Genomic DNA, 110,078 nt, shown 5'->3' with positions numbered 1-110,078 from the left:
GTCCCTTGGGATGATCTCACTTAGATTTGTTAAAAAAGAGGAAATATGCAAATTTGTATTATTAAGGCAATTTTTGTCATTTTTGGTCAAAATTTTTTTTCACAAAAACCACTTGTCTTATAGCTTTGATATTTGGTATACAGCTTCATAGGGATTATCAAAATGTGATGTATTCAAATTATGACGAAATCTTCAATTTTGTATTTTTTGGGGCAATTGTTGCCATTTTTGGTTAAAAAATTTGTTCATCGAAAACTACTTGTCTGATAGCTTTGATATTTGGTATTCAGGTTCCTGGGGATTATCGTAGTGTGATATATTGAATCTGTGATCATAAAGTCAGGAAATACCAGAGGGGAAGAAATCAGTTCCCTTAGGTGGGGAGGGAGGGTTTTTTGTGCAACGGTTTACCTTATTTGATTTTATTAATTTTGACTGTGATATTTCAAATAAAAAGTTCAACTCCAAACCGTGAAATCCTTATTGTCTGTGAAGTTGCACAAAAAATCCTCCCTCCCCACTCCAGGGGACTGATTTCTTCCCCCTGTGGAAATACTTGAATTTTGTATCCATGTCTATAGTAGCTTTAGGGACATTGGCCCTATTTTTTTTCAAAGCTATATCTAAGATGACAAGGAAACCCCCTATACTGTATATTTTCAAAAAGCAGAGACTCTAAAGTTTAGTATGGTAGCGAAAATTTACTTGAAGGATGAAGGGGGTGTGTGTATTTGGGGTAAAAACCTCAATTTTAGTTTTAATGATATAAATTAAGTCAAAAACTTAATAACTATTTTCTGAAATGTAATCATCCTCATTCCAAAATGGCATGGGTTGAAAGACTGACACTCAAAAAGTGATTAAAAGCATGATTAGCGAAATTAAAATGCCTCTATTTCAAAATGTAAGGACTTTATTGTCAAACAAAATATACAATTTGTTATATAGTATTTAAAGAACACAAAGTGAAATTTTCAGAAAATGTGACCCAGCCAGAGTGGAGTTACATTCTTCTGAATCTTGAAATTGAGAAAAAAGAGAAGCCAGGAAATTTGTTGATTTGCAACATTTGCATAAATTAACATTTCTTTATCACGTAACTTACGACAGCTTGACAAGCTAAAAGGTGAACCCAACCAATATTTTAATCTTGGGTTACCAAATTAATTAAAATTGAATATTTTGCAAAAAAACGATTTTGAGCAAAATACGCTGTGTTGGATGCAGCACCCCTTTAATTATGTACCTTATGTCTTGTAAGAGGTATTCATGTTTGTCCTCATATTTGTGCACTGTACATTGGCTAGCCGTAGCTTAATCCTTGGTTCCATGGTGTCACTTGATTCAGGATATTTTAAATAAATATATATAATATCAGTTTATTGACCAAAACTATGAATTAAATCCATCTAAATCTAAAATGAGTTAAACTTTTTTTAATAAAAAGTATTTTTTGTCCAACTTTCAGGCAATGAAGTCGTGAGATTTCGTTACATTGTCGTGTCTGGGGTCGCTTTACCATTTCACGTATGAAGTCGGAGGACTGAAACTTCTCCCATTTGCAAATACGCATGGAACTCACAAAGTAAGATAATTTCTGAACTTAATTATTCTAACTGAAAAAATGTCCATGACATTTTTCTCAAATCAAGCAGAAGTATCAAAATGACATTTATTTCCTTAGAACGACTTTACTATGTGCATTCAGACATGAAATCCCGATTGGTGACCACTCGCCGTCTCTTTGCTCTCCACCTATTGACGCATTCGAGATCTAAAAACAGGAGACGGGTTACTTTCAACAACAGTACTGAATAATCTAATTAAAATCAGATGTACAGGTGTCAACGTTCCCACCTTTGTGCTGACAGACGATTATCAGCCAACGAGAACAGCAAACAACACTCTTTCTCCGGTATTTCGATATTTCCCTTCGAATTTATGTAATTGGTTAGACCATCCACGGAAAGTAGAACAAATTCTTCTAAATGCATCCTTTACTAGGCTGCGTGGTTCATTCTTTAAGTTTTTTAAATACCTTAACTCATGGTTATAGTTCGTTAGATTGATTTGCTGGATGAAATAATTCAAACATTTTCCTTCCGTGTATCTATAAAGTATACATTTTTACATATACTGAAGTACTTTTACTATCGACAGCTGTTGATAAAGTTAGAATTTATCGATCATAGCAGGTCCTCGTAAGTCTATACGGAGCTGCATAAACAAAGTGAAAATTCATGAGTAAAACCAAAAGCACGTCACGTATTATTTCTTTCATCATTATAACAAATATGCGATTTCTTCGCGTTAATCACTGAAGTTACCGACTTCACTGAAATTAGCGTCTTTCCCGAGATTACTGGAATTAACGTTTTTCCCGAGATCACTGAAATTAGCGTCTTTCCCGAGATTACTGGAATTAACGTTTTTCCCGAGATCACTGAAATTAACATCTTTCCCGAAATTACTGGAATTAACGTTTTTTTCCGAGATCACTGAAATTGACATATTTCACGAGATCACTGAAATTAACATCTTTCACGAGATCACTGGAATTGGCGTTTTTCCGAGATTACCGACTAAGCGTCTTTCCCGAAGTCACTAAAATTAGCGTCTTTCCGAAATCACTGGAATTAGCGTCTTTCCCGAGATCGTTGTAAACTTCCTTGGTGTCACTACCGCGTTCGTTCTAAAAATTAGCGTAAACGTTTCGAACAATAAGCTTATAAACTAATTTCAAATCGTTGCATCACGGTTCTTCCACAAAGGTAGAGGGACCGTGGTTAAATGTTCAATTGTAGTTTACAGGCATAGTATAAATCGAAAATTTCTGGACAGTCTTTCCGTTAAAGAGATCTGAAAACCGATCGATAGTCACAAACGCAATGCAATGCACATTGATATTACGCCCATAGCAGACGTAAACCATTGAGGTAGGAGCTTCTATCTCAATGGTGCAAAGATCTTCACATTAAATTTGTGCTAGAAATGGTCGGGTCAGCCCTTTTTGTCTGACATATTTTTTCAGTTAGTCAGTGACCTTAATTTAGTTTCGACCATGTTTGCCGATCAGAATTGTAAACAACTGCTTTCTACGGACAAATCCTCCATTTGGCAATCATCTGTATGGTTGTCGACCTTTATAATTCCAGCTTCAACCGATAATCGAAAGTTCAATCTCAAACTATCTGGGTGAATTCTGCCATGTTAAAACAAGTTAATACGGCGATGAAATTTAAAACGCTGGAAGTATTCATGGAGAACAGACTACTCCCCCACATGTCAGTCTGATGGTTCACCTGTCCATCACTGTTTCTATCATAGATAGCTTTAAAGCCCGGGGCGAAATGGACCGGGATCCGGATTAATGCCAAGTTTGGGTGGGCGTTTTGGGGCATGGCTCTGCATAATGAGTCTGTTGGTAACGGTTGCTATCGTTCGCATTATCTGGGTAATGTGTTTGCTCTCAAATCACGCTCTGACTATAAGCTTATGTACAGCTTTCGCAGCGGACACTTTACACTTTATATGCCGGATAGATGTACAAATGCACGGGCATTGAGTGGCTCTTGACCTGCAGGTGTGCAGTCCACGCTAAGGTCAGTGACTGCATATTGGCAATACCTTGAGCAAACATTTTCCAGTTTGTTTGACGTCGCAATATGTTAGAATTTCAGTTGACTATATTAAGGAGAGTATGAGTTGTAATTTTCCCAAGGACCTGACTCCATATTAACTTCCTTGTCCCTTGTGTTGCAGAAAGTCGAATACTGCTTGAAATCCCTACCACTTGGCAGGTATCTCAAGCAGTACCAGGACACCCCCCCCCCCCCCCCCTGCAGACTGGCAGGCAGGAATATCTCACCAATTTGGCAAGAATCTGGCACAGCTTTAAACCCAATTTGGCGAGATCTGGCATTGCTTGAAGTCCCTGCAAATTGGCAGGGATTTCAAGCAGTGCCATAATCTCGCCAAAGTGGCGAGATTCTAGCGCAGTGCTAGAACTCGCCATTTTGGCGAGATATTTCGTACAGCTCAAACTTTACAGACTGGCAAATGTCATTCGCATTATCCTGATATAAATAAATGTGTCGAAAATCAATATTTTGAATAGCGATATTGACAAATCCATAATGTTCTGATTAAAAAGCCAAACCAAAATGACCATCACTAAAAATAAGATTTTTTCATGAAAATAATTGGAACTCAATTCATGGTTTCCGTTTTTTTCTCATTAATTTCTTGATTTTTGTTTTCCCATTTTTTAGTTTGGAATATTTCCAAGGAAAAACCTGATTTTCTCTTGGTTTTCGTAAAAAGGGGAACTCTTTTTCGTTGTGTTAGATTCCTCACAGTCTCTTGTAACGTTGTAGGTATATCGCTTCTACCTCCATGACCAAGTGCGCTGCAAAGATTAAGTTCAAATCAGTTATTATTTGAGAAGATGATAAATAACTTTACTAGTAATTCTGATATAGACGTATACATCGCCACCTCGAAATTATACTCAGAAATACACCTGCGGTGACTCTCGTAGACTCTTGATTATTATCAAGTTCAACTCAAGGTAGATTTTTGCTTACCTTGATAGAACTGTATCTTGAATCTTCATCCCATTACAGGCAATGCAAACGGCGTTCGAGATCAACAAGATGTAATATGTAAATTGTTGAGTAACAGGTGAAGTACACCTGGCCCAAAGAACCAATCGTGTCGTGGAAGGGGGTGGACTATTTTATATTCTCTTGATTTAGGGGACGCAATGAGAGTCCCAATTCGAGTGAACTACTGAAAAAGGTTTCCTTTGAGTTTATGTAAAGATCCCGAAATTGACAAACTTAGCGTCAAACTACTCAATCCCACACTGTGTTCAAAGCAGAAAAATGAGCGCAAACTGAACGTCGAATTGAGCGCGATGCGCCTCCAACGATAGTCAACGTTGTTCAGTCCCAGTAGGCCTATTATATAATCAGGGGTAAATTTATTTGCTAATAATGACTCTACGCTGTTGTAAAAGAACAATTCTTGTAAAAATGGAGACGTAAATTTAGCGAAAATATTATGGTCTAAAAAATTCAGGTAATAAACTTAGCAAACTATGTATAACATCGATTGAACACTCTCAGGTCGTATCGCACCAGCTTTCAGATCACGTCGCCCAAGGCTTATAGTCGCCATGGAACCATGGAACCAGAGAGCTCGCAGACTTCCGTACTTTCACGTACGGGATGCATATTCTTTGCCTCTGCCCTTGAATGATTAGCAAAATCGAATATTTTGTATCTTTGTTGCTGTTACAGTACTTGAGTTGCAGTTTTGTCAACAACGTTGTTTAGTCTCAGTAGGCATATTAGTATTATCAGGGGTAAATTTATTTGCTAATGATGACTCTACGCTGTTGTAAAAGAACAATTCCTGTAAAAACGGAGATCTAAATTTAAAGAAAATGTCATGGTTCTAAAAAATACATGGCACTTTCGACCACTCGATGAAATCGGTCATTATATAAACTCTGTAAACTACGCATAACATCGATTGATCATTTCTAAGGTAGTACGCCCTATCGCATCAAGTTTGCATCAATTTTAATTATTCGGGCACATTTTACCGGTTCAGAAGATGAAGTTCAGTTCTTATTACACAAGAATTCTGCCGAATAAAGTATCACATAAGTCATGACAGTTAGTATTACTTTTTAACATTATGTTTTAGCTCCCCTTTTATGTAAATGTCTAATGTATGTACTGATCGTATGTCGTCTCACTACTGATTTAAAAACCCGACGTTACACGTCTACATTTGTGTTCGATGTCAGGACAAATTTGCCGATAATCGCGTAATTGCCATTTCGTAAAGAAGCTATATATTCGTACTAGGTAGATGATCAGTGTAAATTAGCCATCATTTTCACGTTGATGTCTGTAAAAATAAACCTACATCTCTCTTTTGAGCTGTGGTTGGAGGACGATATCATCCGTAACTTCATGAACTTTCCCTCCAATGTTCGATGTCGAAACATTACAACACAGTCCCTCTATCCACAGAGGGACTGTGATTACAACTTGAAGTTCATGGTTTCATACTGTTACAGTTTGTACTTCACACATTTTGATAAATGCCATGACTTTATTTCCCAGGCTTTTTTCTCCTCGTAGACGTACGGAGTTTTGAGGTTCTGGCCTACTTTATGAACAAGACCAGACCAGGGAAGAACGCTTGCAAACTGCGTCATGCGAAAAAGTTATGTCCCCTCTCGCTAAATCGAAAGGTCAATTTCGGGTCATGGCTGGACATTTCTTGGAATTATCAATCTGTAGCATGGTAAAGGTGAGTTCTTGGAAAATCCACACTCAACCATACCGTTGAAAGCTTGTTTGGTGGAGGTGGTAATACATTTAGCATGATGGAGTCATCCTCTATTTTATAGGCCCATATCGTGTATGTTGAAATATTATTCTAGAAGAACGTTTCAGAACCCTACAAACTGTAATAAATTATAAATTCTCGATAGGATTCGAACCTCAAATGTACTGTATATAAATGAGATATAAATCAAATACTACTGCTATCTCAAACAAACAAACAAATGAAACAAATTAAAAACCTGGTTGAGGAGTTACATTTTCGGCGAATAACATTTAAGGGCTGTTGCTCTCATTTTATTGACTCATTACGAATCCGTGACATTATTCGGCCAACCATTTCTTCACCCTTAAATCAGAGAATGAAAGTCAAATATGGGCGAATTTCATGGTTTCATCGGTTCACTTGACCATTTACATTAAAATTGGACCAGATTTCGATTTTGAATTTGCTCTAAGCATTCTATTTCTGAATAATTAAGAATGACAGATTCAAGGCGGTATCTTTGGCGGCCAACCGTATTTGTATAATTGAATGCACTTCCACTCGTCGCACCCTAAGTACGGGAAAGTTGTCGCCCCTTTTTAGCACACCTGTCGTCCAATCGCCGACATCCGACATTCCAATACCCGTACTTGTGGTACCGAAGATTATCAATTTTTTACCGCGGACACTTCTGTTACCCTGCTCCCGCCATCTGGCATCCTTATTCACGCTTTTATGTCCGGAAAATTGACAGCTCTTATCGGAGATACCTGTCACCCATTCCCGCCGCCCGACTTTCTAGTCCTCGGCAATTTTAGAGGTCGCTATTGCCAAACCTTTACCGAGCACATTTGTCGCCTAATTTCCGATACTCGACAACATACATCCGTATACTGTCAAGACTTGGTTTGACCACTCAGGAGCAGTACGATACTTTCTTACACTTCTATCAGCACGGCCGTCAACTGCCGCAGGGACGATATTAAAATCCACGTAGAACAGTGCCACTCAGACACATTGATAGGCATTTCCGCCAATTACTGACTCATTGAAAGGTAAATTTCGTTTAAAAAAGAAAATTAATTTAAATTGATGTTTGGCAGGTATAGATATTATTATCCGCGGTAAATGTAGATGCGTAATAAAATTTGTACATTTTTGTCTTTATTTACTTTTCTAACGGGAGGTTTGTAGTACTGCACCGGCACACCTGTTGGTTTCTTCTTGTATATGACCGTTGAAATTCCCGCACTTTAGGTACGGACGATAGTCAGCTGTTTATCGGGCACTTATTGCAAGCTGCCCGCTAAGTAGTCCAGTCAATCTACGAGATTTTGGCACCTAACCCACCACAAATTGCAACAGAATTTTTTTCTTCAGAATGCATTTCAGAGAGGTACCCAAAACAACATATTAAAAGTTTACTCGAATCCACCTGGGGAAATATGTCTAATTTGCATAAATCAAATATGGCTGCCAGCCATCCAACAAAATAGCATAATTGGCCATATATCACATGTTAAACAAGCTTTTTTCAGTGATTTCAAAGTCTGAGACTACTTATTTGGCCCAGGGAATCATTTTGGAGGTATAATGTTTCATATAGGCACTTCATTAATTTGCATAATTTCAATATGGCGGCCAACATTCTTACAAAAGACATTTTCGGTCATATACCACATATTAAACAAACTCTTTCAGTAATTTTAAAGTTAAAAGTATATTTCTTAGGCATGGACAAACGTTTTTCGAGATGCAATGATTTGCATAGGTAATTTGTTAATTTGCATAAATCCAATATGGTGGCCAACATACATACAAAAGACATTTTCTGTCATATACCACGTATTAACCCTTTGGGCGCCAAAGTCTATTATTGTCAACTATATAAAATGTATCACAGTCAATTTTTCTGCTTTTTGCCAAAATTTTGATAACAAAATGTAGCTGCTGGAAAATGATATCCATTCGGTCAAAAATTATGAAAAAACGTACAGAAAAGTTCACAGAAATTGGTAAAATATTGCATTAAATTTTTTTGTGTAAATAATTACAGCAGTCCAAGGGTTAAACAAGCTATTTCTGTGATTTCAAAGTTAAAAGTATATTTCTTTGGCATGGACAAATGATTTTTGAGGTGCAATGATTTGCCTTGGCACTTCGTTAATTTGCATAAATCCAATAGGGCGGCCAATATACCTACAAAAGACATTTTCTGTCATATATCATGTATTGAACAATCTATTTCAGCCATCTTGAAATTTAAATATATTTCTTGAGCATGAATAAACACCTTTTGCGGTTCAATGTTTGTAAAAGACACTTTGATAAGTTTCAGAAATTAAATATGGCTGCCAAATTAATGACCAAATAGTTTCTTATATAAATAAGGTTCTGTAGAGATTTTAGCAACCGGAATATCAAAAAAAAATGTTAAGAGGGCACTGCACCAAATGCAGCGTATTTTGCTCAAAATAATTTTTTGCAAATATTCATCCAATTTGATTAATTTGTTAACCCAAGATTGAAAATTGGTTAGGCTCACCTTTAGCTTGGCAAGCAGTCGTAAGTTGCATAATATAGAAGGGGTAATTTATGCAAATTTATGCAAATCGACCGATTTTCTGCTTCTCTTCTATCTGAATTCGAGATTTGCAAAGAATATAACTCTAGTCTGGCTGGGTCAAATTTTCTGAAATTTTCACATTGTTTTTTAAACGCTATATAACAGAACAACTATTTTGTTTTGCAATAAAATTCTGATGCAAAAAATGTCAGACTCTTAAAAACTTGATCAACACATAAACTCACAAAAAATTGAAAATTGCATGCTTAGGAAAGGCTTAAAATTAATTCAACAACTCATCAGCCCAACAGAATCCAACTGTTACACGATACAAGCATGTACATCTGGAAAAATGACACTTGGAAAAATGACTCAAGATGTACTTGTTTGTATTGTGTAATAGTTGGATTCTGTATTGGATTAATTATAAGCCTTTGCTAAAGCATGCAGTTTTCAGATTTTTTTGAGTCTATGTGTCCATAAAGTTTTTATGAATCTGACATTGTTTGCAATAGTGCTAAGTTTCAATTTGTGTGTATTATGGCATTTTTTATTTTTGTCAAATCATTTTTTCTCTTTTTTAGCTTTGTTGTGTTTATTGTATTTTTGCTGTTATGTGTGATGACTTCTTGCCTGTCATCTAGGGGATCTTATAAAGATGCACCCATCCATAAGAAGGGGGTTCAGTCTCAATAAAAACTAAAGATTTTGAACACGTCTTTTTTTAACACTAAACATTACAGACTACATGTTTTGACACTGTACAGTGTTAAACACCCATACAAATTACGAAAATGCCGTACACAGATGAATCCAATGTTATTAATGTTATCCAATTATACGGTGTCGCTCAAATTTGATCAGAATTTGTACATACCAAAGAACAACAATAAGTGTTGTTTCTATCTGTTCAGTGCAGGAAAATTCTACCTTGATGTTATGACAACGATTTCTGCACAAGCAGAAAAACAACTACAAGAAATATTTAAACCAAAAAAACAAGAATGACAAAAGTAATTAACGCCTGAAACTTTAGGTACTGGAGGTCAACTTTAGCAACATGCATAGCAGAGAATGTTTCAACCATGGATGTACAAAAATAGACATCCATGGTTTGAGCAGGTCTGTTAATATGTCACAGTTCATAAACAATCACAGGAAATGAATAATAAGCTGTTTCAGTTACTGCCACCACTCCCACACATAATAGGTACCCTGCATACAAATAGGTTAAAGGTCAAAAACCTCTTACTCAGATGTGTGCGCTGTTTCAGTTATTGCCACCACTCCTGCACATTTGCAGGATTTCCCCTTTTCTGACCTCATTTGCATATTTTTGACACTGAAACAACGTCACATCTCAACCCCTGCATCTACCTGTACACCAAATACTGAGATATGGTAGCTTTGTTGGTATGAGAGCCTTTGCGTGTGACGGACATACATCCGCACATACATACCTACATACAGGCATACAGACATACAGACGCCATAGACTCACCATATAAGCTCTTTTGGTATTTATATCAATACCAAATTTGAGCTAAAAATGAATATCGAAGGACTTAACAGTTTCTTCTTTATAGTTTCCTAGTGCTAAACACTATACCGAACCCTTATTTATATTAGAAGCTATTAAGCCATGGGGCATTAATATGGCAGCCATATTTAATTTATGCAAATTATCAAAGGTTCTTTGTAAACATTGAACCACTTAAAGTGTTTCTTCATACCCAAGAAAAATATTAAAAGTTTAAAATCACTGAAATAGCTTGTTTAATGCGTGGTATATGACCGACAATGTCCTTTGTAGGAATGTTGGCCACCATATTGGATTTATGCAAATTAACAAATTACCTATTCAAATAATTGCATCTCGAAAATCATTTGTCCATGCCAAAGAAATATACTTTTAACTTTAAAATCACTGAAATAGCTTGTTTGATACGTGGTATATGACCGAAAATGTCTTTTGTAGGAATGTTGGCCGCCATATTGGAATTATGCAAATTAATGAAGTGCCTTTATGAAACATTATACCTCCAAAATGATTCCCTGAGCCTAATAACTAGTGTCAGACTTTGAAATCACTGAAATAGCTTGTTTAACATGTGATATATGGCCAATTATGTTATTTTGTCGGATGGTTGGCTGCCATATTTGATTTATGCAAATTAGTCATATTTCCCCAAGGTGGATTCAAGTAAACTTTTAATATGTTGTTCTGGGTACCTCACTTAAATGCATTCTGAAGAAAAAAATTCTGTTGCAATTTGTGGTGGGTCTTACCCTATTTTGACTGGACTAAAGAGTGATTCAATTTCATGGACCTTAGGTACGGTAGATTGTCAATCCTTTTCGGGTAAAACTTTCCCTAACTGCCCGCTAAAGGCCATTCCCATCCATACTTTTTGGTACGGAAAATATTTACCCTTTTCCCGGCACACCCGTGGTCTGCTGCCTGTTGACAGCAATTCCAATCTACGCGCTTTTTGTATTTAATAGCCAATTGAAGAAAAAATTAGTTTACGGGCATTTTAGTTATTAGCTCACGTGTTTACACACATGGGCTAATGTGACAGCGATGTCTGTCTCTCTGTCTTTCTGTCAGTCTGTCTGTGGGCATGATATCTCAAAAACTGCTGTTCAGATCAGAGTCAAATCTGGTACATAGATTTAATTTCTAAATGGCAAGAACTGATTAAATTTGGTGGGTGTGGCTTGCTTACTTTTTGCTCATTTGCATAATTAATGATTTTAGAAAAAAACGGATATACATTGAGAACGACTGCACACAATTTGATGAGATTTGCTACAAACATTGATCACACCAAGATATATAAGCCATGAAAGGAGTCAAGGGGTGACATGAAAAACAATTGCTAATTTGCATATTTAATGAACTTTCCTAATTAGGGATATATATCTGAATGGACTCTATTAAAATTGACGAACTTGGAATGTATATTGAAGACACTATGACTTAACATTATTGAAAGTCATTAAGCATATTTACTACAGCCAATGCCTAATTTGCATATTTAGTGAACTTTCCTAATTTGGTATATATATCTGAATTGACTGGACCAAAGTTGATGAAATTTGCTGCGTACATTGAAGATGCTATGATATAACAGTATTAAAGTCATTAAGCATTTTCACTTTAGCCAATTCCTAATTTGCATATATATTTTGATTGTCTCCACCTAAGTTGATGGAACTTGCTATGTATAGTAAAGATACTATAATACAACATTGTTGAAAGTCATTAAACACTTTTTTCTTCAGCAAATTCCTTATTTGTATATATAATGAATTGATTGACTTGACAAAAGTTGACAAAACTTGCTATATACATTGAAGATACTTCAATACAACATTATTCAAAGTCATCAAGCATTTTTATTTCAGCCAATTCCTAATTTGCATATTTAATGAACTTTCTTATATTAGAGATATATACCGGGATTAACATGATCAAAGTTCGCAAAACATGCTATGTACATTGATGATAGCAGGTTAAAACAATATTGAAATTCATTTCGCATTTTCATGTCAGCTAATTTATAATTTGCAGATCTAATGAGCCTTCACAGTTTGGCATATACAGCTTGAAGGTCTTGACCAAAGGCAATTACACTTGCTATATAAAGTGGTGATACAATGACAGCAGTCAAAGAAATTAAGTATTTTCGTTTCAGCTAATTACATATTTGTATAATTGGTGACCTTTATTATTAATCTGTGGTGAATATTGTTCATGATGTTGATCATACACTTTCAATGAAGTTGCAAATATGCGGTAAAAGTTTAAATTTACGCACAACTGCAATATATAATGAAACATGTGAGCATTTTCAGTTCATAACTGGTTTTTGATATTGCTGACTGTTTTACTAAATAATGTTTTTAACAGGTATCAGTGCGCCATTAGCCACAATGTTACAGCATTATCTTCTAATTTGTCACCGGCGCTCATGCACTTCTCCAAAGGACACTTGTTTATATGCACTGAAAGTTATAACTCAAGAGCAAACAGTGATATTTGCAGAGCAATCGCCGAAGGACAGTCAGGTCGCAGTTCATGTAAGGTATCTTTTCACATGGAAATGATTTCGAACCTGCAGCATTTGTGCCGGGGAAACTTGGCATGTCAAATGAGGCCTCTTCCACTACAATTGATTGCACTACAGACTGTCTGATTGCGCTGACTTTTGATTACTCTGGTGAAAACATAATCGAATTTTTTCTTGCACTTAAGTTAGTTACAGATAGTGAAATGCCTTCCACTGTGAGCGGTGATTACAACATCTGGAATTATCCTGGATCCAAAACGGTCCCTCCACAAAAGGACCGTGATCCAAATTTCTCATCAGTTCTTGTATGTCTTACATAGAAAAGTTGCAAAAATTGGTCCGCAATGAAAAATTCACCTCACTTTGTTTTCTGGATCAAATTTTTCTACAAATTGATACCAAATATGACAAAATTATGTTCACAGCCTTTGAAACTGTCTCACAACATATCCTGGGTTGGTGTAGGTCATTTAAGGTCACAAACTGAGAAAATTACCTAAAATATACGAATTTGGGGGTTCCCCAACACTTTGAGCAGAAAATTTACCTAATAACATCCCTCGGGCTTTATACCAAATTACAAAGCTATCAAACAAGTAATTTTGAGAACAAGTTTTCTTGACCAAAAATGACAATATTGTCTTAAAAATACAAATTTGTATATTTCAGGACAATTTCCACATATCTAACTATTGTCATCTCTGTACGTCTGTGTACCAAATGTAAAAGCTGTCTGTCCAGGGGTTTTAAAAAGAAAATACTGTTTTAGATTTTTTGACCAAAAATGACAAAATTGCTCCAAAATAGTAATTTTCCCAATTTTGTCATAATTTCAACAAATTAGAAGAGTAACACCCTCGCAAAGATCCAACTCAAATTTGAGAGCCATTGGGCTGGCGGTTACAGAGAAAAACTTTTACTGACCAGATATGAACTGTAAATGCTCACGTGTTTCATTATATAATGCAGGTATGTGTAAATTTGAACCTTTGCCACATGTTTGCAACTTCATTGAAAGTATTATGATCAACATAATGAACATAATTCACCACAGATTAACTCTATCGGTCATTAAGTATTGAAATATGTAATTAGCTGAAAAAAATATTAATTTCTTTGACTGCTGTCATTGTATCACCACTTTATATAGCAAGTGTAATTGCCTTTGGTCAAGTCCTTCAAACTATATATTCCAAACTTTGAAAGCTCATTAGATATGCAAACTATAAATTAGCTGACATGAAAACTTAAATGCGAAATGACTTCCAATATTGATATAACCTGGTATAATCATCAATGTACATAGCATGTTATGCCAATTTTGATCAAATAAATCCAAGTATATATCCCTAATTAGGAAAGTTCATTAAATACACAAATTAGGAATTGGCTGAAGCAAAAACGCTTAATGCCTTTCAATAAAGTTAGCCTACATAATAGTATCTCTAATGTACATAGCAAGTTTCATCAATTTTGGTCATGTAAATTCAAATATATATCCCTAATTTCAAAAATTCATTAAATATGCAAATTAGGAGCTGGATGAAGTAAAAATGCTTAATGACTTTCAATAATGTCGTATCATAGTATCTTTAATGTACATAGCAAGTTTCGTCAACTTTGATCTTGTCAATACAGATAAATATCCCTGATTATGAAAGTTCATTAAATATGCAAATAAGGAATTGGCTTAACTTCAAAAGCTTAATGACTTTCAACAATGTTCTATTATAGTATCTTTAATGTACATAGCCAGTTTCATCAACTTTGGACTAGTCAATTTAGATAAATACCCCTAATTAGGAAAGTTCATAAAATATGCAAATTAGGAATTGGCTGATGTAAAATGCTTAATGACATTTAATAATATTCTATCATAGTATCTTTAATGTACAAAACAAGTTTCATCAATTTTGTCATGTAACTTCAAATATATAGCCCTAATTTCAAAAGGTCATTAAATATGCAAATTAGGATTTGGATGAAGTGACTTAATGACTTTCAATAACGTTAAATCATAGTATCTTCAATATGCATACCAAGTTTTGTCAATTTTGATCAAGTAAATCCAGATATATACTCCTAATTAGGAAATTTCATTAAACATGCAAATTAGTAATTATCTTTCAGGTCATCCCTTAATATCTTTCAAAGCTGATATATCTTGGTGTGATCAACATTTGTAGCGAATCTCATCAAATTGTGTGCAGTCGTTGTCAATATATATCAGTTTTTTCTAAAATCATTAATTATGCAAATGAGCAAAAAGTAAGCAAGCCACACCCACCAAAAACTAATCAGTTCTTGCCATTTACAAACTGAATCTATGTACCAGATTTGATTCTGATCTGATGAGCCGTTTTTGAGATATTGAGTACACAGACAGACAGACAGACAGACAGACAGACAGACAGACAGACATCGCTGCGACATATGCCCACGTGTGTCAACACGTGAGCAAAAAATGACAAAAATCACCAAAAAATTCAGCAAAAATACAAAATTAAGGATATCTTCACAATATTCATAAAACTGTATAAGGTTCACCTAAGGTACTTGCACACAAATTTTCAAAGCAATCAAAACAGCAGTTCTTGAGTTATTAATTCTTGACCATTTTCACAGTTTGTAAGCTCATTTGCATAATTTTGGCGATGCAGACTTCATTTGAAAATCCCATCTATAGCCCAGGATGCATCCACACACCAAATACCAAGCTGAAACGTGCAGCAGTTTGTGTGTTTCTGATGTTGACATACATACATACATACATACACACATACATACAGATGCCATCGACTTCAGCTTATACGATAAACTCACATTGGTATAACCAAATGTGAGCTAAAAACTTCATTTGTACCCCAACACAGCTGGCTATGACCATGTCCAGCCTTGGTATTACCATAGCTATGCTGGCTATAGCCACACAATGTTTGCACAGAATTTATAGTATAAATGTACCAGTAAGTCAGTGTATAGATATGTTTCAATATGTGATGTATTTTAATGTTACTGAAGGAAAACAGGCTTTCCATGCATGACAGAAATACAATTCAGAAAGATTCTAAGCTTTAAATTTTCTTTGACAAAGCTACATTTTGGGTATCTAGAAGTTAGTATTACACTTTTTGTTTCTTCTTGTAATCTTTGATATCTTTCCAGGCCAGGAAAAGAAACGTAAAGGACTTTTGCACACATTAAGAGTGTTACAAAAATAGAATATCAAAGATAATCCAAGTTCTCAGACACTCTCAGGGTACCTTGTTTACTACACTGTTCGTCTTCTCTTCCATGTATTAATATGTTCTCAGTTTAGCACCTTATTGCATGCCTCATTGGTTAAGCCAACTTGAACTATACAATGCTTGGTTTATTTATTGAGGAGTATGTGAACAGCCATTTATGACTTGAATGTAGTGAAAAAGGGCTGTGAGGGAGTCTGGCTGTTGAATATGCCAATGAGATCTGATTTTGGTGATAAAAAAGTTTAAATTTCACATTGCTAATAGTTGTACAGTGAAATATCTCAACATAAAAAAACACAAGTAATGTAAATCTTTTATTCAGGTAATTATTGTTTAAATTAAAATCAAGACACATCTTCAGAGATTTTCCTATCTGAAATGTAAGGCATCATTGTGAACTATTTCTATCCAGCGTTGCTCTAACAAGAAAAATGCAGCAATTTATTGAAAACAGTTCAGCTGATATTGTTCTGTTTATGATTCAAAATAAAGATTTCCATAAGGCAAAACATATGTCTTTTTCCTTTTGTCTCAAAGAAAATTATAAATAATTCAATATCATCCAGTGATCATATTAAATAACTGTCTTTGTTTGAAATAAAAATGTTCATTACTTCATACCATTCTATATAACCTCAGAACATTTTCGATGAGAAATATCAAATAATACAATGTATAGAAGGCAGTTCAGCTGACATCATTTATGATACAAAATTAAGATTTCCCTAAATCACATCAGAGTCTCACCCATTCAAATTGGATTTCTTTTATCTGTTGCATTAAAGAAAAGTTATTAATTTTTATCACCCAGTGATAACAACAAATATGATCTTCATTTGAAAAAAAACATTCATTACTTATACCATATGTAACCTCCTCAGCACAGTTTCAATGTAAACTATCAAATCACAAAAAATAAATCCTGTGAGGCCAAGAAGAATAAATAGTTTGTTTCTCATTCTATACATATTGCAAAAATGATGCGGTGATGCAGGTTTTTTCTCTCAATTTTTTTTTATTCTTCAACCAACAAGTACGTGCACAAAACATGAAAGCAAAATAGGAATGCATGCAGAGATAAATGCACAGCAGTGTTGCTTTAGTATTTTTGTATACACTGTAGCAACATTGCTGCAGTTTGACTTTAAGTGCAGCAATGCACAGTTTTGACAGCTTAATATAATAGTGACATATGTGTACAGTTCTGAACGGAATGTAAGTGTCAATTATTTTGTTTACAGTTCTGTTTTATAAAGCACTGTGTTATGCACTATGGTCGCATATTTTTTCTGTTTTTTCCCCACTTTATTTCCTCATGCGCAAAAAAAAAAAGGTTGACGTGGCGGGTCTGAATTGATGCGCACAAGGATGAGAAACAAACTTTTTATTTTTCTTGGCCTAATGACAGCTGATATCACTGAGTGAGTACATGATGAGTTCCTGAAATTGTCTCCCTTGGAGCGCAATTCATGTAAATTTTAACATAAAATGTAATCCAGACAAATATCCAAGTAGTACTTTTTACATGACACTGTCATTGATTTTGCATGTCAGGCACATAAGGCAGATACACATTAAAGCAGAATCTTTGAGGTTGATTCATCTTATGAATCCATGTTCCCTGTTTCTCCATTTTCTGTGTTCTTTGGGAATCCATTGTGACCAACAAATGTTTCCATTGAGTAAAGAGAGCCAGTAGTTTCCATCACAACTTTCCAAGTTTCATGTGGTAGAATACTGCAAACAACATCAATTGAAAAAGTCAGGCATTAAAATATGAATTCCTGAAACTGGATTCATCTTGGCAAAAATATTGCAAGTTTGCCAGTCACTCTATATACTTTCAGCAGAGATATTAGATCAATATACCATGTGAAACCATAAACTGTACTTATAGCCATTTGGTGCACATCCACATTTGTGGAACTATGACAAGACACCACAACATTTGAATATTTGAATGCAACACAACAAAAGAACCTAGCATGTGACTGGTACGTGCACGTCGCTTAAGGTACTACTTGCCTTAAAGTCAAAGACTTAAACCTTTGCTAACTAAACCCCTATATATTGGGCTTGCTCTGGTAAGTTACCAGAAAGTCAAGCCTGAAAGGGTTAACCAACATTTGAAATTACTGTAAGTTTAAAGCATCAAAATGAGCCTATAAAGGCAGTAGGCTATAGGAATACTGTAAAAACAATCAAAAGTATCTGAATATCTGTTCCTAAGGTGCATTCCAGCTTATCATAAAATGCCAGTGATCCCATCTGAAGTATCCATGCAAAAAGACTGACTGCGGTTTCCTTTTGTACATGGCATTAACTTACTTTCTTTCTTTTTTTTTTTGCTTCATTTCCCATAATTATCAGAAAACTTTTTTTATTGGTTACTTTCCTTGTTCAAACTCAGTTCAAGCAGTGTGAGATGATAGGAAATATTCTTTACCTTTTTAGGATCATAGTTAAATACATGATACGAGGTATCATCAAGAACTGTTGATTCTTTCTCACAGCATTTACTGTTTTCTGAGCAACATACTCTGGAGTTAGAGTTGGAAATATCAAATTAAACCTGTAAAAATACCAGAAGGGGATGTGGTTTAATCATATTTAACTGGAGAATATTATGCTTGTCATTCAAAGACACATTTAGCGAAAACATTTTATTTTGTCATGCTGCCCTTCTCGGAGGCTGACTGTTGGTTGATGAGCCATTCAACTGTTGTGTTTTGTTGTTGCAATATATTAATGTTGGTGCTTAGAAGGGAACTGAGATATTTATTACATGTTATTTTGATAATAGGAACTGAGATATTTTGACCACTTTCTGTAAATGCACAATATTAAACCACACTAACAAACTGATAGCTGTGAACAAAGTCAAATTAAAGTTGATCACTATTTATCACAAATTCATGTTTGTCCTCTGTAGAAAATTTGCAATCACTATTCAACTGTGACCTCAGGTTGAATGTCAAAGACAGATCAGTTGTGTTTAAAGGTCAAGTGTGCTGAACTATTAACATGAGCAACAATAATGTGGTTTACGCAGGAGTGCCCTGTGTGTCCCCATTACATTGATATCTGACCTTCCAAACTATGTCACAAATTTTTTTGAAAACCACACATTTTATCGTTGATAGATACACTTCTGATTTTCATATTTGAAAATCTACTAACTGTGAAGCTCTCAGTTATAACAACAGCCCCACTTTTGAAACTCCATGATTGAAAGTTTCATACAGTGACTTTGAAATCAATAACAGTATTGTAAAGCAGACACACAAACCTAATCACTTTGTAGTGTAGCTCAGAGTTTAATCATATGCAATAACAAAGGTTAACTTTCTTCTTCTGTGACACTTGTGTTATAATTCAACTTTAGGTCACGATGACATGTTGATGGCAGGCTGTCCACCGGTATTTGCCAGTATTTATTTAGGAGTGTACAGTACTTCCATAGACAGTAAAGGGGGAACCCCTCTCCTTAGTCTATGGTACTTCTAACTACATGTAAAATTGTTCACAATTACCTTGTTGAGATTCCTTGAAACATACCAGTTTGGACCACATATGGAAGCACCACTGTACTATACACTGCATTTCTACTCTGGGATTGAATTTCTTGAGCTAGTGATTCTGCAAATCCAACATTAGCAGCCTGCAATGCCAAACACGTATCACATGGACACAATGTAATCTCTTCAAATTTAATGGTAAAGCATCTACTTCACTGTAACAAATCATTGTTAATTCACTGCCAGCATTTTACATGCTCTTTTTCTCCTGACAATTGATATAAATGTACAAACAGACTGATACATATGCAGTGTTGTCCTTAGAAGCCGGGTGCCGGGTAAATAATCCAGCTGTTTTGCATTTTTTCCCGGCTACTTTGAACGTCATTAGATTATTTTTATAGACCTGTAATTTCGGGATTGCACTGCCAGCTGTTAGACGGCACACGTACGATTAGCAGTTTCGCGACCCCTTTCCCCGCATGGAACTGCACAAACATAAAACAGTTTCTAAATACCCGTTTGTGGCTAGCTCTTTGAGCCCGATCTTTTATTTGTTAAATAGTGTGATTGGCTGATGGAGGCGCCTATGGTGTTGTCTTTGCTACGAGCAGTGTAATTGTTTTGATTAGTACACCGTCCCTCCACGTATGAAGGTCATCTTAGGTCATTTTTAATGATGGTGTCAAAAGAAATGTGGTGTCGGCCACTGCCACCTTGCCGATGGAATATTTTTTCCCCGAAGAAAGCTCGTTCGAAAGGTATACTTGATTCCAAAAATATATTGAGTTTGTGTATGAAAAACTTCAATTTCGCTGAATTTGCGAGAAAAAAGCGCCGAAAAGATGTGATTTTGATCGACGATTCGAAGTTCATGAGACTGCAGCTTGTTTTCCGCCGCCACGCTGGCTGCCAACGTCTCGGTCACTACGAGTATGATCTTCTCAACAAATCAAGTTATTCTCAGAGCAATACCGACGCATTTTCTAGATTTAAAAAAAACGAGCTAGAACTGATTTTTTTAGAAGCAACTGTTTATTTGAATTGGTATTTTTTCATTGATTATTTTACGTACTAGAATCCACGGTCACAGGCATGTGTGTTGCCGACCGGCGCATCATCGTCACGGTTCACGGCTTCACCGTGGCGCTGATCCCCTGTTGCTTAAGACAACAGGACAATACGTCGTGGATTCCGGCATGGGTTCAATTCCACTGCGCCTCTCCATGTTGGGTTGCCCGATAGTGTATTTCGATGGAGTCACCCTCTGAATATTTTTTTCACGGACTCGTGGAGCAAATTTGAAAGAAAATAGAGTTGTTTCCTTCCGACGCCTTGCTGCATATCTGCTTTGATCAAATTTGGGACAGCGATGATCGTGCGCGGTTACGTTTGCATTTAATTTGTTGCAACATTTCTGTCAATCACCCACTTTGTGTCATAAGTTTCAGAAAGTATCGCTCGCCTGAAAATTAGCTAGCGACGTAATAAGTTCATAGGCACAGCTGACATGGTAACGTGCCTCTGACTCGACGATGCCGATTTTTCAGACTACACTCACAGAATCCGAAACTTTCCACATAAAATGAGTGATTGCCAGAAATGTTGCAACAAATTTAAAGTCAAGCGGGCACTCATCTCGTCTGGTTGTCGCCTAAGCTCAGTCGCGGAGAGTGCTTTCGCAAACATTTTACTATTATCGTTTGCGTATAGAAAACTCATAACAATGAAAAAATGCGTAGAGACTCAATCCAATGCGTAATATCATTATGCATTGGATCGACTCTCTACGCATTTATCATTGTTATGAGTTTTCTATATACGCATTTTTTTTCGTAAATGCGAACACTGTTACAGTGAATTATCTTACCGATGTTTTTCTTAACAAAAGCGAATGTGTTTTGATTAGAATAGAATGAGTTTGATGCATGGTTTTGGGGAAACAACAATGTGGTAATGAAGAATGGGAAATGAGCAATGAAATGAGCAGACAGTGGGTGATTTAATATTAAATGTTACATCTTCACTGCAAATAAAACCATAAGTGTGTCATAAATAATACAAACAAAACAAAATCATGTTTGTTTGTTTTGTTGTATGTGAGCCACGTCTAAGACACACAACAAAAGTACTGTTTCAGTCTCAGCTAAATGTCACCTCAAATGCCACCAGAGAACACCATTTCCACTCCAAAATTTCATTTTTCACCTTGCGAGAGGGGGACACCCCCCTCTCGTCTCGTTGCTCTCCCCCCCTCATTCGCTACGCTCACTCGCTGCTCGGTCGCTTCGCTCCCTCGCAGTCCACCCGTTGCTTTCTTAAATTACCCGTTTGCTTTCTTAAATTACCCAACTACTGTGAAATGTAAGGACAGACTGATACATATGACGACACAGAATTCAAGTACACTCATCAAAGCAATTTCCATTGTTGTAAACCACGCGCCTCTTTACAGCAACAGCTTAGCGCTACCTGTTAAGAGGCTGTGGTTGACAATGCAGACATTTGCAGATCTATCACTGGTTTCAATGGTTTCAAGCGCTGGCTGAACGTGCCAATCAGAAAGTAGGTCTTATAAATTATTGTAATTGGCAATACACAATAACGTGGCTGATCTTGGTGCTCACCACCGCACCACGCTCACTGTTGACGAAGAATGCGCAATGTGTAAATGTGTAATGTTTTTGGACTCAACTGCTCTATTCACACCAAACAGACATCATTAATAATTATTTTACAAGGAAAAGACGGGTTTCTTTGCATGAGGACCAGTGGTGGCAAGTCTGTATGCTACCAGGCAGGCCGTCCCCATCGTGTTTCACAAGCATTATATTGAAGGGTATCGCATAACTTGAGCAGCCGGCAGCCCCACGCCTCCCTATGCATAGTTACCGACCAAGCATAGAACAACACCTGTGTAAAACCCGTTGGTCAAAACTATTGATTATAAATTTCCTTTATACTACAAGTTATGTATAAACGTTTATGTATTGATCACTTCATTTAGGTTCACACTGAAAGCTTTCTTATCGTGCTGTAGGTATACATGGAGCTAGAAACGTATGAATAGTACTTGGGCCCTTTCATTCGAGCTAGTGCATCTACTCCGCTATACAAATGTGCGCTAGGCTCCTGATCGTCTATACAGCCAAAATCACAGTCCTCGGCAAAGTGTACAGTTGTTCAAGTCCGATTATGTTTCATTAATTCATCACAAAAGTTACGCTAACAACGGAATCAAACCAAGAGATTTAGTTTGTTCCATGGGTTTGCAGTTCAGCCAGGTGCGTACAAATATACGCGTCTGGGAACGACATTGAAGTGGGACCAGGCCGGGTTCGCTGCAGGCCGACGTCTCTCTTTTGTTCATACCGAAGCTATAGTAGTATTCACACGGTGTTGCCGCTGCTCTCAATCATGACAGAAAAACTGTCAAAATTTTGAAAGTTGTCAGATTTAATGCTATATATATATGAAGAGATGGAACGGAACCAGAGGATCTCAGAGCCTGAAAGTTTGATCGTGTACACACAGACAATAAGGACCTTGTCTGTGGTGTACGACCCGACATGACTTTGTAAAACAGATTTGTGATTGGCTAACTCTGATGACATATTCTCATGAATATACCCCCATTCACACTTCCGCAGTTTCCTACCGTAATCTGCCAGAGCTTGATTTTTGCATAGGTCAGCGGAGCGAAAATTATGCTCTGGCTCGCGAGAATGAGCAATTCTGTATATACAATACATCTACCTTAATTCTGACCAAACTATTTCTGAATGTACCATGCATAACTCTTCTCACCAAGAAAGTCCTAATGGTATTATCTTTATGGCCCTGATACAGATTTTGATGTCATAGGTTTAATACAGTCAAAGGGCTAAGTGGGAAAGGGCCCCTATGCCATACGACTGAGTTCAAAAGTACCTCTATCAGGGCCAAAAATTTTTTATCATGTACTTATAGCATAATAAATATCTTGTTAAAATATTAGTCTTCTTTGTTTTAATGATAAAAATGCATGCACTATCAAAAATGTATCTAAAATGGCTTTGATTATGTTGAAAAGCTATGGCCAAAGTCTGTCATGGATTGATATAATGACATCATTTCTTAGTCTGTAGGACTCTCAAAGCAACTTTGTGCCAACAGAGAATGAGGAAGAAATTGATGCGTACAATTGTAAGAAGGGCAACTGCATTGTGTAAATTATCGTATTGAATATGAAACGAGATATGATCATCAGAAATGTTTGATTAACAAACAGTTATATTATGTGATCAACTTTGAAACCATTTTGGAGATGCAATCACTGGCAACAATACAATTAGAACAGAGAGCCGTAATTTGCATTTCCTACGGTTTGTATGCAGGTAAGTAGCAGTGCGTGTAGTAACCAGAATGAAAGCAGCAGTAAATGTATTAACCAGAATGAGCTAGGGCAGCAGTGCGTGCTGTAGTAACCAGGAGGGTAGCAGTGTGTGCTGTAGTAACCAGAATGAGGGTAGCAGTGCATGTAGTAAGCAGAAAGAAAGCAGCAGTAAATGTATTAACCAGAATGAGCTAGGGTAGCAGTGCGTGCTGTAGTAACCAGGAGGGTAGTAGTGTGTGCTGTAGTAACCAGAATGAGGGTAGCAGTGCCTGTAGTAACCAGAATGAAAGCAGCAGTAAATGTATTAACCAGAATGAGCTAGGGTAGCAATGTGTGCTGTAGTAACCAGAATGAGGGTAGCAGTGCGTGTAGTAACCAGAATGAGGGTAGCAGTGCATGTAGTAAGCAGAAAGAAAGCTGCAGTAAATGTATTAACCAGAATGAGCTAGGGTAGCAGTGCTTGCTGTAGTAACCAGGAGGGTAGTAGTGTGTGCTGTAGTAACCAGAATGAGGGTAGCAGTGCGTGTAGTAACCAGAATAAAAGCAGCAGTAATGTATTAACCAGAATGAGCGAGGGTAGCAGTGCGTGCTGTAGTAACCAGGAGGGTAGCAGTGCGTGTAGTAACCAGAATGAGGGTAGCAGTGCATGTAGTAAGCAGAAAGAAAGCAGCAGTAAATGTATTAACCAGAATGAGCTAGGGTAGCAGTGCGTGCTGTAGTAACCAGGAGGGTAGTAGTGTGTGCTGTAGTAACCAGAATGAGGGTAGCAGTGCGTGTAGTAACCAGAATGAAAGCAGCAGTAAATGTATTAACCAGAATGAGCTAGGGTAGCAATGTGTGCTGTAGTAACCAGGAGGGTAGCAGTGTGTGCTGTAGTAACCAGAATGAGGGTAGCAGTGCGTGTAGTAACCAGAATGAAAGCAGCAGTAAATGTATTAACCAGAATGAGCTAGGGTAGCAATGTGTGCTGTAGTAACCAGGAGGGTAGCAGTGTGTGCTGTAGTAACCAGAATGAGGGTAGCAGTGCGTGTAGTAACCAGAATGAAAGCAGCAGTAAATGTATTAAACAGAATGAGCTAGGGTAGCAATGTGTGCTGTAGTAACCAGGAGGGTAGCAGTGTGTGCTGTAGTAACCAGAATGAGGGTAGCAATGCGTGTAGTAACTAGAATGAAAGCAGCAGTAAATATTAACCAGAATGAGCTAGGGTAGCAGTGCACGCTGTAGTAACAGAATGAAGGTAGAAAGGCATGAGTTTGCCAATCTTTAGACAAAGTGTGCCTGGGTTAATATGGCCAACAGTTGCACAAATGTGAGGGCACTTTTTCCCATAGCAGTACACAGGAATGTAGCTCAAGAGATATAATAAGTTACACTAACTTAACTTACCTTACTAGCAGAATAAGCTCCGGCACCTGGAATAGCCTGGACTGCAAGTAATGAACTCATGGTAACTAAATGTCCATGGTTATTATCCATCATAGCTGGCAAGAAAGCCTTTGTTGTCTGCAGAGAAATAACATTAATCATACATTCATACTATTGAAAGTACATTGTTGTACAGAGTCAATATTGAATACAGCTAGATTGAGTTTATGTTCTCATGGTAACATCACTTGTGTATGAATTGTAAGCAATCACCAATAGTAAACATGTGAGGAGTCATTCCAACAATGATAAGATTTCATGGCATTGAGAGAGTACTTTAGATCATGAGATGATTTACAAAGTGCAAAGTGATGCTAATAGCCTCCTTTGGTTATACTGGAATTTGCATATGATGGATTGTTTTGATCTTCTCACTATATTTCTTATCTTTCATGAATGATCACTTTTTAGATGTAAACTTATTCACTTTCACTAGCTTAAAGAGAGTAATACCAGCCACAGTACTTGCAAAACTACGATTCACATTGGACAGCTATAATTGGTTAATAAGTCACTGCAGCTTTCATTTGTTAAAAATGATATAGAAATCAGACAACTACTGCAGTATTGCATTCTGATAGAGTTTGTTGTACCTAGATTTGTTTGCTGTACCTAGATTTGATGAGCAGAACACTTACCTATAGACACATTTAGGTACATGTGTCATATCACCGAGTCTAATATATTAAATCATACTTCTGATCAAAATATCAATTTACTTGTGCACAATATTCACTTTACACAATGATCATTATCCATGACTTACCCAAATGTAACCTAACATGTTAGTTTGAATAGTCTTGATGATGTCATCATCTTTGCTGTCAATAAGTGTTGTGTTACTTGTAACTATCCCAGCATTGTTAACTGTGAAGTATTTACAAAACAAATGTAAGAATAAATCAACTTAATCACTGTCATCTAGGCTAATGTCATACTCAAATATTTACAATTCAAAATTGTCCAAGCTATACACACAATTCTCCATGGATTATGGAAGGCAAGCTAAGAAGATGAGATATAGTGATCCAAGGCATTGTCTGGCCTAATGTTCTGCAGGTGGCTACTTACCTAATATGAACATTCAATTAGTGAAATCAAGATAACAATAGACAGCTTTTGGTACACAAGTACCTTACTCATTACTAACCTCTATCCAGTTGCCAGAGACTTCACAAACAAGTCATCGTTGATGACACAGTCCCACTTGTTAATGGGTACTTTGATTACAAGTCCTCAAAGAGGATAGAGTCCTCTTCATTAATTAGGTCTGTGATAAAAATACTTTGATACAGATGGCGCTCAATGGCCAAGAATGAGTTCCATGGTGATGAAAACATATAACCAACGTAGGCCACCATCCTCAAGGTCATTAAATGAGTCAACTAGGAAGTAATCGACAGGATGTTGCAAAATATTTTTGCATACTACCATAACACTAACAGATTATCACCGGTACCATATTTCATAAAGTTTGATGCAGTATTTACAACACTCTGAGATCAATATCTGTATCAAGTTTCAGGAAAAGGGTTAAATTTGACTCTCTATTTGTGGATATATCACTCTAATTAGGAAAGGTCATTACATATGCAATTACAAATTAATTAACATGACACCGATAAATGTCTTTTTCACTGTTAAAGCAATGTGAGCTTAAAATCTGTACAAAGTTTCATGAAATTTGATGCAGTATTTCTTGACATATCAGCCTTATTACGAAACTTCAATAATTGTCATGATACTGCTACATGATGTGAAACAAATTGACGAGCATATGTATGAAATAGGTCAATGTCCTTGTACCAACTTTGAATGATACTGGTGGAAATATGTCTGAGTTATGGCTCTGTGCATGAGAAAATCATAACAAAATCACCGCCCAAAGCGATATTCTTACTGTTTAAAAAATAGCGCCAATGGCACTTGATCACAACTGGCACATTGTGAAACTACTCATAATTAATGAGGTACAATATGTGGCCTCATGCCGTGTCCCATCATACCATATATGAAGGGTGTAGCACTTGTGGTTACTGAGTTATGGCAAATATGTATATTTCAGGTCAAATCTCACTGAGGTCATGTGACATTTTGTCAAAAAAATGAATTGCTAAGTCATCCCTATATACCAAAAATCAGACCTAGCTCTATTGGCTCGCTCAAAATTAGATATGCACATAATTAATGAGGTACAATATGTGGCGTCATAAGGTGTCCCATCATACCATATATGAAGGGTGTAGCACTTGTGGTTACTGAGTTATGGACAAATATGTATATTTGAGGTCAAAGGTCACCGAGGTCACGGGAGATTTTGTCAAAATATTTTATATATCTGCGTGAACGGAGGGACATGACCCAATCTATAAGGCCCTGGACTTCATCCATGGGGACTAAAAACTGTGTCGCTGAATCCTTTTTGCAATATGAATATGATGACAAACTAAATTTTTATTTTACTTGGCCTTATACATGGGATTCTATAGACAGCTGACTTATACATGGTAGTCTATGGTGGTGTAAACTAAAAAGTCCTCTAACATGGCCAAATCGACGTGCATCTGTATGTGCAAAGTTTGAAAGAAATTGACCTGGGCATGTCTGAGATATCTGCGTGAACAGACGGACGGATGCACACACGGACGCAGGCACGCACACACAGACATGACCAAACCTATAAGTCCCCCCGGACGGTGTCCGTGGAGACTTAATTAGACAGACCACCAAGTCAATGAGCAACATACAGCTGAAAGACTATTTTTCACATTGCGATTTTAAGCCCATTTTTATGAGAAAAGGGACATGTATATGTATATGGAGAAAACAGCAGAAGACATATTTGTAAATTGTTTGTTAAAGCCGCACTTTTCAATCCCAGGTTCTCGCATTAGTGGAGTTCTCCTCCCAGTCAAACACATGGCCAGATGATGTTTGATTTCTATAACATTAATTACACAAACTGATCTCAACCTTTTGTCACATTTTGCTAATCCTGCAAACAGAGTTTATGCAAGCTTTTGATTGACGGTCGGTTCAAATCGCCAACGGTCACTGATTCCCCACCACAAACGCTCGAATTTCCTAAAAAATTGTCTTCCAGTCGCGTTAAACTTTGAATACAACCACAGAGTTCGATCGGCAGCAACTTCACGCTGACCACTTGGCAGTCTGTCTGTGTTTTTGCGGCCGGGGAAAACTAAAAAGTGGCATTTTCTGGAGCGTGTGCCCGCGTGTTGCCTGTTTGGTGTCCACTTACACAGTGAACGCCGCCATACCTTGGCGTCCTTTTAAAGGGAGGCTCCGCCTTTAAGTGACAATCATATATGCATCTCTTGAAATTTTGTGGTTATAAGGTATAACAGTAGTGTAAGAATATGAGGTTAGAATAAGTTAGTAAAGCTAAGTTGACAGTAATTAAGATTACAAAATTATACACTAAGCTGAGGAAATCTGAATGAAATAAATGTTGAAAAGTAGCAAAGTCATGGTCATCTTTGTCTAATACCTGGATAAGTTCATGAACTTTACATAAATCTTGCTATAGATTTGTTGCTAATGGGCAATAACTGTGTTTCAGATCATTGAGAGCAATCCATCCATGACAGGTTTAAATTGTTATATACTTCTATTTAAAGGAGAGAAACTTCTCAAATAATTTTTTCCCTGTAATTTCCTGTGAGAATACATGGACATGCGTAGGACTCTATGCTGGTGCTACCTTGCAACTTGTCATGGCATTGTCTAACCTGTTCACCCCAATTTCCTGTAGACAGGTCCACACTCACCATTGATAACAATGGGTTTGGGCCATACCATGGTAGTGAAAGACTGTAACATGTGAGGTCATGGATACTTAATCTCAGGAATGTCAAAGTCTGTATATTGACTCAAGGATGTTACATAACAAATGCTTAGGGTCATCTCAAAAGTGAGAATCTAAACTATGAAATATGTTTTTTTTATTGCTTTTGATACCCAAAAGAGCATAGAAATCTCTTATACTTTGAATCAGCCATCCTGCATATTTCTAACATTCATCAAAACCTCATTTCTGTTCCACAACTCATAAAACAGTCCACAATGCAGGATTGGTGTACATTCCAAAACTACATATATGAAAGACCCTAAAATCAATTAGTTAAAAAGGGGGGTTAGAAATTTCCCAAAACTATATAACCTCCGCTCCGTTTGGCTCCATTTTTCCGAATTGGAACCTTGGAACCAGTCTATGTATCGGTACCAAATATCAACGCAGTCTGTTCAGCAGTTTTTGACTTTTGTCGTTTACGGAAATGGACGACATCAAACACCGGTTGAAACCACCTCTATATCACAACTTCCAGTTGTGATAAAAATCAACACGTATATGTATGACACAAGTCAATGTCCATGTACCAACTTTGAATAAAATCAGTTGAGACTTGCCAGAGTTATGGCTCTCGACATGAAAAAACCATAACAAAATTGCCACCATGTGGCCATATTGTACCATATCGTGAAACAAATGGACACACATATGTATAACATAAGTCAATGTCCTTGTACAAACTTTGAATTAAAGCGCTTGATACATGTCTGAGTTATGGTTCCGGACATGAAAAAATCATTAAAAAATGGCCACACGACGGCCATATTGGATCGTATCACAAAACAAATCAATGTGCATATATATGATATAGGTCAATGTCCTTGTACTAAGTTTGAATAAAATCGGTGAATAAAATCGGTTGAGATGTGCCCGAGTTTTGGCTAAGGACATGAAAACATTGTAATAAAATGGCTGCCTAGCGGCCATATTGGATCATATCATTAAACAAATTGACGTGCATGTGTATGTCAAAGGTTAATGTCCTTGTACCAACTTTGAATGAAATTGGTTGAGATATGCCTGAGTTATGGCTCTGTACATGAAAAAATCGTAACAAAATGGCCACACAGCAGCCATATTCGATCGTATCCCAAAACAAATTGACATGCATATCTATGACATTGGTCAATGTCCTTGTACCAACTTTGAATAAAATCAGTTGAAACATGTCTGAGTTATGGCTCTGTACATGAAAAAATCATAATAAAATGGCCGAACAGCAGCCATATTGGATTGTATCACAAAACAAATTGACATGCATATTTATGACATTGGTCAATGTCCTTGTACCAACTTTGAATAAAATTGGTTGAAACATGTCTGAGTTATGGCTATGTACATGAAAATATCGTAATAAAATGGCTGCCTGGCGGCCATATTGGATCGTATCACAAAACAAATTGACATGCATATGTATGACATATGAAGTAATCCTTGTACCAAGTTTGAATGAAATCGCTCCAGGCATCTCTGAGATATCTGCGTGAACGGACGGACAGATGGACACACGCACGCACGCACACACGCACGCACCAAACCTATAAGTCCCCCCGGACGGTGTCCATGGGGACTAAAAATGAAGCCACACCACCTCGATCCATACCATTTCACACAAAAAAACCTTGTACAAAAATCTCTTGGCGCCAAGAGTCACTTGGCCCCAACTGTCACAAACCTGACAGCATTGCCATAACCAAACACTTTCACTACACGATTACTACTGGGGCTATGTACATGTGAATGTGGTTTTAAGGGCACAGTTTATCTAATGCTGCCGTTCATGAGTTTTGAGAGAATAAAATGTTCATGGTAGCCAAAAATGTCTTGACACAGTAATGCATCCATGTTACCTGTAAAATCTGTACCCAATTGTGGTTTGGGGATGAGCTGTCACTTGGAGGGAAGTGGTTTTGATGTGAGGTGTTACTTGGGGCGAAGTTGTGCAGAACGAGTTGATTTTGCAGAAATGTTTTGGGATGAAGTTGTATGTGGCTGCCTTGTTTTTGTGCAAAGTGTATGGACCCTCCTTCTATCATATATATATCTAAATGTTGTGAAGTTATTCAGATACTGCCTGCGATTAGCACATTCTCAACAAGTCATCGTTGATGACACAGTCACTGCTTGTCTGCTTGGTTATAATCTTTGGTGTCTTGGTTGCTGTGGAATGACCTTGATGCAAATTGCATGACGCCTATGATTTGCAAACTAAAGTTATTTGTGGAATGTTCAATGAATGACCCATTTGAGTTATGGTTCAATGACATGAAAAAATCACAAAAAATGTGGCTGCCTCACGGCCATATTCAATCGTTTCGCAAAATAACTTGACGTGCATATCAAGGTCATAGTGCTTTGCCTATGTGCCAAGTTTGAACAAAATCAGTACATGGATGTTTGAGTTATGGTTCAAAGACATGAAAAATCGCAAAAAAAAGGCCGCCTCGTGGCCATATTCGATCGTATCGCTAAATAAATTGACATGCACATGTAGATCATAGTGCTTTCCTTTTGTCTCAAGTTTGAACAAAATCAATCCACGGATGTTTGAGTTAATATTCAAAGACATGAAAAATCGCAAAAATATGGCCACCTTGCGGCCATATTGAATGGTATCGCAAAATAAATCGATGTGCATCTGTAGGTCATAGTGCTATGCCTTTGTGCCAATTGGTTCAGCAGTGTCTGAGAAACTGTTGATGATGGACAGACGGACGGACAGACGGACGGACGGGACCCAATCTGTAAGTCCCCGCCGGACTTTTTGCCATTTGCCTTGCTAATTGTCTCACAGGTATATCTATCTTGATGGACATTCTATTCCTCCTTTGAGCGGCTTGAAGCAACATGATTGACAGGGTTTTACGAAAAACCACAGAAAAGTTGACCATAAAAAAAATAAAAAATCGGTGAATATACAGAGCCCACAGCTGTTGGGGAAAATTCACATTTTGGCCAAATATACCAACATTTTCAGAGACATATTGTTAATCTGCCATCTTTAAAGCATGGAAATGGGTCATTACATTGATCAATGTCCTGCAGCTGTCAATCAAAAGCATGCTTTGGCCAAAAATGTCAATTGTTAAAAGGTAGCAATGACAACTGTTCAATACACAGTGTTATTGTATTGATCAGAGGTACGGGTTGTTTGGTCAAGGTTTTTAATAATTCTACCATGTTCAGAGATCTTGTAACATACTTCATTTTTGCTATAAGGTTTTTGATCATAGGTATGTGGTTTGGGAACCCTGGTACCATTTCTAATGTCCCCTGATATGACTGCATTGATATCTTGTTAATGAATATAGCATGGGGAACCCTCATAAATGCCAGTATGCCTATACCAAATCCTCTTTTGAAATATGGTTTTATTACTTCTCTTTAGTTTTAATGAAGCCCCTTTGCTTGAGTTGTTTTACTGAGGTACAAATCAGGTGTGAATATTTAATTGACAGAACATCATCAGGGCTCCAAATTAGCGGTAGTCCTGCGTCCACAGAGTACCAACTTTTCCCTGGGACTACCAAAGTCCATGAAATGGTAGCCCACACAGACTAACAAAGCCTGGGACATGAAATACTTGGCGTGCGATGTCCGTCACTTTTGGACGAGCTAAATGCAGTCAACATGTAGTTTCATTTGTTTGAAGCAATTATCCTTTCATCTGCAAAGAGTTTTTTCTGGTGACTATAACAATTTTCACTGCTATGTTGTTGTTTTCACAAGATGCAGAGCGTTTGATACTAGCATGTTGAGTTGCTTTTCAGTGTGCAGTCTTTGCATGCCAGTTCACACTATGCTGTTGATCGGCAGCATACAAGACGTACTTGTGTCAAGTTTTGGGGTTTTGATGCTGAAATTTCACAAAACTTTCACTTCTCTATCAAGAGATTGTGTAATCAGTTTGATTTGAAATAGTAATATAAAACACTGTGTCAGTTAAGCTTGGAAATCCTGGCTGAGTTTCGCTGTCTTTTATCTATGGTTGTCAATCAGTATCAATGTATTACGTTCTGTATAGAGAGACTCGGGTGTAACAAGTTCATAAAGATCATGAGAATATTTTTATCTGTTTTTCTTTACTAAAGTTACAATTTCTTTGCATGTATAAGCTGATTTAGAAAGTGATAGAAAGTGTTACAAATGTACAAAAATAAGCATAAATTAAGCATTCGTGACACATAACATGGGGTTTCTCGAGTAGAAGTCCCTAGTTTTACTGCTGTTTTGTGTTGCTGAACCAGGGGCTCATACTGGGACGAGCTCAGTATCTCTAAACTAAAATATTCATGGACTACCAGCCATTGTCACTGGGCTACCAACTTCAGAAAATGGTAGCCCAAGTGGACTACCAATGTAAAAAGTTAATTTCGAGCCCTGATCATGATCACTGCTGGTAAAGATTTTGCAGACACATAAACTGCAGCTCCCATCAGTGTCCCTTTTCACATTTAAAGTGGTAGTCATAAATCCCTGGTTCTCATATTATAGTGGTTGTGACAGACATTGACAGTTTATCTGATTTTAGTCCTGCGTTCTCCTTTGAAAGTCATGTACAGTTAGTCAACTTGTTAAGAGATAAAGCAGTTAAAAATCCTGCAAATTATTATAGCAAATTGCCTTGTATTGATAAAGGATAAATTGTTCCTTGGGTTTAAGTTCTCTACATGTACCTTTAACAACTGCATGTCTGGTCACAAGTGGGGCAACTGATGCAGTGAAATCATAGATCTATTGCAATAAAATGTTAAAAGTCTTACAAATCCTTTTACAGCATTGACTATCTGTGCAATATCTTAATATCAAAGATCATGTCTTAGTCTTTTAGTATCTTGAGATTTCCATAACATGTTCATGTACATCAAACAATCCTACTGGGCTTATAATTTAAGTCTTTCTGACAGAAAACTTTCCATTGTAATCTCAGAAAATCCAATTTTCAGTACTTTTAAAAAAATATCGCATTTGTCACTTCACTTTTGATATGTAGTACTTTAGTATTTGATCCATTTCATTATCTATTACTTACCTAAAATTGTAACATTGCCTACTTCTTTCTGGACTTTCCTAGCTTGCTGATAGATTTCATCTTGTTTATTTACATCACATACGTACAAGAAACACTCTGTTCCATAGGGAGCTACTTCATTGGCCACTGTCAACATTGGCTCTGCAGTTCTACCCCATAGCACTATCTGTAACCAAGGATTCATTCTTTATTTAGAGGGACAGTAGCTGTAACTTTTGATGATTTTTTTCTCACTTTTGTTTTGTATGTCAACAGTAAGAGCTTATTGACATGTCAACACAACCTCTATTCAAGTAAAATGTGATGTTATTGTTGACATTTGAATATTAATTCACAATAGAATTCATTTGTCAACAATAACAACTCAGTCTACACATATACCTGTACAGGATCAATAGAAAAGTTGGAAACTATGCATCTAAAGATGCTTTGTGAAGAAGAGCAAGTCTGTAGTTGACGTACAAAACAAAAATAGTGAAAAACATCATCAAATTACAGCAACAGTTACAGCTCTGTAATGACCCTGTTATGAAGATTGTCTTTCTCATGTCAAAGAGGAAAGACATGAATTCCATGCTTAATTATACACAAAAGTTTTTAAAAGTATCAAACTGTAAATACCTAAATAACCATCTTTTCAAAAGCATGTGTCTTGTAAACACTAAACATTCATGCATTACACCTGTCATATCAGTAAGCAGAGAATAGACCCAGCATACAACACATAACAAACTTGCTGTTCAACAAATGACAACTTAATTTATACTAAAAACAAGCGACCCAGCGGCCAATATAGCTCCGCTGTGTTTATGTAGAGAAAAACTATTTTTGACACATGTTGATGAAGAAGGTGAAAATCTTTGATAGCTCAATGCAGTGGCCAGAAAAAAGTGGCTAAAATAGCTGCAAAAATACATAATTGAAGATTTCATCATACTTTGAATATATCACATCGGATCATCCCTATGAACATGTCAACCAAAGCTATCTGATGAATAGTTTTTTGAGAATAAAATTTTCTGACCAAAAATGGCAACAATTGCCCCCAAAAACAATAATTGCAGATTTCATCATAATTTCAAAAGATCAAATTAAGTCCATCAATAGAAACCTGTATACCAAATTTCAAAGCATTTAGACCAGTACTTTTTGAGAAACACATTTTTTGACCAAAAATGGAAAAATTGCCCCAAAAATTCAAAATTGCAGATTTCATCATAATTTCAATAAATATCATTTAATTCATCTATAGAAACCTGTAGACCAAATTTCAAAGCTATCAGATGAGTAGCTTTGGAAATACACATTTTTGACCAAAAATGGCAAAAATTGCCCCAAAAATACAAAATTGCAGATTTCATCATAATTTCAATAAATATCATTCAGTTCATCTGTAGGAACCTGTATACCAAATTTCAAAGCTATCAGATGAGTAGTTTTGAAAATACACATTTTTTGACCAAAAATGGCAAAAATTGCCCAAAAAATACAAAATTACAGATTTCATCAGAAATTCAATATATATTACTTAGTTCATCTATAGAAACCTGTACACCAAATTTCAAAGCTATCAGACCAGTAGTTTTTGAGAAATACATTTTTTGACCAAAAATGGCAAAAATTGCTTTAAAAATGCAAATTTGCATATTTCTGCACAATTTGAACAAATCTCAAAAAGATCATCTCTAGGGACATATGTACCAAATATCAAAGCTATCTGACTGGTAGTTTTGAAGAAGAAGATGTTTAAAGATTTTTTTACCAAAAATGACAAAAATTGCCTTAAAAATACAAATATGCAAATTTCACGACGATTTGTACAAATCTGACTGAAGTCACCCTAAGTAAACTGCATATCAAATTTCAAAGCAATCGGACACGAGGTTTCAGAGGAGAAAATTTTTTTACCAAAAACACAAAAAAATACCCCAAAAATACAAATAGTCAAATTTCACCACGATTTGTACAAACTTAAGTGAGGTCACCCCAAGTGAACTGCATATAAAATTTCAAAGCAATTGGACTTGCGGTTTCAGAGGAGAAGGCAATTGTTGACGGACGACGACGACGGACGACGACAGAAAATCAACCGATTTGATAAGCTCCGCGTCGCTGACAGCGGAGCTAAAAAAGTGACACAAATCACAGTCCCGCTATCCACAATCATGATCCCAAAAGATTCCCAATAAATACAGTTACCAGTACATTAAAAAGACCAAGCAATCTGAAATTACAACTTTTCAAGAAATAAATCAACAGAAAGTTTGTATCAATATGACATCATGCATGCCTTTGGACACTGTACACTCAAAGGGAGTAAGAAATACATTGAAAGTAAAACAAGTCATCGCCCATGAGTTCAGCCAAGAGTTCAGCATTTGTTGAAAAGTCAATAACACTGATGTGTACAGGGCCATACATGTGTCAGGCAGAGTTGAAAATTAATAATTTTGAAAATTCAAAAGCAATGTTCTCCCCAGCATAAATTAGCATGGCGGTGCCACCACGCCTATAGCCGCACCCGCCACGCTGTCATGAAGGCCGCCACGCTGATGACACGGGTCCCAAAGTTTGTAAAATCTTTTCATTTTCACCGACATTCATTGTTTCAATGTCCTGTAAATTGTCCTCTTTATGTTTTTGTTCTACAATGCGGCACATTTACACCTCGATTTTGTCTAGTGCAATTTCAAAGGATCTGAACTTTGACAGTGTTAATATACATGTAGATGCAATTTGTTGGTGCACAACAAAGCTTTTCTACACACGAAACTCACACCGCGCGATCCAAAGTTATCACTGGGTCTAGCTTTGACTTTAGCAGTCCCTCCTAAATGGAATCTTCCAGTGTTTGCCAATCAGTGATCTTGTACTATACATAAATATTTGTCTACACTCATAATGGTAAGGCTTCGCTGCTGAGTCTACTTTCGCTATGAAATCTACCTTTCTATTGGACAAAGGTACTCTCCCCTATAAGCCATACAGAAAATGGCGGCTGTTTCAAGTCGGCTGCCGTCGTGACTATCGATAGCGGTCCGATCTACGGAAATCGTGTAGCACGTGAAGTTCAGCTTTCGCAGACTGGGTAGGAGACGGTATGGTTTGAACTGCTAATGCTTGCCAACTTGTGAAATTGCGGTAGGCGTTTTTGAATAACCATACCTCGGGCGGGAGATATGGTTTCTGTGTTGGAATTTGGAAAGTTGTGCACAGCTCCATAACTATGTTTGCAATATAGGAGTTTACCGGTACCGCAATTCTATTCTTATTCGGTACTAGCTCCATGATACAGGGACCAGAATTGTATAAAGACTTCGCTCTGAATTATCCCGTTTGGCAGCATGAGCGCCAAAACCATCCAGATGCTCTCTTTCTTCTTGATGGCATAAAACATGGTTTTCACATTACTGATGAAGGTGCCCAATTGGTAACCGGAGAAGTCAGCCAGTTGCGAACTCAGCCAGCGCCGGTGCCGACCAACTCCGCCAGTGGGAGAAGTCGGCCAGGAGAAGTCGGCCACTCACAACAAAGCAATATGATTGCATACGCATTCTCTTCGGAGTTAAATACTTTATCGGCACATGCCAGATTTAACTTTTTACTACCATAGTTTTTGTTATTTTGTCGGTTTAATACTACTACAAACATTCAGAAAACAACTCGAAGAGGTCCCACGTCCACCGTGCAAAACATGTACGGTCTGAATCAGTATTTCTGCAGATCGCGCGCGTACCGTATTAAAGTTCAGGCAAACATTATGCCATTTCTTCAGTAAAATTCATGGCTTGACGACTCTTAACTAATTTACTTCACCATCTCCTATGACTTTTTAACGAACTTCAAGTGTAAGGCTGCAAAACTTGCTGCCACGATCGCGATACACCGCCATCTTTAATTTTACCCAAAGTGTGTATTTCATACTTGCAGTATCTTTCATTGACTTAAGCAAAGTGTTCAACGTATGATGGCTTGCAGGGGTTTTCATGTTATGGGTGTTTATTTAGATGATGTCCTTATCGTTGCCCCTAAATATGATCATTCTTACCTTGAAGCCCTCAACACTCTCTCCTCAAACTGTTCAGACACATGCGTTTTAGGATTGCATGGAAAAAAGGTAGAATGCCCCTCCCAATCCTTGACCTTTCTGGGTATTGAGATTCACACAGTCAATCTTACTTTGAAATTGACGCAGCAGAAGCTCAATGAGCCACAAAATTTATTGTATACTTTTTCTGCTAAGAAGCAGGCTAGCCGCTGCTAGCTGGAAACTCTCGCAGGGAAACTTGCTTGGGCTTGCCAAGTGATCAAAGGAAGTAAGACTTTTTGTTGGGCACTTTAGTCATGTAGTTTAGCAGTTATAGTTTACAGTTACATTGTTTTCAGACATTACCAGCAGCTTACATACTTACTGTATATGAACTTTTGATTGAATGCATTAGCATTTACATAAATTGGCGAAACATGCAACTTTAGTTCTGTATTAGCTGCATTATTAGATTAAGCAAATTACCCCTACTGATTCGAGAGACTTGTGCACTAGTGTGTGCGCTTTACTTGGAGGTCCTCCCATCTCAGTTTACTTACACCTAGCACACCTCTCAGTGTACCCAGGGTTTGACAAAATTAAGGCTGCAAGCAGCTTCACAGGGCCAAGCACTTCTACAAATTGGTTAAAGGAAACCAGAGAGTAGCAATCCTTATCCCTGTAGTTCCTGAGATACACTGAAGAAGGATAAAGGTCATACAAGGTCATTAATACAGGTTGAAAAAAAAATGCGTTGATGCATACCATTATCACAAGAAATGAAATCTGTGGTCCAAGTTTCTTAGATACAATGAAGTTGGTCATAGATCATGCAAATTCATCTAAAACATTTAGGAAAGAATTTTTGTGTCCTACTTAATGTTATGCATCAGAAAAAAAACACAGTCCCTGTCATTCGTGATATATGTTAAAGAAAGTGTAAGATCATCAAAGGTCATCTGAAAAGTTTGGAAAGTTAGTTAGTCCAATACTGACCAATAATCAAAAGGCAAATAGCCTTTAGCCCCTACAGATGCAGAAATACCGTAAAGTAGGTTAAAGGTCATTCAAGGTCATTCAAAACTTGGCAAAAAAGTTGGTCCTATTCACAAGGAACAGGAGCAAAAACCTGTAGCCACTGTAGTTGCTGAGATACTGAAAAGATCAAAGGTCAGGCAACATCATCCAAAAAAAAGATTTTGGTCACATAATTATCTTTAATCACAGTGCATCTAACCTATACTATAGCCCCTAATTTTCTTGAGAAACCTTAGAATAGGTTAAAGTTCATCCAAAAAGTTTGGGAAACTTCATAATCCCATACCTATCAATATTCAAAAGGCACCAGACCTATATCCCCACATTTAATAAAAGTAAATTACCCTGCATGTGTATGTCATAAGGTATTATTCTTGTGCAAAGTTTGTAACAAATCGGTCAACTCAAGACATGTCTTGGATGCAACTGCGTATGGCTGATGCACTGGCAGAGCCATAACTCAAAACATAAACATACATGTACACCTGTTAATGCAAAAAATCTTTTGCACATTATTCCTCATGAATTTTTCTCATAACTTAGTGAGGCCTGAAAACTTTTTCAGAATAGTTCAAGTATTTGAATTCAATATGTACAACATATTCCGGACAAGTCTAAAATTTCTATGAGAAAAAACACCACACAATAATGTGTCCTTGCAGGTAATCCTTTCATATTAAATACCCACTGATCACTTGGATCTACATAAAATGCATTCTGCAGGTCTGTACCATGGTCCCTATTCTTGGAAGGACAGTGCCTTTACAAACTACTGAACAACTCAGTTTTTATTGAAAGCCCTACTTAAACAATATGATTATGATTATTATTATTTTACTACTTTTCTATTGTGAGACCAAAAACAAACAATTTAGATTGTTCTAGTGATGAATAACATGATGTGAAATCAACAACATGTCAAAAAATCTCAAAAAATCCCCATAAAATAGTTGAACACACATAATACATGACTTCTCAGAAAACATTTTTGGTTTTATGAATTCAATAAAGTCACCAGATCAGTAAGCTTAAACCAAATATATATACATATATCACTAGGACGTTTTCATATTTTTAGATACAAGAATTAAAACTCTTTTCCTCATAATATCATATAGAGCTCAGCCCTTGGTATTGCGCCTGGGGTTAAGATTAGAAATTTTATATGTATTGATTCATGATTAGTAATAGTAAAGGATAAAATAGAATTACTTGTTACTTGCTATATACGTTTGCACGACCGCTATGGCCACTTTACCCTCTGATGAAAACAGTTTACACACATATTTCAGACCCTGCAGGTATAGATTTTCTGTCAAATCTGTCAAAAAGTTGAACAAAAATTTGCAATTTTTACCATGATAACTACCCATTGTTTATAAGGATCATATTGTGCCATCATTATCATTGCAATGACTTACTGTACTGCAAAACTTCCAATTGCAAGGTGGAAATCAGCGTTCAGTCTAAAAACTTGAAATTTTTGTAACCAGTTATTGATACAGTTATTGACTAATATTCATTTCCAGCATTTTCAGTGTTTGTCCTCGTTCATATGCTGGACAGTTTTCTCTCGTTTTCGATTTTTCAGACATGATATTAACGATATCTTATATCAATGACGAGGTAGAGAGTAATAGTTACCAGGTATTTGCTGTGATATATTTTAATAATACAGTGTAAATAAATAATACTTCACGTTTCCTATTTATTTCTTTACAAGCACTCAAAAAACATGGCAGCGCCCATGAATTTATTTGGGTACACTTCCAGTTGCTTGCATAGTTATTACGAAGCTGCACATGCGTAGTCAGTAAGCCGCTGGCGCAACTATTAAAAGTTTAAGACGTACGTAAATCAAGTTATGCGGCGCAAAGTTACATTGAAATTTCAAAAAACCTTCAGGAAAACACTTTCAAAATGTGGGTGCTTTCATTATACAGTTGTCATCAGTCTTTGTTTTGTTTTTGTCTGTTAACTTTTCTGTATTCATCTGTTTTCTTATAAATAGATAAACTTGAACCGAGTGATCTGTGATCAGACACTATGATTCTTTGTTGAGTTTCCCAAAGTTCCAGATATTCCATATATCAAACAAAAGTCAGAGGAAGTACACAAGGGGTCAAGCAGCAAATACAGCTCTGCTGTCAATTTTCATAATTTCTTTGATACCATACCGCTTTTAACCCTTTCAGGCCGCACTTTCTGGGAACGTACCCAAATTTCCCCTATATATAGGGTATCTGGTATCCCCTTTCTATTACACTAAGCGCTAACAACTACAGTGGTGGTGTCTGTGGTCTTACACAGGTTTGTTGCTCTGTCCAGTCCAGGCAGGAGGGGCTGTGCTCTGTCTGTATAGACTCTAAAACAGACTTGACAGGCGGGTAGAAAGCTGTAATACTGACATGAAAATAACTGAATGAATGTCAGTTCTGAACACACGAAACAAAGCGAGTCAGTTTGTACGCATGCGAATCACCGGGCGTCGGTGCAGAGGTCACAAAAGGTGTGATGAAAACCGGTTTTTATTTGGTGCGTAAATGGAATTATATGCAGGTCACTTTGTTCGTTATCTCTGCTCTCCAGGACGGTGTCGGCCTGTCGCTGTGCAAAGTGACAAGGGTACCATGCCATGCGGCCATGAAACCTGGAGGTGGTGTACCAGCTACTACATAGTATACATAGTACATAGCATGCATAGTGCAGTACAGTAGCTCGAGGTTTTGCCTGGGTATTTGGGTCGGACGGCAAAACCAGACCCAAATACCGAGGCAAAACCTCGAGCTACTGTACTGCAGCATAGTACATAGCATGCATAGTGCAGTGCAGTGTACGTACTGGTAGTGGTAATACTAACCTTTCTAGCACCCTGTTTCGCAAACTCTATTGCAAGCGCGCGGCCAATGCCCCTTCCTCCACCAGTTATCAGGACGATTTCTTCTGTTAAATCTTTATGTCTTGTCGGAATAAGCCATAAAAGCACCGACCTTAGCAGGTAGAACAGTATTTGGAAGAAAACGACGAAACCTTCCACGAAAATCGTAAGTCCCGATTCTGCCATGATTGATTGCCAATGTAACCCGGAAATACATCGCGCTGGACTGTTCCACTGTGCTATTTGCATGCTAGTCTGGCAGAGACCCTGCGATTCGCGTTCTTCCCTGTTGGAACACGCGCGCGCCCTTCAGAGACGCGACGCGAATCCCAGGGTCTGGATATTCTTACAAGCGACCGGTCGGATTTCTGCCTAATCCGGTTACTTTATAGAACTCCACACATCCGTTAATCAAAAAACAAATGACAAGTACCATAGCCAAATAAAATAAAAATGAAAAATAAAAGTCTACCAGCTACTAGTAATATATTCTCTCCGCCAAGTTAGATAGGTGTTTGTTTTGACATCACTACCCTTTTGAATATTCATATACTTGCAAAAACGGACAGTCGCGCACAAAACAAGGCACAGCGACTGTGGAGAGTCTAGCATGCCCTCTGCATGCTCTGAGGGACAAGAGAGCAGCCGTCGGAGGGGCTGCCGAAAAAAAATAAAATGGAGTTGCCAGTATTACCTGCCGCGGGAAAATGAATATCTGAGTCAAAAGTATAATTTTCATGACGATTACACATCATCAAGCGTATAAGCTCAGACCTACTCATTCCATCTGTTTACGGCCAGGGTAAAAAAAATAAAAGAAGCCGGGGTACTGACAACATGGAAAAGAAAGGGGGTGGGCATCATGAAACTTGATTCACTGATCATGTCGTAATGTAACAGCAATGTTTATTTTCAATTTTCACCAATAAAACACACAAAGTAGAACATTAAAATTTTACTTCGGTTTTGCATCTTTACAATGAGAGTATTTTAAATCACAAATGATAGATCATGCATGCATTTCTTTACACAACGTACCATGCATGAGTATAAATTAATGATTGCATCTGTATAATTTGATAATTTTTCAGCAATTTTATTGAGTGAAAGAGACCGCCACAGATTCATGTGTAAACATCCGATAAAGCATGTTGAACCAGCCACTAGGCCTATGCCACAGTCCCACACACAGAGCTTTGTGAATATTTTCTTGCTGTTTTTTGGAAACTAGATATAAATATTCACTTGTGTTGAATATAATGGTAAAATGTTGATTGAGCATCATCCATGCGTGTGGAAAACAGTTTTTGTTTTACATATACAGGCTGTATCGACCAGTCCAGCCAACCGATTGGCCAAAAGCTTCCTAGACGCTGCACATTATAAATAAGAAAGTGAATCAAATCTAAAACACTGTTTTTATCTATAAATATTATATAAAGCTCTGAAAGAATATTGACCTTTTCGTTTTTCAATACTGTATGTGTATTGAAATAAACTTTATGGAGATAAAGGGTATTGATACCACACTTTCATATTTGTTGTACATGTAAATATAGCCCTTCCCGTAAAGTTGTAATGTTGTGGTCCACGTTCAAATGCCGACTAATTTCGTCTTTCAAAATACTCGCAGCGCAAAAGGTGCCAATATATTTCGGTTAGTTAAAACTATTTCCTTTGAAAATGCCAGGTTTTAAAAACTCCACTCCCAAAATAATTTGCAAATAGGTAGAAGAGGAGAGAATGGTTTTCCTGTCAATGAACAATTACGTCATTATTGATATGGTAGGCGATAACATTGTTAACATTTTACAGAAAAACACATTGTACAGACACGATGCTCTTGGACTGAAATTCGAAAGATATAGCCAATCTTGGGAACAACCAAAACCATAGACAATCGACTGTCTAAGGCAAAACTCAGCGAAGAAAACTATCATCATGTCTGATATAAGCAATAAGAACATACTTTCGTCTTCGATGCACACTTTGTTCTACATCACTGTTCAATGATGATGTAAATTCAGAACCTTCATGTAGACTTTCTGGTACGAATTCTAAGCCATGTCTAAATTTGACGACTGCAAGATAAGATTGTGGATTTGAAGTGAGTTAGCTGGGATTTTGTTTTCCTTTTTTATTGGTTTTTTAATTCGCTTTCTTTCTTTTCGAACTAATTCTGACGAAGGGTCGACAAGCAAAACTTATGGGGCAAAAAAGCGAGCAGTATGTACAAAATGATATTACCCGGTTGCAGAATGCGTGTAGATTATTCTAGACGGTCTGCAGCAATCTTGTCTAAATATTTAGGTGCGATAAGCAATGGGGTAGGCTACGATTGTTTCAATAAAGGCCCCTGTATGTGAACTACAGATTAAAATACGCTGTGAAGTATATTTTGCTTTGCTAAGTCTTCCTTTGTTACTCAACAATAAAGTATATCCTGATTTATTCGGACTCTCTAACGATTGTTACTTTTAAAACTGTCGCCAATCTACTTTGAACTACATGTACTACAATCTACTTCGGTAATCTACCTCCAGAGGGGGTGTAGTTGGCTGCGACATGGGACACTGAAGACTTACCTTCCGCAAGACAAACATCCAGTGAACGAATCACCTGGATGGCTGTGGTGCGACCCGCAATTAGACCAGTTATTCACATCTTCTGAGAATAGGTATTGACCAACACACAACAAAGAAGGTAACGTATATGAATGGCGTATATAGTGAATATTTTCTCATATGCTCTGTAATCAATCAAAACTAGCCCAAAACTAGCTACGAAACGTTTTCTATTTTGTAAGCTTACAGTAAAATGCGATTAAGCGTGCGACCTTTGGCCGAAGTAATTCTATGTTTTGATACTTTAGAACGTGTGTACAAGACCATTCTGATTGAGTCTTCAGATATGAGTGGTGAACTTTGATGAAGCTCAAAGGAGGTCGGTGTCCTTCGCTGCATGGAGCTAGAAACGTTTCTAGCTCCATGCTTGCTGTAACTAACTGCACATTTTGTCTTTAAAATTCGTATTTGTATGCCGTTTGGCCATTTGAGATTGCAAAGAATAAGTTTACATGCCCCGAATGGTGTCGAGTCACACACACTGTTTCTAATGTACATTGTTGCTTTTAATATGATCGCAATACTTGCTATAGCTGTGGGTCCATAGCTGTGGTGTTTTCAGACGGGATTCCTGCCTTTTACGGGCTGGTTTTGACTTTTCCGATTTTTAACCCCGCTGGTGGCGGGGTTAAAAATCGGAAAAGTCAAAACCAGCCCGTAAAAGGCAGGAATCCCGTCTGAAAACACCACAGCTATGGACCCACAGCTATACTTGCTAATTTACGGTATCCATGTCAACAAATGCAGCTGTACTCACTGATGTAAGGGATGGATGAATACAACGACAAAGACGAGACTGCGCCTCTCATCTCAAAACCTGCAACCGGCACCTCCGATCAAAGAAAATCACGATATGTCACCGTAGAACCAATGATATTCCTGTTCATATTTGGACGAGCAACCTACATGTTGGCATTTCCGCAGTTCATAAAAGAAAGACTTGCTAGTGACCAAAATGTGTCAGCATTTGACAGATCAAATGGATCGTGCTACCTAAATAAAAGTTCTAAGATGTATGTAACCCAGGAAGAGATTCAGAAGCAGGCAACTCTGTGGACCATGTATCTAAACGCAACGGCACAGTGCCTTGCAATGATCACGGCAACTATCTTGTGTAGTTATAGTGACCACGGAGGGCGCAAATTACCGGCCATTCTACCACCTGTTGGAGCTTTGTTGAATGCGTTGGTGTACTTGGTAGTGATAAACTTCCATCTCCCATTGCACTTCCTTTTTATTGGAGCTATACTGCAGGGAGTAGCGGGAGAGCATACTACGGAACTTGCTGCATGTTTTTCTTACTTGGCAGACATAACTGACGGGGAAAAACGCAGATTTCGTTTTGCTGTCGTCGACGTAACTTTCTACTTGGGAACAGCTGGGGCCCAAGTTCTCACCGGTTACTTGATTCAGATTCTTGGATATGAAGCTCCATTTTGGATCATGTTTGGCTGTATGTTTGTCGTCTTTTTCTATGCAGTCCTGTTTCTACAAGAAAGTCTCCAGCGGTCAGACACAACTTCCGTTAGCTGGACCACAATTTTAGTCAGCCTATTTAAAAACATATGGCGCCTGTTCAAATCGGACATTGGAGGACGTCGGTCAGAGCTTATCCGGGGCAACATTGTACTCCTTTTGCAGTTTTCAGCTCAAAGCACTGCAACTAGTCTTTATGTTCTTTATCTCCTTGACGTACCTTTCTGTTGGACACCAGTCTTCATTGGTTACTTCAATGCAATACGAGTCTGTTTACGGGCTCCAGGTAGGAAGTTCAACTGTAACGTTACTGTAGGACTAAGGCCAAGAAAAATAAAAATTGTTTCTCATCAACACGATTGGAAACTAATTTGGGATAATTGGATTTTCATGTTTTTCAAATTTCTCAAAAGTGTTTGGTGCGGTGTAGCTGAATGTAACTTGTTGCAATATTGCAAATTACTCACAAAAAAGTGCGTAATATAAAAAGAAAAGCAGATGAGATTACCATGGTAGATTAAATCGACATTACTTCACCATCCAATTATCCCAGATTAGTTCCAATCGTGTCCATCCTAGACATATGCAAAAATGATGCGGTGACGCGTTTTTTTCTCTCTCAATTCGTTTTTATTTTTCAACCAACAAGAAGACACAAAAAACATGAAAACAACCTAGGAATGCACGCAGAGATACATGCACAGCAGTGTTGCTTTAGTATTTTTGCATAGCAACAGTTCTGCAGTTGACTTTTAGTGCACCAATGCACAGTTTTGACATACGTGCACAGTTCTGAATGGAATGTTAGCGTCTGTTATTTTGTCTACAGTTCTGTTATGTACAGCACTATATTATGCACTATTGTCGCGTATTTTTGCGTTTATTTTTTTCATTTTATTTCTTCATGAGCAGAAAAAGGTTGACGCGGCGGGTCTGAATTGACGCGTGCGAGGATAAGAGACAAACTTAAGTTTTTATTTTTCTTGGCCTAACATCAGGGAACAGTATAGAATAGTAATTCTCTGTCTCTCTGATTTCTTCAGATTTGACATAGATCTCACTTTAGGTAGCATCAATGTCGGATGAAATTTCAGCATGTCCCTTAAAATGAATGGTATTCGCTGAGAATAAGACAGGAATGTATTCATTTATTACTAAAAAAAAGTAAGAAATATATACGCTCTGGCTACCGTGCCGCCGAAAACCTGTCATTAAAAAGTGAACAACAAGATCATTTTAAGCATGCTACCGATGATAAGAAAAACAAGGAACTTTTGTGCATTAATGAAACCCAGGTAGACATCATTGTGTAGTCTTTATGAACAAGATAATTGAACACTTACTCCAATCCATTCTGTGATGATATGTTTTACCGTGTATCCTATGATCCCAGTTTTAACTTGAAGATAGTTATCATGTTTGGAATTATAGTGAAATTTATTACCACGACAATGTCGAGAAGTTAAACCTGTAAAAAGATGGATTGAAATAATCTAAAATCAGCCTGTTGAGATATTGTATCTTAACGTGCATGAGGGGTTCAGTTTAATTGTCAAAATGCGTACAGTATTCTGAAAATCTTCTCAATTCTTTTACAGGAATACTAATTGGAGGTAAACTTCTGCCATTCTGTTTGTCAGAGCTGGCCATCGTACAACTCAGTTTACTGTCCTTTATTTCCAGCTTTGTTCTCTCTGCATTTGCATACAATGACGTCATGATGTTTGTAGGTGAGTCTGAACATCATGATCGACACTATGTCAGTTCAGTGAACTGACTTGCTAGTTAATTTTCCAAATAAGAAGTCTAAGTAATCAGAATACAATGACAGCATCAAGGTCTTTTTATGTGCAAATGACATGGCGTTTCTATAAAACACGACACGTTATGTCTTGACGTCACCTATAGCACAACATAACTGCAGTTTCATATCTAAGTCGTCACACGTTTATCTAAATTCGCTTCCTTTCCAGTGCCGATCATCGCATCACTAGCTTCACTGACACTCCCTCTGATAAGAGCAAGGATTTCTCGACTCGTTGACCCAAATGAACAAGGTGATCACAACTTAACTAAGGTTATTTTATAACAATTTACTTTCAAGATTGAGTTCCTTTACATATATAGTGTGATATCATTTATATTCGACATAAATTCGTTACAAAAATGACATATTTCTTCTTCATAGTCATCGTGTAGAGCCTTACTGTGTTAATAAGAAGTTATCAGAAGTCGAGCTGAAGTTCTTTCCTTTTTTTGCAATATGTTTCTTGTCATGAATGACTGATTTGAATATTGAAAGGACGGATAATAAAGTTTTGTAACGGCAAACGAAACGTGAGGGTAATTTGTCGACCAAATATTTTATAGTCCATATCTGTCTTCCACTTCAAAGTAATTTCCGTGCCAAAATAATCGACTGTTCCTTGTCTTCTGAAATATCTCTCTCTCTCTCTCTCTCTCTCTCTCTCTCTCTCTCTCTCTCTCTCTCTCTCTCTCTCTCTCCAGGTGTACTATTTGCATGCGTTGGTTGCATGGAAGGTGTGGCTAACTTCATCGCTCCAACTGCATTTAATGCTATCTATGCCGCAACTTTGGTATATTTCTCAGGATTTGCATTCATTTGCTTGGCAGCAACACTAATTTTGGGGATATTTTTGATAGGGTATGTATGTCTATTTTATATACGTGCGTATATACACACACGGACACAAACACCAGATAGACAAACACACAAACACAAACACAGGCGCATATACATATATACAGGTGGAGAGAGAGAGAGAGAGAGAGAGAGAGAGAGAGAGAGAGAGAGAGAGAGAGAGAGAGAGAGAGAGAGAGAGAGAGATGCTCGTACTTTACAGTTTGTTGTTCCTCTAAGAGTTTACCTGTCCGCTTCTTTTCATGGTAGCAACTTTGTGAGCATCCCGTATATTTTTTTCTTGCAGGACCTTGCAATGGAGAGAACACAAGCTGACTCCATTACTTGCAGATGGCGGGAAAATTAACTAACAGATCTATTGACATCCTACTTTACATTTATGGTGGTATTTCAGCTGAACAAATAGTCTAAAAGGGCCATCGTCCAGGACATATTCTGCAACAATGAGTTGGTGTTATGTATGAACGTGTGGCAAATCCAGTACTTAAAATTTGCGAAACAAAGTTACGGAAATCGAATATGTCTGTCGCCTTCACAATTCATTCGTCCTTCCTGTATTGTATTGTGAATGGAGAGAATGTTTACGAAATATTTTTGATGAGACACTCTTTCTTTCTGCTGGTGTACGCACGAACGTCCTTTTTCAGTCCTTCAGAACAATTCAACACTCTATCTGAAACGTTTGGATGTATACGTCGTAGGCTTCAACTCTCAATTAATGTAAGGATGAGATTCACACCAAAGTGGAGTCAGTATAAATGCAAATGAGGAAACAGGTGATAATATAATAATATCACCATTTTTTATCTCACTTTTCGCTGCTTTAACGACACAAAATTGAACTGTTAGTTCTGTGATAATTGTAAATACTGAATCATGGGGTGTCATTTCGTTGTAGATGGGTTTCCAACATGCATCATAGCCTAAATGTTTCTAATCTGATCACAATATCCCATGCATTGATCCGATCATAATCCCATGCATTGATCTGATCTGATCACAATATCCCATGCATTGATCCGATCACAATATCCCATGCATTGATCCGATCACAATATCCCATGCATTGATCCGATCACAATATCCCATGCATTGATCCGATCACAATATCCCATGCATTGATCCGATCACAATATCCCATGCATTGATCCGATCACAATATCCCATGCATTGATCCGATCACAATATCCCATGCATTGATCCGATCACAATATCCCTTGCATTGATCCGATCACAATATCCCTTGCATTGATCCGATCACAATATCCCATGCATTGATTGATCTGATCAGAGTTACAACAGCCGATATTTCAAGGGACAAAAATGTCTTGAGATGGACAACGACAATTTATAGATGTTTTGACAATAGAATAAAGAACTCTTATTCAAGTGTAGGATCACCCATGTTCATAGTTGCAGATCACTGATTTTTATTTGGTTGGTCACAAAAACTAGTGTGCCACTCACTGAAATGTATGGTGCTATTCATGGTTTGAGTAAAAACAAGTCTATTTTTCCCACATGATGCGGATATAGCAAATGTGTGACGACCGATGACATTTAAGTCAAATATCAGACGAAGAAAAACCGAAAGGCGATTTTGAAAGTTGAGATTTGGAGAGTTTCAAATGTCTAGCTTAGTTCAGAGGTTGTTTATGAAACTCTGTGGAGGCAAGCTTAAGCTTCCAAAGAGTGACAGGTTCCGTCAAAATAATATGAATGTGTCCGTTTATTCTTGTCTTAATTTTTTCCATGATGGAAGCAAAACAGAATATCCTGAAAATGAATATGATAGGATTTCTTGAACAATACAGAATATCCTGAAAATGAATATGATAGGATTTCTTGAACAATACACTGTAAATCACGTTTACACCAAAGACAATGTAGTCCAGTTGAAAATTGTAAATTTCATTCTTCATGATTACACATGATAATCCAAAACACTGTCAGCGACATAACTAGAAAGTTTTGGTTCAAAAATCACGTCTACTCATATTTTCTGGGTTATGTCCTGCATGATGTATGACCAGTGAGGATGTATTCTCTTGCGGTGCATTAATGAAACATCAATAAGAATGAATGAAGTGATGCTATTCTTTAATGTACGTATTTTCTCCGTACAACAAACAAAATACTAAAATTACATGACAGAAACAAAAATCGCAATTCCATGTTCGTTATTTTCGTTTATTCAACATTTTGTCTCCACGACAAATCTACATTTATGGTCGATTTTCTATTTGTAAAACACAAGGAACAGATCAAGGGTGGGACCCAGACATAGGTCCCACAACAGATACTTCAAGATATTAACAATTGCACAATTCAGTATTGCGCATGAGCAATACTCAACAAAACTCAAACTGTACGCAAGGAAACGACTAAGGTATTGCAAGGCTGCAGCAAGTCGTATGATGACGTCAACCAGTTTGTCTGTAACTCTGATCAGAATATCTCTGGTATTGGTACACAGGTCGATATTCAGCAATACACAGTCGATAATTGGTGTATTGGGGATGACGTCAGTGACATTAGTACACGGGCCAGGCACTTCTACAGTAGGTGCAGGAGTACTTGGTGGTGGAACGAACTCATCAATGTCTGTAATCAAACAGAAATCACGTTAAGGTGTGTAAGTCCGATGCTGTATGGTATTTGGTTAAAATGAGTTATAATCCCAACAAAAATGTTCAAATTTTACAAACTTAATTATTGTTCTTTTCGCAGACTTTGTGAAGGAAGGGCAGGGCATATTAGTATACAGGGTTAGGTATTAAAAACTAAGTACTCTTAATAGTACTGGATTTTGTAATTTCGGTAAAGAATTTGAAAGGTCGTGATTTTAAATATTTATAGCAATAGCTATGTAATTACAAAAGTGATTTCTATATTGAAATTGAGACGGTGATATCATTACCTTCACAATCACCTGGCAAAATCCAGCGTTTGAAGCGACTCCTTAAAAAGGAATTGGCCTGTTCAACAAGAAAAAGATATGTTAAAAATAAATAGCCGCTAGGAAAACTGTGACTTAATGTATAACACGATTGGAACTATTTTGGGATAATTGGATGAGAGTAATTATTAGGAAAATGTAACGAAATCGAAATTTTTACAGCTGAAATTTTACAAAATGATAGAAAAGTGTAAAATTTGAAATATTGTTCTCATCGAACAAAACAACGAAAACACAATGATTATTGCATACCTCTTTCATCGGATTCATTTTTATGAAAAAATGTTGATTTTTGTGTAAAATGTACTGAAAGAAACGAGAACAAAATGCTTAAAATTTCTCTTATTGACGACTTTTGAGTCAGGGGACTTTTGAAATGCCCCTGCCTTTTTCGTTAATTTAAGGCTTTATAAACATTTGATTGAGTCAGGGCACATTTTAAATGACCCTGACTGACTTGACTGTAAATCAATCAAAATACTTCATTTTGGTCGAGGCAAAGTGACAACCTGAGATTAGTACTAGTATTTCAGTAATGAAGAAACTATAGACAAGCTCACATATTTTCATTCAAATATAAATATTGTTCCTATGTTTTGAACAATATTGCATTATACACTATTATGCACTGATACTTACTCATAACATTTCAACAGCATTGTAAATTTTGAATAAAATTTTAAAGGTGGTGAGCAAATCAGGTGTAATATTAGACAAATTTCTAAAATTCTTGAGAAATTGTGCCTATCCAATTATCCCAAATTAGTTCCAATCGTGTTGTATATGATTAAGTTTTCACTTAACGGTTTATGAACCTCGGAGACAGATATTCGGATTATTAAACTTTGACAATTCTTTTCTAATCTACCACTTGTTGGGGCTAATTTTAAAGCTCTTGACGTGAGAAACAATTTCTCCGTCTACGTTTTCCGATAATCGAAAACTTTATTTTTTCCCATACACAGGGGTGGCGGCCATTTTGAATATCAAATATCGGTAAATACAGGGTTATTTGTTTTTTTCTCGTTCCGGTGCGGCCCCCCCCCCCCCCCCCCCCCATTTTTATTGATCTTGAAAGTGAATGGTTGAAAGATTTCTTGAGGAAAGTTTGAGCAAAAGTTTGTCTTTCACTTCCGAGGCGCATACTATATATTAAAGTGATTCTGTACGATGTGTGGCGTGTTTACTGCATGATGACCACATCGACTTTGTGATCATTGAAGTCAAACCCTCTAAAAGCTCACACTACACTTCGTATCTTTAGGTGACAATGTTACATTCTTTCCTGCTGAAATCTAGTAAATGTGCAGATAAAATGTTGTCAAATTACCAAAATGTATTACAGGTATCAGGCTTAACCGAGCGTCTATCAAAAGTACTTTAGGAGTAACACAAGAAATTTTACCATAATCAAACTCATGAGTGTTGTCTAGACATCAATCTCATGAATATTACGATATTCAGAGATGAGCTATGTGTCCCTAGTGTGTTCTAGATTCAGAACAGCAAGTGAGACTTAGATGTATTGTACTAGCTGACTAACTCTGCCCTAAAACTCAATGTTTGGTCGAAGGCAAAATTCATATGTTTACCTCTGCATCTTGCAGTTTCAAATCCATGGTCTGTGAACTGTTTATCACCATAGCTACGACGAGGCAAACTGCAGTCAGCTGTGCACACTTCATGGTCTCCTTGTAACTAAACAAAAACAGTTAACTTTATTTCGTTGGTAAACAATACTCTCATGATCGTTTTTTATTGACCCATTCAAATCATGTCTGAATTTTGATCTCATGAAAACATTACAGCCATTTCGATGCATAAAGGGAAGTACTTTGGTATTTCTAAACTCAGCTTTGTTATGCCTGGCCAGATATCTTCTTAAAGTTAAGAAATATTCACAGCTAAAACAAGACTTTACGTATTTGTTGATACATCATAGACGTACGCTCAGTGATTTTCAAGTTCACCGTGTTGAACCATCAAAAGCTGTTATCATAATGACTAAATGTACTTGAGTTGCAAGTCTAGTTATGACATTATTTCAAAACGATATCTATCTCTTAGCAAACTGTTCTCCGCGAAATCATTGTAGTCGTTGCAGTATTTATTGTAATTCTTTGTCTCGTGATTTACATATTTGCTCAGATGAAGACGAATGCAAAACAAAAACCATATGAACGGGAAATTTTAAACTTGATCTATGCAGAATGTATTTCATGCATGTCTTATCCCACTCAAGTGATGTTTTTGTTGATCGTGACACAGGTGATTACCCATCAAATATAGGTTACCGATAAATAGTTACACCGCCAAAACGCGGTATTGAAAATCTACTGTTGGGACTGGAAAATAAATGCTTACCTGCTTAGCTGCACTCTCAGATTTTCCAAAAGCTTAAGTCGTGGTCGATATTCAGTGCGTCAATAACAAGTCATTTCTCTGTCATTAATTACTATACCCTATGACGTGGCATTCCTAACTCTGCCACACGGATGGTTTTTTTTTATTTTTTTTTATTTTTTAGTATTTCGTGATTCCGGAAATCGCTTACCGGATTCAAAACAATGCAATAAGTTTGTTGTAATAATAACGAATCTTGTCGTCAGTATGAGAAGCAAGCATATGTTGTGTTTATTTGACTTTACTTTAATTCCATTGAGATGGCATCCTATACAATTAATTACTGATCGCGTGTCTCTCGTCCATATTCACATTCTCATTATAGACGGACTGAAAAAATGGGGTACAATGACGTTATTCAGAGACGGTGTCATATCGCAATAACTTTTATCTTTCAGTTGCATTTTTTGCAACACCCTTCGGGTCCAGTAACTGTTATCAGAGTACAGGTAGATATGGTGTATTATGCTTAAGCGGTAGATGTATTAAAATCAATGATTTGAAACACTTGACAGCCGCATTATCAGGACTTTCAAGAGGTAGAGGAATACACAATCGTAAAATATTGTAATGTCATTTCTTCGTAATTGCACACACTGTATAGGAGCAGCATAGACAGTCTGCTGTCTATGGTATATAGCGGTGTGTGGACAAAGTTGTTGCATTCTCGATTACCAATTTGTGATTATCTCATGGAAACCATTCTTTTCGATCATATTCGCTTCGTATACTGTATGACAGATTTTGGCTTCGTATATACTGTACGACAGATTTAAAGCTTCAAAACTGGAGCAAGATCTTTTCGCAAGCTTCTTAGTAAAGAATCAATAATTTGCCACAGTGCCGTGAAATCAAACATTGTGACACTATTTTCAATGTATTTTTCACAAAGTTTATATTTCCAAGTCTTTTGTGGAAGTATTGAGAAGTTACAACATACTAGCATTTCCTTGTATTTCTATCGTGCAAGTAAACGGAATTGGCTGACACTGCATACTCCGGCCGCCAATGTGCAGCCTTACGGCAGCTGTTATCCAGTTGGTTATCATTGAAATTATACACAATAGCCAAGCCAGCTGTACATCAGTAGCTGCAGCACAGTAGCTGATGATTAAAACTGGTGAGAGTGACATCACAGTCAAATTCTGACTGTGATAATTCAGCAAAATCAAATGCGCAAAACCGAAAATAGATGAGTGTGTGTTTGTATCATCATCATCATCATCATCATCCATCATCAAGTTATTACAAATTTTTAACTGTCAGCTGATATGAATTGAAAAGAAAATAAAGGAATTATATTAAATAATTCAGGTGCCGCCAACTGGTAACTTTGGTCAATTTTACAAAATAGTCACAAAACATACTCCGAAGGCTTATATACTGATTTTACATATTTTTGACCTTGACCTAAAATTTGGAGGGGAATGTAGAGCTGTTCGTATTTGCGTAATGTATGCACTCCCACTGAATTTTATTGCCCACTGCACTCCAGTATCTTTGGTCTGTCCGCTCCCCACTCCCAACAACAGTTCAATCTCCCCACTGCCATCCCCCACTGAAACTCCCGCCCACTTATTTGAAATCAACTGCCAGAAATTTTCTCCCCGTCCATTGTAAAAACTGAAATTTCTTCCCCGCCCGCTTGTAAATATTGACTTATCTCCGCGCCCGCTGATTATTTTTTAGATTTGCACCCATCCCCCCCCCCCCCCGCTCGCTGAAAAATTGCGTACGAACACCTTCACGAAGAGCTTCGTTGTCGACACCTGATAATTTGATATTTTACAATGTAATTTTCCGTGTATCTGATTAAAAGCCAGAGAAAAATTAATACGATTAAAACTTTCCTGAACAACAACTTTGACCTATTTTGCGGTAGCGTATAAGTTAATTGAAATTCATGCAGAAGGAAGACATCAAATTTTGAACGGTGTCGCGAGCATTTAGTTTGTAGGCAAGAGGGTTTTTGAAAATGATGAGCCATTATCTAAAATCGTCAAACACGCTTCAGACTGGGTACATGGTTCTGTATTTAGAAGATGACGTTGATATTTTATCATCTTGAAGCTTAGAAAAAGTTTCAAGCGATTCATGTTTGACTTTGGTTTCTTAAACACAATGGTACTGACGTTTCTATTCACAAATAAAAATACCTTGACCACGTGGGCGTAGGTTGTGATGTCCAAATCCAAAAGCAATACAAATGGCGATATCAGATCCTTTTTCGTTTATAAAAAAATACAAAACAACAAACGACTGCTGCAGTCAGTCAGACTAGTTTCTGCTTGCGTGGCAAATCGTGAATACGTTCAATTTTAATTTATGTTTGCGTGTCTAGGCGATTTAGAAATTCATTTCATCTTCAATATGGCAATGTGCGTCATTCAGTATGAACGTTTCAGTATGCAAAATTAAGCCATAATGGATACGAAGAAATCCAACTTTATAGCACATTGAATTTAGCTACCGACGACTCCGGGGCTTGCACGGATTCAGGTGAGTACACAACTGTTGTAATTCAAAATCGTGAAACTTCCTGGTGAACACTATCGCTAATACGTGGGACATAGCAAAGTTGAAACGATGTATTGTGTTCCATTCGCTTATTTCCTTGACAAAGAGAAAACATTACTTGCAAACAGTTTTACTACGATTTCTTTATCGGGAATCACAAGAAATGCGCTAGGTTTTATTATTCCGAACGCAAAACCAAGTGTAAAAAGTATGAAATGGAAAACATTGTTAAAAATTAAATTTTACTTAGTAAAGTATTTTCGGACATTTGCGTATAATTTGCTTTGTAATGAGCGTTGTTAGTTTTCCCTTTCTTTCCACAGACTTTCAATTTTGTTTGTAATGACCATGAATACAAAAACTTTAAGCAAGTTTTCAATAGCTGGTTGGTAAAAATGTCAATTTTCCTAACCTTTGTCCGTTACAATACTCTCATACCTGAGAATTATTCCGACAATGTTAGTTTATTTTTGTACTGCCCTAAATATTCCTGTTTTCTTCTATTTTAGTTCTTGAATTTTCAATGACAACGATTAAGGAATCAAACGACTAAATACTGTATCATTGGAAGATAGCAGTTTCGAATTACTCCACATCTGTACGTTTGCATTTAATCGGGATAAATTCTGATTTTTAATTTCTATAATTATTTTTGTTCGATACTGATTAGCGGTAGATACATCTTTACAATGGAACGTCGCACGGTTTTCCGATTGGCAGTACTGCTGACCTGTGTGGTGGTGGTTTTGATGTTTATTCAACGAACAGATGCCACTAACAGCAAACCTTTGGTAGGTAAACACATACAATTGAGTCATGACGGAACTTAGTAAGTGTCTATTAGCATCCATACTACCTTCTTGTGTACTAATCTTCGTACATCTATACAAAGATTTGCCAATCAATCATGTATACCCTGCATGTTGGTGAAGTTGAAGAGTTGTATCACACCAGAAACAGGTACAGCCTCAACGTGTATAGAGCTTGCGAGTATTTAATTTGTGTGCGCAGGTAATTATCGTACCAAACGTGATTTTGTTTATATTCCCCCAGGGATTATATAAAATGATACAAGTCCATCTTGTACTCATCGATTCTTCAAAGCCCATGATGTATCAGCATGTTGATTGTTACTTTTACTTCCCATATGCTGCTGGGTTCCCTTGTTATAGTCTCCAAAGTTCATCTTCATCTGTACCCTTAGATCGTACAAAGAAAATGACCAATAATAATTACAGACACCATACATCAGCGTTGACGCCAGTAGCAACCAAGTGTGTTTTCTGAAGTCGATTTCCATCGACAAAACAAGGGTCATTTTGCTAGCTTACACAATAACATTCTTATTTAGTTAAGAACTTGGTATCAAATAATGATTATGGACCACTTATTTCCCAATGTGTTAAGATTTTCATGATGTAAACGAAATCCAAGAGATTCATTGTAACTTATCATGTTGAATGTGAATATATGTGAAAATTGCAATTGCAACGCAATATAAAACGAACGACACACTATTGTCACTATTGCAACCCAGTGGACGCATCGTACTGAGCGTGATGCTCATTTTCCTTTCCAGCGTGACTGTCACCAATAAATCATGTATTCCCACAGATACTTTTCCAGTGGTTGAAAATGGCAAATTCGTACATGGAATCACACCGTTACTCACAGCCATTACAGCCCCTTTATAGCATTACTTATCAGGCATGAGGATATCCCTTTTTACCGTGAAAATCATGACGCACTTTAAAACTATGTTTGGAATTTGCTGAAACAAATTAATTTTTTCAATAAGCTGTATCTTTTGGCTATTTTTTCAGAACTTTCGTTTTGCGGTTTCCCTGCACTTTCTGCATTGAATCTCTAAACTGTAATTTAATGCCAAGTATTTAGCATATCAACACAACCTATATGAGTATAATCTACATTGTTATTGTTGAAAATTGTATTCAAGTCCGGATTAAAATTCATTTGTAAACAATAAACAATGATCACTAAACAAATACAATCTGTGTTGACAAAAAGAATACTCGAAATTTCAGCATGACAAACGGATTAGGGTCAGACACGGTAGTTGATAAGCAGAATAGTGAAAAACTTGCCATAAGTTACAGCTTACGTCACTTTAATTGGTTTGTTTTCTGTTCGTTTATTCGTCCGTTTGTTTCGTTGGAAGAGCGTTTTGCCGTCATCGGTAAACGAAGATTTGTCAACTTTCGAAGACATTAAACTCTCTTCTTCACTTGCTGAGGACTTCGCTGTTTGACAATTGTTTCATAGTATTGGAACAAATCTTATTCTTAGGTTCGTTCCAGAAGAATTAATTCGCCTTTAATTTTTGTATATGCTCCAAAATGTGCATTTACCTGAAATAATACTGGATGCAAACAATATACACAGTGAATACGTCAGACGTTAAATTGATGACGACAAATACTGCTACTAGATGCTGATTACTTTAAAATGTGTGAAAAAAGCATACTGGAATGTGATTATCTATCCTGAATATTACTCGTAGAAAAGGCTGTTGTTCGTTCTCGTCCGCAACAAGCCATCTGCTCTGACATTTGCAAATCAGATTTCAAGGGTTCTCTGAATCGGATTTATTCGATATTCAGGTCCCTTGAGATATACGTATGTTAATGTTTTCTGTCAAATATCAGAAATCGATAACATATATTGGCAATTTTGTTTGAATTGCTTAAAATTTGAATGTAATAATATGAGTGTTAACATCATTTCACATAAATAATACTGTTGGATTAATCAGCCACCAGATTTCTCACCTTTTTAATGTCAGGTAACCACAGGTAGGCAGCAATTATTGAATTACTTTCATGTCATTTTAGTAGTGGGAACGATGGACACTCTGTAATACGCATTGACATCTCAAACACGCATTGTATATAAGTCTTTTTAAACTTTCCTTCTAGTCACTCTTATACTTATGATCTGCAGGAAATATATCCAAAGTCAGTATATGCCATGCGAAACTTTTTTGACGCTCAGCTGATATCAATCAGAGAAGAGAGTCTTGAAGGAAATCCAAACGATTAATCTGCCCATGCATGCACTGACTTAGCTCTGCATGGCAGGACTGTGTGTTACCGGCGTTATACACTGACTTAGCTCTGCATGGGAGGGCTGTGTGTTACCGGCGTTATACGGCCTCCCACCGTGGTGGTGGGAGGCTGTATAACGCCAGTAACACACAGCCCTGCCATGCAGAGCTAGCACTGACTGTGCATATATTGTTTTGTTTGATACTTTCTTTCCAACGGCTTATTTTGTAAGTACCTGTCGACGACCTTTTGCGGTATTGTTTTAAACATTGTTTCTGCCTGGCCAAATTACAAAAGCCCTTGATATAATTATTGGCATACTCAACAGGTATGTTAAGATTTTCTGAAGCTCTTTTACGGTGCGTATTTCCTTACTTGACATATTCCGACCTCAGATCAAAAAAATGGTGCTGCTCAGAGTTGTAGATGCTGTCAGATGCTGTTATTTCAATCATTGCTAACCTGATGATCATACTAATAGAATGTGTGATTCTTGAGGAGACAGTTTTTCCGCCCAAGGTTCCCTTTTCACAAGAGTAGTTTCTTGATTAGTGCACCACGTTTTTGCAAGGTTGTTCACTTCGATTTTGAATGAAACAGATGATTTCCATTTGCAAAATATGGCCCCATCTTCTTTTTTCACAGAGCATACCTGAGAGCTATACCAGTTATTATAGGTGGATCAGATGTAATTTATTTAATATGGATTTCGTCTGCGTTGGAAAAACCTGAGACACTTTGAGGGGAAAGTTTGCGACTTAGAAAGTCTCGGGACATTACTATCTGTTAAATGACTGTGTACTATCGTGCAAAGCAACTCATCGTTGCTATATATATTTGACTATCAAGGATTTTCTCAGTGATTTCAATGCTCGATGTGTCCTTGTTATTACACAATATAAAATCAAACGGGCTTCAAGTGTTAGTCTTGTAGAGTGAATCATAATAAACAGCATAAATCTAGTTTCGAAACTACCGTGAGAGTGGTACGATTGATATTGTGATATAGCCCTATGAATGGTGAGTATTTTACCCTTGAATTTAATTGTAACGACTGACAATGAACTAACCGACAGTGGTGCCTTGTGAGAATGACCTCCCATGTTTATTTTCGTGAACTTTGAAGTAGCCGTTCATCCTGTTATAGTGAATATATTGTTTATTAAATAAATGTTTAAGTCGTTAGCAGTGATCGGACGTTGAATCTGGACATCCTTGCTCTGTATTTATGGAGTGACCTTCCTCTCCGATTGTCTTTAGTTAATTATAGATGCATACCAAAGGCATGACAATATGCAGATTTAGAGACGATTTAAGTTGTGCACTTTCTAGACAGAGATTCGCTTCTTGACATGCCATCATTCGACTAGACACAGAGATGTAGACGCTCTGAGACTTTGACATAATAACTTCAGTGAGAAGCCCAGTCTGTTTGACTGTAATGGACCACGTCTTTGTAGACAACAGACCTTTCTAGATATTGTAACCATGTAGATGTATTGTGATTAAACTATTCGAATCATGATGCACCACTTGCCTGTATATGCGTTATTACCGGCCCCGTACACGAGCAATCGGAATAGCACCGACCACTACGAACAATATACGTACAGGAACGATCACGATCAAACTACCACTCGACCAAGCTACGATACAATGTGACAAACCCATTCCCATATCGCTCGAAAATCGAAGATGATATTTCCACATTGAAGGAAAAGAATTTACGATGTCTGTTTGACCATAGGGTCCTCGAGCTCCGATGATGATGATGATTAAACATTTAAAATGAAGAAAATAAAATATATTTGGACTCAGTAAAGTTGTTGTTGTTATTGTTGTTGTTGTTGTTGATAGTATTTTGCAGAAAAGGACAAATTATGCGCTGCAAAATTCAATACAGCCTCACAGTACACAAAGCTACCTCTATGCTATACACATGCGCTGCAAAATTCAATACAGCGATATTGATGATGATGATGATGATGATGATTAAATATTTAAAAATGGAGAAAAATAAAAAGTTATTGGACTCTGTAAATTTGTTGTTGTTTTGTTTTTATTATTGTTGTTGTTGTTGTTGTTGTTGATAGTATTTGCAGAAAAAGAACAAAGTATGCTACGAAATTCAATACAGCCTAACTATACTATGCGTTGCAAATTCAATACAGCCTAACTATACATGTGCGTTGCAAATTCGATACAGCCTAACAATTTGCAACGCACATGTATAGTTAGGCAACAACGCACATGTATAGTTAGGCTGTATTGAATTTGCAACGCATAGTATAGTTAGGCTGCAACGCACATGTATAGTAGGCTGTATTGAATTTTGCAGCGCATGTGTATAGTATACTATAAAGGCTGTATTGAATTTTGCAGTGCATGTGTATAGTTTGGCTGTATTGAATTTGCAACCCATACTTTGTTCTTTTCATCAAATACTATCAACAACAACAATAACAACAACAACAACTTTACTGAGTCCGATTATATTTTTATTTTCCTTCATTTTTAATGTTTAATCATCATCATCGTCACCATCTGATCATCATCATCGGAGACTGAATTCCCTATGGTTTGACAGTCAAATTCACGTCACAAAATTAACGCAACTTTGACATGACAGCTGTGACTGCTAGATGACTGACTAATTGGCTTTTATGGGTTGTAAGTGGTGGTAAGGGGGTGTGAGGGGTAACTTTTGAATATAAGGTGTGAGAGGTAACATTAGGGTGTGAGGGGTAACATTGGGGCGTGAAGATAACATTGGGGTTGAGGGGTATCATTAGGGTGTGAGGGGTAAGACTGGGGTGTGATGGGTAACATTAGGGTCTGATGGGTAACACTGGAGACCTCCATACAATTGTGAGACGCAAATGACACCAACCAATTGACACCAGCTGTGATTTGGCTGAGTCTGAAAGCGTCTACTCAATGTTGTTGCTTTCGTTTTCAGAAAAAGACGGGTTACAGAGGCAAACCACCAAAACAAGAAGAGAGTTATTCAAGTGAGAAAAATAAAGGCAAACAAGGAGGTGGTAAACCAGGAGGTCGTAAACCAGGGGGTGGAAAACCGGGTACCACTTCTTCAAGTTCTTCAAGTGAGGAAAATGATGGTAAACCAGGTGGTAAACCAGGTGGTAAACCAGGTGGTAAACCAGGTGGTGGTAAACCAGGGGGTGGTACCAGTTCTTCAAGTTCTTCAAGTGAGGAAAATGATGGCAAACCAGGAGGTGGCAAACCAGGAGGTGGAAATAACCCACCTAGATGCAATGATTGTCAAGGTATGGTGTGTATTCGATCATTCATGAAATATACCTGTGATTGCAAATGTGTGTAAATTTTCCAGTGTTTACAGTGCGTCCACAGTCACTTGTGATCTATTCCGCTCTCGGACTATGCGCCCCATAGCCGTGTGTACATATGCCTCTTTTTCTCGGGCATATGTCCACACGTCTATGGGGCGCATATAGTCCAAGAGCGGAATAGATCACAGGGGACTGAGGTGCGTCCTATAAAAGTTAGAGTGCACAGTTATGCAATTAATGCTAACTAAAGTGGAGATGAAATTTGATAATGTTTATAAAGTTTATTATGTCCCAATCCCATTACTATAGGGTCCGGTCCCTGTAAACCATGTGAAGGCATAGATTCGAAGTGTGCCCCGGATGATTCACCGAACTTCAACTGCGATGGAGATCAAGATAGCATGTGTGCCACTATTCGATGTTATCTCAAGAAAATTGTACTCCGACTCATCGATATCATAGATGGTATGAGGGACAAACTCCTCAAGTTGAAAGGATACCTGGAAGCATACAAGGATGAGCTGAATAACGCAAGCTGTGAAGATGTTCTGTGTGCTGTGTTGACCTGTTTGCAAGATCTGTTGACGTATCTATGTCTTTACTACTAAAAAATCCATCACAATCAGATAATAAAAATTAAAATAGCAGCATCATTCTGTCATAAACTTAAATATAATGTGTACATCTGGACATAAACTTTTTATCCATTTACTGGCATTCTTTTGTCTTTCTGGTATCTACTCAAATGCGTGGAATATATACTTCCATATTGTAAAGCACGCAATCTTTCCTGTAGCAAGTCATTAAATCACCGTAACTTTCACAAAGAACGGCTCGTACCTACGAGTAAATGTGTGGAGTTTTTTGTTTGTGTTGTGTTTGTAGATTCTTTAGGAAATATCGATTAACATTAAACAAGGGGTTAAACAAATCGAGTCAACGTTTTTGCTTCATAAATGGTATATAGGATCACAAATTAAGACAGTCATTCACTTAAACTGCGACATGTCAAAACCTTAGGTGAATCACGAAGCTGGTGTTATACTTGGCAGAGTGAGAATAATCGGTAGTCTGAGTGGTTTGTTTATTACTGATGCAATATTTGGAATAGCATTGTCGTTTGCTGGAGAAAGTTGCACATTACTCTCGCTTTTAGTAAGTATCCCTTTATTAATCAATGAATCATCCTCTTTTGACGATAATTGTAACCGCACACGGATGTGATAGTACTACTCACAATATAATATGTGCTATAAAGTTGTTATGTGCCGCCCTTGAAATCTTGGTGTGAACGAACAGGCTGACATCGACAGAGCTCGTAGCACAGGCGCCCGTGCCCTGGGTAGTCTGCTAGATCGATTGATTTTCTGCCCGTTGAAAAGCCGGATCTTGTGTAGATTGAGTTATTCTATTGCACACCTTGGGAGTATTTAGGCTGCAGTGACGGGCAGATCGAGTACGGCATCGATGGATTGAACAGAAAATCGATCGCTCTAGCAGACTGTTGGCATGGGCGCCGCCTGTGGCTCTTAGACAAGGGAATGGGTTCGCGATGTTGAACGTAGGCCACATTTTACAAACTTTTCGTAGGGTCAAATTTCCCCTTCACTGCTTTATCCTCAGCTCGAATGTTCAGTACATGTGTGTCACTACGGTTCCTAAACTTCGTCACACAACCTAGGCAAAATAATTACAACTACTTTCCAACCAAATAACACGTCATTTATTTCACTACAACAATATACGATATTCTACAATAGTAAAATTTGCCCTTCAGAAAGACATTGATTAAAATTGAAGATACCATCACGTGTTTCATATTGCCAAGGCCCGATTATATCACAAACCATAATTTTAACATGTGCAGTCAACGGGAAAGCTTGTGACGTCAGCATTCAGCCAACATGGTGGATTTATGATAAATAAGGAACAACAATAGTTTGGAATGTTTGTTTAACAGCGCAAGAAATTGTGCGATGTACGTTCTCTTTCCAATCTTTAAAATTATCCAATTTAATCGTATGGGATTGAAACAGAAATCTTGTTAGTAAATCTTAGTTCAGCAGTTGTTGGTTGTCCATTTGAAATTGTCCTACGTGCAAGGTATGTCGTCTTCGAGTCTTAAGTTACTGGTCTGAACAGCTGAAAATTATGGAAAATAAAGAAAAACTAAGTTTTGAATAATAAAATTTGTAATGAAATACAGTGTTGAATTCACAGCTAAAAGAGTAGGTTTGCACACAGTCACTCTGTGGTCTTTGGTTTGCACGAAACAAAGATAATAATATTAACTAGTTTGGTGTGAACGATATTCGTATTCTCAACTCACTATTTTGCAAACAAAAACTGCTCATACAATAAATAATTCCTCCCTTTAGCTGTTTTCCCCTTACATCGGCATTGGTTGTAAGCGCTGATGTCCCATGATAAGCATAAGGTATGACATCCACGGGTTAAGAAATATATGAAAGATGGCGTTATCTATAACAAAAATGGTGTTCGTTGTTTCCCTACTCACCTGTTTGGTACCTTCCAACTCTCGGCAAATTTATCAGCGTCCTTCGTGATCGTTCCATCGGGCATCGTAAAATCATTACGAGGATTATTATCGTTATTGCCAAGCATACCGCAGACTTTACCCTCAAGTTTAGGAGAGACCTCTACGTCAACATGATGCACGCCATCAAAGGACACTTTAAAGTGATCATAGTATTCGAATTCCATCATTCCACCTTCCTTGGTCACAGAAAGGTCCTTGGCTCCGAGGTCAACCTTGCGGAGTGGACCTTTTATGGCATTTCCATTCACCTGGACAGGAATAATTGAATTTCAACAAAGGAACAAAATGGAATAATCTGATCTCCTAAATTTAAAGCGCCATACACGGTGCAAATTGTCATTTGATAAATATGATAAAGATGCCTTGGCATCAGTAAAGTCATCAGTACTTGGACATTGGACAGTCTGAACGCTAGGGGTGAAATTTGCATATGCAAATGCCATTTCCTTTCGAACGGCACTCAGCAACTCAGTCTACACTGTGACCGTTGGCTGGCTAACACAGTTTTTCAGTCGCTCCCAAATCCTCATTTTTTCGCCGATAATTATCATTGGAGACCAACTTCATCTCTTCAATTGGATTTTCTGAGAAGGTAAGTGACTTTTCGGGGCTCTGTTTGAAAAATTAAAGTGAATTTTGCGATTTCAGCGATTTTTCATAGTACGATGTTATATGTCGAGCGCGGACTTGTGTTGCTGTACCAACTACGGTGCATGAAATTATGGCCCAAAATCAAGCATAGTTCGTGGAATTATACTATAAATTAGCTTTTTACCGCAGAATTTTGTCTGTTCATGCCAGGAATTTGATGTTGGGCGGCAAAGTTCGCCGCTGTGTTTTGCCGCTAAAATCCAATATGGCGCCAAATCAACATTAGTGTACTGTACGTTTACACGTACCCTGTGTACTCGCATACGCTCATAGTGAAATAAATCCCCAAATGTGCGTATTTTAGGTCAAATGTTACTTTATTGGGGGAAACTATCATCAAGTGACACTTTTAGGTTGTAATACGTAAAATTCGTGTCACAGTTGTTTTTAATTATTTTCCTCTTTTTTTTTCAGGGTCATCACAGTCCGAGGATGGCTTCGAAGCTTCCAGCCGGGGCTTCCATAGAAAAACTTGTGCATGTGACCTCATGGTTGTTCACTTTTAACTTTTTTGACGTAATTTTCGTGTCTGATTTGTCTCAGTTTGTTGCAGTCAAGTCTCTGAGGCTTAAGTATTGATCAAACTTCAGGTTTATTTAGAATAAAGCTGTTGTCTTTGCAGTATATTGAATTCAGAACTTATTAATTTTCTTTTTAATTTAACCAACACAAAACCAACCGACACGTTCCAATATTTATTGAGAAATTCATGTCACCCGAGCGGCACTTTCAAAGGCTTCATTAAAGGTGAACTTCTCCGATATGCTTGCACATGCAACAACGACATGGACTTCATTGAAAAGGTTAACTTTCTCACACGCAAACTTCAACAACAAGATTATAGAAAAAAAAGATATATCTCGTATAAAGAAACATGTTAATCTCACCAACCATCGACGATACCTCACCGATAAAGATAAGAGGAATATGACATAAGAACAAAACTGGTTTACACAACGACCTTCAGTCCATTCATCAAAACCAGGCAAATCAAACAATGTCTAACAAAAAATTGGAAAATAATAGAAGCCGATCAAACACTGGTCAAAGTTTTTCCAGAAAAACCTATCATAGCATACAAAAGGAATAAAAACTTAAGAGACATCCTCGTTCAGGCACAAATCAAGCACGAGGATAAAATAAACACGAACGGTCTGACCAACAAACCACTCAAAGTTCAGACCACAACATATCCATACTAGCATCTCTAGTTGATGAACAATCGCTACTATCAAATTAACATGTGGGATAAATAGCTCCAACACATAACCGGTTCTTTCCAGGGGACCCAGATCACATGACCAGGGTCAAAGCACTATCGATTCACCGGTGTCTCGCCATGTTTCTCCATATCATTAAACCACATTGATCGAATCAATATACCGCATCACTATCAAAGGTAGAAAACGATGTGTAAAGTTGCTCTCATTTTCCTATATATAGAAACAGACTTCAAGATACATAAAACAATTTATAAATTCTAAAATTCTGAGAAAAAAATATACTAAAGAACTGTAGTTGTAGTTAACATAAAATTATTCTCGTTTGTAGAGGCCATCTAATCTGTGGTGAATGTATAATGCCCACTGTAACAATTACTAGAAAACGGCATTCATAGGTGAAATTTTTAGACGAAGTTTCGCCAAGGGTCTATTGAAAAGTGTACCATTTCCAGTAAAATAGCTCTGTGAAGTTAAAAATTGGTATACACAATCAATTGTTACTGAAAAGACACTGCTGAAATTTGATCGGTGTTCAAGACCCGGAAGACCATTTACTAGCCCCGTTTCTCCTTCATAGACAGACCCAAATCGTGTTATGCAACAGAAACTACTCAGTATACACATCGACAATCTTTTGAAGGTAGGTTTATTTTTACATGACAAACTGTTTATATCAGAAACAAATTCCTAAAAAACACATATTACCTATAACATTCACTCAGGTCCGCGGTATAGCGTGAATATAGGCATGTTTCAGGCGACCCATGCTTGTGTGACCCCTGCGTACTACTGCGACCTTTGTTTTGAAATGAAAACGAGGCTATTTTTCTGAGGGCGCTGTTCAAATTACACCCCCAGCATTCAGACTGGGACATTGAGAAATTTTAAAGAACTTTAAGCTATCAAATTTTTTATGCTTTTTCCAAAATTTTTTCAAAATTTGATTGACCGACGAAAGAAATGTTAACTAATCGAGACCTTGACTTTACAGAGGTTTCTGAATCAAAGAGGAAGGTTTTGCCTTACCGTTGATTCGTGTTTAGGACCAAAAGTGACAGTGTGGCCACCAACACGGACAGTGACCTGTTTTACACGGGTCACGCCGTGACCTTTGAACCAGCCTTCCTCGTTCCCAACTGTGATAATCCAGTGTGGTTTGGCAACGCAGTCCTTAAGAAGCACATATCTACATTTTCCTTGGTTTGTGTAGTGTTTACCATCAAGGGAGGAGAAATGGGGATCACCGATGACTCCGCCATCTAAGAAGTTTAACAAAATGTACACGATGTTATCCCTTTCAACTTACGTTTATCTATTTTATCAACACCAAGTCATTCATTCACAAACTATTGTACATTTAGTCTAGTTGCACAGTTTCCAAATTACGAGCCCAAAGCTTCACTTGCCCTCAAAATAGTTTTTCTACAAATTGACTATTAAATTCAGGAAGCGCATATTTTAAAAAAATTATTGATAAGACTCTTCGTTCACAAATTAAAAAAAAAGCTTTAAATATTTGTTAGTACAGGTGATGTTTGTGATGTTGGTGTATATATTAGGAAAAAAAGACATTTACACCTAGCTAGCTTGCCATAGTCGACAGCATTCGATGACAGCTTTCGAAACCAGTACAGAGAGTTTCAAAACCTACAAAGAACCCCCCTCCCTCTACTGTCTAACATGGCATCGGTATAACCATTGACAGTTCCCCTCTCTCTACCCTCTAAGGGAGCCTAAAGTAATTACAGGGGGGTGGGCCGGGGGAATTGGGGGAGGGTCACTTTTTAGGAAACAGTTCAAGGGGGAGGGTCAATTTTTATAAACCTATCTTGGGGGGGGAGGGTCACTTTTGATAGAAGCTTATTTTATGGCCAAAACTTTGATTGTCCGTGTGATATTTCCTGAATAGGACATCACCAACAAAATACCTACTCATTATCAACAAGTTTGACAAGCAAAGAAGATGCAGTGGTATCCTACATTTTAAACACCTTGAACAGTTAAAACTGATAAAAGACAAGAGACAAAAACATGCAACCGGTGGAAAAGTGTATATCAATTATCAAATGTACATAAATGCAAAGATATCGTCAGTTTTATATTGGAAAAACTTGTGCATAGTTCTCTCTTTGACTACCATGTACAGTAAATCAACTTTTGAGTGAAATTCCAAAATCAAATTTCTCACACAATCATAGACTTGTAACCACTCTAGTCTAATCAAGAACATTAATATTAATAATTAAGAGTACACAAATGCAACGATTTACCTATTTTTGTATTGGAAAAAAACTATTCATAGTTTCATCATAGACACCATGGATAGTGAACCAACTTTTTAGATGAAATTCAGAAATCAATTTCTTGTACACAAATGCAAATTTTACTTCCCATTCAAGCAAAATACAGATATAGCATGTTTTGTGGGGGAAAATTGTCAATAATTTGCCTGATTGATAGACTCCATGCATTATGATTTGATATTTTTGGATGAAGCACTAAATAAGCCACATCTTGCCTTCTTATAGTTGCACAAAATATGGTGACCCTCCCTCAAATGTATGAAATACCATATCTCTTAAAAAATTATTGCGTGATAAATTGCGAATGTCTTTCCAAAACCACCAGCCCTCCTCTCTGTAATTTGTCCCTAACATAACAAGTGAACCAATTGTTATGTAAATTAGCTGATACTGTTTCAATTACTCCTGAGGAGAATACCGCAGTGGTTGGGGGCAAGATTTAGAATGTCGGATAAGGGGGAGGCTCACATTTTACGGTACAGGTGTGCCCGAAATTCCCCCGGCCCACCCCCTGTAATTACTGAAGGCTCCCTAAAATGGCATCGGTATTACCATTGACAGTTTATTCGTCACGTATTTGTATCAGATTACAGTAATACAACCACCCGACGAGTGTAGCCAGCAAGCCTGCTGACTATACGAAAGAAATTTGTAGTGGGAACGTGAACTTGTTTACACTGGTAAACGCACTTCAAACGCACGTGTGTGGGGGGGGGGGAGGGTGTGTGTTGATTTCAGTCGGTAGACAGTCTTCTCCTGGATGCCGTATAGCACTTGTAACTCACAAGCAAGTACATAGCACTGACATGGAAAATAATGATAAATGGAAAGGATTCCTCTCAAGGCAAACACTTCGTTCAACACCGATGGTTGATATAAACGCTATCAAGCACTTTAGTCATCTAAATTATGCCTAAATTATGCCTAAAAGCCAATACAACGGCCTATTATGCACATTAAACATTATTCAAGTTGAGATTTTCCCTAAACATCCTGAAAACCAAAAAAAATATTACATTTGGTATGTCACTTTTGAAGTTATCAGTTAAGCTGCGTAAACGTAAAAGGTGAGGGGCTGAAGGAATTCAGGGGCTTCGAAAATTTTAGGGATAGTAGGGAGGGGGGCTGAAAGTTTTGCTCTGCTTACAGGAGGGGGTGCCTGAAAATTTTTTGGTTCCCTCTCACATTTTACATTTTCCGATTCCAAGGTTGTCAGGTAATTTAAAGAGAAATTAATCACATTTTAATGTAATCCAATTGTTCTAATGTTAGTGTTAATTAAACAAAATCTAGAATAATTTTGGGGTTTTTTATGACTTTTAACTCAAAAAAATCTAAACATGTATGATTAGTCAAAAAAAAGCAAATTGAGCCTAGTAACGGGGCAGAAGCTGCAACCGTTTTTGCAATATTTCTATGCAATTTATCAACTACAGTTTGTTGATGTCTCAATACAGCATACTGAAACACGCAATATTCAGTTTGTTGACAAAACCTGTACATAAGGTGTATTTGGTGATAATGTAATTAGAATACAGACTGACAGTCATTTGTCAATGATACAAATGCATGCTACATTCACAAGCTATGTTGGCAAGCTGAATGCTGGACAGTTCAACATGCTGTAGGGAGTAGAACAAGAACACAGGTGTATAAACTGAACAAAAAAATTGTCAACACTATCAAAAGTTAATACAGCTACTGCCTAGGGGCAGTGTTCACTATCCCATGTACTGCCCTACTACTGCAGTGTCACTGTCACTGCATACCTAAGCAGTGACAGAGAAAGCGCTGACTCTAATGTACATGGTAGTTGAAGAAGAGTTTGGGTCAAATGACGCTCATGACGGTGAAACATACTTGTACAGAAGATCAGGCCAGAAAGCAACACATGGAAGACCAGTCCAAATATATAAAGGGAGAGAATAAGTCTAACCCTAACCCTAACTTAAGCCTAACTCTAACCCTAACCCTAACCCTAACCCTAACTTAAACCTAACCCTAACCATCGGAAATACATATCAACAAACAAACAAACAAACAAATAAATAAACTGCTCTTTATTGACAAATAAAGTAAAACGACTGCACACAATTTGATGAGATTTGCTACAAATGTTGATCACACCAAGATATATCAGCAGTGGGAACAATTAAGGGGTGACATGAAAGATAGTTGCTAATTTGCATATTTAATGAGCTTTCCTAATTAGGGATACATGTCTGATTTGACTCGATCAAATCGACCAAACTTGGTATGTATATTAAAGATGCTATGATTTAACATTATTGAAAGTCATTGAACATTTTTACTTCAGCCAATTCCGAATTTGCATATTTAATGAACTTTCCCGATTAGGGATATATATCTGAATTAACTTGATTGTAGTTGTTGAAACTTGCTATATACATCCAAGATACTGTGATGTAACATTATTGAAAATCAAAAGACGTTTTTACTTCAGCCAATTCCTAATTTGCATATTAAATGGATTTTCATAATTAGGGATATTATCTGAATTGACTTGATCAAAATTGATGAAACTTGCTATCTACATTAAAGACACTATAATACAATATTATTGAAAGTCATTAAGCATTTTCTCTTCAGTCAATTCCTAACTTGCATATTTAATGAACTTTCCTAATTAGAGATATATATCTGAATCAACTTAACCAAAGTTGACAGAACTTGCTATATTGCAGATACCATGATAAAACATTGAAAATCATTAAGCATTTTTACTTAAGCCAATTCCTAATTTGCATATTTAATGAACTTTCCTAGTTAGGGATATATACTGGGATTTACTTGATCAAAGTTGGCAAAATATGCTATGTACATTTATGATGATACCAGGATAAAACAATATCAAAAGTCATTCACATTTTCATGTCAGTTAATTTATAATTTGCATGTCTAATGAGTTTTCACAGCTCGGCATATATGGCTTGAAGGACTTGGCCAACGGTAATTACACTTGCTATATAAAGTGGTGATACAATGACACCAGTAAAAGAACTTTAATCTTTTTATTTCAGCTAATTACGTATTTGTATACTTCATGACCTAACCGGCGGTGATTATTGTTCATTATGTTGATCATAATACTTTCAATGAAGTTGCAAACATGTGGCAAAGGTTAAAATTTACGCATAACTGCAATATATAATGAAACATGTGAGTATTTTCAGTTCATATCTGGTATCGAGTGCTGCTCTGCAGAAAGGAAGCTCAATCCTGATGAAATACAAACTCGATTATGTGATATCAATATTTGATAATTATGATTTATTATATTTAATAATTATGAAAAAAAAATCATATTGTAGACTATTCATTTCAAGGTGGCCTGTGCATGAACACTACCTGGGCACATAGCCACTACCTGGGTACAGTGCCACTACCTGGGTACATGAACGCAATAATTTCTTCAATTCGATCTAAATTGCCTTTTTGTGGTTTTGGTTTTTACAGTGTCTCCGATACAGTGTCTCAAGAAGTGCACAGACAGCCATTCCGTGCAAGAAAATCCACGAAGATTAATGTAAAAACTCAATTGACAGCCTTACCGTCTTGGCAGCACTCTTGGCCACCAGGACACACACTCTCGGGGTATGCCTCTTCGGTTGGTGAGCAAATGGGCTTGCAGACTCCATTCACGTTGTCGCACTCGTCTGTTGAGGCAACAATATTGAAAGTTGGTATTGGAAAGCATAACAGTGGTTGTAAAAAACTAATTCTGTTTTGTGGCAGAAGTCGTACAACATTTATTTATTTATTTATTTATTTATTTATTTATTTATTTATTTATTTTTTATTTACTTGTTGCAAACCTTTTAAAGCAGGGGCTCACTGAAAACAACAGGAGCAGCAAATTAGACTTGGTACTGGAAATACAAATAGAAAGTTACAAAAGAGCTAGCTGAAAAAATCTAATAAAGAAAACAAGCCATTATTATCAAACAAACCATATCTGTTACGAAACGTCTGAAAAATTTGTCAATTTCTTTGTAGAGATCTTTCTTGTAACTCTTTATAGAATCACCTGGGAAAAACATATCAACTCCTTTTTTCTTTGAAATCCTTGAGTAAGTTCAATTCGCTATTATTCAACAGCATTTCTTCAGTGTCAGTCATTAATTGTTGTCTTTCTTTTGAGAACTGATCACATTTCAAAAGAAAATGTTCAAATGTCTAATCTTCTTTTCCACCGCAAGGACATGTACAATCATCTTCATTGTTTTGCCACCTTCTCTTTGCATATTTTAGACCAAGAGTTATATGATCTTAATTGAGCACCCTTGAAATCATCGATAGATTTTAGATAATCTTCACATTGTAGCTTGCTTTTAAATCTTTGATAGTGAGCAAAGATAGATTTTTTGTTATATTTTCCCTCCATTCATTTTCATCATAGTCAAGGACAATTTGTTTAATATTTTGATCAGTGAGCTGATCAAAGTTCTTAATATTGAAATTTGTCATTATGCCATTGGCAGATTTTGTCCAGTTCCAACACAACTTTTATAGGTTGTGTTCGGCTCCATCGTTAATTAACTTCAGGTGATTAACCAAGGATTGCTTTCATGAGAGGAAACAAATCGTCAAATTTTGATGTTATTTTCATAAAGTATGGTCAGAGAGATTACGTGACATCCAGTAGTCTTGATTTTTATAATAAGACGATTCTTTAATCCTAAGATTATCGCTCGTCCGTTCGTTAATTTATCAACTTTCTTATTTACTATCAAAATATTAGACTTCTCTTCATAAATTAACATTTTCCATAGTTTACAATACTTAGCAATGCATAACATACACTTCATTTGTTTTTCATTTGGTGCCATAAGGACTACATCATCAGCAAAAAACAGGACACATGAGTTCTGAATCAAGGTATACTCCAAGCAGTGATTCATTACGCTGCTTTTTGCATTCATTGATGTACACTGCAAATAAAATTGGTGCTAAAACACATAATTGCCTGAGACCCTCATTTTAATGAAAATAATCTGTTTCAATGTCATCAAGAGACACTTTACTTTCAATATGATTGTACGTATGTTTTATCACATGCCGTAATTTCCCTTTGATTCCATTATTCCACGATGTGTACCATGATGCATCTCTTCATGCGCTGTCATAAGTTTTCCTGAAGTCTAAGATGTTTTCGAATCATTGTTAATCCTCTTAGCATGAAAATTTGGTCAATTGTTCGCCTATTTTTCCGAAACCCTCCTTAGCTTTCACCTAAAATATCCATTGATTCAACTAAATTTGTTTCCTCTTTTTATATGATTCTATTGTACATTTTCCCGATAACTGAGCTCAATGAACTACCTCTCTAATTATGTAACCTTTCTTATGTAGTGGTATAATAACATTCCCCCCTACTTTTGACACAATTTCTAATTAAGTACTGTCAATGAGTCAATTATTACCTGCCCACCTCCATTGATGATTTCATGTATTTCATCTGGTCTGCATGCGTTATTGTTTTTAAGATTTTTAGTTATGCAACTCATGGCTTCATTTGTAATGTGTATTGTATCTGTGTTATCTTGGACATACAAATTGTTTATCTTTTCATTGGCTGCCAAGCTGATTTTATCATTGAAGGATTTTAGATTTGATGCTAGAACATTTTGGAAATCACTCCAATTGGTATCCTTGTTTATGTCCCATCTCTGTTTCATTGAGGTTTTGACTTCAGATTTCCTATTGGGAACTGCCATGCTTGTGTAAATTATATTGCGATCACAACTCTATCAAAAATTCTATCTTCATCAACAAAAAATTCTTCTATCTTATATTTAAAATTATCACTTCTCATCATATAGTCAATAACAGACTGCTGTGTATGTCTTAACCACGTTCATTTTCCAATGCTAATATCACCGTTATTAAGAAGGATCAGATCAAGTTCATCAATCATTGGAATTAATTTTGCACTATTATTATTAAAAACAGTATCACCCGATAGATCTCAGATTCTCCCATTGAAATTTTCCATTATCAGAAACTATTTCTTAGATTCCATTAAAGGTATACTGTCACCTGTTCTAATTTTACCATGGAAAGAGAAAATCTAACCAATCACAGATTTTAAGCGGGTGGCCGCTTCTTAAAAACAGCGCCCTCACGTGGGCATTTTGAATATCAAGGAACGCCCTTTTGACCATATATGGGCATATTTAGATTACAGGTGACTGATAATGTCATTACTTTGTGGTTTATGATACAATTCATCTATTGCATCTTTGTTTGTATTTTCTGGTGGAACATAAACCAATCCTAAATTTAACGACCGAGTTCTATCAATTCGTACTTTAATCCAAATTCGTTCCAAATCATCATTTTTAGATTGAAACAAATATGGACCAATGACCTCAATATTATTTTTGATAAAAAAATCTATTCCTCCGCCTCCTTTTTTCAGTATGTTCACAGGTTAATGGTATTACTCACCTTCACCTCCAGGCGGCAGTCTCGGTATGACAGGGGCTGCTCTCTTCCGGTTTCCACCTATAAGGAAAGAAAACAATCCACGACATCAGATGTCTGTCATGAATACGCAAAGAACTCATGAAATAATTTCTCAATGATACATTTTGCCTGGGATAATGGTAACGAGAGGATGCCCTTTCTGTACATTAATTATGAGCCAATATTTTTTGTTGGAACTTCCTGGAAAAACACTAATGCTGCCATTATGAGTGAAATCGCTTCTTCTATTTTGTCACAAAGTCACGTGCTTGAATTCCACGTGATCGCACAAGAAAAATGTTTTTCAGTACAGAACACAACAGCCAAATTACAGGAGGTCTATCACTTATAAAAGATTTTGTGATCTATAGATGTCTGAGTACAATTAACCTCATATTCAACCCAAAGATTTGTCTCGCGCAAGAAAGGGATCACCTTTCAAGAAATTTTACAAAAATGTCACGATTATGGAAATACTTTGGAAAGAATTAAACATAATTGTGACACAACCTTTAATTGTGTCAAATTATGCTGAAACTTATATCTTACTTAAGGGTGAATGCCATGACAGGTTATACACAACTAATACTAGTCAGAATAGTGTGTCCAATTGCTATGCCTTATATGGCTTACACCCTCTTTGCCTTCCACCAGAGTTTAGTCTGTCCTGATAAAACAGTGATGAGCAGTATGGATTGCCAACATCCATGTCAGTTGTCAGTGAAATAGGAGAAATTATCCATTGAATGCAAGGCTCAACAAATGCACAGTATTTCTCCACCTCTGTACATTAAAAAGGCCAGTATCTATAGTTTTTTTCACTTTTTTTGATATTATAAGTCAATTGAAAATTCTTGTTCAACTCCCTAAAGCATGTTGAAGCACCTATTTAAAATGTACTGTTTAGCTTTGCAACACAGCGTTTATATCTTTTAATTTGACTTCTAGTCCAGAACGGTATTGTTTAATCGAGAACATAATTATTCTTCTCTTGTGTAGGACATTATTATGACATACAATGTTTTTTCATTGGAGAGAACTACATAAAGTTTAGTCGGTAGAAAACTTACTGGTCACTCCATTTATCCGCTCAATGCTAGGACGTACACTTTTCTGTAAAGTCGAAAGATATCAAATTATGAGTGTACGCAGGTTGATTTCAACCTTCCTTCAAGTGTTTGACGTCATTGGTGTTATTATCGCTCTATAATTTCAACGTAAGGTATTATCATATGTACTGTCGATACTGAGTACGCTCTAAGATAATGATCATTGACTATTACTAAACACCTGTTCTTCATTGTGCAAAAAAAACCGAACGATTTCACTTCGCTTGTCTAGCCGTTTTCAAAAGACGACGCCACGACTAGATGTGTACACGTAGGTTAGTACTGCCATTCTGAGAACTCGGAGCTGTTAGGAAGTCATGACTCTGCAGCAAAACTACGATTTAAAGAATGGCTGTTAAAATGTTTGGTATTCTAACCAGCTCTGCCACTGACAGTTGATAGTGTTGAAAAATTAAGATGAGAACAAATTTTAATAAAGATAACAACAATGGAATCAACTTTCAAAGCATTAGGTAAAGTAGTCTTCAACGAAAGGAAAATCTTCATCATCTTGATCGCAACATACAAGTTTATTTTTTCAAATGTTTTAGTCGCGTCAATATTTGTAAAGTATAAAATGGAAGTCAGAATGATAAAAAGATATCACAAAATAAAGTTTGCAAAATTTCATGGGCCGATTGCTGGTAAATGATGACGTCATTTTTCATGTGGGTGTCCTATTTCTTTCCTTTGTACGTGTAAAGTATTTAAAGTCAAATTCTTTTGAATTTATTTAGTCTTATTAAGTCAGGTCAAAACTCACCACAGAACGACTTTGTCCATTCGGCGCTGCTGTTACCACGGTAACTAATAAAAGTGCAGCCAATAAAAAGGTCTTCATGATGGTGTTGTGTCCGACTGTAAAAAAGAGCAAATGAACCAAAATTCTTACTAAATGAAATCGTTATATCAAAGTCATACACACATTAGTTCAAATTATACTGTACAAGAGTATTTGACGATAGTTTTTTTTCGGATATTGAGTTTTGAGGAATAATGATTTGACTGTCAACGATAACTGATAACTTCCAAAAGTTAAATATCATACTCATGGTATAGGCAGGGTCGGTAAAATTAATGGTACTACCGTCAAATTGGTACCGTTAGTCACGTTAAGGTGAAACGCCTCATTGAAAATTCTGCTGGTATTTTTCGACAAACATTGCGCTTATTAACTAAGCATTGACAAAGGTTTAAGAAACACCCAAACACATTGCTCATATTCCCTTTTGTGAGTTTTGCTGTTCAGAATTTAAGTAAATGTAAGATTTGTAGCATTGAATGTGTACAAATAGCTCGAAATATATGAATATGCGAAACTTAAGTAACTGAGTTTTTTCTTTGTGAAGACAAGACAGCAAATGCTCACCCTTTAATGTATTTTATCGAAGTTAATGATAAACGAGATAGTAAATGTCATTCCGGTTTGGAAATGTCGTCGGCACCCCTGGTAAATATTTTGTATATCCACATCTATTCAACGTTCTTCAAATTTACGCTGATAGTAAAAATATGGTGTTTTCAGTCAGATTCGAACTTCGAAACTTTCCGATATCAAAACCAAAAGAAAAAGACTTGCGTAATGAAATATGAAGACAATTTTAAAAACTTACCCTCACTGACAAATTAAAAGTCACCAATTTTCCAACAAACCGGAAAGTATACAGGACCACGTACAAAGCTGAGAGTTGCCCGCCTTTTGATTAGCTCTCTCAAAGATGATTTCATATATACTCAACCTGGAACATTGATTCTTTCTCGACTAAAGCTGCAAGAGATTGACACCTCCCTGTGTCAACCAATCAACGTTCAGAATTGCCGCAAGTGAGTTGGTGATAGGCCATGAAAGTAGAGTGTGCTCCAATCAGAACTGACACATATGCATGGATTAAAGAGAGGAATTTATATCTACTTGACGTGTATATATGGGAGGTCAAAATAAGTGAATCACAACTCACCTAAATTTTGAATCCGGAAACGTTGTAACAGACAGTTATTGCATGCAAAAAAGCTTTGTGGAATGCCAACCAATCATTCGACATACAACTGGAAACTCTCGAGGAAAGAAGTTGTATCTACATGGCACGGCTGTCCGTTAATCAAACGATGTTAAGCTATGAGTACACAATTCAAAGAAATATAACAAACATCAGTGTTCATTTTTCTCAAGTGTAACAGCTACATACAACGCAGTGCTAAGCAGTTTTTAAAACAAGCAGTCACCAATTAAGATATATTTCAGTTTGAGTTCACACTGCGATATCATATTGCATACAAAAAGCTGTGTTTATTCACGATAACGCTGTCTCTGTTGGTGTTCTTTGTGTTTAAACTTATCAATTTGTTTACTAAAACGAGTAATGAGCTGTGCCACCTCGACAGTCTGACAAACCAACGCTATTTAGGGAGTGTTCATTTTTTTACTTCTTGGGTAAAGGATTTTGGTTTTTCACGATGTGCTATAGCGACCTCGTCTGAAAAGCCCCGAGTAAAACACACATCTCCTTTCAAAAAGTCTCGAGAGGAGAGGGCCGTGCCCCCTGTATGAACAAATTTATACTAATAGGAATTGTTTCTTATATATAAGTTAATCTATTTTCAATACCTAACTATTATGTGATATTAATTCATCCATACACACATAAAAGTTAAAAAACGAATGACAATAATACCATCAATATATTAATGTTACGTATCCTTGGCTAACCCGCCAATGCAGCGGTAGCAACTGCACTTATCGAACTCAAAACTTCGTCAAAACAATCAATCAATCAATCAATCAACAAGCAAATCAATCAAAGCGGTCAAGCCAATCAAGATTAGGGAGAAAGATTACAAAAGTATTGAATATGGCACCCATGGAAAAGCATACGGGACATTCTTTGTCTACAGCGCATGGTTATGTAAAAATGATATTTGAATTGGTCTTCAAGAATAATAGGGCAGTTATTTACTAATTTTACGGGCGACCACCCTCATAAGCAAACACTTGAAAAGTATTTGAATGACATTGCACATGTGTAATTTTCACATAACATGCAGAGCACCATGTGTTAATATCCTCAGAAGGGATAAAGTAACACCATTTTATGTCACTATAGCAAATATACAAAACATGACGAGGACAGAATCGAAAGACATTATGGGATGGCAAGAGAGATACAGCAATGATTTGATGGTGCTCAAGTGAAGTGTTGCTGCGTACAATCATGATTTACCTGACTTGCAAAATGTTTTTCTTAGACATTTTGTTGATATTCTGGGTTTTTTATCTAAGTTTATAGTGAACTCCGCCAGGTGCATGCCTTGCAGTAGGTATATTTGCAAGGACTAAATTTTTAAAATAGTAATCATAATATGTTGGAAAATTGTACATGGACATTCTAGGAGTGGATTTGATGGGAATTGATAGGGTCAGTGTACCTAAGAATGGGTCAAAAGACTCCGATGAAAGTCACTATGACAGTGAATCCACGCTACCTCCCCATAAAAGTGGAGAGATCGCGGTCAATCTGATGACAGTGAAACTGAAATTCTCATAGCTGCCAGGGTCACGGTGGTAAAGATTTTGACAGTGCAGAGAGTATTTCATCGTCATTTGGCACGACACCGACACTGCAGAGAGTTTTTACTATCATCTGGCCAGATCAGTTTACCAAAGAAAACTTCGTCGATAAAACGATCAATGTTGGTGTGCGTCTACTGTGTTGTAATTCGTGGTGTTCTTTCAATGCCTTCATTCCTTGGCCTTATTTTCCCCCGGACTTTTCGGACGAAAATTTCTGGCACCACCCTGGAAGAAAATACTGAACACTTCCGTAATGGGCAATGGTGTGATTCAATAATAATCGTCGGAGACACAGGTGAAGGGACGGCTTTGTTAGCTGTGTACACAATAATTAATAATACGTTAGGTTTTAAATATCAAAGCCCAATAACTACGTCATAGTTGTTTAACATTCCCCCGTCACTTAGGTGGCCAAGCGGCAGCTGGTACAACGACACAAGATGACTTTAAAACCACACTTGCGCATTCCAACTACCCTGGCATTCCAACTACCCTGGCATTCACTCATTAGTGTGTTAAAATGACCCAATACTTGTTGAACGCTGCAGCAATATACATGTATTAGAAATTGTAAAATAACATTCAATAAATTTGCTTCACAAACAGCATTGTGAGTTGATTTTATCAGTCTTCCATTTTATTAGTGCTTAGTCATGTTGGCCAATAAAAAAGCTAAAAGTCTGGAAACAAACAATCATCAGGTTCAGTCACAGGTGGAAAATTGCTTCGTGAAAGTAAACAATGAAAGTATTGCAATAACCATGAAAAGGCTATAATAGATGATGATTGATATTTCAATATGTACATATGCATGTTTACTTTTACTATCATCTGCAATATTTTAAACATTATTTACAGAAAATACAAATCACTGGTCAAGTGATCAAATTCCCACTTTTCATTTCCTCTTAAAATTATCCATCTACGTTTAAATTTTCAGAAATGTCAATCCATGAAGTATAGGCAGTACGTAACCCTTGACCTCTTAAGTTTGCCAAGCTGAGATATCTTCGATTTCTTCAATCTCTTTCAATAGGGTAACACATGAAGAAGTAAATGCGTGATAAAATTTCGTCTGAAACGTTTGACAAATATTCATGATTTGATTCCTCGACAGGCATCGAAACAAGGATTGTCTAATTCTGAATATTTTTTTTTACATTTTACAATGTAGTTTATTGGATTTCACACGTCATTGATATGAACTGTTCTAGTAAAATGGCTGCCTATATCTAATGGTTAATATTTTCACCATGCTGTAAACGGTTACCCAAACCAAACCTAGCTTCAAGCTACGGCAACTTACATCGGCTTGGACGGTCATCCTCATGTTGCTACACTTCATTTGTAAAACGTCAGAGTGGTAAAAACACTTCAAAGAGAGATTGTGCATCCGGTTAATAGTTGCTGCAATAAATTAGTGTTTGCTCAGACGATGAGGATTACGAGCCATAACGATCACCGACACGCATTTCTCAGTCTGCTTTCAATTCTTACTTACTTTTTACATCAATGTTAGCGTCACATGTGTACGTAAGGGATAATTGTACAAGGCATTGCGACAAATGTTCGTGTAACTCGTGTCATGGCAAATGCTGATACGAAACTCGCCTATCACCAACAGCTAGGTCGGTTTTAAAGTTGGGCGAGACAGGTAGGGAATTATGGAAGTATTATCTCCCTGCATTTTTGTCATTCAGTGTTAATTAACGATATTTTCACGACGAATTCATACAGACAGAAGTATTGCTTTATGGCACATTCATCGATTGTATGTGAAAAAGAGAAAGGCATGAGACCATTCATATTTTTGAGGGAATATTTCCATAATTTCTATCAAAATGTATAGTGAAATGCATATGACTCTCTTGGCTTATGAGAATAGACAACTACCATCTTTTTGACGGAAAACACTGAGCAGAACGGGAAACTAATTTGGTCCGTATATTCCTCGTATTGATTTAAATTCGAAAGAGAGAGATCAAGTGAAAAACAAAGAATATAGTAACTTAATTACCTTTTGATATAGAGGTTTTACGTCGATGTTATGGATGGCAAGCTTACAAAACTAATAACTCTGGTTTAAACGTTGATGGAGGTCTGCAGACTTCCTGAAACTCTCAATGAAAGAAAGGACGCTACCTAGCATGGCTGTAATTGACAATAGCTGTTTAAATAATCACCACAGTAATGATAGAAAGACACTGTCACATAAATAAAACAACACACAATCAATTTTATATTTACCATAAAATAAGATGCCATATGGATAATTGACCGCATGTTCCAAAATAGAGCGATTTACACATACTTATCGAGAAACAATTTTTTCCTACAAAACATGCATGAATGTTGCTGATCACAATTTTTCTGCAGCGACACCTAGAAACGGCAAAATGTGATATCTAGGGCATACTGTAATGTAATGTCCCGAAATCGGTGTTAAGTATCCATTATGAAGGTGACATTTGCCACATTGAGTGTGACTCATGCCGTTAACTAGACTCTCTCACAGCTCCGTGCTGGCTACGCACAAATAGCCTGGCTGGACGAGCTGGTGCAGTTATGCCATTAATAGAAGGTGACACAAATCAAGTCATATGTTGCGTTTTAAAGTAGATGAAAGATGAGTGTGATAAGGGCACACGCTATCAATTGTGAACTCTGTGCTGTGGTGTTCTAGAAATCTTCTCTTCCGATAATTTTCAACTGATTTTATTCTCCAGCAATGGTGGGGGTGGCGGGTAGCATGTTACACATATCTTTTAGCTAAAACGAAACTTACAAATAAGTCTGAAGTATTCAGACCACTTTATCACAACCTCACCAAGATGCAAGTCCAACCTAAAGGCTCTTGTAAAAATGTCATGGTCTCCATAAATTTAGATTTGCTTTCGCGCTATCAAACAATCCATCATCTCATTGTTATGTTTGTTAACAGTTAAAGTTTGGTTCTTTACTTTATGACTCAGTCAACAATACTATATATAGACAAGTTGTTAGGAACAATCATCAGAAATTACAGATCCTGACATTCAAAAGGAACTAAAGAGACCTGTTAAATTTAGATCGACATTGTAGGTTATAGATAAAGAAGGCAAGGTTTTTTTACTTCTCCGAATTTTTTTCCACATGCATTGTCTTGTTGCTTTGTTTATTTTGTCACGTACAAAGTAAATATTGGGACACATTGCTTGACGGAATATAATTTCTTGACTTATACCTCAAATAGAACTAACAAAATAAAGTCTGAAAATTCAAAACTGGTGTCAATTTTAAAGGTTCAGCAATGTAATCAGGATGCCTATAAATAAGGTCTCCTAAATCCAAAGGGTGTCTTTAGAAGACCGTTTTAAGCTATGCCTATTGTGGATTCAGTAGACCATCTTTAAAGTTGTTTATTCCACATTTTCAGTGTATACTGTGAACTTGATGTGCAAATGTGTTCTCAAAGTATATCATCTTCGAATATTTTATTACCTTTATAAAATTCATTTTACGGTATGCAAATAATTATCATCCCACATAAGCCCCATTTATTTTACGATTAGTTATTTGAATATTGGCCATGGGCAAAAACATTGAGAGGGACGTTAAATAACTCGCCAGAATTCAATGCACTGACAGCATATAACGCTAAATGGAACAGGTATAGAAAAAGTAATGTCACCTCATCAATTTTCTAGACCAGCCTCGGGATATCGAGCAGCCCTTTAGTCTTATTCGAGCAGACCAGACCATGGTTTACGAATTAGTGTAGAACAGACTGGCTATGTGTTTGAAAATAACGATGCACTTTATTCTAAATGTGATGAGAAATGTCAGAATTGACTTGTTTAGTCAAAACAAACCATGCCAACAACCATCACGGTTCAGAAGGGGAAGATCATAGGCGTTATGTGGACCGGGTAGTTTGTAAAAGTGCAGTTTATGCTACGTTCCGACGTTCTGGTAGGTAAGGCTACATAACAGAACGTCGGAACGTAGCATAAACTACACTTTTACAAACTACCCGGTCCACATAACGCCTGTGGGGAAGATTGAGATGGAAGACACTAAATAAAAAATATCTTGGATGCTACCAGCGGTGACCTTCAACAGGGGTGCAGTAATGTTGTTATTGTCACCATTGAGAGTGTACTATCAATACTGTTCGTGTTAGTGAACAGCATTTAGGGAGTTTTATATAGATCCGCAGCTGAGTCTATCATCGGCCATTGGACTTCCTGTGTGGTTTCTAGGACAAGCCAGATTCGCTTAGCAGTGGTAGATGTCTATGTGTCGAGTGAAAACTAAATGAACAGAGTATTTACATTTGCAAGGATACTATATCGACAAATTTTTGTCTGCTGTCGATAACTAGCAAATAAAATCCATCAGCAACAGATGTAACCATCACTACACGTCCAATGTATGGCGATTGCGTGAAGATGGGGTCTGGCTTTACTAATGCATTTACACCTTGTAACCATAAAGAGAGATTTCCAGCAACTTACGGCAAAAACGGATGTAATGTTACAAATTTAATACATGATGGCAATCAGAATGGAAGGCCATCTTTGCGAAGCTGTACGTGCGAATACTTTTTTTTTTTAAGTTTTGACATCTATCAGTGGTTTTCTCTGGTTGAGTGCACCAAATCAAACCTCCATTTCACTGTTAGTTACCTCGGCTATCCTCCAGAGATCATACTTGCTCACAACAGATGCTCAAAGGCATTCCTTAGAAACTGCTTTGTTTCCGAGTCGCACCTGTTTGCCGTAAGATTACAGACGTCACGATCAAACATGAAGGAATGGCTTCGGTAAAATTCACTGCATGCGAAAAGTTTGGTCCAGCTCTATTCTACTGCTCATTTTCAATAACGATTATTTCAACATTTTTATCACAATAAGCACACAGCTAAAATATACTGGAACCCATCGATGTATCAAAAGTAAGTCATGGTAACTATGGTGAATAGACTCTGACAACTAACTTTACGACAACGTGTCAATTTTGGACGACGATGAAAGCTCTCGTTAGTATTATGGTTGTCCTAGGAAGGGTCATTTATTGGAAGTAAGACTGTCACAACCCCTCGCCGGCAATACACAGTGGCTGATGTGGCATGGCGAAGCACAAGCCGGATTAGCGAGGTATACAGTGCGTAGCCATGCAGCGAGGGGCTGTGAGAGAGTCTTGTGGTCCACGTATAGACATGCGCACTATATACAATTTACACGATACAGTTGTCGCAGCTGATACAAGTAACCAGAAAAGGTTTAAATTAGACACTACAAGGTGAACATGACGATGAAATAAATAAACAATGAAGATGGCTTAATGACCAATTCGATGACACAAATACAAAGTTAGTAGTGTGTCGATGTGATTACAAAAAGAAACTGAAATTCCGCACAGGAATTTAACACCTTACTGAAAGACAACAATGTACACATTAATGTAGCTTTGTTGCGTCACATCAGTTGATGGTACCATACACCATGCACTGAGTTGCCAAGTAGGGCATCATCAAACTCCGAAAAATTATACCCATTTGAATCCATTTGAATGTTATCGTTAATGATATCATATGCAAACATTAGAATATGACATACATCTGAACACATTTGGGAGCCGTCATTATTTACGGTCTGGGGATCGAGGAATTTCATCGGAAACTCCGAAATTTCGAGTAACCCCCCTGCCAACCATGATCGAATTTGAGTAACCCCCTCTCTAACTCTGAAATTTTGACTGAGCCCCCACTTAGAAAAGTTAAATACCAATCCATGTATTTGTAAAATTTACAAAATACAGCAATAGTAAAGACCTTTCAAATCCTGATGTACCCGGCTAGATTATCATCAGTTATCTCATGACAGTTGAAAAAGGTGAAACCATCAAAATGAAATTCAAAGTCAAAACAAAATACAGATATAAAAGCTCACGATATAACCAGTATCTAACCATATAGTATATTGTTTGATGGGCATCATAACAGGGTTTTCATAGGATAGCTGACAGGCAGAATTTGAAAGTATAGGGAGAACACGCGAGAGGCTGAGGGGAAAATGTTAGAGGGGCTGTCCCCTATCTTGTATGGACAATTTTGAGAAATTGATGTGTGCAATGTTGCAGTCTGGTGCAATCTGAGAGGTGTTTTTAATTTGTTGTCTTACTAAGTAAAACTGTTAGAACACTCTAAGGGGGAGAGCACGGAGGAAGTCCCCCCTCGTATCGAACATTTTGAGAAATCGATGTGTGTACTGGTGCAATCTGAGAGGTTTTTCAATTTTGCACTCGGTAAAACGTTTTGAAAATGACATCGAACACTGATATTTTCATTTGTAAACATTTTTGCACGTTCAGTGTTTGAGTAACAATATTCAACAACAAAACAATGACAATATATTTTGTAAAAACAGTTCTCAGTTTGCCAGAGATTGAAGATCAAAGAATATGCAGAATGGAAAACCTGTGACCTTCTTGAGTCATTTCTCCAGCTGCCAGCTTCTCATGAAAAGCCTGAATATTGTATGGTTAAATGTCAAAATGGGTATTGAACTGAAATCAATTGAAGTGTTTCTGTATTAATAAAATATGAATTCACAAGAGTTCAGTTTTGTCCTAAATTCTGTGAAAATTTGAGAAATTGGTGCAGTCTGGTGCACTCTGAGAGGTATTTTCAATTTGTCTTTAACTATTAACACTGTTAGAACACCCCAAGGGGGAGAGCAAGTGAGAGGATGTCCCCCCTCTCGCAAAGAAAATTTTGAGAAATTGATGTGTGCAATGGTGCAATGTCAGAGGTGTCCAAATTTATTTCGCACAAAAAATTGAGTACCCCCTTCTTCCTCTCCACATTTTGAGCAAACCCCTTGAAGTTTCCAATTTTTGAGTGACCCCCTCATATTTCTCCGACCCCAGGCTGTAAATAATAACGGGTCCCTTAGAATATGACATTATTATTATAATATAAACAAACACTAAAACAGTTTTGTCACATTTCATGACTTTTATCTCGAAAAAATCTAAACAGGTTTGATTTTTCGTTAAAAAAACAAACATGTGGGCCTAGTAAAGGGGCAGAGGCTGCAACTGTTGATAATTTTTTCAATATTTCTATACAATATATCAAATATAGTTTCTTGCTGTCTCCCTACAGTATTCTGAAACACACAATATTCTGTTCATCGACAAAGCCTGTATATATAAATATGTATTGGGTGATGACTAAAGTAGAACCCAGATTGAAAGTCATTAAATTGTCAGTAATACAAATGCACGGTACACATACACAGGCTGTGTGTTGGCAAGCTGAATACTGGATAGTTCAACATGCTGTAGGGAGTAGAACAAGAACACAGTTGTATAAACTGAAAAAAAATATTGCCAAATTATCAAAGTTAATACAACTGCCCTGCTAGTGCGATGTCACTGTCACTGCATATCGGGAGTGACAGAGTAGCTCTGACTCTGATGTAGTTGAAGAAGAGTTTGGGTCAAATGACGCGCATGACAGTGAAATATACTTGTACAATTTAATACCGGTTCATGCCAGCTATTGTATGAAATTCCGTGACGGCATTCACTGTCCATATGATTGGACAGCGCCATCTCAAGGCAATGTTCGTAACAACTTTTCTGTTTTGTTGGTAGATTTGACATACATGAATCCAAAAAGGACCAAAGTATGTCCTTACATTTTAGTTGTTTTGTGTTCGTTAACACGTTGTAAAAATATTGTTCCTATGGTGGAACGTTAGAGAAACAAACTTGAGAACACAGCCCAACAGCCACTTGTCTGCCAGATTAGTAAATTGTCATAATTTTCAGCAACTAACGGAGTGTAAAGGTAGGGTTATTGTCTACCTAATTGGTTGTTTGGATTTCATTGAAGCCAACCGATCGGCTTGAAGCTTCCGAGAGACGTTGCATATGTACCCTCTGTTGTTCACTTACACAACAGGACGCATGCTCATAAATAGCACAGCCATAATATGGTAATTGAGAGCGGTGAATAGCCAATCGCTGTTGGAGAGCCACTTGCCGTTAGGCAAATCTTTTGCAAACTGCACTATTCGGAAAAGCGCTCTCAGCGGAGCAGAGAAACAATACATGGTTGATTAAGAAGTAAGCGCAATTGTCAGCTCATTGTCCCCTTCTTTTGATAGCTGATGAAAAGAAATTATATTGTCTTTCATGTTTCAATGGAGAAACAAATGACACGGTGACAATTCAGTCGTCAGACACGCTCGGATTTTCAGTTAGCTACATGTTAATATATTCACACTTTAATTAGAGGTACATGTATTCGTGTTATTCATCGTGTGAGCGAAAATTGGCGAAAGACAAAACTGACAATAGATCTGATTTTCGTCGTGTTTTTCGATGGAGAAATGTAAGATTAAACAAAAAAAAAAATATTCAAAATGTATCGGCATGCAAACAACTCTTATATCTCCTAGAAGTTCAATATAGACGATGCCTTCACACTTTGATTACTTCTGTTTTGTATTTATGTGCTAACATTTTTCTGACACTGCTATTCATACAACATTAAAGTAATTGAAAGCATCATATTTGTTCAGTATAGCATGTACGTTGTTCTGTAGTGTTATCATGGTATCTTTATCATGATTTTCTGGAAAGCAACGGACACAATCACTATTTTCAAGTAATTGCGTCAATTGTTATCGTGACACAACTCACATCGATTTCTCTCACTGCTTATGAAACCTTTCAAGATGACTATGTCTTAATCATAACAGTTTCGATTTGATCCAAAATAACAAAAGTTTCTAACAGGATAAATCATAATTTAGCTGTCGTATATCAATAGTTGTACTGACTACTGGGATCTGACGCGTCTCAAGTATGAATACTGCTTAACAGTTTCCCGGTATCGAATTCCATGTTTTGTATACGAACGAGAGAGAGAGAGAGAGAGAGAGAGAGAGAGAGAGAGAGAGAGAGAGAGAGAGAGAGAGAGAGAGAGAGAGAGAGAGAACCATTATGCACCTTTGGCGACTTCTTACTTTTCCAAAATTTTCGTCGTAATCATTCTTTGATAATTTGATATTACGACAAGCAACCATGGCAGTAGATTTATTGATCACCAGTTAGTCATCATTTACTCATCAATTATTTCCTTGACTGATTTTTACACAAGACTTGGTTTTCACAAAATTGACAAGCAGGTGGATTAGCACTACACGGAATCACTTTACTGTGTACTATGCAGAGTGCCACATTATTTCCCAACACAAAGAAGTGATCATGATTACGTCTTTTGTACTCTTAGCATTTTTTTGGAAAGGATACTGTTGCTTTAGCGTTGAAATGGCAATGTGATGAAACGAAGAAGATCGTAAAAGTAGACCATACCAATACGTTGATCGGACTCCGTATAAACCGGCAAAGGTACATCTATTACAGCCCCTGAAGCTGTATCTCTTGATATTTGTCGACCTGAAAAAGGCTTTCTATTATTTTCTCTGGGTTTTTTTTAAATTCTGATTTAAATGATATAGTCTTTTACCACTGAAAAATTGGACAAGTAAATTTTTATTTTAACCGTTATTTTGATTTCCCGCCATTTTTAAAAATTGGTAATATCAAAAAGAAAACATGGCATATGGTTTGGAAACCATTCAGCACTATGCATTATATTTGACTACTCTTTTGTTTCTGTGAAGATTCCAATGCATATATGCACTGCGTACTGTGTTTTTGCTTTATTTGCTTGAGGGCGCCATTTTATGTTTGGGCAAACATTTATTATTCATCTTGCTCAATAATGCACATGTAGTCCCAGTGGGCAGTATATTCTACCTGTATAAACACCCCTCAATGAGTACATACCCATAAACTAGTTTAGTTTGGAAGTAAAATCACAAAACTAATGCTAAAAGATACAGCTATCGGGCCTTTAATATAGAGCAAGTTATGAAAACTAAAACATATGAACCTAATTCGATTATTTGGGTCAGATTTATAATTATATTTTCTTCGTATAACTCATCAAAATGATAGTGAATAATGTGTCATTGATTCAAGTTAAGACACCGATTGATAGCCCAGCATTTATAAATATCAGTTGATTCACAGATCACCCGAATGGATGACGTCAAAACCATCACTCTTCTTTGGTACACTGCTCTACCTGATTATCAATTATATTAACGATCCAACAAGAAAGACGCTTATAAACCACTTGAAAAATGTTTTTGAAAGCATACACTGGCTCTTAGTGTTCAAATATCTTTGTCCATATTCGGTTGTCCCAAACCAAGGATAACGTTCATCGCAAAATGACGTCATTTAGTTGATGTTTCATTTTATTGGCACAAGCTTCCATGTTGTTAACAATTCACGATGAATACTCTTTGAATTACATTATTAAGTGCCCTAGTGAGAGTAGACTTAAACTATATTGACGACTATGTGGTAGGGAACGCAGCGTAAATATAATTGTGTAAATAAATTATATTTAACATTTACAATTTTTTTGATAAGCCCTCTTTTGCTTACAGCATACACCGGTTCCATTGAATAACTCATTGCTGCTATCATAGACGGTATTATCGCTTCTACTGTCTGAATTTAGATGGTGTAGGTTATTTGTTCTCAGTGCTATTCACTTCTCTCTTTGAAGTGTAAAGTGAGTTGACTTACCGCCCGCTTCTGACTGTTTTATAGTAAATACTGAGTAAATGCTCAACACCATGGAGTACATGCATTTCGAAGAAGGAAGCTGTATTGCCTCTTCAAATATATTTGAAATGTACAAAAATATTATCGAATTAAATAGAAACATATGTATGATGTAAACAGAGGGATAACAGAACTTTACATTTGAAAGTCTTTGAAAATACCCAGGATATTCAATCATGGAGAGCTAAAGGGAAGTTTTCTTTTCAATGAAGGATGGTAGCACGGTCGGCTCATGGAACTAGCTGGAGAAGAAAAGGTATAATGAAGTAGATGTCCCTGTAACTCATTGATATGATATTTGCATGTACGGTGACGCGATCATCCGTGAAATCATTGCCATTCCATTGTCAAACATGTTTACCTGCAACTCATCAGTCAAGAAATTAATCAGTTTTTTATTCATGCAGAAACTCTTTTGAATTACAACAGTCAGGCAAAGCTGACCTACACACATATCATCCACGCCATGCTTTCACTACTTCGACTGTACGAAAACTAAAAAAAACAAAAACAAAACAAAACAAAACAAAACAAAATATCGCTGCGCGTGTTCAGTTTACGTGTCCTTCACGTAAATGAAGATGTTACGATTGTAAGATAAACAGGGTATCTGTTGGGTATTCATGACAGTTTGTTGTGGCGCAGACGTCGAACTCCGAGTGATCTTTGCAGACAGTGACAAGAGGTGTGTTATTCCAAATCGATGTCTAGGTATCGTCGCACAATTTGCCTCGAAATTGCATCAATGGTTTAAGAATATATTGGAAAAAACAACAACATCATGAAGTTGAGTGATAACGAACCGCATTTGTGGTAGTTTATTGAGTGGTGCTGAATCGAAAAGAAATTGTGCTGGTAATCAATAAAGAGAGTGGTTTCCTCTGTAAAGCAAAGACTCACTGCATTGTACTTCCCTTTGTTAAGAGTCTTGACCACTGAATGGACGCAGTGTCGCGGAAAACATCACTTGAGACGTCGGTCGTAGTCAGCTCGTGAATTTAGAAAGCCGACCAGCCAATTAACAAAATTTGAACTAATACTGTTTGTGTAAAAATGTCCCCGAGGTCTAACCAGTCTCATGGTTTAATTTGGGCAAAGACTAGTCTGCTTTGCCATCAACAAAGTGCTTCGACAAAAAACTATGTTTGCCATTGATTGTCTGCAAACGCTGAGTTCGAATTACCTTTACAAGTTTGTCTGTGCATTGAAAATGATATATTTCTAACTTTAATAGAATCGAATTCTCGATGTACACTTCAGTTGAGATGAAATCATTTCAATAAGTTCTCAATGCCTTTTGTCTACATGATTATTTTTCCATCAAGGGCAATCGTACCTAAGACATGTGTGAAAAACGAAACACTGGAAGATAAACAAGACAACTGACTTGTCCTTCGACAAAAGTGAAATAGTGAGGAAGTATTGAGGTGGAAACCAAGGTTGTCGCTTCTGTGCTATTACCCTAAAACTACAGAGTGCTATCGAAGTCCCACTATCATGTTTCAAAATACACTGTGGTTCACTTCAAAGTACAACCCAACCGTATGACTGCCCTACAAACAATTTTATTTTTAATTTTGGAACAAGTGAATATCGATGTTACCAAAACAAAAGCTGATGGGTTTCTTCCAGCCCCATGCCTCACAATTGGGAGTGTCAACAATGACCCATCGGTCCGCATTCAAACTGCAGACACCAAGTCTACTCTGACTAAAGAAAGCATTTAGTGATCATCGAACGATGATCAACAATCGTACTGAATAATTCCAATGCGTAACTCTAGCTTGCTTCTGTCTCTCACACCCTCTATCGTCCATTTCTAAAATTAATAGATTACTGGATACACATAATTGTACAATAATTCTTACGAAATAAAAAACAAACACCGAAAACAGTCACGTACAGAGAGGAGGACATACACCTGACTGCCGATGGATTTCTGACAATTACCATTAAACTTCGTAATTGATGTCTTTTGATGTTTTCTCGTTTATTTTTTAATATTTTCTCGTTTATTTTTATTATTTTTTTTTATGTTTTTTTTTACTTATTCGGATAGTCAACAGGAGCGAATTCCCCCAAAAAATGACTCCGCGGAGCATATAACCATACTGTTTATGATATAACCATACTGTCTATGATATAACCATACTGTCTATGATATAACACACTGTCTATGATATAACCATACTGTCTATGATATAACATACTGTCTAAGATATAACCATACTGTCTATGATATAACTATACTGTCTATGATATAACATACATTTAGAATGATGGATCAATGTAATTCACTATTACTGGTTTTAAAAAGACTAAATCTGTCGAAAATACTGATACATGATTTCGATATATCTTATAATTTATAAGTGCGTAAAAAGTAAGTAAACTAAAGGGATGAGTGAAATAAGAATAATTAACCACAGAATGAACACATATGTAAGCTTATAGAACACTAGCCGGAAACCTTTCTATGATTGTATTAATGAGGCAGTTTAAAAGTTTGCATAATTCTGTGTATCCTGTAGAACAATGGCGCATATTTAGTTTTAAACACACCTATTTTATAAATTTCTTTTAAAGGCGTTAGAAATTATCTACAAGATTCTTTGGCCATGAATTCCAGATCAGAGAACAGCACTCAAGGCCGCTGCCTTCCACAGAGGCTTTAGAGGGTGGATTTCTTTTGAAATCACGTTTTAGTGTGCCATAAGAAGAACAAAGCTGTAACTTTTGAAGATAATTTATTTACTCTCTATAATAACAAATAAATCTTCTTATTTTTCTCAAAAAATGTGTTGAAATATAAATTTAATTTATTAGCGTCGCCAGCACAAAGTATTGTGTAAAATATACGTTTTCTAGCGAATTAATTTCAATTAATTTCGGTAAATTAGTTATGTACAGTAGCGTCGGGTATTTTGATAGCAAGTGATTTTTTTCAGTACTACAGGCCATTGGCCTTCATGTACAATGTGTATCTTCACAGTTTAAGCGTCGGGTATTAAACACGTACAGGAAGTGTAGACAAGCTATAATAAGGATTATATTTTATCATTTTCGACCAAAAGAATCATTAAAAGAATCAACTTTATCTGAGTGAATGCACTGAAATCTGATATTTGGTATTTTTGAAATAAGTTTACAATTTAAACTAATTTGTAATCAATCTCACGTCATCAGTAAAGTAAAAAATTATTTTTATAAAGATCGGGGTAAATTTCGGGGGGTTAAAGAAGCCTTTCTATTTATCGACAAACGAGACCGAGGTGAACAAGAATTAGACAGATGTCGACCGAATAAATACACTCTGACAATTTCAAACATTAAAACATATCTCTCAGGAAACTCATTAGCAGGTGCTGATGCGTGATGGAGTTATTTCATTATTTGATGCGGGAATAAATTACGCCATTTGATGGAGTTTGCCCACTGCATGCGGTGACTGTTCTCGCGATAGTATGTCAGGTCACATCGACAACAGAACCAACCAATCAGGTCATATCGTTCCAAATACAAGACAACTTGAGGTAATATAGAAGTGAAGGCTTAACTCGTGCGCACTCCATTGTGGCACACTGGCAAAATTATCATAGCAGACGTCCAAACTCCATGCTAATGACGAGTAATACCCAGTTCAAACCGATCACACAGCATGTACAGACGCTTTATTGAAATGAGGTCATTTCCGCCGTGATTTATATTCGTTTTAATTCGGCACAGAATGATGAAAAGTGGAAATATAACGATAAAAAACGTTCTGTTAGATGATAGTGTAGACTGAGCGTCTCCAACAAAATCTCTTAATTAGAAGACTAATGAAAAAAATGAGCAATAGGATGGAGGATCGTCTTCAACCATCTAATATATCAAAATAAACCCATTGGTTCGCTTAAATCGTTAAGAAATGCTGTATAATGACAGTTACGGTTTGCTTCTATCCAAACCTTCACTGAGCGGAAATCAAAATTTCACCGTCCCACTTTCGAAAAAATGTCCTCATCTGAAACGGCTAATCACTGAAGCATTTAATTCGACAGATCTATCTAGACATTGTGTAACTTATTATGATAAATGAGTTAATTTATCTCGAAGCCCATTGTAGTTTATTCTGTGGCAATTTCGTTTGAGTAGACTATAGATGGCAACGTACGTCATTCTAAACCACTTTGTTGTTGAGACGATCTAATGTTTTGGATTCAACCGAAGTTGGTTTAAAATTCGTACACGCAGTTCAAAGGTCAAGAATGTCTACAGATTTGTCCTGGTAATGTCAGTAAGATTATTTGTATTATTGAGAGTTTATAACTATTACCATTTCATAACCGGTAGAAACTGTTATTATTCAGCATCATTGATTGCTCCGATTTCAAGACCAGGCAATAGTTCTCTTTTAGTATTTAGTCACGAAAATAATCCAAGTTTACTTTTACCTCCACCAAATCACTCCATTTTTGAAACGTATTAAAGCTGTGTTGGTAATGACAATAAGTGTTATTGTACGCGAAGTTAGCATGGAAGAAAATTCAATTTGTACTTATCATTTTCCGTCTTTACAGCTATGGCGTTGTCGCTACCTCAATAATTTGTTGATCTGCAAAGACAGATTACAATAACTGTTACTGTTTACTATTGTCTGCTAACACTGGTGTCATCAAAACCATCTCCAATACATTCATCACACTTATTTTCCCCACGTCTCCCATGATACCATTACCATCACAATCACCATTAGAAGTATCAAATTAATATTTTATTTTATTCTAGGAATTGTAATCTCTTGTTATATCAAATGCACCATATGAAGCATCAATCTCTCTTTTGGTGCAATTTTTACATCACTTACCTATTGTCAACCTTCATAGTAAATCTTTACAAGTTCTACTCATTTCTAAGTTGCAAATCTTTATCTGTACATACCACTCTCTTGGCATGGCCGTAAATTGTTCGGGAATAGGTCTCTGGAACAGTCTTCAACCACAGCTTAGTTGTAAATTAGTCACAATCCACATAGTTGAAGCATTAGGCTAGCAAACTCAGCATAGTTTTATCACTGTAATGTTTTATCAGCAGTTCAAATTCTGACTTTCATGGTGGTGACATTGGGATAGCAGAGACAAATTTGTGGCTTGTGTTGGATTAATATCATATACCCAGCACTGTGATCAGACAAAGAGTGCATGTCTGCATAGACAGTCTCGCTATGAACAAGCCCACAGATGCTCCAACTCCATAATATCATGCCTTCAAATCCGATACTGATTGGTACCGACGCGGACAACAACAGGTGGTGCTCTAGATGATGCATAGACGCGAGTTAAAGGCAAATAGCTGTCCATCCTTCAAACTGTGGGACGATTCGTTGTGTCTAAAAGGTTCAAGCGGAATTGATTGGTCGTGGAAACTCTAGTTTATATCCGGTTTTGGATTGTTTATCCAGATGACAGACCCTGTAATCAATTAGTTTATTACAAGGTGCGTCATAATACAGTATCTACTCGCACTCCTCGTAGTCATACATGAAGCTGAATGGATTTGATCACATACTTCTTTGAAAGGCGAAGTGGTTCCCTAGGTTGCCAAATGAATTCATCAGAAAAATTACTAAATTTTAAGCAATTGCACCGGGGCAGAAACTTGCAGGTTTTGAACAATATTTTCAAGAGATGTCTTATATGTAAATATCCAAGAATATTTGAACAAATTCTCATGGTTTGCTTCGGGAATTTACGAGCAAATTTAAGATCGTCTCCACAGATTGCAGACATTTATTTATTTATTTATTTAATAAAACAACTATGTTTGTCTTTGATGATGTCACTTTAGCCATTTTACGATGGTTCATCATCGTACCTTAAAATGTGGATAGATGGCGCTATTCAAGGACGACAGAGTATCAATTTTAATGGTTTTGACAAAGAGGCGATAATAGACGTCAGAAATAGTTTAGCTTAATGATAGTATGTAGTTCTAAGAACGATGATCCGTCTTTCAGGTTTGACACTTTACAGGGATTTAATAACAAAACCATAAATCATGCTATTTATTAAATTTCACTTCCAAATACCAAGCATTGTTTAAATTTCTATTATAGCTAAAGTTTCGTGAAAATTGTTACACTCAGCATGGTAGCAGTGTGAAACCAGTTTTTGATGCGTGTTCAATCCAGACTTGTCTGAGAATCAAGTCACGCATGCTCTTATTCCGGTAATAGCGTTGATCGCGATTTCGGATTTGTTACTAAATATAGCTGCACGCGCGCGACATTCGGACAAATAAGCTGAAATTCGGACAAATTTTGTCGTTGTATGCGCGGCTGTTGTTGCAGCTTGTAGTCTCAGTCATCAATTCATACGAATAAGTGTGATGCTAAATAGCCTTTCTAACACTCGCAGGTTTTATTTTCGTCGTTTATGCGAAAAATGCGGACAAATGTTTATTTATGCATATTAATGAGAGAGAACAGTGACGTCATTTGCGATCAGCGCTATTGGCTTTGACTTATTTTACAGACACAAGTGATGTTTATGGCGATCTTAAAAACAATCTACAGAATTCCCTCATTGATAATTTTGAGAGAAATATGAGTGTCAAAGTAATCAACGCTTAGAATAGAGTAATACTCACTACTAGATAGTATAGATATTGATGATGTCCTGAAGGGTTTATAGTGTTGCTATCCATGTACGATGGAATAAAAAACACTGCAGGCAATTTATACAGATCTATTTTGACTGTGCTAACAAACCTGGCGATCTAAAATCAATTTAGGACCGTCAAACAAACCACGCGATATTACATAATTTATGAGCGTCATTCGTTGCTTCAGTAGAGCGACGATTTTCAACTACTCGACGACAATTTGAAAACCTGATAGAAATTTACTCATTTTGATGTTTGCTAGGGGGGGGGGGGGGGGGGTCAGGCATATATATTTTTCCAGTTCAATCTATATGATTGGTTATACCATTGACTCTCGTTTCTCGAGGCTCTATGGTTATACGCACTCGTTAACTTTATTCGGTGCGAAAACAAGAGAGCCCGGACTAACTGACCCATTCAGTGCTGAGATATCTCCTCCTGTTATTTCAATGTGTGAGTGTGTAGCGACAGGAGATCGTCCATTGCGTTACCAACGATCTGATTTTAAGGCTAATAACTCTATTTGTTGATAGTTTTCAAAACTATTTTGTTCTTGATGTTAACCATTGGTTTTTGCTCTACTCCCAAAAGGATGTTGAAACACCAACAATTTAGCTTTGACAACATAGCGTCTACATGTGTAAAATGCACTGTTACAGTTACATTAAATTTGTATTCTAGTCCAGGCCAGCATTCAGTCGTCAGGAATAACAATGCTGTTTGTACAAGTTCAGCTGCTGGCTGCGTTGACAAGCTGGAATACTGTTTATCTCAACATGGTTTTTGGGGAGGAGAACAGGAAATCATTGTTGTCATTAAAAACAAAAATGGTGAAAAAATCATCAAAAGTCAGAGTTAATTGCCCTTTATAGAAATCAAATATATAACAAAGTGTCATTTTCTATGCAATATTAAATAATTTTTTGACGTTATGAATACAAAAAAGCTGAGTGCAAGCATCTACAGAGAACTGATTACAAATGAGATTATCACAAAACTGAGTGCAAACATGTACAGAGAACTGATTACAAATGAGAAATAGATTATTAACGGTACAGGATATTTGAACAATAAGCTTATGTCGGACCCAAAATAAGGATAACGTTTGCAATAAGTATTGCAATTGTAAATTTCAAATTTCACCTGAAGCGGAAAAGAGACCATCAAGATACTCCAATCATAACCAATCATGTTTATGCCTCTCAAGTAAGTTTATTAATTTATTTAGACACAATAGATCGTTTGCCACTAAAATTCAAAATCCGTGAACCAAACGGACACTTTCTTAATATGATACCCATACTCTTTTCATATTAATTATGATGCTCATTCTCTTTTCATTTTAATATTTTAGAAATTTTCACTTGAATCGTCGTCGATAAAGAGTTGAACGGAAGTCTGGAATTCAAACAACATAGGTGAATTTCTGAACCTTTGTTAATTCAGGGCTCGAAATTAACTGTAGTCCCGCGTCAACAGACTACCAACTTCTGCCCGGGGCTACCAAATTCCATGAAATGGTAGCCCACATGGACTACCAAGCCTGGGACATGAAATTCAGTCAGTACTTGGCGTGCCATGTCCGGTCTTTCACTTTTGGACAAGCTAAATGCAGTCAATCCCAGCTTGACACAGTAAAGCCTGACTTTGTTTTGCAAATTGCAAAGACGACCTTGCGATGGAACTTTGCAACAAAGTTCAATATCTCAACTGATGTACTTGGATGACAAGCACAGAAAGTGATGGCCAATGAAAATGTATCCTCATTGCATTTTTATCAAAATGTAAGTACCTATAAAATAGCTGTATACGCAATATCGAAAACCGGTTCAAATGTCGATGAATTAGTTTTCAATAAATATCAGCAGTGACGCTTTTTCTTTGATGAGTTTTACAATCTTTAATATTGTTCTGGTCTATTCTCTGTATTCAATTCTTTACTTTTTCTGTGCACTACTTCCGACGATGTCTTTGCTGTCTAAACTCTATCATCGCTGCTCCGAAGTCAAATTCGCCAAGTCTTCACCTTCCATGGTTATCACCAACTAATCAGATTATTTATGACATCTTCACTCAGACAACTACATTTCGATATTTTGATCCTGTTTTGGGTACTGAACTTACGTTCACAGGGGACAGATGAGACTGGAATCACGACTGCAATTATTGCAAACTTCAATATTCTGAAAAAGTTCATGATATTCATAAAGAAGCATGCAGACGAGTAGTAAAATAAAGGTGGTCAACTGGGATTAATAAGAATTTTACACCCCATTTTATTCATTTATCTACATGAAGCGAAGGAAAAATTAACCATCCATGTAACTAAAGTATGACCCTGACCTATATACGAACTCACGCACGCGCAACAGCTGGCAGCTGGCGCAGCAGTGCATTGTCCTGAACTAAGCAGGGAAATTCCCTTCTGAGTCACACACAACATGTTTATACATGTACGGGAAATTCCGTGTGAGTCATCACCATCAAACTAGCCTATATAAAGGAGCTTTTTTTTACCCCCCGTTGTCAGTCAGTCGCGGAGTCTAGCTGATGTGAGTATGTGAATTTCCGGTAGGTTTTTTTCTGAACTCGGAGTTCCTATCGGTGCGAACTTGTTCACCCGATAGATAAAATTTTAGTAATTTCCTCTGAACTTAAAATATGTCGGAAGACCATTACTTCAAACAAAATGAGTCGTTTCAGATGAATGGTACTGATATCTAAAGTGTTCACTCTTTTATCTCTACGTACAAATGTAGTTCCTAAGTCGTTCTCTACTCTATTCCCACCAACAAAACATTCAATACTCATTTCCCCTCCCCGATCTTTATCAATACTTATGATAATATCACAAGTTGTTCTGTTATCTGTTTTCATAGCATAATATCCAACCAAATCATCAAACTCGTCTCCCGTAGCTAACTTTACACATCTAATGAGAACTGTACCATGTTGAAGTATTTTCATATTATCAGTCATCTGTTGATTTACAGTCTGTAAAGTTAATTCAGCTGCCTCATCACCGTCACTTTTAAGACCCAGTTTCTTTAAAGTTGTGTCCCAAAATAATCTAACTGGAACTCCGCTAGCTGTATACGAGCAATAATTCTCCCCCTCGTTTATCCACCTTCTTAATGTATTATCTGCCTTCATTATTGTATTAAGAGGACTAATTTTAAGATGAATTGGTATACCAAGAAGTGCAATGTATGGATTTGTAGGAGTAAGCCAACTACGAAAATCTAACAATTTATATTTGTTTACATTGCTATCAAAATAAATCACATTCGGAGTTCCTGGTGGTTCAGCAACACCTCCTGCAATTTCACTACCCAATATATCTAAGATGTTACGCGGCACATTATAAGGCATGAATTTCTGACTAGCCGAATCCCATGTCAGAGCAAAAGGAGTAGGATCATTCGAAGCCTTTGTGGCGTCAATTACAGTTTCATCAATGTCTTTAAGTTCGGAAAATTCTACAGCATGTTCGTGGGGTGGCGCTGCGGCATTGGCTAAAACGAAATATTTTTCGCGGTCTTTATAACGAAGGACGTAATCCTTATTATGATTAGCAGCCATCTTAGTATTATTGTTAACTTTAACATCACTCAGATCTTCGAGCTCAAGATTTTGCATACGAATTGTACCTAGACCGAAGCCACTTGGATCAGACATACTCCGTAGGGACCTATATACAGTGAAAATTAAAATAATACCTTGTAATATACACAACCATGGCTTCAGCTATAGGAATGACAGTTCTCGGTGCTGTATTAAATGCAACGGCATTCACAGGAGGAAATATTATCGGTCAAAAGCTTTCTGGGAATGGTGAGGCTCTTATTGAAGAAAAGGTCCGACATGATAAAGCATTAGAAAAATTTGAACATGATCGCAACGTCTGGTCAGAAAAAAGATTACTACAGGCTGACTGGGAAGAGAAAATCAGGCAAAGGACGCACATGCTGCGGCAGAATTAAGAGATACAGATGCAGAAATCCTGGAAGAAGCAGAAGCGGTGCAAAGCAACTCTACGTCAGGCAAAGAAGTTCAATTCTCAGATTATTATCAGCCCAGTCCTGAGCAAAAGAAATATGAAATGATTTATATTGCTGGAGGATTGGTCGTGGGATGGTTTATGTTACACCGGTAGGCGGAACGACTACAATAATTCAATACAAAAGCTAATTGGCCAGTTATTGAAATCGATCATGTTCCCATCCTGATCCGTTATCCAGATACGAATTGAATTCATGTAATCTCCCCCTTTTCTCAATGGCATAGAAATTGCTCCGTTTTTAAAATCGTAAGTAACCTTTTCACTTATTTCTCTCGTATCCCGGATGGGAAGTATTTGTAAACAGTTCGATACTTTCCCCTGTATGTATTCACCCCGAACCAAATGAAACATAATTTCCAGTAACATCGACTACATCTGAATGAACTATATATTTAGTGACTGTTAAGAAATCCACTTTCTTCGGACTCATAGTACTTTTTATAACTGGGTTGTTCTCAGGTTTATCTGAAAAGCCGACGACGTTGGCGAAGCTACCTGTGGCATTGAAATAGACTTTAATATCTTTAGCCAAAGTTAGATAAACATGGTTTGTCGGCAGATGTTTTTCAAAATTAATTTTTTGCTTCAACCCGATTGCTTTGTTTAACGTATCGATATTGTAGTTACCTGGACGTATTGATTTAGTCTTCTTCGGTTGGTCACCTTCTTGATATTTTATTACATTATTCGTCGATGTTATGTTATGCCATGAATTATATAGTCCGCACTCTAGCAGTCTTATCTTCGTAACTGTGTCGTGTCAATGCAAGGGTAAAAATTAACAGTGACTGGTTCACCTGATTGACTTTCAATCCAAATGATCATCGTTGTACGTTGTATATATTACTAAGTATAATTTTTGATGAATAATATTCCGAAGGTGCCCATTACGAAGTATAAGGTTCAGCAGGAATAATATTTTTCTGTTCAAGAAGATCTTTTGTCGCAACCGCGGCAGCAGTCGCACCGCCTAATTTTGTCAATCGAGTCAAATTTGGTCGACTTGGATCGCCCATATCAATTTTTAGAAATTTGCTGGAGATCATAAGATATCCCATCGTAAGTCCTGCGATTACAATACCATCGTACATTGTGTTTACAACTGTTTTAATATCCATGATTGCTGACTAGTATATAAAATAAAAAATAAAAATAAAAAATATGGGGAGTTAATCCATCTCATACAATGTAGAGGAGCTGGGGTTCCCCTCCCCCTCCCCCTCCCCCTCCCCTGTCGGAACTGTTCCGGAGGGAGCCGCTACGTGCTCTGTTTTTTTCGCTTTCTGGGGAGGATCTTTCCGATCTGGACTCGATCGATTAACGGGACAAATATGCCGAGCACGCCCCCAATATAGCCCTAATGCAGTCAATGAAACTCCCAAAATTCCTAAAACAAGATAACATTTATTATACCAGCGTGAATTATTATCACACTGTTCTTTCATTGTAGGCGGTAGGTCTGCTTCAGTCGCTACCGCATCGCTATCATTCCCTTCATTGCTTTTAGTTTCTTCTCCTTGTTTTGCCTGTTCCATTCCGCTAATTTCTTGCCCGCAGCAACTCTCCCTGGATGCTTCGTCGGTAACGAAATTTTCTCTATGTTGCGCTGTGGCGTAGGGAAGGTCGTCGTTTCCGTTTGCGGTGTGGGCTCCGTCGTCCCTGGCGGAAGCGTTTGCTGAGTCGGAACCGTTTGCGAAGTTGAATCCATTTATTTCAGGTACTATATTAAGCCCGATTTTTTTAAAATTTAAATGTTTACCCGTAATTAAACCGGTGGAAATTAGAGCAATCAGGGGCCCCCATGTGTACGCTATCCGTCCTGATAATCGTTTTATTTCACTGTTTAGAATAAAATCCTTTTTAAGATCAGTGGCATAGTTATCTCGATCATCGATTGGAACTACCTGACTTATTGCACGGGCTCCTAGATCTATGAAACTTTGAGTGATGGTATCACTTATAAGAGAACTGTATTTCGCTTCGTACATTTTGAAGGCTTTAATTACTGTTTCATCTCCCCATTTTTCTACGTCCACAACTGAAATCTCCTTACCAAAAATAACTTACTTTGGCCACTTGCGATGACACAGAGTATTTTTTCACGTTTCGTCTCTATTATGGATCGATTATTGTCCGACGCTGCGGTTGGTCCTTCGGAATGCGCTGTCGTATTTGCCGCTGCCGATGACTTTATTAAATTCTCCATTGTTTGCAGTATGTTATCTATTCTTAGTAAAAAATAAAAAATTCGTTTAAACCTGAATCCGAAATAAAGTATTAACATAGTCTGGAATGTTAGTACGATTCCGACAGGGATTCCGGGAAAATTCTCCTCCATTTAAATCTATATGTATATAGAAACACAAATAATGAGTACAGACCTATTCCCAGTTGCTTTTCAATTGAATAAGACGAGCATACCAACAGTACAGCATGCTGATATTCCTACCAAACCGAACGGGGGAGTAAAACCTATTCTCATGGACTTAGAAATATATGTAACGCCGACAGAAAAATTTACTTTTCATCCTCGGGATGTGTTCAAAGATAACGTAATCACTCATCGATCAGCTAAAGAAAGTAATGTCTGGCTGGGCGGACCAAACATGAAATACTGGGACCAGCAACTGAATTTCGCTGTATGGTGCAGCACTACTGGTTGTGGTATATCATTCGCCCATCTCTTTGATAAGAAATTTCCGCCCCAAATACGATCATTCTGCCGTTTCCATGTATATTTTACAATACGTAGGATCCTTCACGAAATGGGCGTTGCACTTCCAGACGATACCCCCACCTTCAAAGCGGGCGACAATCCGTACAATCTCGTCCAATATGAACTTCTATGTACTGAATTTGGAAATATAAGTCCAACGAAGTCCGACTTTCGATATCGAAAAGGTCAAAATAAGGGTCTTGGTTATGGTTATGAATATTATACTAATCGTGGGCCCGTTAGACAGCCAAAAGCGATATACAACGGTCATGACTTTTTCCTCTCCGCCGACGGAGGCGTTTTCTATACACATACAATTTTTGGAAAGAAAAAACATGTACTGTCCGACAAAGAACGACCGCACTACTATTTCTTCCGAAATGATGGAACGGAGGGGCAATATAATAGTTTCATTCCTCTGACGGGAGACTCGGGACTAACAAAGGCTGGCCTAGCCCGCCTAAACGAAAGTCTTGAAGCCTACGTATATTGTATACTCGGTGCACAAGCGAATATTCGCAGTACCATAGTAGGCGATACTGGCAGTGCAGAGCAAGTCCGAAAAGAATTCGGCGTTCTCCTCGAAGATGAAATTCGCAATACCGACAAAGTAATCAGTTATCGGCGATATCAAGACACAATAATGAATACTGGTGTCAAACTTGATATGGCAGTCTCACCAAATTTACTTCTCTTACCGTCTGAGATGGTCATCCTTTCGGGCCCGGCAATCTCAGGTTATAATAATGAATTGCAATACGCAACTGAATCTATGTCCTTCGGGGTGAACGGTGATATAAACACGGAAGTTCGAGAAAGTGCTATACATGAGATGGAAGGAGGGGGTCCGGATCCTGTGAAGTGGCAGGACGAGCCCGGAGCGTTCCGAAGGGGAGCGACTGATACGAGTCGGGGGGCGTCCCCTCCCATCCCACCGCCTTCGGAACGGGAACGGGCAGCATCTGCAGACCCTATTCACGAATTCGGCAAAATTGGTTTGTTATCTTTAGCAATATTCATTACATTTATGTACAGTATATAGATCCAGAGGAAATGTCAATATACGCTACCCCGCCATTCAACATGATTATAAATGGACCGACAGATTCTGGCAAAACAGAATTTGTAATGGATCTCCTCACTGGTCCGTACTTAAGGAAATTCGAATATATAGTTTTCATTTGCCCAACATTCATGATTAATAAAACGTATAATAAAAGATTCATTTTCGCCGATGACAACGTATTCGTGTTTCCGGTCGGACCCGATGCTGTGAATGATACACTAATCTACGTACGGGACGAATGGGCCGGCACGAACACTTTAATAGTACTCGACGACTGCGCCTGGTCCAAAGATATGAAGAAGCGCAGTGATGTTTTAGTCCAACTTGGTTTCAACGCAAGACACTACGGACTATCTGTCTGGGTTCTGACTCAGCAATATACTAGTATTAGTAAACCATTCAGGGCAAACATAAAGATGTTAGTACTATTTTACACACCGAACAAGATAGACAACACAACTATTATAAAAGAACATGGAATGGAGATGTCAGAACGGGATGCCGTGGACCTAATCAAGCAATTGAAAAGGATACAATTCAGTAAACTAGTATTTAATTTTCAGCATCCGTACGGCATAAATTTTTCGTATAATATAGCATTATGGAAGCTGAAGGTACTCTTAGAGAATTATATTACAACCCGAAAACTGGTTTTGGAGGTGTACAAAAATTATATGACGCAGCACGGGCCAGCGGACTCCACGTCACTAAGAAAGAGGTGCAGGACTGGTTAAAAACTCAGCTAACTTATAATCTACATAAACCGGTACCTCGTACTCGTGCTACGGGCCGGCGCGTTTTCGTAACATCGGTGGACGAGTTTTGGCAGGCTGACCTCGTGGAATTCCCTCCCCCGTTCGCAAAAGAGAATCGTAACATTCGATACATGCTAACAGTAATCGATGTGCTAAGCAAATATGCATGGGCCAGGCCGATACAGTCAAAAACGGCTGATGATACGTTACAGGCGCTACAAGACGTGATTAAGAAATCCGGGAGAAGGCCCGACAAACTTCAGACAGATGAGGGGCGGGAATTTACTAATCGAAAAATGCAGGGGTGGCTCCAGGAGGTGGGAATTCACTGGTTTCACACCTACAGTGACAAAAAAGCTAGCGTTGTTGAACGTTTTAATCGGACCCTCAAGACGATGATGTGGAAATACTTTACATACAGGCAGACACGAGAATGGCTTTCTATTCTACCCCACCTTCTCGAGAATTACAATAACACCGTACACGGAAGTATAAAAATGAAACCCAGGGACGTAACAGAGGAGAACGATTGGCAGGCATTTTATACACTATTCGGTCCTGAGTTGGCAGCCGGGGGAGCCAACCCTGAATTCAAGCCGGGAGAACGAGTCCGAATTACAAAATACAAGACCACTTTCAAGAAAGGATATTTACCAAATTGGACAGAGGAGATTTTCGTAGTTTCAAAAGTTGTGTACGCAGCTGGCTTGGGAACGCCACCAGTTTACAAAATAAAAGATCTGAATGGAGAGGAAATACTCGGCACTTTCTATTCCGATGAACTTCAGAGCGCCCTTTCGGAACGCGACGAGCTGTACAGAGTAGAACGAATTTTGAAGACGAAAAAAATTAGAGGAAAGAAATATTATCTGATAAAATGGAAAGGTTATCCAGAAAGTTTCAATAGTTGGGAGCCAGAGGAAAATGTTATTAGAACTTCGTAAGTTCCTGTGCTGGTACTTGTCAAGTACTACGTAAGTACTACGTAAGTACTACGTAAGTACTAACGTAAGTATTTACGAAAGTTATTCAATAAGTACCATGGAAAAAGTCTTAATTTCTTGAAAGCCGAAAGTGTCAGTTTACCACCCCACTTCCACCCCCCACCTGGCCAAGTATTTATCATGTACTGTCGTAAGTAATGTTCACTTACTGCATCTTTTTCGGCCGTATGTGGATGAGGTGGTACCCCCTCAGTTCCTGAACATATTAAGTTTGCAAGATCTTCAAAACGACTTCTCATGTTACCACAGTCCGTTCTTTCGAGTCCCCCTTTTTCAGCTTTATCGATAAGTTCTGGTTGAAGTATAATGTACACAACTGACATAAGCCATAGACAAGTAACTTCAAAGTCCCCCCTTTTCATAATGTCAAGTGCTCGTAGGTCAAACGAAGCATTATAAGCACACACAGATTCACAAGCGTTAAGAAGTTTGTGTAGGTTCTTTAGTGACACTCGAGGTTGTTCTAGTTGTTCTTGACCAGGTGGGAAGTACGCTTTTTCAAGTTCCTCCTCCTTGAAACCGTCTATTAAAAATCCCTGGCTGCCGCCGCTCCATGCAATTCCAAAGTCAAAAGCTCGTGGATATTCTACTGGTCCGACTGTCTCAGTATCAATTGTTGGATTAAGTATATTCTTGAGAACGAGGGGGGTAAGAGATTGATGAATTACCAAACATGGAAGCCTATAGTCGTGGCAAATTTCTAAGAAAGTCTGTTTGAACTTGTTGTGAATCTCTTCTAGTTCTTCTAAGGCGGCTATTTCATATTGTCTGGCTCGAGTCAACACATTCCGCCTGCAATAATCCCAGGGCATATCTTTGAATATGATAATGAAACTGGGTAAATGGTCAAATGCTCTAGAAACAATCTTTTTTTCTTCCGTTGCCACGCCCCGGATTCGAGAAAAAGTCAGATGTTGAATTATGGAAGAGTCACAAATAATGTAGTGTTCTGAAGGGGAGGCCCTCCCAGCCTGACATTGTAAACTAAGCGTATGTTCTATAAACTGGTTCTGAAAATCGGCAATCGAAACGGGGGAGCGCCCATTATAAAAGTCGGCAATGTTGCTGGAAAAACTAGTGTCAAATTCTGGTACGTGATACGGATCCAAATTTATTGCATCGTAACTCTTACCACTTCCAGTTGGTCCATTTATGAATATGTATGACATTTTAGGATACTATATCATAGAAAAAAATTTTTTTAAATTATTTTTATTAAGATATATACGATAAGATAATGACAATCCTTTCTATTTCAACTGCAATAAAAATACTTGAAACCGGAGAAGAGAATATTCAAATCAGTGACGGCAAACTCATATTTGGTGAATCATTGGTAGATCCTTTCATATACGTAGACAGTGAGCTAGAAGTGGTTTTCCCCATCGGACCTAAGTACGGCTCTAGAGATCCTGCTACATGCGATGGGGTGTGTGTCCGTTGGCAACCGAGTCTTCAAAAGTTTACTGATTTGATAATATTCCGTACCGTAGGTGAAAGTTTCGATGCAAGCACTGCTAAAAGTTATGCTCTAAGCCTGGCCGCTCACTCCAAGAATACTACCGGATTTTACAATCCATCTAAAGTGTATCGGAAGCGAGGGAGCGGGGCGCAGCCAGTTGCGTATTTTAAATTTCAGTTTAAAAGAGGGGGAGGGAGAGGGGCTCACGATTTCGCTACATGTATTGATATGGTTCAAGAAATTGACTGCGGTTTTAAAACAGTGAGCCCATTGCCAGTCCGAGAAAATCCTGCTATTGTACCTCGTAATATCCGAAAAGGTAGTAAGATAGAATTCTTAG

At 37.2% G+C, this 110,078-nt stretch overlaps 5 protein-coding genes across 7 annotated transcripts; 2 read left to right on the top strand and 3 right to left on the bottom strand.

Annotated features, from left to right (window-relative positions):
- Positions 1-15,976: 15,976 nt before the first annotated feature.
- On the bottom strand, positions 15,977-42,730 carry LOC139152151 (short-chain dehydrogenase/reductase 3-like). Its single transcript, XM_070725255.1, has 7 exons — positions 42,389-42,730; positions 34,464-34,629; positions 26,327-26,427; positions 25,522-25,638; positions 19,775-19,902; positions 18,688-18,813; positions 15,977-17,978 (listed from the first exon to the last, which is right to left on the bottom strand). The coding sequence occupies exons 1-7, from the start codon at positions 42,653-42,655 to the stop codon at positions 17,846-17,848; spliced, it is 1,038 nt and encodes a 345-aa protein (XP_070581356.1). The 5' UTR covers positions 42,656-42,730; the 3' UTR covers positions 15,977-17,845.
- Positions 42,731-44,983: 2,253 nt separating this feature from the next.
- LOC139152150 (lysosomal proton-coupled steroid conjugate and bile acid symporter SLC46A3-like) lies at positions 44,984-49,643 on the top strand. Of its 2 annotated transcripts, none has more exons than XM_070725252.1 (6): positions 44,984-45,109; positions 45,778-46,792; positions 48,105-48,236; positions 48,480-48,563; positions 49,015-49,171; positions 49,455-49,643. In XM_070725252.1, exons 2-6 carry the CDS (start codon positions 45,799-45,801, stop codon positions 49,516-49,518), a joined length of 1,431 nt encoding a protein of 476 aa, XP_070581353.1. In that variant the 5' UTR covers positions 44,984-45,109; positions 45,778-45,798; the 3' UTR covers positions 49,519-49,643. The 2 variants fall into 2 exon arrangements, with proteins under 2 accessions (XP_070581353.1, XP_070581354.1); XM_070725253.1 differs by having other exon boundaries at positions 48,480-48,583; positions 49,455-49,559.
- A 1,694-nt stretch (positions 49,644-51,337) lies between these two features.
- Positions 51,338-54,613, bottom strand: LOC139152153 (uncharacterized). Its single transcript, XM_070725257.1, has 4 exons — positions 54,492-54,613; positions 53,720-53,825; positions 52,089-52,146; positions 51,338-51,772 (listed from the first exon to the last, which is right to left on the bottom strand). Exons 2-4 carry the CDS (start codon positions 53,810-53,812, stop codon positions 51,408-51,410), a joined length of 516 nt encoding a protein of 171 aa, XP_070581358.1. The 5' UTR covers positions 53,813-53,825; positions 54,492-54,613; the 3' UTR covers positions 51,338-51,407.
- A 2,302-nt stretch (positions 54,614-56,915) lies between these two features.
- Positions 56,916-64,253, top strand: LOC139152145 (basic salivary proline-rich protein 3-like). Of its 2 annotated transcripts, XM_070725247.1 has the most exons (5): positions 56,916-57,029; positions 57,718-57,838; positions 63,072-63,240; positions 63,361-63,399; positions 63,733-64,253. In XM_070725247.1, exons 2-5 carry the CDS (start codon positions 57,737-57,739, stop codon positions 64,029-64,031), a joined length of 609 nt encoding a protein of 202 aa, XP_070581348.1. In that variant the 5' UTR covers positions 56,916-57,029; positions 57,718-57,736; the 3' UTR covers positions 64,032-64,253. The 2 variants fall into 2 exon arrangements, with proteins under 2 accessions (XP_070581348.1, XP_070581347.1); XM_070725246.1 differs by having other exon boundaries at positions 63,072-63,399.
- Positions 64,254-65,123: 870 nt separating this feature from the next.
- Positions 65,124-79,504, bottom strand: LOC139152144 (BMP-binding endothelial regulator protein-like). The gene is made up of 8 exons (XM_070725245.1): positions 79,372-79,504; positions 78,522-78,616; positions 77,720-77,762; positions 76,632-76,688; positions 73,733-73,837; positions 68,884-69,116; positions 65,942-66,231; positions 65,124-65,565 (listed from the first exon to the last, which is right to left on the bottom strand). Exons 2-8 carry the CDS (start codon positions 78,597-78,599, stop codon positions 65,550-65,552), a joined length of 822 nt encoding a protein of 273 aa, XP_070581346.1. The 5' UTR covers positions 78,600-78,616; positions 79,372-79,504; the 3' UTR covers positions 65,124-65,549.
- Between the last annotated feature and the right edge of the window lie 30,574 nt (positions 79,505-110,078).

The sequence above is a fragment of the Ptychodera flava genome, chromosome 15 (assembly GCF_041260155.1).
Source record: "Ptychodera flava strain L36383 chromosome 15, AS_Pfla_20210202, whole genome shotgun sequence".
Lineage (NCBI taxonomy): Eukaryota > Metazoa > Hemichordata > Enteropneusta > Ptychoderidae > Ptychodera > Ptychodera flava.
Note: the sequence above shows the minus strand (reverse complement) of the source record. Positions and strands in the feature narration are given on the sequence as shown.

Excerpts from the sequence above, each read along its gene's own strand:
- LOC139152151 (XM_070725255.1), bottom strand. The coding sequence starts at position 42,655 with ATGCAAATAGCACAGTGGAACAGTCCAGCGCGATGTATTTCCGGGTTA. Across the intron at positions 25,639-26,326 it reads ACATGTTAGGTTACATTTGG|ACAACAAAGGCTTTCTTGCC; the intron begins GTAAGTCATGGA and ends ATTTCTCTGCAG. Across the intron at positions 19,903-25,521 it reads GAGCTTATTCTGCTAGTAAG|GCTGCTAATGTTGGATTTGC; the intron begins GTAAGTTAAGTT and ends TTGGCATTGCAG.
- LOC139152150 (XM_070725252.1), top strand. The coding sequence starts at position 45,799 with ATGGATGAATACAACGACAAAGACGAGACTGCGCCTCTCATCTCAAAA. Across the intron at positions 48,564-49,014 it reads CGTTGACCCAAATGAACAAG|GTGTACTATTTGCATGCGTT; the intron begins GTGATCACAACT and ends CTCTCTCTCCAG. Across the intron at positions 49,172-49,454 it reads TTGGGGATATTTTTGATAGG|GACCTTGCAATGGAGAGAAC; the intron begins GTATGTATGTCT and ends TTTTTCTTGCAG.
- LOC139152153 (XM_070725257.1), bottom strand. The coding sequence starts at position 53,812 with ATGAAGTGTGCACAGCTGACTGCAGTTTGCCTCGTCGTAGCTATGGTG. Across the intron at positions 52,147-53,719 it reads TGAAACTGCAAGATGCAGAG|GCCAATTCCTTTTTAAGGAG; the intron begins GTAAACATATGA and ends CTTGTTGAACAG. Across the intron at positions 51,773-52,088 it reads TTTGCCAGGTGATTGTGAAG|ACATTGATGAGTTCGTTCCA; the intron begins GTAATGATATCA and ends GTTTGATTACAG.
- LOC139152145 (XM_070725246.1), top strand. The coding sequence starts at position 57,737 with ATGGAACGTCGCACGGTTTTCCGATTGGCAGTACTGCTGACCTGTGTG. Across the intron at positions 57,839-63,071 it reads CCACTAACAGCAAACCTTTG|AAAAAGACGGGTTACAGAGG; the intron begins GTAGGTAAACAC and ends TTTCGTTTTCAG. Across the intron at positions 63,400-63,732 it reads TAGATGCAATGATTGTCAAG|GGTCCGGTCCCTGTAAACCA; the intron begins GTATGGTGTGTA and ends CCATTACTATAG.
- LOC139152144 (XM_070725245.1), bottom strand. The coding sequence starts at position 78,599 with ATGAAGACCTTTTTATTGGCTGCACTTTTATTAGTTACCGTGGTAACA. Across the intron at positions 76,689-77,719 it reads GCGGATAAATGGAGTGACCA|GTGGAAACCGGAAGAGAGCA; the intron begins GTAAGTTTTCTA and ends CTTTCCTTATAG. Across the intron at positions 69,117-73,732 it reads CCAAGAGTGCTGCCAAGACG|ATGGCGGAGTCATCGGTGAT; the intron begins GTAAGGCTGTCA and ends TAAACTTCTTAG.